General features: G+C 49.7%; 9 protein-coding genes and 1 non-coding gene across 14 annotated transcripts in view; 3 read left to right on the top strand and 7 right to left on the bottom strand.

Annotated features, from left to right (window-relative positions):
* The window catches only part of DDX23 (DEAD-box helicase 23), a 14,953-nt gene extending 6,839 nt beyond the window's left edge, over positions 1–8,114 (bottom strand). Inside the window, exons 1-5 of the mRNA XM_065887007.1 lie at positions 8,053–8,114; positions 3,545–3,753; positions 3,032–3,136; positions 501–594; positions 325–390 (exon numbers count right to left, since the gene is read on the bottom strand). Of these exons, the coding sequence (XP_065743079.1) occupies positions 325–390; positions 501–594; positions 3,032–3,136; positions 3,545–3,753 (474 nt within the window). The 5' untranslated portion in view covers positions 8,053–8,114. The remainder of the gene's footprint in view (positions 1–324; positions 391–500; positions 595–3,031; positions 3,137–3,544; positions 3,754–8,052) is intronic.
* A 3,749-nt stretch (positions 8,115–11,863) lies between these two features.
* On the bottom strand, positions 11,864–18,444 carry RND1 (Rho family GTPase 1). The gene is made up of 5 exons (XM_065887568.1): positions 18,249–18,444; positions 17,386–17,473; positions 14,665–14,774; positions 13,657–13,791; positions 11,864–12,967 (listed from the first exon to the last, which is right to left on the bottom strand). Exons 1-5 carry the CDS (start codon positions 18,366–18,368, stop codon positions 12,722–12,724), a joined length of 699 nt encoding a protein of 232 aa, XP_065743640.1. The 5' UTR covers positions 18,369–18,444; the 3' UTR covers positions 11,864–12,721.
* Positions 18,445–40,894: 22,450 nt separating this feature from the next.
* TRNAK-UUU (transfer RNA lysine (anticodon UUU)) lies at positions 40,895–40,967 on the top strand. The gene has a single exon. It is a non-coding gene; the product is annotated as a tRNA-Lys (tRNA).
* A 3,910-nt stretch (positions 40,968–44,877) lies between these two features.
* Positions 44,878–52,674, top strand: CCDC65 (coiled-coil domain containing 65). Its single transcript, XM_065887731.1, has 8 exons — positions 44,878–45,191; positions 45,750–45,917; positions 49,146–49,315; positions 49,714–49,852; positions 51,033–51,230; positions 51,433–51,651; positions 52,021–52,173; positions 52,271–52,674. Exons 1-8 carry the CDS (start codon positions 45,060–45,062, stop codon positions 52,586–52,588), a joined length of 1,497 nt encoding a protein of 498 aa, XP_065743803.1. The 5' UTR covers positions 44,878–45,059; the 3' UTR covers positions 52,589–52,674.
* A 369-nt stretch (positions 52,675–53,043) lies between these two features.
* On the bottom strand, positions 53,044–56,771 carry FKBP11 (FKBP prolyl isomerase 11). The gene is made up of 6 exons (XM_065887675.1): positions 56,546–56,771; positions 56,295–56,360; positions 55,826–55,913; positions 55,496–55,529; positions 55,075–55,145; positions 53,044–53,273 (listed from the first exon to the last, which is right to left on the bottom strand). The coding sequence occupies exons 1-6, from the start codon at positions 56,678–56,680 to the stop codon at positions 53,056–53,058; spliced, it is 612 nt and encodes a 203-aa protein (XP_065743747.1). The 5' UTR covers positions 56,681–56,771; the 3' UTR covers positions 53,044–53,055.
* A 10,080-nt stretch (positions 56,772–66,851) lies between these two features.
* On the bottom strand, positions 66,852–83,631 carry ARF3 (ADP ribosylation factor 3). 3 transcript variants are annotated; one of them, XM_065886719.1, is made up of 5 exons: positions 83,472–83,631; positions 69,098–69,337; positions 68,171–68,281; positions 67,810–67,934; positions 66,852–67,238 (listed from the first exon to the last, which is right to left on the bottom strand). In XM_065886719.1, exons 2-5 carry the CDS (start codon positions 69,243–69,245, stop codon positions 67,077–67,079), a joined length of 546 nt encoding a protein of 181 aa, XP_065742791.1. In that variant the 5' UTR covers positions 69,246–69,337; positions 83,472–83,631; the 3' UTR covers positions 66,852–67,076. The 3 variants fall into 3 exon arrangements, with proteins under 3 accessions (XP_065742791.1, XP_065742792.1, XP_065742793.1); XM_065886720.1 differs by lacking the exon at positions 83,472–83,631 and having other exon boundaries at positions 67,077–67,208; positions 67,837–67,934; positions 69,098–69,245; XM_065886721.1 differs by lacking the exons at positions 68,171–68,281; positions 83,472–83,631 and having other exon boundaries at positions 67,077–67,238; positions 69,098–69,245.
* A 5,862-nt stretch (positions 83,632–89,493) lies between these two features.
* WNT10B (Wnt family member 10B) lies at positions 89,494–95,592 on the bottom strand. Of its 2 annotated transcripts, XM_065887073.1 has the most exons (6): positions 95,340–95,592; positions 94,875–94,985; positions 93,834–93,953; positions 93,449–93,711; positions 91,304–91,677; positions 89,494–90,683 (listed from the first exon to the last, which is right to left on the bottom strand). In XM_065887073.1, the coding sequence occupies exons 3-6, from the start codon at positions 93,905–93,907 to the stop codon at positions 90,225–90,227; spliced, it is 1,170 nt and encodes a 389-aa protein (XP_065743145.1). In that variant the 5' UTR covers positions 93,908–93,953; positions 94,875–94,985; positions 95,340–95,592; the 3' UTR covers positions 89,494–90,224. The 2 variants fall into 2 exon arrangements, with proteins under 2 accessions (XP_065743145.1, XP_065743144.1); XM_065887072.1 differs by lacking the exons at positions 94,875–94,985; positions 95,340–95,592 and having other exon boundaries at positions 93,834–94,046.
* A 7,126-nt stretch (positions 95,593–102,718) lies between these two features.
* On the top strand, positions 102,719–105,793 carry WNT1 (Wnt family member 1). Its single transcript, XM_065888086.1, has 4 exons — positions 102,719–102,852; positions 103,579–103,832; positions 104,520–104,785; positions 105,271–105,793. The coding sequence occupies exons 1-4, from the start codon at positions 102,749–102,751 to the stop codon at positions 105,757–105,759; spliced, it is 1,113 nt and encodes a 370-aa protein (XP_065744158.1). The 5' UTR covers positions 102,719–102,748; the 3' UTR covers positions 105,760–105,793.
* An 11,751-nt stretch (positions 105,794–117,544) lies between these two features.
* Positions 117,545–120,033, bottom strand: DDN (dendrin). Its single transcript, XM_065888286.1, has 2 exons — positions 119,825–120,033; positions 117,545–119,417 (listed from the first exon to the last, which is right to left on the bottom strand). The coding sequence occupies exons 1-2, from the start codon at positions 120,031–120,033 to the stop codon at positions 117,545–117,547; spliced, it is 2,082 nt and encodes a 693-aa protein (XP_065744358.1).
* A 2,946-nt stretch (positions 120,034–122,979) lies between these two features.
* Positions 122,980–136,915, bottom strand: PRKAG1 (protein kinase AMP-activated non-catalytic subunit gamma 1). 2 transcript variants are annotated; one of them, XM_065887464.1, is made up of 12 exons: positions 136,867–136,915; positions 132,835–132,883; positions 125,921–126,030; positions 125,640–125,721; positions 125,483–125,541; positions 125,297–125,342; positions 125,140–125,194; positions 124,709–124,835; positions 124,435–124,600; positions 124,239–124,276; positions 123,824–123,970; positions 122,980–123,686 (listed from the first exon to the last, which is right to left on the bottom strand). In XM_065887464.1, the coding sequence occupies exons 1-12, from the start codon at positions 136,873–136,875 to the stop codon at positions 123,582–123,584; spliced, it is 993 nt and encodes a 330-aa protein (XP_065743536.1). In that variant the 5' UTR covers positions 136,876–136,915; the 3' UTR covers positions 122,980–123,581. The 2 variants fall into 2 exon arrangements, with proteins under 2 accessions (XP_065743536.1, XP_065743537.1); XM_065887465.1 differs by lacking the exon at positions 136,867–136,915 and having other exon boundaries at positions 123,582–123,686; positions 125,483–125,562; positions 132,835–132,871.
* Between the last annotated feature and the right edge of the window lie 1,195 nt (positions 136,916–138,110).

Below are 138,110 nucleotides of genomic sequence, written 5' to 3'. Positions count from 1 at the left end.
TCAGAATGTGACTGTATTTGGAGACAGAGCCTTTAAAGAGGTGATTAAGGTAACCTGAGGCTCCAAGGTTGGGCCCTAAACCAATCTGACTGTGTCCTTATAAAAAGAGAAAATTTGGACACACAGAGGGAAGAGCACGTGAATATGGAAAAGACATCCATCTACAAGCCAAGGAGAGAAGCCTCAGAAGAAACAACCCCATCTGATCTCAGACTTCTAATCTCCAGAACTGTGAGAAAATAAATTTCTGTTGTTTAAGTCACTCAGTCCGTGTGTTCTGTCATGGCAGCCCTAGCCAACTAATACAGACCTTCAAGCTCTTACCTTAGCCTCAGCTTCTTCCTCAGCCTTTTTCTTGGCCAGAAGTTCCTCCAGGGATAATGGCTGGGCCTGAAGATAAAACACAGGACTTCAGTCCATAGAGGCTCTCTCCCTGTGAAGAACAAAGTTGGGCTTGAACTGAAGAGGAAGATGAGGAAAAAAATCCTTCCTCTTTTTACCTTAGGCTTCTTATCACCATGTTCATCCTCTTCATCCTTCCTAGAGTCTCTGTCTTTCCGAGATTTAAAATCTTTTCCTCGGCCAGGAGATAAACTTAAAGGCAAAGGAACAGGAAAAGTCCGTATCACTCTTAGCCTAGCCCCTGGATGAGGCTCAGACTGAGCTTGCCAAAAGAGGATGGAAGTTTTCCCACGACTCAGCAAGACCGGCCCACAGTCATCCAACATGTCCTGAAGCTCCTTTTGCAGACCTGGTCACTCTGCCTGCTCTGAAACCTAACGATGGCCCTATCTTGGCCCCATTCTACCTGAATCTCCTTTTCTGAGACTATTCTCTTCTGGGAAGTGGATCTTCACTACTGATACCAAAAATTATTTCCTCCAAATATTACTCAGCCATAAAAAAGAAGGAAATATTACCATTTGCAGCAACATGGATGGACCTAGAGATTATCACACTGAGTGAAGCCAGACAGAGAAAGACAAATATATGGTATCACTTATACGTGGAATCTAAAAAATAATACAAATGAATTATTTACAAAACAGAAACAAACTCACAGACACAGAAAGCAAACTTATGGTTACCAAAGGGGAAGGGGGGCGTGGAAGGCTAAATTAGGAGTATGGGATTAACAGATACACATGACTATATATAAAATAAACAACAAGAATTTACTGTAGGGACTTCCCTGGTGGCACAGTGGTTAAGAATCTGCCTGCCAATGCAGGGGACATGGGTTCGAGCTCTGATCCGGGAAGATGTTACATGCCGCGGAGCAGCTAAGCCTGTGCACAACTACTGAGCCTGTGCTCTAGAACCCGCGAACCACAACTACTGAGCCTGTGTGCCACAATTACTGAAGCCCGTGCGTCTAGAGCCCGTGCTCCGCAACGAGAAGCCACGGCAATGAGAAGCCTACGTACCACAACAAAGAGTACACCCTGCTCGCCGCAATTAGAGAAAGCCTGCGCAGCAACGAAGACCCAACGCGGCCAAAAATAAATAAATTAAACTTTTAAAAAAATAAAAAACATACAATTAAAAAATTTCTTAAAAAAAAGAAGTTACTGTATAGCACAGGGAACTATATTCAATATCTTGTAATAACCTATAATAAAAAAGAACCAGAAAATATACACGTGTGTGTGTGTGTGTGTGTGTGTGTGTGTGTATATGTGTGTATATATATATATATATATACACGAAACTGGATCACTTTGCTATACACCTGAAACTAACCCCATATTGTAAATCAACTATATTTTGATTAAAAAAATATTTCCTCCAAACAGCATATGCATGTCAGTAGAAAAAAAAAAAAATCCTGCATTACTTTAGAATACACAATAAATTTAGCCGACATGGCCACCCACATACACCCTTCCCAGATACTGCTATATATGTCCTTTCCTCATCTCTCCTTCCTACCAGCCCCAGCAATCTTGCCCCACACCTGCTATAAGCTTAATATGCAAGAGATCTCAACCCCACTGCGTTTGTTGCAAGAATTCTATTCTTTGCCCTGAATTCTAATCTACAGATTCAGGGCCTAATAAAAACTTTGTATAGAAAGTTTCCAGGGCTTCCCTGGTGGTGCAGTGGTTAAAAATCCGCCTGCCAGGGCCTTCCCTGGTGGCACAGTGGTTGAGAGTCTGCCTGCCGATGCAGGGGACACGGGTTCGTGCCCCAGTCCAGGAAGATCCCACATGCCGCGGAGCAGCTGGGCCTGTGAGCCATGGCCACTGAGCCTGAGCATCCGGAGCCTGAACGTCCGGAGCCTGTGCTCCACAACAGGAGAGGCCACAACAGTGAGAGGCCCACGTACCAAAAAAAAAAAAAAAAAAATCTGCCTGTCAATGCAGGGGACACGGGTTCGAGTCCTGGTCCGGGAAGATCCCACATGTCGCAGAGCAACTAAGCTCATGCGCCACAACTACTGAGCCTGCGCTCTAGAGCCTGCGAGCCACAGCTACTGAGCCCGCGTGCCACAACTACTGAAGCCCACACACCTAGAGCCCGTGCTCTGCAACAAGAGACGCCACCGCAATGAGAAGCCGGCGCACCACAACAAAGAGCAGCCCCCGCTCGCCACAACTAGAGAAAGCCCACGCACAGCAACGAAAACCTAACGCAGCCAAAATATAAATAAGAAACAAATAAAAAAAATAAAATAAATAAAAATTTCCGGAACAAAGAGATCAAGATACTGGTGCATTAAGCTACCCCAACAAATATATGTTGTACATTCTGGTTAGAAAACTGAATGGTCCGATGGAGCTGTTCTGTTGGCTGGTAACCTTTTCAAACTAAATTCTACGAACAAGCTGACCCTCAAGAAGTGGTGACTTCACTAACTGGTTATACTTTCTAAAGAAGGTGTATGCCTTCTAAAAAAGACATTTCTACTATAACTGCCGATAGGATTTGCTATGGAAAACTTACTTTCCCCCGAAGCTGAGCCAGCTGAGATGCAGAGAGGAAGCAACCAGAGCGTTGCCCTGAAGCCCACTCCCACTCCCTCAGGTACCTGGATCGCTTGCGGTCCCGTCTGTGCCCATCCTTATCCCGATCTCGGTCCTTCTTATTCCGATCACGCTCCTTATCTCGCTCTCGTTCTTTGTGCCGGCGTTCTCTGAAGACAGCACATTTAGGAAATTACATGACACTTCCTGAGTCCTGAGTATCCTGCTTCACTGCAGCCCTAAGAAGGTTCCCATGCTCTTTTCTCCCCAAAGTAATATTTTAAAAATTGGAAAATGTGTTTCCCAAGAAGTTATGAGGGAATTCTAAGAAGGTCTAAGAGCTCAGAGCTGTACTGCTAAGTATCAGTGGCAATGATAGGCCATGGATCATGTGAACAGATGAACTATTTTCCTCGATCATCTGGACCTTCATCTTACAAGTTCCCTATTAACCTTTAAGAACTAAGAGAAATGTATGAAAGACTAACGCCCTAATATGGAGGCATCAGAGGAACCAAGAATAAAGGGGTTTGAAATGTACACTCCCTTTTCACGTAACAAACAGAAAATTACTTTACCTTTCTGTAGACTTGGAACGGGAACGGGAACGAGAACGGCTGCCTCCTCGACGCCTTTCCCTTGAACGATGCCGTTTCCTGTCTTTAGATGGGGAAGACTTCCGGTCTCGGTCTCTATCCCGTTCTCTGTCAGGAGTCCGAGATCGCTTCCTTTCCTCCTTGGAAGGTGATGCCTCACGGTCCTTCTTATCAGCCAGCTCTCCTGCCATCTGTCGTGGGTAAGAGGAGTATTTATTATGTCCTAGGTACTGCTCTAAACTTTTTACAAATAATTTACTTAATCTCAAAACAACCCTCTGAGGTAGATATATATTGGTATGCATGCTTTATGGATGAAGAAGCTGAAGCTCAGATGTATAAAGTAACTTGCCTAAGGACACACGGGTATTAAGTGTCAGAGTTTTAGGCAGTCTGGCTCCAGAGGCCCATTCTTATTCATTAATGCTGTTATTTCTCTGGGATTCCTTTTTGTATATATTCATTTCCAAAAGTATACAATGAATATACCTTATTTTTATAATTAGACTGCAAGAGTATTAAAAGAAATGTTAGTTAATGAATAGTATACTAGCTATCTCTAGAAACATCTTGTTTTGCTTATCTTAGGAGTCTATTGTGTCTGCCAGCCCACCAGGATCAGTCAACGTATATACATCTAAGGGAGATAAGTTCTCTTGAGTTCACAAAGAAAGCTCAAAAGAGAAAAAAGGAGTTTAACTTAGAGGTTTGGGATTATGATCAGCACCTCAAGGAAACCTAAATTCAAACAGAGAAACTCACTTTTACTCAGATTAAAAGAAATGTATTTCTAGTTATACAATGGCAAAAACTTTGTGAAGGGTACATAGGACTCCATACACTTTGGTTTTACGACTTCCTGTGAATCTACAATTATTTTAGAATTTAAAATAAGGGAGGGAGGAATGGAGAGAGGGAAGGAGGGGAAGAGGGAGGAAGAAGTGTACCAGAAACTAGAGATCACAGACGTTCTGACTCATGTTCCCTACTCAGATTTTCACAGGCTTGATTATGATCCAGTCCCATGAAAAGTTTGAGCAGGAATGTGTTCTGTCCCCACACTGCCTAGGGGACATTGAACACCATGCCACACTGTCAACTGTCCTTCAGACTACAAAATCTACTTCAGCCAGGTGCCAAATTCAGACAGCAAGTCTGAATCTGCCTCTATTCCACCATCACCACCACCACCCCTAAGCCTCACGATATATTTTTCAGAACTTACTTTAACCCCAAATGGTTCCAAGGAAATAACAGTTCCCTAAGCTTTAGCTTACGGTCCCCCTTTCCCATGTAATTCCTGCCATATATTTTTAAGAAGGGAGAGTATGTAAAGAAGAGAAAAAAATGAACAAGTAGCACTTTCGAAAGGCAGAAACAACCCATTTTACCTCAAAATTGCCAGTACATCATGCATATCACATGGAAATTATACTTATGTCTCGTCCACTTATAGCCCTAAGAAAACAATCCAGGGACTTCCCTGGTGGCACAGCGGTTAAGAATCTGCCTGCCAACGCAGAGGATAAGGGTTCAATCCCTGGTCTGGGAAGATCCCACATGCCGCAGAGCAACTAAGCCCATGGGCCACAACTACTGAGCCTGTGCTCTAGAGACCGCAAGCCACAGCTACTGAAGCCCATGAGCCTAGAGCCCGTGCTCTAGCCCATGCTTCACCTCAACGAGAAGCCCACACACCGCAACGAAGACCCAACGCAGCCAAAAATAAAAATAAATAAATAAAATAGCCCTCTTCTATTGAAGAAAAAAAGAAAACAATCCAGAAGAAAGGCCATCTTCTCTATAAAGCATCCTGGACATCAGCATTCTTTCGACAAATATTCACTGAGTACCTGGTAGGTGCCAGAAACTATTCTACGTACTAGAGATACAGCAGTAAACAAAACAAAGTCTCTGATCTCATAATGCTTAAATTCCTGTGAAGCAGACAACAGTTAGGCAGAAAGATAAGAGAATTTCAAACAGTAATGAGTGCTAATGAAGAGAGTAAAACAGGGTGACATGATGGGGAGCAGTATGAACAAGAGATAGAAGGCTCTGGAAAGAATTTTTTAGATGACATGTAAGCTGAGACTTGAATGATGGGAAATAGAGTCTGCAAAAATCAGAGGAAGAATTTATTGGGCAGAAGGGACAGTAAGGCACTGGGGCAAGAACTAGCTTAGCATGTTTGCCAATTAAAAATAGACTCGTGTGGGACTTCCCTGGTGGTCCAGTGGTAAAGAACCTGCCCTGCAACGCAGGGGACGAGGGTTCGATCCCTGATCAGGGAACTAAGATCCCACATGCTGCGGGGCAACTAAGCCCGTGTGCCACAACTACTGAGCCCGCACACCTCAACTAGAGAGCGCGTGTGCCGCAAACTACAGAGCCCACGCGCTCTGGAGCCCGTGCACCACAACTAGAGAGAAGCCCACGTGCCGCAACGAAGATCCTGCGTGCCACAACGAAGACCCACCGCAGCCAAAAATAAAAATAAAAAATAAGTAAAAAAAATAAAATAGACTCGTGTGAGGAATTCCTTGGTGGTCCAGTGGTTAGGATTCAACGCTTTCACTGCTGGGGCGTGGTTTGATCCCTGGTCAGGGAACTAAGATCCTGCAGGCTGCACGGCAGGGCCAAAACAAATAGACTCATGTGGCTCAGTGGCAGTGACCAAGGGGGAAGACTGATTCGCGATGAGTTCAGGGAGGTAGGCAGGGGTTAGATCATGGAAATGTGTTTCAGGCCAGGGTAAAGGAACTTGGATTTTAATCTAACTGCAGTGGGAACCTTAGAAAGGTGTTAAACAGGAAGTGATGTGGTCTTATTTTACATTTTCAAAGAATTACTTTGGTGACTTGCAAGAAAATATACGGTAGGGAGGCAACAGTGGACACAGAACCACTGAGAATGCTATTATAGTAGTCTACACAAGAGATGACAGTGGCTTGTTCTAGGAAAGTGGCAATGGAGATGAAAAGAAGTAGAGGGCTTCAGGGTACATTTTGAAGGCAGAGCTGATAGGACTTACTGATGAAGGGAGGAAACAAAGAGGAGAGACAAATGTAACTCCTAAATTTACGGTCTGACCAACTGGTTAAATGGTTCACGGTGCCATGAGTGACCAGAGGAGACCGGGGAAGGGAAAGACTTAGAAGAAATCAAAAGTTTCACTTTGACCATATTGAGTGTAAGATGTCAATAAGAAAACCAAGTGGAGATTCCAGAAAGGCAGTTGAAAATGTAATTCTGCAACTCAAGAGAGAGTCTGGAGACAGTAACTTGAGTTATCAATATATAGATTGCTTTTAAAGCCATGGGGCGCTAAATGATATTACCTAAGTAGGCATTCTAGTTAAAGAAGAAATTAGAAGAGGACCCAGGACTGACCTCCGGAACACTGTAACATTTAGAAGTCAGGAACAGGAGGAGCCAGAGGGAAAAACTGGAAAGAAACAACAGCCAGAGAGAAATAAGAAAAAATAGTAAAGTACAGCATCACAGAAGTCAAAAATGTGTTTCAAGGAGGGAGGGGTTACCTGTGTCAAGTGGAGAAAGACTAGAAGATAAAGGAGTGACCCTTGCATTTGGAAGAACAGAGATGGCTTGGCGACCTTTGACAAGAGCTGTTTCAGTGGCATGGAGGGAGTAGAAGGCTGAGTGGAGTGAGCTTAGAAGAGAATGAGAAGTGCAAATAAGAAGAAAGTAAACGTAGGAAACTTTTATTATAGGTTCCACTTATCACAAACCTCCACATCTTTGAGTTCCTCAGTTCTTGTAGGGCAGGGGCAGAGTCTTTTTTTCATTCAATGAACTATGTACTAATCAAGCATCCACTATATGCAAGGCACCATGCTAGGCGCTGTGTGAGTTACGAAAGGAAATCAGGAAGATCCTGTCCACAGGAAGCTTACAAAACAACAGAGGGTTATGAGACACATAGCAAGATGCAGGCTCAAATGAATTATTGCAAGGGTTCAAAGGAGTTTACTTTCACTCGTAAAAGGGAATTTGGAAAGACTGTAGAGGAAGTAGCTCTTGAGCACTGACATATAGGTAGAATTTGAAGATGTATAACTGAAGGTGCCAGTAAGAAGTCATTCCCGGAAAAAGAAATAATACAGGAGGCGCAGAGGCGGGAAAGCATGACTGGTTCTGGGAGAAAAACCAGAGTTTCAGTTTGGCTGGAGCAAGGGCTACTCGAAACATGAAGGAATAAAGTCGGACTGAGGGTATCACAGGTGCTGTGCGCGTGGGAAAAGGTCTGACCTGGAACATCGTCCAGGGACCTGCCCTGTGCCCCCAGGAGCCAACACTCCCGCTGGGGCCCGCGCCCTTTCGCTCCTGCCCACCAGAGCTTTCCAAGCTCGTGCCCCTTCCCTGAGGCGTTCTTCCCGTCTTATCCCGGAGACAGGAGCCACCGCTGTGCCCTCACTCTCGCCTTCTCTGCAAGCTCCTGGAAAACGCTTCCATCGCCCGAGACTCACCACTCTTGAGTCCGAACCGCCCAACGCGGCCTCAACGTCGCCGAGCAGTCGCCATCTTCCCCATTTCCTGGTCGCCGGGCTGCTCCCCAGGCCGCGCGGCAAGCTGGGAAGGCGAGTTCCTGGTGCTGGGCAGCGCAGGCCGAGAGCGAGAGCCTGAAAACTACCAATCCCAGAATGCACGGTGAGAGCGTCGGCCCCTGGCCGCGGGGGCCGCTGGGCAATGTGGTTCGCCAAACATTTGAGTCTGCGGGAGGAAGAGTTTTTCGTGGGCCGGCTTTTCTCAAAAGGTTTTTCTCTCCGCGGGCGCAGTCCTCCTGGAATATGCTGGTTTTCCTAGAAACTGTAGTTAATGACATCATAGCCTGTGGCTTACAACGGAGAAATTTAAGGCCTTCCTTAGATAGCAATAGCACGTAATTATAACTGGCAACTACAGTGACAACTATAAATACCGTTTATGGAAAAGCGTTTTTACAAAAAATCTTTGAGATAGATTATTAGCCCTATTTTACGGGTGGACAAACTAAAAGTTAAGTTACAGGAGCAGCCTAGTATTTCCCAATGAGGGTAGGACAATTCACGGTGTGAGACTATCCCAGGTTTAGGAGGACATTTTAGCAACCCTGGCCAGGCGGTAGCACCCTGGTTAGTGTGACAACTCAAAATGAGCCCACACAATGGATTCCAAAGGCCTCCTGGAAGGATGGTATCTCCTGGGCTGTGGCACCTGGTTTTCTCAACATTCCAGATAGGACTTGCCTTCTTCACTCTTTGGCTGTTTGGAATCTGGCCAGTTGTTTGGGTTATCTTAATACTTTTTTGTTCTTTCTTTCTCCTAATTCCCTCTTTTCAGTCCTCCAATGAGATTTTTTTCCCCCGAAATTGTACTTTCACTTTGTTTCTCTTTGGTCATATGGCTCATAATTCTACCCCTCTTCCTCCCAAACAAAAACAAAAACTCTGGCAACTTCTAGGACGGTTTAGATAGATACCAGGAAGTAACTAATGCCTCTTTCCTTCCCTTTTTCCCATCACCAGCTTTTTGGTTTCAATCCCACATAGCTTTAGTTCTGGTTTTTCTCTCTGAATGTGTTCAGTTCTACTGAAGCAGAGCCTAGGATAGGCCCAGATAATCCTAAAGCTCTGAGCCTCAAGCATAAAGGCCCAAAATAACCCTGGGATAGGCACATTTCTGCTCTTAGAACTCTGCAGCCTTTGAGCTGCCCAACTTGGACCTCACAGAGAGAATGGAAAAGTTGTCTAAGGTCTGTTGGGTGTAATTCACCCAGTGAACACCGGAGGGCTATCCACTCACAGAATGGAGCTAACAATCAGACCAAAGGTGTAGAGCTGCAGTTGTATTTAATAAGTACTGATAGCTCCTAGTACCCAACTCTGTGCTGGACACTTAACTTACATTACATTTTTTTAAAAATTAATTTATTTATTTCTATTTTTGGCTGCGTTGGGTCTTCCTTGCTGCACGCGGGCTTCTCTCTAGTTGTGGCGAGTGGGGGCTACTCTTCGTTGCGGTGCGCGGGCTTCTTACTGCGGTGGCTTCTCTTGTTGTGGAGCCCGGGCTCTAGGCACACGGGCTTCAGTAGCTGTGGCACGCAGGCTCAGTAGTTGTGGCTCACGGGCTCTAGGCGCATGGGCTTCAGTAGTTGTGGCGCATGGGCTTATTTGCTCCACGGCATGTGGAATCTTCCTGGACCAGGGCTCGAACCCGTGTCCCCTGCATTGGCAGGCGGATTCTCAACCACTGCCTCACCTGGGAAGCCCTAACTTTACTTGTTCTTCTAATAGTGTAAGATGGGCATTATCTCCATTTTACTGATAAGGAGATTGTGGCCCAGAAAGATTCTAAGTCCACATAGCCAAAAGAATGGAGCCAGTATTCAACTCCAAGTTCATTTAATTTCAGAGTAGATACTCTTTCCCCATTTCCAGGCTACCATTCTCAATCATCTTTAAAGATCAGTAAATTGAGACCCAGAAAGTTGATGAAGCTTGTCCAAGTTCAGAGCGGCAGAGTTCCCCTAGTACTGGTGCACACCTCTCTCACGGCACATGTAAGACGTTGAGCTTCAATGATACTTGCATGGTTTTTCCTACCCTGCTAGTTCTTTCACAAATATGCATCTTTGGAGATGGAGACAGAGGGACTACATTCTAGTAAGGACCATAGGGAGAGAGTCTCCTAGTTAGGTACCACATGTCTAGCAGTAAGGGGCCCATGGAATTACAGTTAACATTGAGACTGGGTTTGAATCCCGACTCTACTACTTAACCAGAGTATGATCTTGTACAAGTTATGTGGAATCTCTGGCTTTTCCATTTCTTCTTTTATAAAAGAGGGATAATTATACCATTTGCCACACAGGCTAGGATAGCAGAGCAGTAAAAAGTGCATGTTCTGTAGAGAACAAACTAGTGGTTACCAGTGGGGAGAGGGAAGGGGCAATATAGGGGTAGGGGGAAAAGAGAGTTATTATGGGATTATATGAAATCATGTGTGTGAAACTTTTGAAAATTGTAAAGCACTATAGAATGTGAAGACTCATTCAATTTTTAAAAAGTGAAAAAAAAATTAAATGGTTAAACTTTAAAAAAAAAGTGCACGTTCTGGAGCCAGGTTGCCTGGATTTGTATCCAGGTTCTATCACTTTCTAGCTGTGTGACCTGAGGCACATTAATCTCTCTGAACCTCAGTTTCCCTGTCTGTAGAATGACGTCAGTAGTACCCCATAGCGTTATCACAGGAATAAGTAACATATAAAGAACTTATAAGCAGCCCTGACCCATAGTAAACATTTAACAAATGTTAGCTATTTTCATTTATGAGGTTAAATGTGATAATGTAGAGAGGATCGGGAATTTGGGATTGGCAGTTTAGGACGAGAATATGAAAAAGAATATATATATATATGTATAGGTATAACTAAATTACTTTGCTGTACAGTAGAAATTAACACATCGTAAATCAACTATACTTCAATAAAATTTTTTTAAAATACTAAATTGAAAAAAATGTGATAATGTAGGTAAAGCACTCAGCACAATACTGAGGACATAGTAAGTACTCAATACACAGTAACTATTTCCAGTACACTATGAAAGTTGGAAAAAAGAGCTGTAAGCAGCTGAAGAGAAGGGATGTTAAGGCCCCTGAGCTGCCATCAACAGGCCATGGACTTGGAAGTTGCAGAAAGCAGAAGGCATCACCTCACCTTGAACTCAGAGGAGACCAGAACCCTTGGAACCTCCCAGCCTTGGCTTCAGTCTGTCTATCTTCTGCAGGGGTTGGGATCTCAGCAGCTTGGATCTCCTTCTGACGATTCCACTGAACCTTGTCTCTCTCCTCTAGACTCTCCACAGGGCAATGGTTCTCAACCACGAGTGATTTTGCACTGAGGGACATTTAGCAATATCTGGAGACATTTTTGGTTGTGACAACTTAGGGGTGTTACTGACACCTAGCTGGTAGAGGCCAGGGATGCTGTTACATCCTCCAATGCACAAGACAGCCTCCACAACAAAGCATTATCTAGTCCAAAATGTCATTTGTTCTGAGGTTGAGAAACCCTGCTCTAGGGCTAAGGAGATCTTCATTGGCTTAGCAGGACTTGGGTGGGGAAGGGGATGAGGCAGGGGGTGGGGCAGAGGGAGGAGATCCTTGTTGCAAGTGCCAGGGAACAGTGGAGGCAGCCACTCTGCAACCCACAGAAAGGACCTCAAGACAGCTTTTCCTCATTATCGAAGACCAAAGGGAACAGAGACAGGAACTAAGAATACGGAGCCAACTTCTTTATATGTACTATATTGTTCAGTAATAAATAGGTTTTCTTCTTTAAACACAGAACATATAACAGACTGAAACACTCCCCCCTCCCCCCGGTTCCAAAGACAAGAGTCTATAAAACAAATGCCAGCTATACTGCCCTAAGGGCAGAAAAAGTCTGGTGACCCCCACCCAGCCCTGCGTCCTGCAGCACCACCACCCCCATGCTGCAAGAGAAGGGGGTCTGGGGCTTCTCCCTTGGACCCTGGGGACTTAGGTGAGAAGCATGTGAATGTATGATGTCACCTCTCCATGAGGCATGGGCTATGCAAAGATGAGGTTTCCTTCTCATTGGTTCTGACCAGCTCCTGCTCTTCTGATTTCAGTTACCAGTTACGAAGCACCTGGGCTCAGCTCCCAGAGGAGCTGCCTCTTGGCTTCCCCACTCTCCATTCCTCTGTGGCCTCCTCGGAGGGGAAGGGAAGGGCTCAGGGACCCCTCCCATCCCCTGGCCTGCATGGAAACGCTGTGTGGAAGAGGCATGATGCTGAAGGTGAGGCTCCTGTAGGCCCCCAACCAAAGCCATGAGGCCAGCATGCCCCCCCAAAGCCCCACACCTTTCCTGCCTCTGGAGCGGAGGGCACTGGGGCAGCCGGCCCCTCCACCACCTAGTGCCTGGCTTGGGGTGTGATGGTTCTTTCGCAGTGTCAGGTCCTCAAGCTGGGCCTGGCTCTTTCCTTGTCCCATCCCTGTCTCCTTCCAAGCCCTCACCGTGGCCATCTGAAAACCTCACGTCCAGTGTCCTAAATTGTCTCCTCCTCCCTCTCCCCATGCCTCTGCAACCCAAGGGGGGAAGTGGGAGGTTGTCTCCCTTCTCCAACCCCAACTTCACATAATGGAACAGCTTTTGGCCTTTTCCTTCTTGAAGGTGGAAGAGATGAGTTCGGAACGACTGGGGAGGTGGAGCAGTCGCTTGGAGAGGCTTCGGACAGGGCTCTTCGGGGGCACTGGGCTGGCCTTGTTCAGACACACCGTGGACGCCGTCCGGAAGATGCTGTGGATACTCTTTTCTGAGGTGAAAGCCGAGCCTTCCAGGTAGATTTCTGCACCCAGCTGCTTGGCTATTGCACAGCCCTGCGGGAGGAGTGAGGTCATCAATGCAGTGACCCAAAATGGCTCTGAAACACTGCCTTCTAAGGTTAGTGGTCCTGCCCAGGGCTGCTCCGATGGACCCAACTGCCAGTCTCCCACCACCACCCTCTGCTGATTATCTTCTGAAGGTGAAGCCTGACTGCACCTTAAGTCACCTGGCACACTTTTTAAACCATACTGATGCCAGAACAAGTAAATCAGAATTTCTGGGGGTATGCCGAGGCGTTAGGATTTTCAAGAGCTCCCCAGATGGTTGTAATGTGAAACACTGGTTAGGGATCGTTAAGAAACGATCCCTACACTCCCATGTGCATAAGAAGTTATCCAGGGACTTAATTTAAAATGCAATCCCCATACTTTTCTCCCAGAGTGACTCTATAGATAAGGAGTCAGGAATTCTAAAAAGCACCTCTAGTGATTCTAATGCAGGTGGCACACACAGGAATGGCTCACCTGCCAAACTATAGCATGAATCTGGGTAAACTGGTACCCAGCACCTCTATCCAGGTGACTAGTTTCCTGATTACAGATGGCCCCACAGAACACCAATTCTCTCTTGCCGTAGTGAGTGAGTGTAAGCAGGGGCCATATTTCAAGCCCTCTCCTGTAGCCTTCCCCAACTCAGCCCCCAACACACACGAGGGCCCCCCCCCCACACCACACACACACACCTGCTCGTAAGAGATGGGTGCCTGCTTCTGGTGGGACAGCTCCATCAGAGTGCTCAGGTCTGTTCGCAGGTCTGTCTTACAGCCAATAAGCAAGACGCGGGTGCTGGGACAATAATCGAGGATTTCCGTCCTCCACTGAAGAGCCGTGCAAGAAGATGGGAAGGAGGAAGGAAGGAGAGTCAGTGGCTGACGGACACCCGGAGAAACCCAGTTGGCAACATCACACACACCATCCAGTATACCACCAGCTCAGCCCTCCCTCTGAGTCACAGCACCACCACTGCACTAACTACATCATCTTCCTGCCCATGAGGGCTTTGGGGCCACAGGAATGCTGTCCCAAGCGTCTGTCCCAAAATTCAACAGCCCAGTCACCAGAGAGAGCACAGAGGCAAATCTCCCACTCTCTGCCAAGCATATGGGGCATGGGTCTGCCCCCTCAACCCAAAGGGCTTCACAAGTCCAGAAAGCCAAGAAGAAGCCAACCGGTCTCTTTCCAAGGGAAGGAAATAATCCCAGAGTCTTCTGGGAAACTAGGCTAGTTCCACAAGCTTTCCTGGGACTCCTCAGTATGGGCAGACCTTGCTACTCGGACCAAGGCATTTCCTACCAGCAGTTCAGCTCAGGCCTGCCTGGCTTGCCCAGTCCAGAAGGCCTGGGATCAAGGTCAATGAAAGCTGCCACCAAAAGGCCCCGTCCCCGACCCTCAAACCATATCACCAGACGGTTCTCTACTCTCAATCCCTCACTTCCTGAGTCTCAACACTTCCCTCCCTTGCTGGGCCTCTGACAGAGCAGTGCAGGAGAGGGGCAGAGGCAGGATGCAGAGGGGACTGGAGATCTGGGTTCTAGTCCTGGAGCTGTAGCTAATGTGGCCTCAGGCAAATCTCTGCCTTCCCTGGCCTCAGTTTCTTCCTGTTACACAAGAGGGGATTAGATGACAAGGTCCCCAAGATTCCTTTTTGTTCTCAGGCTGAGCTAGAGATAGCAGAGTTTATCCAGCCTTACCTTCTTGAGTGCACTGTCCACTGTCTCTGGACGGCTGATATCAAAGCATAGTAATACTGCATCTGAGTCGCTATAGCAGAGTGGACGGACATTGTCATAGTAGGGAGATCCTGGTAGAGAGGAGAGAGAGCTGATGGTGAGCCATGGCATTCTCCCTCCCTACAGGCCTAAACCAAAAGAGCCCTGGGAATACCATGCTTGGTCCCTTAGGTGAGATGGCCCCACCCATGCCCCAGGGGAATGTGCTCCAGTGCGAAGCTTGGGACCTGACCGCCTTCTGCGGTACAAGAATATCATCTTCCTTAGTCCTAAAAAAGGGAAAGGGGGCAAAATAAAAGGGAGGTGGAGTATAATTTGGCCCTGTCTGGATCTCCTACAGTGGGCTTAGTTGAAGGTCCACCAGTTTTCTGAGTCCCAGGGGAAGCTGCTCCCACCCCTACAGAGAGACCAGACCTTGTTTAAGGTCTCTTTTCTAGAGTCTGCCTGCTGCCCAACCTCTGCTCTAGGGTCTCCCCAGTGAAGGAACAAATCTGCCTGTTACATAAGTGGCTGCCCTGCTTCTTTGCCGTGGGGTCAGAACTCTAGGAGGCTGGCAGGGGAGGGAGAGCCTCAAGAATTCAGTGTCCCACTCCTCCCACCCAAATCAGCTTACGCTGTAAAGGGCAAAAGGAAAGCTGTAGCCCCTATCCCAAGATCTCAGGGAGGCGTTCTCAGAGACAGCAGCACCAATAGCTGGGATTTAGAGGTTTGAATAAGGGTCCTTCACTAGGAGGGGAGTAGGCAATGCAGACTCAGGTGGTCCAATACGGGAGAATGCTAGGGGTTGAACCTGCCCCCTCCACCCTGGGGAAGGAAGAGTAGCAGATTTGGAACCCAGACAATCCGTGCTCAGAATAGCAAGCAGCCCCTCTCCCTGAACTGCAATTGCCATGGAAACTGGGGGGAATCCAAGCTGAGGGGCGGGTTAGTTGTTAAAAAAAAAAAAAAAGGAGTAAAGGGGAGTTGGGATAGCTGCTTGCTCCTTCAGCAATTGGTCCCCATCCCTCTCTGAGATGGGGTCTTATCACAGCATCACTGAGCAAAGGGAGCGCTGCAGCACTGGGGAAGGGGGAGGGGAGGAGGCCTCCATTCTGGCTCCAAGCGATCCCCCTCTCCTAAGACCAGCAAGTGAATAATGGGAACAGGTTCAACCCTGGCCCCAGTGCTGGGAAGCCCCATCCCACACACCCCTGCTTCTCCTTCTCCCTCGTGGGCACTTCATTTGAAAGAGGGAGTTTGAGGATGACTGATAGCCTGCATCCTTTCAGAACTCGGGGGGTGGGGGACGGGTTGGGGGGATGCGACACAGGGAATTGCTGACTTTCCATTATCTGGACTGGGATTCAAGGGCTGCATTCTGACTGTGGGAGGAGAAGGAGGGGCTCTTTGGGGTGGTGGTAGCGAAAAGAGATGAGCTGCAGTAAGATTCTGGGAAGATTGAGAGGTGGGCAGAGTACAGCAGACGAAAAACCATACATCATGCAGCCAAGCTGCATTCCAGTCCAATCCAGCCAGCACAGCGCAGTCCAGGATAACCAGAATCCTGCCTCCCAGCCCCTGGAACTGCAACGGAGGAAAGCATACCTCCGTTGAGGTTGAGGGATTTCTGTTTTGTTTCGGGGAGTGGGGAGCAAAAGGAAGTCTCATTTTCTGTTTACCCATCCCCTACCTCCAATCTTTCGGGACCTCAAAATTGGATGCTGGGAATAACAGCTCTTTGGAGGAGTAGGATGGCATCTTTATATGTAACAGGAAACCCCTAGTGATTTATAGTTCCTCTTAAACTCAGCCTGAATATGCATTTTTTGGAGACAGGTGGATTTTATTTTCTTTCTCCTATTCCTGGCTTTTAGTCCTTAATTATGACTCTGAGCTCAGTCTATTATAAAAAGGGCTGGGCTAAAGAGATAATGAAGAGGTCGGAATCAAAGCAATGGATAGACTAGCACTGAAGGTTTAGGGATGAGAGGCTTGAAACATATTGCTTTCTACGATCCAGAAAGACAGAGCATCTTCTACCTCAGCCCAGTCAGAGCCAACAGCCCCCCCCAACTATGTACAACGTGACCATGCCCCGTATTAAGCCCCCACCCTCCAAAACACTGACGATGCATCGCTTCATCCCTCAGCCGCAGAGGTATGACAGTGGGGCTGAGCTGCGGCAGGCAAGCAGGCAGCAGTGGCCTGAGATGGAATGCAGGAGAGAAAACTGAGTCAGGAGCAATATTTCCCCCAAAGCAGGCTTGTCTCCTTGCCTCACCCACAACGGCCTCCAGCAGCACTGCCTCCGGCCTCTTCTTTGGCTTTGCTCTGGGGCAGTAAAGCCTGTGTGTGTGTGTGCTGGGTGGCAGGGAGTGGAAATGGAGAAGCCCTAACTGCCTCCTCCAGTAGTCTTCCGGGGTCCATCCACCTCACCATCTCAGCCCTCTGAAGGATGGAGCCAGACCCAGAGAAGTGAGTAGCTTCTGGGGTTTATCCACTCTGAACCCCTGGACCAGCCAACTGAGTTGGCCAAACTCTCCCCACAACCCCAACCAAAGAATCTTCAGGTCCCCTTCTTTCAGTTTCCAGCAAGCACCAAACTCCTTCTCCCCATCAAAGAGGGAAACAATTTCTAAACGACAGCAGCTGCAGCAGACCAGTAGGGGTGGGAAGGCGGGGACTTGGGGCCAGCAGTCTTACCTGAGGTGTCCCAGAGACTGAGCTCCACTCTCTGTTCCTCTGTCTCCAAGCAGGCTGTGTAATTCTCAAACACAGTGGGCACATACGTCTGTGAAAAGAGAGGAACTATTCACACCCTGGGCGTCCCTACCCTTGTAACCCTCCAGTTAGTGCTGGCTACACAAGAAGCCGCTCATCCTAGTGAGACACTAAAGTGTCAGGAGATAAGGAGAGGAGGGGATACCTGGGGCAGGAGGGACCACATGGGACAGAGGGAGGGGAGTGTAGAGGCACAGACAGTTTGCTCCATCAGAGTAAGAAATGTGAATGACTGCCTGCCAAGGACAAGCCCCCCATATCCTAGATGGTCAGGGAGACACACACAAAGATTCCTCTTGTCCCCAGATTTGTCTGTCTTCCAATGTCACAGCCACAAGCCAATTCTAGCGCTTTATCTTTTCCCCACAAGCCCCTTGGACCAGCAGGGCAGCAGAAAGGAGCAGCAGAAGCCTGCCTGGGGACAAGCGCATAGAACCTTTGAGGATGGGTGAAGGGACGGACAGGTATTACGTCAAGAAAAAACCCCAGACTCTCAAATGCTTCCAGTTCCCTCTCCCAAGAGCAGACTCCAGGATGAAGGGAGGTAGGAGGGGATTTGATGGGGGGACCTATGGGTGAAGAGGTGAGGAGGAGCCTTCGGGGCGGCAAGAAGTGGAACAGGTCTCAGGGGAAGCTAAGGCAGGGCGGTCCTCCAGCCAGAAAGCGGCTGAGGATGGGGAGGGGTGGGGCGGGGTGAGACAGCTCCCCTGGGCGGGTGGGAATCTACCCCCAGCAGGCATGCGGGCAAGGAGGAAAGCTGGCCAGCCGTCGGGCGAGCAACTCACCTCGGGATAGCAGTCTTTCGCCAACACCTGTAACATAGCTGTCTTCCCACACTGCACATCCCCCACCAGAACGAGCTTACATCTGGCCACGATTGGCTGGGGGGCCCGTCTCTCCTTCATTGCTGCAGCCTCCGCGGGACCTGGACTCGGATTCAGAGAGGATAACGTTGCGCCAGGTGCGTCTCAGCACACGACCCAGCCCGATTCCCTGTGTCTCTCCAACTGAAAAAGAGGCCGGCACAGCCTCCTTATATCACCCTGGCTGAGCCAATCACAAGAGGGGGCGGACTCTGCCACAGCCAATCCCTGAGGTGGGATCCCCTCCAGCAGCCAATGGCAGGAGGTTCTGAGTCAGAGCCCACTTTCTCTTTCTCTTAAAGCTCTTTCCCTTTCTCTTAAAGCTGCACCTTTGCTTCCTCTGAAAGGGGATTCCCACGTTGTTTTGCATTTGTATTGGGGTTGGGAGTAGGAGGGGGAATGAAGCAAAATTTAATGGTCTTGTGTGGCCACCAATTAGTGTCAAAAACAAACTAGCAGGCGCAAGAGGGAAGAGATATGGGAACATATGTATATGTATAACTGATTCACTTTGTTATAAAGCAGAAACTAACACATCATTGTAAAGCAATTATACCCCAATAAAGATGTTAAAAAAAAAACTAGCTAAGAATGTGGATAGTGAGGTGAAGCTGGACTTGTCCCAGGAGAAGAACAGGACTTGCCTAAATTGTAGACAGGTGACACCCCTTGGGGAAGGGGCGGTCCCAGAAATTTCTGACCCCTCTGTTCTATCTAATCCCCACCCAAACCAGTTCCCACAGAAGCTCCTGCTGGACCCCTTTATCAGCTCCTGCTGGACCCCTTTCAACTCCCGTCTCTTTCTCAGAAATCACCTTCATCCAAAAATAAATAAGTTAAGAAACTTTCTTGCATCATCTGGAAAAAACCCACAGAGCTCCTGACCCACAGATGGGCAGAGAGAAAGGAATGAGGGAGTCTGGCAAGTGGGGATGGGAGCAAGGAGTAGAAAACAAAGTCGCTGTCTGTTCCGCCAGACAACCTCTCACTCCAGGCCTGGCAGGAGCTGCTTTAGGAGTGTTTGTTCTGCTGCTTGGGTTCAGCTTCCTGGATGAATCAGGCACAGGTCCAGTTTCAGGGTGACACCTACTGACGCTGAGGTACTGCGTGTGTCACCTGGTTAAAGTCCAGAATGGAAGACTGGGACTGGGACTTTGGGGTTAGGAAGCTGGAGGGCAAGATGAGGTTGAGATGAGCTACGTAACTGCCTGCCAGCCCTCAGCCCTCAGGGCCTTCATCTTACTGCCTCTCTGCTAGACAGACCCATGGGATGTACATCCGCAGCCTGAATAACCCACTGATTATTCAGGAACAAAGACAGCCCAGATGAGGCCTCCTGGGGATAAGGGATTGAAGTAAGACTGACCTTGGACAAAAGTGAGAGCACTCCAGACTTCTCTAGGTCCCTTCACCTCATCAAGCCCAGTGCCTCTGGAGCACAGCCGGGGTCCTGTTCCATCTGAGCTTTACTCTAATTCACCATCATTGCTGCCCCACCCAGGGGTATTTTCCCTGTTACGAAGGATGTTTAAAAGTCTTCCCTGGGGAGCTTCCCTGGTGGCGCAGTGGTTGAGAGTCCGCCTGCCGATGCAGGGGACGCGGGTTCGTGCCCCTGTCCGGGAAGATCCCACATGCCGCAGAGCGGCTGGGCCCGTGAGCCATGGCCGCTGGGCCTGCGCATCCGGAGCCTGTGCTCCGCAACGGGAGAGGCCACAACAGTGAGAGGCCGGCGTACCGCAAAAAAAAAAAAAAAAAAAAAAAGTCTTCCCTGGGGACTTCCCTGGTGGCACAGTAGTTAAGAATCTGCCTGCCAAGGCAGGGGACATGGGTTCAAGCTCTGATCCGGGAAGATCCTACATGCGTGGAGCAACTAAGCCTTGTGCCACAACTTCTGAGCCTGTGCTCTAGGGCCCACGTGCTGCAACTATTGAGCCTGCGTGCTGCAACTACTGAAGCCCACGCCTCTAGAGCCCATGCTCCACAACAAGAGAAGCCACCGCAATGAGAAGCCCACACACCTTGGAAGAGTAGCCCCCGCTAGCCGCAACTAGGGAAAGCCCACACGCAGCAACCAAGACCCAATGCGGCCATAAATTAATTAATTAATTTAAAAATCTTCCCTGGACCCAAAGGGACAGATCTCTAAGGGTAAGATTGCAATGCCCTCGATAGACAGGAGAATGGAGAGTATTTTGAGAATATAGCCTAGCCAGTGTGCCTCCCATCAAAGCCTATGGCATCCAAGTCGAAGTTGCTTGGCTAAGGGCTCTGAGGCTAAGTCCTGCAGTGTCCTCTGCCCATCTCCTAAGGCTCCCCTTCCAGGGATCAGGAATCACCTCAGGGAACCTCCAGGGTAGAAGGACAGTTATCCAGTTGCTACCATTGGCTGGTTACCCTCCTTTCCCAGGCAGGCTCTCTGGAAGTTTCTTCCCCCTACCATTCCCCAGGCCTCATCCTCAGCCCTCAGGTAATGTTCTGCCTATAGAATTTGTCCTCTTCTTGCCCTTTTCCAGCAGGCTGACAGCTTCTCTGAGTTGCCCATAAATATGGTTTGGGAGCGTTCCAGGAACAGCTGTAAGATCACAGTCTGCCTCGGCCTGGAGTCCCCTCCCTCAGCCTTTTTCCTGGTGTCTTCCTCCCTCAGTCTCATCTGGACTCAGTTCTGGAGGCATCAGTGGGGTTCCCATACAGCCTCTTAACCCTTAACTGGGTTCCCTCCAATGGCAGCCCCAAAGGCTTTAGCCCTCTCTCTCCCCCATGTTCTCTACCAGCCTGCGCCTACACATACCCCCGCCCAAGCCACTTCAAATAAACATTCGAATAAGTAAAAACTGTTCTTGACCTGCAAACAGCTTCCTCTGGCTTCTAATAAGTTTGCCATTCATAAGGTCCACTGAGATAGAAATTCTGGGAGCTGGTGCTAACACTGCTCCTTCCCTGAGTGGCTGCATTTCAGGGAAGAGCAGCAGAAAACCTGAGCCGTGAGATGGAGCAGCCCCCATCATGGCTGATTCTCAAGATGTGTCTCCAAAGGTATTTTGTGGGTCACAAGTTTATGAGTTGTGGTGGTGGTGTGTGTGTGTGTGTGTGTGTGTGTGTGTGTGTGTTCAGAAGGCAGCGTGGCAACATGAAAAAAGGATGGAGCCAAAATTCAGCTGGTCTGGATGTTGGACCAGCTCTGCCCTTAACAAGCTGTGTGTGTGTGGGAGTCTCTTCTCTCTCTGGGCCCCTGTTTCCTTGTAGGTAATGTGAGGGCTTTGGACTAAAGAAGGGTTTTTTAGCCTTTTTTTTTTGCAGTTAGACTCCCTCCCCCAAGTTTGTTCAAACCTCTTCCGAGAGTCTTTATTTGAAAATCCAAAGCCAGAGTAATAAATTTATAAGATTGTTCTTTCCCACCAAGACCAGAAGAATCTTAAACAAGGTTATACTTGAAAGTGTTATCCTAAGGTGAAAGGAGCTAGTCACAAAAGGCCGCATATTATATGATTTCATTTGTATGAAATGTCCAGAACAAAGAAACAGAAAGTAGATGAGTGGTTGCCTGGGGCTTTGGGGGCTGGGGGAATGGAGAGTACTGCTAATGGGTACAGGGTTTCTTTTTGGGGTGATGAAACTTCTAAATTTGATTGTAGTGATGATTGTACAACTCTGTGAATATACTCAAAACCACTGAATTGTACAGTTTAAGTTGGTGAATTGTATGGTATGTGAATTATATCTTGATAAAGCTGTTACTTTTTTAAAACTAAGTTTATAATTCCAAATCTTCTTTATGGAATCTCCTTAACTTGTTGTTGTTGTTTTTTAATTCATTCATTTATTTATTTATTTTTGGCTGCATTGGGTCTTCATTGCTGCATGTGGGCTTTCTCTAGTTGTGACTAAAGGGGGCTACTCTTCATTGCAGCACGCAGGCTCTAGAGCACAGGCTCAGTAGTTGTGGCGCATGGGCTTAGTTGCTCTGCGGCATGTGGGATCTTCCCAGACCAGGGCTTGAACCCATGTCTCCCACATTGGCAGACAGATTCTTAAACACTGTGCCACCAGGGAAGCCCTCCTTTAACTTTTTTTGTTTTTTAAACTTGTGTGGAAATGTTCAAACATTTAAAAAGGTAGAAAGAATAATACAATGAACCCGTAGGTAACCAACACCCAGCTTCAATAATCATCCACGCAATCTTGCTTCATCTATCCCCCCAGCCACCTCTCCCCACTACACCCCCTTACTGGATGATTTTATTTTTTATTTACTTTTTTAAAGGATTTTTTTGGGGGGCCACACTGTGTGGCATGTGAAATCATAGTTCCTGGATCAGGGATCGAACCCATGCCCCCAACGCATGCCCCCTGCACTGGAAGCACGGAGTCTTAACCGCTGGACCGCCAGGGAAGCCCTGGATGATTTTAAAACAAATTTTGAACATCATATCATTTAATCCATAGAGATTTCAGTACTCATCTGTAAAAGAAAAGGATTCTTCATTAACATAATCAAAATACCATTGTCACAACTGAAAATAAGTAACTCCTTAATATCACCAAATATCCAGTCAGTGCTAAAATTTCCCCAATTGTGTCACACCTTGGTTTAGTTAAATCAGAATCTGAACAAGGTCCACTCGTTGAATTTCATTGATATGGCTCTTAAGTGTCTTTTATTTCATAGGTTCCATCTCCTTTTTTTTTCCTTTCAATTTATTGGATGAAGAAACCAGGTTGTTTATTCTATAGTGTTTTCCACATTCTGGATTTTGCTGATTGCATCTCCATGGTGTTGTTAACATGTATTCATAGTAAACTCCTTTACAAATTAAGTCTTATGCAGTATTCCAAAACGTGAAAAAAGATGAAAAATAAAACTGCAGTGGTTGAATCAGAATTAGGGACTTGCAGTGGGGCTCAGTCAGCCTTCTCTCCCCTCCTGGCGTACCTCTAAGGAACAAACTCCAGAGAACACAGTTTAAAAACCACTAGCCTGGATAATGTGTGTGTGTGTGTGTGTGTGTGTGTGTGTGTGTGTGTGTGTGTACCACACATTCAAAGCTCAGGGCTGCCCTATCTTTTTTTGGCTCTGATTACTTTGATAAGGTCCTTATCTGGGACAGTGGCATAATATACCAAGGTGTTCAGTGTGGTAGCAAATTCAAATCCACTCTGACTCTTACCAGAGCATATACAAACCCAGTACTTTCTCTGCCCTAGGGATCCTTACAAAGAACTCCCAGGCACCCTGCCACCCTGCCAGGGGTCTAGCAGGGCAAGGCCCATTCTCCCCTCCTTAGTATGACTCAGGTGTTCCACTTCTCAGTCCTACACCATAACTTCTCATGATCTCAGGGATCCCTGGCTCCTGGCCATGGGAATACCTGACCCTTTGGGCTGTTTAGCTGGAGCAGCCACTACAGTGTTAACCAAGTTTTTAAGAATCGGTCCCTGGGCTTCCCTAGTGGCGCAGTGGTTGAGAGTCCGCCTGCTGATGCAGGGGACGCAGGTTCGTGCCCCGGTCCGGGAAGATGCCACATGCCACGGAGCGGCTGGGCCCGTGAGCCATGGCCGCTGAGCCTGCGCATCCGGAGCCCGTGCTCCACAACGGGAGAGGCCACAACAGTAAGAGGCCCGCGTACCGCAAAAAAAAAAAAAAAAAAGACTCAGTCCCTGTCTTCACAGAGTTTACAGCAATGATGGGGAGATAAAGCTAAAAGCCTGGTGGGTAATTGAAACCAAGTCCAGTAGGAGTGCTGAGGAGGGAAGGGTCAGATCTGCTTAGGTGATCCTGGAAGGCTTATCCAAGAGGGTGGTTTCACCTGGGCCTCAATGTTATTTATTTGTTTGTTTGTTTGTTTCAGCTGCGTGTGGGATCGTTAGTTGTGGCATACACGTGGGATCTAGTTCCCTGACCAGGGATCGAACTCGGGCCCCCTGCATTGGGAGCACAGAGTCTTAGCCACTGGACCACCAGGAAAGTCCCTGGACCTCAATTTTGATACAAGATTGGTGAGGGCAGAGGATAGATGCAGGAAAATGCTAAGTGTGCCCAAGGACTGAATAATCAATGCAACCAGCTAGAGCAGATGATTTGGGGGGGGTGAGGCAATTTGCCTGAGAACATAATTAGGAAAGGAAATCTGGTACTAAAATATCATTAACTACACTTAAAATCTGAAATATAGGAGTTTGTAGTTTTAAAAAATACATACAAGTATACCTGTATGTTTTTCTTTTTTTAATTATTTTATTTTATTTGTTTATTTTTGGCTGCGTTTTGTCTTCGTTGCTGCGCGCGGTCCCTTTCTAGTCGTGGCAAGCAGGGGCTACTCTTCATTGCAGTGCGCGGGCTTCTCATTGCGGGGCCTCTCCCATTGCAGAGCACGGGCTCTAGGTGCGCGGGCTTCAGTAGTTGTGGCATGCGGGCTCAGTAGTTGTAGCTTGCGGGCTCTAGAGCACGGCTCAGTAGTTGCGGCACACGGGCTTAGTTGCCCCGTGGCATGTGGGATCCTCCCGGACCAGGGCTCCAACCCGTGTCCCCTGCACTGGCAGGCGGATTCCCAAGCACTGCGCCGCCAGGGAAGTCCCTGTATGTTGTTCTTGATTGTCAACGCCCTCCAACCAAAGACCACCAGCAGACACTTGTAGCTGAACAAAATTGGGTTTGTGGACTCATTTCAATAAGAACTCACACCATGGCGGAACTATGGGGCATCCAGGGAAAGGGCTTAGGATTTGGACTTATATTTTCTGATTGGGGGAGAGGTCAGGGAAGCGAGGTTGCTCTGGATTTGAGGCTGTCAGGAAGGTGGAGGATTCTACAGTTGGGTACCTTAAATAAGAATGAAGCAGGGGGACTTCCCTGGTGACGCAGTGGTTAAGAATCTGCCTGCCAATGCAGGGGACACTGTTTCGAGCCCTGGTCCAGGAAGATCCCACATGCCGCGGAGCAACTAAGCCCGTGCGCCACAACTACTGAGCCTGCACTCTAGAGCCCGCGAGCCACAACTACTGAGTCTGTGCGGCACAACTACTGAAGCCCGCATACCTAGAGCCCACGCTCTGCAACAAGAGAAGATACCGCAGTGAGAAGCCCACACACTGCAACGAAGTATAGCCCCAACTCACCACAACTAGAGAAAGCCCGTGTGCAGCAACGAAGACCCAACACAGATTAAAAAAAAAAAAAAAAAAAAAGAATGAAGCAGGGCTAACACTGTGATTGGTAAAGGAGCAGCAGCCACTCGTATTAGCTAGGATAGGGGGGTGTCTGTTCTTTTTTTTTAAATATTTATTTATTTATTTGCTTGTTTGTTTTTGGCTGCATTGGGTCTTCGTTGCTGCACGTGGGCTTTCTCTAGTTGCGGCGAGAGGGAGCTACACGTCGTTGTGGTGCACAGGCTTCTTGCAGTGGCTTCTCTCGTTGCGAGCGCAGGCTCTAGGCGCACGGGCTTCAGTAGTTGTGGCACATGGGCTCAGTAGTTGTGGCTCATGGGCTCTAGAGCGCAGGCGCACTAGTTGTGGTGCACGGGGTTAGTTGCTCCATGGCATGTGGGATCTTCCTGGACCAGGGCTCGAACCCGTGTCCCCTGCATTGGCAGGCGGATTCTTAACCACTGCGCCACCAGGGAAGTCCCTGTTTGTTCATTTTTGTGGCTTGGACAATGTTCTTGTTTTTGCCTGTGTTTGGATGCGACTATGAAAAGGTCTTATTCTTGATCTGTCATGGGCATTGGGTGGCCTCGTTTGATGTTGGTATTCTGTGAAAGTGTTACGTTCTACAGGAGAAAGCCAAAGTCTAGCTATGAAGGCCAGGCCTATTCCTGGGGCTTTTCTCTTTCTTGTGCTCTTGTGCTCCTCTTTGTGGGAGCTGGGTGGTGTTATATGAATCTGGTGAGAGATCGGAAGGAAGAACAAAAGGAAAGAGAATTTTCTAGGAAAACTTCCTGGAGGAAGTAGCATTGAGCTATGATGTAAAACAAGAATAAGATGCTGAGAGGTGGGCCAGGGTATAGGCAATGTTCTAGGGAAATGGGATGGCATGGAAGCAAGAAATGGAGGAAGACAACCAGTGAATGCATGTGTGTGTGTGTGTGTGTGTGTGTGTGTGTGTGTGTGTAAAGGCTTATATAGGAGAAGAAAGAAAAAAATAAAAAGCTACCTGAACTAGACTAAGAATTAGGAGGAAAAAGACGGCTGAGGATGGGGCAGGAGGGGAAATGGGGAGGCGGTAAGGACAGTGGTCCTGAAGAAGCCTTGTTCTGTCTGGTTTGGGCTGAGTTGGGGGGTGGGAGTGGGGAACAGAGGAGCAGAACGTGGCCAAAGTGAGTGCAGCTGCCATACATGGAATAGGCACTCAGAGCACAGGACAGTGGCGAGACCACAGCACGCAGGGCTTCCTGCCTTCTCTTGCCACCACCAGGGCTTGGTCAGGACCAAGGTGGCCGCTTGCTGAGTGAGTGGTAGGGAGCCCTCATACTAGGGGGAATTCTATGGGGGGAGAGGACCTTAGGAACATGGGAGTCAGCTGGGAAATGATGTGAACCCTGAGCCAGACACACTCCCTGTCCAGTTTCCCATGTCCAGCCGCTTCCTCATCCTCCAGTATGGCAAATCCCTCACCCTCCTCTACTCTCTCAGTTCCTTCTGCTCCCGCCTTCATTTACAGCCTCCCTGGGGACCTTTGTTTTGGGGGTTTTGTTTTTTCCTTTTTTTTTTTTTTTTTTGGCTGCATTAGGTCTTCGTTACTGCACGCGGGCTTTCTCTAGTTGTGGCGAGTGTGGGCTACTCTTCCTTGAGGTGCGCAGGCTTCTCATTGCGGTGGCTTCTCTTGTTGCAGAGCACAGGCTCTAGCCGCACGGGCTTCAGTAGTTGTGGCACGCGGGGGCTAGAACACACGGGCTTCAGCAGTTACAGCATGTAGGTTCAGTAGTCGTGGCTCACGGACTTAGTAGCTCCACGGCATGTGGGATCTTCCCGGACCAAGGCTGGAACCTGCGTCCCCTGAGCTGGTAGGCAGATTCTTAACCACTGCGCCACCAGGGAAGTCCCTCCCTGGGGATCTTTGTGTGTCCACTCTCCCAGGCTCCTCCAGGAGGTCCTTGATCAAAGGTGGACAGAAGTATAACTTTCCTCTGCCTGCCCTCAAATTTCTTGCCTGCAAAAGCAAGGCAAACCTGTTTTGGTGGGAAAATGACTGTAAGTAAGGAGACTCAGTTTCTCTATTTCTAAATGTTAAGATTAAAACAAAACCAAGAAACTACACAGGTCATGTCCATCCTCTGCTTAAGCAGTCTTCCTATGGGGTCAGGTTCACTTTGAATAAAGTCTAGTTTCTTTTAGAGCCATACATGACCTGTCTTGCCCCCTGGCATTTTTCCCCTCTCCTACTATGCTCCAGCCATGCTGAACTTTTGCTTCCTCCAATCATGGCTCTCAAACTTTTCTGTCCCAAGTCATAGTCAGAAATACATGTTACACAAAGCGAGAGAGAGCCATGGACATATATACACTACCAAACGTAAGGTAGATAGCTAGTGGGAAGCAGCCGCATAGCACAGGGATATCAGCTCGGTGCTTTGTGACCGCCTGGAGGGGTGGGATAGTGAGGGTGGGAGGGAGGGAGACGCAAGAGGGAAGAGATATGGGAACATATGTATATGTATAACTGATTCACTTTGTTATAAAGCAGAAACTAACACACCATTGTAAAGCAATTATACCCCAATAAAGATGTTAAAAAAAAAAAAAGAAATACATGTTACATCACAGCCTAAAACATACACACACTCACAATTTATGTACATATACATTTACATATAAATACATATTTAGAGCACACACACACACATTCATGCTGAAATTAAAGTTCCCCAAACATTCACCTTTACCAGGTACAATGTACTCTACTTGTACTTGGGGCCTTCTCGCTGCATCCCCTCTGTCTGGAGTGCCCTGCTCTTTGATTATCCCCACTGGTACCATTTTATCCCTTGGTTCTTGGGTTTAGTGGCATCTGCCCAGAGAGGTCAACTCGACTGAAGTAGCCACTTGCCCATCCCCTTTCATGTTCTCTGGCACTTGTCGCTATGATATTTTTCTGTCCTATGTTTTTATCTTTTTTTTTTTTGACTGTCTTTCTCCTCCACTCTGATAAAGTGGACTTGGTGGGGTCTTTTTGCTACTGTTTCCTGCCGTATCCCCAGCGTCTAGAATGGTGCCTGGAGCACGGCAGTGCTCAGTGAATGTTAATAGAACGAAGGAATGACCCTGATCCAGCCTCTCTCTCTCTCTTTGGGCCCCAGCATCCTCATCTACAAAATGTGAGGCTGGACTTACTCTCTGGATGCCTTCCGGCTCACCTACAGTCCAGTCTTCCAGGGCACGCCAAGGATGTGCTCCGGATAACCAGAGTCTGGCAGTGGGTGGGATGGAGAGGGTCAGGCGGTCACCTGTTAGCCCACGATCCTGTTTATTGAGGACAGATACTGAAGAAGGACAGAAACTTGCTTCTAGGTTAGTGAAGGCCAAAGGTATAAACCCAGGCACAGAGCAAAACATGGAAAGGCAGAACCGGAGCCAGCCAGACATAACGAGAACAGGCATGTTGGTCCTTCCTGTGTGCTGTGCCCTGTCTGCATTGTCTCACTCAATCCTCAGTCCTCTGAGCGTCCAAGAGGTGGTACAGGACTTCATTAGCGCCTCTGCTCAGGAGTCAGCCCCACCAGATACAAAACCTGACTCAATGCTTCCAGAGGCAGCACAGGTGGAGAGCCCAGGCTCAAGCCACGTGGCCCAGGTTTGAATCCTGTTCCCAGCAGTTCCTAGTTATGTGAACTGGGTGAGATTTCTCATGTCTCCAGTAATTGCGTTACTTCACATCCTTTCCAGCACTTCCTGGGGACTGGGAATCTTAAGCAAACTAGGAGTCTCCGCTGGGCTTGCCATCCCATCTGACCCCCTGGGATTCCTGGCCTCTGGCTACAGCAAGCCGGTTGAAAGCCTTGGCTCTGTGTCCAGTGGGCTGAGGTCTGTGTCCAAGACCTCAAGCATTTACTACCTTGTGACCTTAGGCAACCTCTGTGAGCCTTGGTTTCCTTGGCAGGGATTTTGGATTTCCTGAGCCAGGGTTTCATCCACAGCTGCGACATTCTTCTGCTCACCAATCTTAGTCTCTCCACCCCGACACTTCCTCTTCCCTGAGGGAGAGAAAACAGAATTTGACACAGAGAGCCCTGAAGTCCGTTATTATTAAGAGGCTTGCCTTCCTCCTTCCGATTTTCTCCAGACTGAATAATCCAAATCCTTTTCTCTTGCTTTGCAAATCTAATTCTCAGCCCTTCCCACACCTTTCCTCTGCCTCCTCTCGATATCACCTGTGTCTTCAGACACTGGCGGTACCAAGTCCAGCTCCAGGACTCGGACTGGCATGTGGATGGAGTTGAATGAAAGACGGCTGAGAAATAGCCCCGCGTCCTGGAGGACCCTCAGGTTCATTGAATGACAGCTCCATTATCAAGGCCTTTGCCACCTACAAGGCACTGTGCTCAGTACTTCCCCTGCATTATTTCACTTAAACTTCTCTACGACTCTATTAGGTAAATGCTGTTTTATTGATGACAAAGCCTAAACCTAATTGGTGGGGTGCAGGTTCCTCGGTTCCTCTGGCTCCCCAGCTCCTCCTCTGAATCAGGGTGCTGTCACAGCGGGACAAGCCAAGAACTGCAGAAATAGAACTGCAGAAATAGAGCTGCCTCTTCTGAAGGGAGGGAAAAAAACGCCAGAGTGGGAGAAGTTTCCAGGAGGGAAACAAGACAAAAAGTATAGAAAGGATGAAAGACCCAGAGACACATACAGTTCAGAATCATGTTAAAATCGACATTTATATGTGCTGAGGGGATGGGAGAGGCAGTGATGAAAGATGGGTGGGATAAGTCTGGAAATTTTCAACAGAAGGTAAGAATGGATGGGGTGGGGCAGGGTTGAAGAATGGTCATGGAAAGAAGTGCCCCAACCCCCATGCCTGTGAAGAAACAAAAGATCAGGTAGGTGCTAGTGTGTGAACTGTGTTTATTTTTTCCAAAGTCTAAAAATACAGTGAAAAGTAAACACACACACACAGACTAACCTAACCAGAAACGGGAAAAAGTGGTCATGGCAACAGCTGAGAAATCGGAGTTAGGAATTTCAGGAACTGGCATAACTTGGTGACCTGAGCTTGGAAATTCCACCTCATGACGAAGCTCTTGAAAGCTGCCAGCTTCCCATCAGAGTCTGGAGCACTTTCCCAGCCTGGGGCTGGGCAGAGAAAGAAGGAGGAAGGAGGAGGTGAGTGCCTCCTACTGAGAGGGCAGACCTGTCACTTTGAGGGGCTGTGGGTGTGGAATGAATAAGGGGGTGGGGTCCTCCATTTAGCCCCCTCTCATAGTAATAATAACTATGACAAGAATAACCCCTTACCAAGTGCTCACCAGATATCAACAATCTTGCGGAGGAAGTAAGAATTATGATCCCTACTTTACAGGTGAGAACTCAGAGAGGTTAAGTAATTTGCCTAAGCTCTCACAGCTAGCAAATGGCAGATCTAGGGAGTTTGAAATCACAGATCCCTTTTGTGGATCTGAGGAAAGCTAAGTACCCAGGAAAAAAGCTTATAATGAACTTATATACAACATTTTATATTCAATTTCAGGGGCTTCGAAGAGCAGTTGGGTCGTAGGGCCAGTGTTGAATTAGCTCCCACTCTACCCCATCCCATCTCCAATCCACTAGTCCAGTAAACAAAGCCAGGGGAGGGGGTGGCTTATAGCTACTGCCTGCCCGCCCCAACCCCTGCTCTTCTGGGACGTGGGGTTTGCCCTGGCTGTTTTGAGAGGTCTCCCCAGCCTGCTCTGGTGTGAGTGGGGAGAGGTCTGGTAGGGCCAGGGGGTTGGGAATGCTATAATGGGCTCTGTGGAGAAGCCAGAATTGTGCTATATTGGAGGACAATGCTCTGACCTCACCCCCTCAGGGTATCCTTTTCGGGTAGAGATTTGGAACTGCCCAGACTAGAGGAGATGAAGGCCTCCTCCCTTAATTAAATGCCCAGGGGTTGCTATGGAAACCAGAGCTTCCAAATCCCGGTCAGACAATGGGGAGAGGAGCTGCCTCCAGCCTAGACAAGTGAAGCTTCAGGGACCTTGTCGGGGAAAGGAATGGGGGCCAGAGGGTGAGAAAAAGGGGGTGCCAGCCAAGGAGTTCAGCCTCCCCTCTCCGTGGAACTGTGGGAGGGGGCCTCTCTGAACCGAGGGGTCTGCCTGAGATGGAGGAAGTGGGGGGTGGGGGCATGGCTCCGGGAGAGAGGAAGGGAATGGGGGCAGCTAGCTGGAGCCAGGCACTGCCCAGAACTGAACACTCCTTTGTTCCCAGAGGAGAAGGCCAGCCAAGTTGGTAAACAAAGGGAAGAGGCCAGAGGGCAGACAGCTAAGCGATAAGGCTGGGGACTGCGAACAGCTGAGTAAGGGAGCCTGAGAGACAGAGCGGAAGTTCCCGAGTCCCACTGACAGGCAGAACGTTGGCATATATTGTCATCTGGACATACACAGTCACTAGAGCCACACGGGACCTGCGCAGACACACACCTCTACAGGAACAGTGTGCACTGAAGCACCTGCCTTTGGGGACACTCAGACCCCCAATGCCTTTGTCCCCCCAGCTCCCCTCTGGAGCCCTTTCTTCACCCCCGGCCTTTGGAGCGTCTCCATAGGGAAGGCAGAGGACAGCCCTCTGTAATCAGCCCGGCCTCCTGCACGTGGGGCAGCAGCATATTGGGGTCAGGGTCTTCAGTGGGTCGTGGATCTTGTTACCACACGTGGAGGGAAAAGATCCCCAGTTTGAAAACAGTTAATCGGCACTTACGTGTCAGGCAACTCTGCAATGACTGTCTTCCTTTCCTAGAGAAAGGAACCTGAGGGGAAGTTAAGTAAAGCAGGCCTCACAGCAGTCAGGAAGCGGCAAAGCTGGGACTTGAACCCAGGTTTGTCTGGTTCTAAAGCCCATGTGCCTTCCCACTTGCCCCCCCCCCCTTTGCTTCAAAAACCTCTTGGAAACTTTTCTGAACAAGCCCACTCTGTTCTCGTCCCTTCGCTCTCCCACTCGGTGTTACCTAAATACTTCTCCAGAAGCAATTCCCAATTTGTAAGCTGGTTATCTAAAGGGTCTATATATAACTTGGTTGTTTGGAACCCAAACATATTTTTTCCCAGAGAAAAGGTATTAAATGGGTCCAGAAAGGCCACTTGACCTAGAATGCAGCTGACAAGTACATCTGGTTCAGGACTAGCCCGGGGCCCCAACCATAGTTAAATATTATTGTTTCCTGGAGAAACACATCCCCAGTTCACTGGAGAGAAAGAAACAGCTTTCTGTTCTCACTTTGTCTACCCTCTCCATCATCCTGCTGTATCCCAGTTGATGGAGTGGCTGAGGCTGGCGGGTGACAATTCATAAATCAGGCTACATTCTGAGTGCTGACCGAAGTGGGTGTTTCTTGAGAAAACGGCCCAGGGTGGAGAGGGTTAAGAAACCAAGCCTTGCAAAGCTGAAAGAACTGTTTGAGTGGCACAGAGAAGGCTTGAGGGTGGAGGGGCGAGCAGGATGGTTTCTACAACTGCTTAAAGGACTGTCCTGATTGCATCTAGCTCCAGAGGGCCAAACTAGGACCAAGTTGTAACAGGGAGTCAGATTTTTTTTTTAAAAAAGGAAGAACTTTCTAACTATTAAATCTCTTCAAAAATGGAATGGGCGTCTTGGTGAAGTGGTGTGTTCTCTGACACTAGGAATATTCAAGGAGAAAGTAGATGACTGCCTACTCGGCACATGGTAGAGGGAAGGAAGCGTTGGACCAGTAGATCTCTGAAAGGCCTCTAAATTCGTATACTCGTTTAGCAAAATGTTATGGAGTGTCTATATGTGCCTAGCACTATGCTAGGAGCAAGATTTATAGTGAGAATAGGGTGGCGCCCTTGCCCTCAGGGAGCTTGCGGTCTAATGGGAGAGTCAAGCATTAAGCACAACTGGACCTATAACCTATAATATAGGTTATAAGGGGAAATAATCGGCTACGACTATGAGAGAATAACAGAAGGGATCTAATTCAGAGGTGGGATCCAAGAGGGCCTCTCTGAAGAACCCACAGTGAGGCTGAGATCTGAAGGATGAGTGGGGGTCAGCCTGGGAAAAGGGGAGGGGTGTGTATCTGTGTGCAGGGGGTGGGGTCATTCTGGCAGAGGCCACAGCAAGTGGCCTGGGGCAGGAAAGAACAGTGTGACTAAAACATCGTGAGTGAGGAGACAATGGCAAGGGATGACATTGGTAAGGGAGGAAGGGGCTGGCACACCTTACCTGGTCCCCTGACCTTCTCGCTTACCTAGTTGCCCTTCCCTGGTCCTGGAGCCTTGGCCTTAGTCTAGCAGCTCCCCAAAGCTGCAAGTGCCCACCATTTCCCGTGGCTCCTCCCACTGCCCTGGGACCCCCACAGAGCAGGCCTCCTAGCACTTTATCCAGTGTCCTAGGAGGTGGAATGGTAGAATTCTCACCTGTCTTATGTGGGAGGCCCAGGTTCAATTCTTAGCTCTTGCCACTGCCTGCCTTTCAAGAAGGTAGCATAGCTCAGTGGTGAAGAGCACGGACTGCAGGCAGCCTGCCTGGGCTCTGATGGTGGCTCTGTCACTTGCTGTTTGATCTTGCCAAGGCACTTAACTGCTCTGTCCCTCATTTTCCCCATGTGTAAAATGACACTGATGATCATGCCGATTTCCTAGGAGTGCTAGGAATTAAAATTTGTTAAGCGTTTAGAACAGTGCCTGGCCTGTAGTAAGTACTAGATGAGTGTTTGTTAAATAAAATAAATCACTGGCAATAAATCATTGCAACATCTGCTTCCCTGTCTCATCCCGTGCTCTTCCACTTGCACCCCTAAGTCTACAGCAGGGATCCGGGGGCCAAGTCTACTTCTCTCCTCACCTGCTTTTCTAGCCAGGGCTGCTTCTGGCCACAACTCCGGTACTTAAAAAACTAGGCAGAGCTCAGCTCACTCCAGCCCAGCCGTCCTAACCCCCAGAATAAAAGACGTTCCTAACGGTAAGCTGCAGTCAAACCCAGGTGCACTCGTGATTGCTCCCTCAGCATTCATCCTCCAGCTGTTTTCAGAGGCTGAGGGTATTCTGGATACACCGAATGTATCCCTGAGCCTCATGTCCTGGGCCCTAGGCCTGATCCCCAAGACTGAGCATTAAACTACTCCCAAGTGCTCCCACACTGCCCTAGGCTCACTCTCAGGGTTGAACTTACACTTCTACAGCATAACCACCGGCTTTCCTGCCGGTGTCCTTGAGGGCGGCAGCTGTCTCCCTGTTTTCTGTTGCATCCCAGGGGCTACATATGGCACTTATCCTCTAACCCCATTTCTCATGAGTTCTCCGCCTGGCATCTCTGAGCCAGCCACACAGCCCTGCTGTCGGCTTCTCAGGTTTCCTGTTCTCTCTCCTCAGGGCCTTTCCGTGTGCTTTTCGCCCTGCCTAACGTGTTCTTCCTCAGGCCTTTGCTTGACCAGCCCCTGTTCCTTCTTCAGGTCTCAGCTTACCTGTCACTTTCTCCAGGAAGCTTTCCGTCAGGGCCCCGGTCTCCCAGCCCCTGCATTTCCCCATTGTATTTTAAGCATTTCCTTACTTATCTGTGTCAACGAAAATAATCAATAAACAATCTATAATAGGAATAAAGTTTTACTTGAGCCAAACTGAGGACTAGAGCCAGGAAGACAGCCTCTCAGGTAACTCTGAGGAACTGTTCTAGAAAAGGATAGTTTACAGCACAGAACAAAGAACATCAAACAAGTCAGGGATACATTCCTTGAAGGTTTCAAAACAAAAACCCAGACCAGCACATACACAGTGAGTCAGTATGGCCTTGGCACGTGGGAAGGGAGTCTTTATCATCGATAGAGTACCAGCATTGGCTTTCTGGGAAGGGAGGTATTTCATCTTTATTTTTTATTTTATTTTTTTGATTTCCCATTTAGTTTTTTTTTTAACATCTTTATTGGGGTATAATTGCTTTACAATGGTGCGTTAGTTTCTGCTTTATAACAAAGTGAATCAGTTATATATATATATAACTTGCGTCTCCCTCCCTCCCACCCTCCCTCATCTTTATTTTTAACATAGACGTTCTTTACTTCTGGTCAATGTGCCCTTTTCCTTAATAATTAAAGCAGATGTACAATGTATGTTTGATAGGCCATAAACACACTGTTCTGGTTAGCATCAGATTCAAGTTAACTCATGTATAAGCCAGAATGACTTCCCCATACCTCAACATGTGAAAATTTCCTTTGTCATCTGTGTCTCCCACTAGCCCGTCAAATTCAGGCAGGGTGGGGATCATGTTTACCTAATTTGTATTGTGTACCCTTAGTGCCCAGTGCAGGGCTCATAATAAGCCAGGAGTTTAAGTCCTGGGGCCCATGGATGAGCTCCCAGGAGTTTATGAGGCTCCCCAAATCATATAACAGTTTTTGTAGATTTGTAGTGGATTCTTTCTGGGAGAGAGTCTGTATTCTTTATCATAACCTCAAAGGATATATAACGCCATCCCCTCACCCTGCAAAAGGTTAAGAACCACTGTGTAGGCATTCCGTAAAGGCTTGTTTTTGATTGGATGCATCATCTGTGAATATAATCGTTGATACTCAATAAACAGTTATTGAATGGATGATTAAGCCTCCTCTTCAGGGTTAGGGTGCTTTTAATGTTTTCAACGGATCAAGAAAAACCTCAGAAGAAACCTTTGCCAGTAAAAGTTAAAGTGCCCTTGCCTCAGCCCCTGACTCGGTGGCCCTAAATACCCCCTCTCCCTTCCCCGGGCGCACAGCCTAAGACTAAAGCTTCAGAGGCTCACAGCCCCTGCCAGAACTCATCTCCTGTCCTGAAATCCACCTACTGCGCCTTTGCAGCCTGTCAGCTGAAAATAATCCTGGTGAGAACAGGGGTGGCAGGAGCAGAGTCCTACAGAAGGTTTGACGGAGGGAGACTCTGCCCCCTGCTGGCTGCCCTGCTCCCCTTCAGCCGCCCGGCCGCGCCTCCAAAGAATGAGGTCAGAGCAGGGAAGAGGGGAGCGAGGTGAGGCAGAGGGGCCAGGGGAGGGGGCGGCCCCCCAACCGGGCAGTCTCTCCCATCAAGATTAGGCTCTGTCTTCAAACAAGTCAGGGGCGGTAGCTTCTGCTTTGAAACGCCCACCGCTTCCCCTCTCAGGGCTCCTACAGTCTACTCCCAAATTAGGAGCTTGGGGAGGGCAGGGGCTGCCATGGGGGTGGAAGTCCTTCTGGAGCTCAAAGGGAGGTCCAGTCACTCAGACTTGGCTTTCCCATCGATCTCTTTTCCTGGAGCCTGGCTACTGCCGACACCTTGGGATCCGGAGCCAATTCTCTGCATCGCCTACACTTGGCGTGTGGTGTACCAGCCTCCCCACATCACCATGGAAACAGGAGCCTCTGCATCCATCCCAGAACTGATTTGTGAAGCTAAGAGAAGAATCTGAATTTCAGGGTGGGGTGCATAGGAAGGGCAAAGAGAAAACGTTCACAGAAATTGTGGGGAGAGGGAGAGAGACATCAGGGTGGTGGAAGGATTGCTTTATAAGGGTTACTGGAATAACTTGTACCCTGTGAAGAGAAGCAGCTTCCTTGACAGACCATAAAGGCAGTCCTCTCATGGGCTACTGGTCAGCTCAAACTAGCCAATCCCTCCACGGGCTGTCCTTCATAGCTGTATAATCTTGAGTGAGTTCCTTAATCCCTCTAAGCATCACTTTTCTCAGCTGTAAAATAAAAATAATAGCAGCGCTTACTTCACAGGGTTATTGTAAGAATCCAATGAGGTAATGCATACACAGCACTTAATATAGTGCCTAGCACACAGTGAGTGCTCAAAAATGTATTGTTGCACACGCTTATGTTTCTATATATTTATATATTTTTTAACATCTTTATTGGAGTATAACTGCTCGACAATGCTGTGTTAGTTTCTGCTTTATAACAAAGTGAATCAGCTATACATATACGTATATCCCCATATCGCCTCCCTCTTGCATGTCCCTTCCACCCTCCCTATTCTATATTTTTAAAAATATTTACTTATTTATTTATTATTTGGTTGCACCGGGTCTTAGTTGCAGTCCGTGGTCTCCTTAGTTGCGGCAGGTGGGCTCCTTAGTTGTGGCACGTGAACTCTTAGCTGCGGCATGCATGTGGGATCTAGTTCCCTGACCAGGGATCGAACCCGGGCCCCTTTCATTGGGAGCGTGGAGTCTTATCCACTGCGACACCAGGGAAGTCCCCCTATAGTTATTATTTGTGTCTCCTTAGCTAAATTGCCAGCCCTTCAATAATACTTGAATACTTCACAATTTTTAAAGTACTTTTGCACACATTTCTCTCATTTGTCCCACCCCAATCCAGAAAAATAGAGAGGAGATTACTCTCCCCACTTGGTAGGCAAAGATGCAGATTCAGAATTTAAGCTTGTTCAAAAGCTCAGCTCTAACCTGGTGCTAAAACTCAGGATTCTATAGAGCCTGGGTTCGTTGCCCTGTTCACTCATATCCTTTCTGCATCCCAGCACAGTGACACAGATGGTCAGTGCCTCATTGTTTGCTGACACTGATCCTGGAGCAGGAGTCTCTGGGAAAAGCTAGTCCTGAAGTGTGGGCCTTGGGTTTGACCATGAAGGAAGCATAAAACTCTTAATTGAATCTATAATTAAAAACATTGCCACAGAAAGGGAGTGACTGCTAATGGTTTGGGGTTTCTTTTTGGAGTGTTGAAAGTGTTCTAAATTTTTTTCTTAATTTATTTATTTTAATTTCTTTATTTTTGGCTGTGTTGGGTCTTCGCTGCTGCACGCGGGCTTTCTCTAGTTGCAGCGAGCAGGGGCTACTCTTCGTCGCGATGCACGGGCTTCTTACTGTGGTGGCTTCTCTTGTTGCAGAGCACGGGCTCTAGGCGTGAGGGCTTCAGTAGTTGTGGCTCGTGGGCTCAGTAGTTGTGGCTCGTGGGCTCTAGAGCACAGGCTCAGTAGTTGTGGCGTGCAGGCTTAGTTGCTCCGCGGCATGTAGGATCCTCCCGGACCAGGGCTCGAACCAGTGTCCCCTGCATTGGCAGGCGGATTCTTAACCACTGCACCACCAGGGAAGCCCCTGACTATGTTAAATTTTTAAAATATTGTGTTGGTTAAAAACAAGCAAAACATTAAAGAGATGAAAAGGAAAAGGAAGAATATTATGGTATATAAATTAAATTTTTTTAAAAAGTAAAGAAAGTGGAAAGGTAAACCACTGAACTGGAAAGTATAAATGCAAGGGAGTAATAAGATCCCAGGGTTGCAAGGACCAAGTAGAAGCACTCAACCATCAAAGGTCAGGTGAGAGTGGCTACCTCAATGGAGAGCAGATTCAAAGCAGAAATCAGAATATCAGGACTTCTCTGGTGGCACAGTGGTTAGGAATCCGCCTGCCAATGCAGGGGACACGGGTTCGAGCCCTGGTCTGGGAAGATCCCATATGCTGCGGAGCAACTAAGCCTGTGCGCCACAACTACTGAGCCCACATGCCACAACTACTGAAGCCCGTGCACCTAGAGCCCACGCTCCACAACAAGAGAAGCCACCACAATGAGAAGCCTGCGCACCGCAATGAAGAGTTGCCCCCGCTTGCCTCAAGTAGAGAAAGCCCGTGCATAGCAACGAAGACCCAATGCAGCCATAAATAAATAAATGAATAAATAAAATAAAATAAAATAAAATAAGAAATCAGAATATCTGACTCACAAAGACAGTGATTGACGTTGGTCATGGTGTTCCTAGAAGTGACCTAAACAGGAAGCCTACTAAATTCTTACTTGATCCGTATAAGCAGAAAAGTTCTAGGTCAAGGGAACAAAATTCTAACCAGAATCATAAAAACAGAGTCTTAACCCCTCAGTCAATTCCCAGACTTGAGTCACTTTACATACCCAGAGCCCTTTGAATGAAGAAGAGATTGGGTCTTCTTGAGGAAGAACCCCAGTACACTGCCAGGACACTGTTAATCTTTATCCTAGCCTTCCCCAAAAGGCCTTTTACCAGGGTTACTGTGCATTGGGGAAAAGGAAATAATCAGACTTTTCAGGAATACTGTCTCGGAACTGACACTAATTCCAGGAGACCCAAAATGTCACTGTGGTCCACCAATCAGAGTAGGGGCTTCCGGAGATCATAAGATGATCAATCAGGTCTATCTCACAGTGGGCTAGTGAGTCCCTGAACCCATCCTAGGGGTATTTTCTCAGTTCTGCAATGCATTATTGAAATATACTCAGCAGCTGCCAGAATACCGACATTAGTTCCCTGACTTGTGGACTGAGGGCTATTATGGTGGGACAGGCCAAATGGAAGCCACTAGAACTGCCTCTACCTAGGAAGATAGTAAAGCAAAAGCAATGCCACATTCCTGAAGGGATTACACAGATTACTACCATCCTTAAGTTCTTGAAAGATGCAGCAGTGGTGATTTCCACCACATCACCATTCAACTCACCTATTTGGCCTGTGCAGAAGACAGATGGATCTTGGAGGATGAGAGTGGATTATTGTAAGCTTAACCAGGTGGTGACTCCAATTGCCAGATGTGGTTTCATTGCTTGACCAAATTAACACACCCCTTGGTACCTGGTATGCAGCGATTGATCTGACAAGTGCCTTTTTCTCCATCCTTGCCAATAAGGACCACCGGAAGCAGTTTGCTTTTAGCTGGCAAGGCCAGCAATACACCTTCACGGTTCTACCTCAGGGGTATATCACCTCTGCAGCCCTATGTCATCATTTAGTTCACAGGGATCTCGATCACCTTCTGTTGAAAAAGCCAGTCTCATGCTCACAATATTTCATCCCCCACTCAGCAACATAAGAATGGACCTTGGGGTTGGAACACTTTCTTACCAAGAGGTAAAGTGCCCACACAGCCTGTGCACATTGTGTGGGAATCTCTCTCTCTCTCTTTCATGCTCAGTGTGTACTCCTTTGTTCTACTTAAGCAAATGCATCAGTGGTCCTCAGGCATGCCCCCAGCTATTTCATATTCCATGGGGGAGAGGGAGGGATCCTTTTACTTGGCACCAGAGGGGGTGCATGTAGGCCAATTGCCCAGCATCTGCTTCCAGGAGGGACCCACTGGCCTTAAGGGACCAACACCCACAATTGAAGTTGATCCTGCTCTGTCTCTTCTCTATGTGAGTAAAGCACTGTTCCAACCAGTGCTTGACTACATTGTTTTCCTTGGCAACTCTGTTACCAAGATGCAGTGGGCAGAAGTGTTTAGACTTCTATTCCTGGTGGCCAAACAGCACTGTGATGACCTCAGCTCTTCCTGCATGTAGTGGGAGTCCTCCCCTGACACTGGTCATCAATATATGATGTTCTGCTTGACACCTTTCTGATCCACAAGATATCAAACTTGCCCATTACATTGATGACACTATGTAGATTGGACCTAGTGAGCAAGAAGTAGCAACTACTGTCTGGGTAGCTCAGCTGGGAGAGCATCAGACTTTTAATCTGAGGGCCCAGGGTTCATGTCCCTGTCCAGGCGCCAAGAATAAATAAATAAACAGAAGAAGTAGCAACTACTGCAGACATTGGTTTTTATTGGTGAAACATATGTGTGTCAGAGGATGGGAAATAAATCTGGCTAAAGTTCGAGGCCTTTCCAGCTCAGGGAAATTTCAAGGGTCCAATGGTGTGGGGCACATCAAGATATCCCTTCTAAAGTGAAGGATCAGGGAGGGAGGGAGACGCAAGAGGGAAGAGATATGGGGACCTATGTATATGTATCACTGATTCACTTTGTTATAAAGCAGAAACTAACACACCATCGTAAAGCAATTATACTCCAATAAAGATGTAAAATAAAAATAAAATAAAGCGAAGGATCAGTTGTGGCATCTGGCCCCTTCCACAACCAAAAGAGAGGCACGACACCTTATCGGGCCTCTTTGGATTTTGGAGGCAGCATATTCCTCATTTGGGTGTGTTATTCAGGCCGATTCACCAAGTGACCTGAAAAGCTGCCAACTTTGAGCCGGGCCAGAACTAAAGAAGGCTCTGCGACAGGTCAAGCTGCTGTGCAAGCTGCTCTGCCGCGGGGGCCACACAATCCAGTAGATCCAACGGTGCTTGAAGTGGCAGTGGCGTACAGGCATGCCGTTTGGAGCCTTGGGGAGCGCCTGTAGGTGAATCGCTGCACAGGCCCTAAGGACCTTGGAGCAAAGTCCTGCAGTCCTCCACAGATAGCTAATCCTCTTTTGAGAAACAGCTCTTGGCCTGCTACTGGGTCTTAGAAGAGACTGAATGCTCCGAATGGACCACCAAATTACTGTGTGACCTGAGCTGCCCGACAAGCCATAAAGTTGGGTGTGCAAAGCTGCACTCCATCATCAAATTTAAGTGGTATATAAGAGATCAGGCCTGACTAGGCCCTGCAGGCACAAGTAAGTTACATGAAGAAATGGTTCAGATTCTCATGGCCTCCCACACACTTCTCTTCCAGCCTGCACCCATGGCCTCAGGGGAAGTTCCCTATGATCAGCTAATGGAAGAAGAGAAGACTCAGGCCTGGTTTGCAGTTGGTTCTGCACAATACACAGGCACCACCCACAAGAGAACAGCTGTAATACTACTGACCCTTCTGGGGACATCCTGAAGGACATTGTGAAGGGGAATGGTCCCAGGGGGCAGAACATAGAGAAGTGCACCTGGTTGTTCACTTTGTTTGAAAGTAGAAATGACCAGACATGTGATTATATTGTTATGTTAGCTCCTGGGCTGTGGCCAATGGCTTGGCTGAATTGTCAGGGACTTGGAAGGAACATGATTGGAAAATTTGTGACACGGAAATTTGGGGAAGAGCTATGTGATAAAACTCTCTGAATGGGCAAAAAACATGAAGATATTTGTGTTCCAAGAAAAAGCTCACAAAGAGTGACCTCAGCAGAGGAGGATCTTAATAATCAAGTGGATAGGATGACCTGTTATGGGAATACCGCCAATCTTTTTTCCCAGCCACCCCTGTCATTGCACAATGGGCCCATGAACAAAGCAGCCATTTTGGCCAGGACAGAGGTTATGCACGGACTCAGCAACACGAGCGTTCACTCACCAAGGCCAACCTGGCTAAGGCAATCACTGAGGGCCCAATCTGGCAGCAGCAGAGACCGACACTGGGCCCCCTGCCTTGTATCATTCCCCTGGGTGAACAAGTTGATTATACTGGACCACTTCCATCCTGGAAAGGGCAGTGTTTCTTTCTTAATGGAATATATATTTACTCTGGATACACATCTGCCTTCTCTGCATGCAAGTCTTCTGCCCAAATTACCATCTGTGGATTTACGAATGCCTTATCCACCATCGTGCTATTCCACAGAGCATGGCTTCTGATCATGGAAATTAGTTCTCAGCAAATGAAGTGTGGCAATGGGCCCATGCTCATGGAATTCACTGGTCTTACCATGTTTTCTGCCATTCTAAAGCAGCTGGTTTGATAGAATGGTGGAATGGCCTTTTGAAGACTTGGTTACAGTACCAGCAATAGTGGCAATCCAGGCAGGACTACTAATGGCCCAGACCTTTCAGGAATGAGAGTTTGGGTCACCACACCAGGTAAAGAACCATGACCAGCTGAGGTGCTTGCTGAAGGCAAAAAGAATGCAGAATGAATAGTAGAAGAAGGTAGTTATAAATTTCCAGTACAGCAAGATGACCAGTTACAGAAATGTAATTTCTGTAATTACAGGACTGTAATAGTTATATTTCCTTCTTATCTTGTTATGAATATGTTTGTGTGTGTATAAAAAATCTTTGTTTTTCCCCTCTCTTATTCCTTATCATGTAATATAAAATATATTGACTTTATTTTATAATATTTCAGTACTATGACCTGGTTATTGTCTTTATTTGGAGATTAGGTATGGTTTAAGAACATGTGTATTGACGAGCGGTGGACTTGTGATGGTAAATTTTATGTGCCAGCTTGACTGAGCCACAGCGTGTCCAGATATTTGGTCAAACATTATTCTGGGTATGTCTGTGAGGGTATTTCATTTTTTTTTTTTTTTTTTTTTTTGCAGTATGCGGGCCTCTCACTGTTGTGGCCTCTCCCATTGCGGAGCACAGGCTCCGGATGCACAGGCTCAGCGGCCATGGCTCACGGGCCCAGCCGCTCCATGGCATGTGGGATCTTCCCGGACCGGGGCACGAACCCGTGTCCCCTGCCTCGGCAGACGGACTCTCAATCACTGGGCCACCAGGGAAGCCCCTGTGAGGGTATTTCTTGATGCGATTAGCATTTTAATCAGTAGACTGAGTAAAGCAGATTGCTCTCCCTTATGTGGGTGGGTCTCATCCAATCAGCTGAAGGCCTGGACAGAATAAAAGGGCTGAGTAAGATGGAACTCCTCCTGCCTGACTGCTTGAGTTGGGACTTTGGTCTTTTCTGGCCTTTGGACTCAGACTGAAACATCAGATGGATGGAAATATATATTTTATGTTGTAAATATTTATGTTTATATTTTAAATATTATATATTTAAAATATTGGTTCTGTTTCTCTGGAGGACTCTGATACAGGCTTATATCTCACATTTAAAACAACTTTGTTGAGGCACATTTTGCATATCATAATTTGCCCTTTTCAAGTATATAATGCAATGATTTTTTTAACCCAAATTCATCAAGTTGTCCAAAATAAATCAGTTTCAGAACATTTTCATCAACCCAATATGATCTCTCATGTGCATTTAATGTTAATCTCCCCCCCTCCCTCCAAGCAATTTGTAGTTTACTTTGCATCTTTATAGCTTTGCCTTTTCTGGGTAGTTCACGTAAGTGGAAACTTACAATATGTGGCCTCTTGGCTTCTGCGGTTTATCCACATTGCAGCATGCATGCATAGTCTGTTCCTTTTTTATTGTTGAATAGTATTCCACTGTGTGGAAAGAGCATATTTTGTCTCCCATTCACTTGTTTTGGGACATTTTGGCTGTTTCCAATTGGGCTATTATGAGTAATGCTGCTAAGAACATTCCTGTGTAAGTCTTTATGTGGATACACTCTCATTGCTCTTAGATTGATGTCTGAAAGTGAAATTGCTGGTTCACACTGTAAATTTATGTTTAACATTTAAAACACTGCCAAAGTGTTTTCCAAAGTGGCTGTACCATTTTGCATTACCACCACCAGTGTATGAGGGTTCCTGTTTCTCCATATATCTCCAAAACTTGTTATTACTTGTATTTTAAAATATGGCCATTATGTGAAAAATAATCCAAAAAAGATTTTTAAATGGTCATTGGGGAAGCTAGGGATTTTGAGAAGTAAAAGACCCTCTCTCAAAAACTGACTGCGGTCCTCCAGCCGGCAGAGGGCGCTCCGAGCCAAGACCTCTTCTCCTAGCCGTTACAGCGCCATCTTAGCGAGATCCCCGTTGCTAAGAGACGGAGATGCGTCTTTTGGTTTGGGAGCCTTGCCTCACCGCTATCCCAGGCTATCTTTTGCCTGAGGTCTGAGATCTAAGGTCCAACTACCCTCCAGGGGCAGTTCCAGAAGTCACCTTTCTGGGGACATTTTCCTCCTACCCCCTCTAGCGCTGGCCCTGGCAGGCGGAGGATCCTCGCCCAGATCCAGCTATGTCTAAGAAAGGGAAAAAGGCCAAGATGCCCCTGTCCGATGAAGAGCAGCTGCTTCTGTTTCAGCAGAAGTTGCTGGCAGAGGAGGAGATGGCCAAGAAGAAAGAGAGGCTCGTGAACCAGTTCTTGAAGGTGATGGATTTTTGCATTAACTCTCTGCCCAACCCCACACGCCCCCTGCACTGGTCCTGTTGCCTTGCTTCTGTCATTGTGGTAGCCTCATTTTCATGCTAGCCTCTGCTCCTCTGGAAATCTTAAGACCCAGATATACTTAGATTTCAGGCAATATTGTCTGGGGGAAGGGGCAGTTCTCTGTGAAGCATGGAGGGAGGAAGGTGGTGTAGAGCTTGACAATCACTCCTGAGCCCCAGAACCGGGACAGTAGGTGCTATCAGCTGTCTGAGCTGTCTGAAATCGTGATATTCTCCCTCGAGATGGGTCATTGCAAATAACATCCTGCTCTGATGCTTCCACCCAGAAGGAAATTCACGCTAGCTCTCCCTAAAATGCCATTGGGCTGCTCCTGTCTTACTTCAGACCCTCCCAAAACAAGAACAGGAACTCCTGGGTGTTAGCCATGAGGAGCTTTGGTCCCTCAGAAAAGAAAGAGGGTGATCTTGTTTGTTGTACTATATCAGGGCTTTTAACCCTGACCTCTGGGAGGGGGTGGTTATTTATTCCTTCACACAGGATAAGCTGGCCAAGGAGGAGCACAACTCTGCTCTGAACCTTAATAAGATTAACACACAGTGGAGGACGGTCCTTCGGGAAGTCAAGACCAGAGAGCTTCATAAGGACATTGAGATCCTCAGCCAAACATTTGAACGAGTGGTGGACTGCAAGGACAGTGTCATCAAGGCAAGCTCTCTTCCCAAAGAAACACTTGAATATGACTGTCTTGATCTCTTAATAGAATGGGCCTAGTGAAGTAATTGATCTTAAAGCCCTCCCAAGACACATGAAATGAAAACTAGAATACTGAGCCGTCATCCTTCTCCCTCTGTTAGAGGAGCCATTCTCCTTGGTCATCTACTGCCTCAAACCAGTACTATATTAGAGTTGTAAGGCACAGTAGACATCACCTAATGACTTGAACTTAGTTCTATACCTTCATTTCAATGTGAGAAGACTCAGTTCCAGAGGCAGGAACCAGTTTGCTCAAGGTCACACAGCTAGTCAGTGAGAGAGCTGTGACTACACACGGATTTCTTGATCCCCACTCCAGTGCTTTATTCAACCAAATTCTATTTGGCCTCTTTGATTCAACTCCAGTGGCCCTGGATGAGGTTGAGAAGATCTCCATCGGTAAGAGCAGTTCTGTATCTCTAAGCAATTCAATCAGCCAACCTTATGTTTTGGGGAGGTTCTTGAGTTGAGTATATACCATCTTTTCTTCTAAGGGGTTTCTTCTCTTGAGTTCCAAATCCCTTATTCAGGATCCCTCGATATCTGTTCCTGGCTGTGTCACTGTCCTCAAAACTGAGCTCATGAGCTCCTCCTTCTCTAGCCAGCCCCATCTCCCATCCTCCACCATCTGATCTTCCTCATACTCTCTATTTGGGTAGGACCATTCACCAGATCACCCAACCCAGGAATCTGGGAATCATCCCAGCTTTTGCTTCCATTCCTAACTTCTGTTACTAAGTCTTGTATAAATCTTCTGCTTAAATATTTTTCAGAGTCACACCCTGCTCTTCTTCCTCACTGTCCTGCTGTAGTTGAGACGGGCATTATCTATTGCAATAGTCTCTTTTTTTATGTTTTAATTTAATTTATTTATTTTGGGCTGTATTGGGTCTTCATTGCTGTGTGTGCAGGCTTTCTCTAGTTGTGGCGAGCGGGGGCTACTCTTTGTTGCGGTGCGCGGGCTTCTCACTGCGTGGCTTCTCTTGTTGCGGAGCACGGACTCTGGGCGCGAGGGCTTCAGTAGTTGTAGCACGAGGGCTTTGGTAGTTGTAGCACACGGGCTCAGTAGTTGTGGCTCACAGGCTCTAGCGCGCAGGCTCAGTAGGTGTGGCGCACAGGCTTAGTTGCTCCACGGCATGTGGGATCTTCCCAGACCAGGGCTCAAACCCGTGTCCCGTGCACTGGCAGGTGTATTCCTAACCACTGCGCCACCAGGGAAGTCCTCACCAGGATTATCTTTCTAAAGCAAATATCTGATCCTGTTACTCCACTGCGTAAATCTCCTTAGTGGCTCCCCTCTTCTACAGAAAAAATCGAAACTCCTTGGAAGGAACATCAAACATCAAAGCCCTTCATGATCTGGCCTCTACCTGTACCTTTCACATAGCCAGCCTTCTTTCCTGTGCCTTTGCACGTGCCATTCCCTATCTCCCCAGTTTTCCTGGGAAACTCTCACTCCTGCTTCAAGAGTGATACAAATGACATCTCTTCTATGAAGCCCTCCTCAGTGCTCTTAGTCAGATGTAGGCACTGAGTCCTTTATATCCCATTGTCACTGGGAAATCATCAACCTCATAGCATTTTTCATGCTGTAATTTCTTTTCAGAATTTACAAAATCAGAATTTAATCTGAACTTTATACCTGGGGTTTTTTGGGGGTTTCTTTTCAGAATTTATTGTAATTTTCTACTTATATAACTTTTCCTACTGCAAGACTTCAAGCTCCTTTGGGGGCACTGAGAATGTCTTTAGATCTCTGAATCCTCAGCATCCAGCACGGTGCTGGTACATAGCAGGTTTAGTAAACATTTCTTGAGTGAGTGAATAGTCTTCCATTATCAGCACCTATTTCAGATCTTTTTCATACTAAACATGTAAGGTAAAAGCTAGCAATGTGGTAGTTTACAGTGAGTGGATCATGTGGGCATTTGGTAAATGCTTTTTTGCTTTATTCGCTTTAATTTGTTTTACTTTTTTGAATAGGTAGTTCACTCACAATATTCAAAATTCAAAAGATAAAAAAGTTATATATAGAAAAGTTCCCTCCCACTGGTGCCTTTCAGCCACCCAGTGCCCCTCCCAATAATTTTAGTTTCATGAGTAAACCTTTTTTTTTTACACAAATGGTAGTATTACATAGTGTTCTGCCCCTTGCCTTTTTCACTTAATAATATATCCTGGGGATTATTCAACATTAGCCCATAAAGAGCTTCTCATTTTTTTTTTAACAACTGCATAGTATACTGTATTGTAGTTTAACATGTTACTTTGTCCTCGGTATTTCCTGTGTCTTGGTAATTTGATCTAGAAGCTTGCAGGTGTTGTGTTCTTCTATTAGGAGGCACATTTGTGATGTTAGCAGCTGTTGATTATCCGTTAATTCATTGGGGGTTGCAAAATGCTGATTTTCTAATAGTATTCTTTTTTCATTTATTAGTTTGAATACTTCTGTAAAGAGATACTATCATTTACCATTCAGTTACCCAGAGGTATACTTTATATAAGAAATGCTTATATACACTATAGGTTATATAAGAAATGCTCTTTCTCTTCCCTTTACAAACCAGTTTAAAAAAAAAAAGAATCGGTTGTCTGGCATCCTCTAATGGTAACTGATTTTTTTAAAAAGTATCCTGATAAACTCATAATCAAACATATTTGATATGTTTTGATCCATTGCAGTTCTTATCCACATTGATGCTCACACGGTCCCTTTTTTTTCTAGGGGACATGTTCTCTTTTTTTTTATTGCTACATCACAAACCACCCTAAATTAGCGACTTACAACAATTTATTTCACTCTGTCTCATGGTTCTGCAGGTTGACTTAGCTTACCAGGGAGGTTCTTGCCTGACATCTCTCGTACGGTTTTCAGTCAGATGTCATTTGGGGCTGCAGTCACCTGAAGGCTTGACTGAGCTGGATGTGTAAGATGACTGACAGTTGATTCTGACTATCCGCTGGGAGCTCAGCTGGGCCGTTGACTGGAATGAATGCTTCCACATGGCCCCTTCACCAGCACTGGCTTCTCACATTCACAAGTGGCAGAGCCAGAGCTCCCAGAGCCAAAGAATTGGCTTTAGAGACTAGGGAAAATAGGAACTAGCTAGCCGAATACATTTTTATTTTCTCACAGAGATGCCATTCAGCCAAAATGGTAACTCTGTGTTTCCTACCCAGTCGTTAGTGAAGGACCTGTCAGAAGCTGAGGAGCAGTACGCCCACGCACTGCGCAGCCACTTGCATAACATCGACCGGCTCTTGGCCCTGCAGAGACGCCGGCTCAGCCTCCTAGAGGAAAGTTACAACGTGGAGCTGGAGGCCCTGACCAAGGAGTTTGAGACAGAAAGGTATGGGGACCTAAGGGGAGATATGGGGGTGTTGAGCCCAGGGGACTATCTAGAGCCTATGTCAAGATGCTGGCTGTAAACAGCCACCCACTTTCAACTATCAAAATCCTACGCATCTACCTCTCTGGGGGACAGGGATGGGAAGGAGACTTTTCACTGCAACCTTTTGTACTTTTTGATTTTTGTATCATATGAATGTATTACCTATTCAAAAATCAAAATAATCTTATTCATTCTTTCTGGCCCTGAAAAGAATAGAACCCGCCTTCCCTCTGTCCTTCTTCAGTACCTAAGAGTTTGTACCGTTCATATAGTTTTATTACATATTGCTTTGCATTGTCATTATTGATCCCTATGCTTTATGCCTCAGAGCAGAGACAGTATCTTATCTCCTACAGGAAGACAATTATTGACCAACATGAAAAAGAGATTCACTACCTACAAGATGTCTTCATGGCCATGGAGCAGAACTGCATAGATTCTGAGTACGAAAGCAAGCTGGAGTTCCAGAGCATGTGGGAAGATCTCAAAAACAAGGTACAGAGGGAGAGCAGAAGGGCAGGAACTGGGAGAAAGTGAGAGAAAATCGCTCAAGGCTAGTAGAGCTAGAAGAGATCCCTTTAACCAACATAGCCAATAAAATGCCTGTTGTTGCCGTAGGTACCCCTACTGCTTTTTGTAATTTTGTGAAAATTGGTGGGGAGGGGGAACCATTCTGAAATGTCAAGGAAGTGCATTTTAGAGCTAACGCACACCAAGGAGATCGTCTGGCTTCACCTCTGTGATTTGTAGATGAAGAAATTAAGGCCCAAAGAAGTGAAATGACCTGCCAAAGTCATGCTGCTGGTCTGTGGTAGAACCAGGGGGAGAGTCCAGTTCTCCTGTCCCTTGGCCCCAAGAGCTTCCACCACCCTGGAGGTTGCAGACTTAGCCAGCCTGCAGACCTGGATTTGGGGGGTGGGGCCCTTTGCTTCTTTTTGGCTGCATTGGGTCTTCGTGGCTGTGCGCAGGCTTTCTCTAGTTGCGGTGAGTGGGGGCTACTCTTCGTTGTGGTGCGCGGGCTTCTCATCACGTTGGCTTCTCTTGTTGCAGAGCATGGGCTCTAGGCATGGGGGCTTCAGTAGTTGTGGCACGCAGGCTCAGTAGTTGTGGCTCGCGGGCTCTAGAGCACAGGCTCAGTAGTTGTGGCGCACGGGCATAGTTGCTCCACGGCATGTGCGATCCTCCCGGACCAGGGCTCGAACCCGTGTCCCCTGCATTGGCAGGTGGAGTCTTAACCACTGCGCCACCAGGGAAGCCCCCGCTTTGTTTTTATTTTGCCTCATAATGTTTCATTAAAAATTTTTAATAAGCTTTCTACATTTAAAAATTGGAAGATTTCACATAAAAATCCAAATTTTCAGCTTCCCTTGAAAAATGTAAAGATCTGGTAACACTGGGCCACATTCCAAATGGAGACATTCATGTGAAGCTGAGCAGCTGTGCTCCCACCCCCCCAAACACACACCAATGGAGCATTTCCTCTCTGGTTTGCCACAGGCCCCAGCTAGCCCACAGCGCTTATTTATATCATCTGCCTGGTTTGTAGGCATTTTCACTGGCAACCTCTGCACCACGCTGTGCTACAAACAGTTCAAGAGGGGGAGGTTGCTGGTGGAAGTGAAAGGGTGCTAATAGGGTAATTCCAAGCACTGGCTATTTTGGGGCCACTTCCCAGAATTTAGAAGAGAAGCACTTTCTAAGACTGCAACTGGAGCATACAGTAGAAGATCTGTGGAGAAGGTTCCAGGATGCACTCAAGAATTACACTGATGCCACAGAGGATCGAAAGATCGCCTTCGAGACCCTAAAGGTAAAGGACGAGAAGAGCTCCAAAGAGATTGAAGCACAGATGAAAAAAATACAGAGACTACAGGTTAGTGCAGCCCACCTGAAAGACTCACTGCTTTAACTGTTCCATTATCCCCTGTTCTCCTTTCCCCAGTTTCTACTGGGCCTCATCACTGGTTGGGGAAAGATGGTATGCTCTGGTATCAGTCCCCAGACAGTCCTTTTACCTGCTCCCTGAAGACCCTCACCTAGTCAAGTGTTTCCTCTAACCTACCCTGTTCCTCTAGGATTCCATAATTATTTTAAAAGGCAAGATCATGGTGCACGGCCGTGAGAGTGAAGAACAGAACCGGGACATTCGTGAGGACAAGGAGTTGGTCCTTGTACAACTGCGAAAACTTAAGGCCCAAAGGACTCAGGCCCGGGGAATATCACAGGAGAACTTAGTCAAACTCACCCTGGAAAGTAATGCCACCCTCAAGGCCCTGAGGAAGATTGTCGACAAGGTAACAAAGGGGAGAAGGCAGCCAGAACAGAACCAAGGAACACAGCTCCCTGCGAAGCGAAAGGGGCTGGGGAGACATAGAGGGCTTCCCCCTGCTTCCTGCCTGAGTGCATACTTGGAATGCCTATTCTATTCCATGTTCCCTCTCCTCTCACATTTTAAGTGAAGTTACTTCATGATGAATGACTTTTAGAAGAGTATAAAATACTTGGAATAGTGCTTGGCACATAGCTGTCTCTGTTGGATGTATTTATTACTTTTGTCTCCCATTTGGATAAGTAGCTCCCCGGATTGAAGCAGGGGAACCAAATCCACTATTTCCCCTCCCCACCCCCTTTCCTAATGAAAGGTCTCTTCTTGCTTCCAATAGGGTGAAAAGGTCCTTAAACTTGCTGAAATATGTAGGAAATTTGAAACGGAGGAAGAAAAAGTGCTGCCTTTTTATTCGTCGGTATTGACTCCCGAGGAGCAGGAGGACATAGAGAAGATTGACCCAGAGGAGTTTAATGAGGAGCTTGGAAAGGTAAGCTTCCTACGGCCCGGAGGCCACCGCCCAGGGCTGGGGCTACACTTGCTAACGGGTGCTACCACACCCCTTCTCCCTTTAATTCAATTCCCAGGTGATAATGGACCACATAGGGATGGAGAATTTCTGGAAAAGGTACAACAAAGTGAAACTGGAGCAACTGAGCCTTCAACACAGACGTGCCCAGTTGTTAGAAATCAATGAGAAGCTGCGGGAGATGCTCAAGCAGTACTTGGATGGCATCTCAGTGAGTGATGAAGTGCTGAGCCAGCTCAGCCCACGCTTCATCGTCAATCAAAGCAGCAACTTACCCCAGCCCCCGTCCATGCCTACAGCCCAGCCAGGTGACCAAAAACCTCCAGCCACTTACAACATCATTGAAGCAGCCCATGTGATCGCCCACATCCTGTGATACAAGGATAAAAATCTCTTTTCAACCCCCAGAGAATGTTTTGAGAGACCTGAGGACTTTGCTATTAAAAATCTCCATGGAGTTTATGAGCTCCTTGTATCTTTGCCATGTTGGATAGAACAGTCTACTTGGAGGACACTAGGAATACAGCGGCCCTAGGGGGTAAAGAGAATAGCTAGGCAACTACCCAGAGGCTTACTTCTCAGTGATGGATTGCTCCTCAGTCAGGACGCCATGGGAGCCAAAACACATACCTTCGGGACCCAGAGATCCCATGGTCCTTGGGGTAAGTTAAGACAGGAAGAGGAGGGCCAGGAGAAGAGATCCAAAGCCTCCAATCACCCCCATGCCAGGCAAGACCCAACGAAGAATGCCCTTTCTCCCCAGCCCTTTACCTTATTCCCACTTACAAAGGTAGCAGCAGAAAGTATCGGATGAAAAATGCAAAGATTTTTAAAAATTATTTTTTATTTCTTTTTGCTCTTGTTTCTTTTCTCTTCCTTGAGCTTCTTTTTGGAGACTTTAGGTCTGCTGGCCTTTTTGTATAGGTGATACCCAATGAGGCCCAGGAGGGTTGGCACCATGGCCATGCCTACCAGAGGCAAAATGCCCTTCACCAGCTTTTGCCAGTAGTTGGCTCGGATCAGTGCAATGAGCTCCACGTCAAAATGCAGCTCTGCATCCGCTGGAGGCAGAGAGGAGGTGAAGGTTAGAATCCCTGTGCATGTTACCCAGGACTCAGATCTGAATGAAAGCGGGGAGGGCAGACCACAACCACAGCACCAACTGTAAAGCTGGCAAGATTTAAATGTGGGGCTGAGTTCTCTTACAAAGGCAGAAGCAGAGGAGGGTTATGAGCTATCTAGTTATAGTCACGTTTACCTCAAATATACAAGTGTGGCTTGTATTCACTGACAGGTCTTTGCCAGGACAGAAAAACCTTCTGTGAAAAGTACTTGTAAAGTCCATTTGTAAGTTAGAGACCTCTGTACTAACTGTATTCCATTTCTGAACAGCCACATGGAGAGAATCTTTGCAGGGCTGAAATTAATTGGATTTAAACTAGACTTTTTAAAATTTCACCAACCAATAAGCACACCTCAATGTGATTGTTAAAAAAAAAAAAATAGGTGTTTCAACATAAGGGCTAGAGAGGAAGAAGGATGTGGTTTAAGAAGTAAGGAGTGGGGCTTCCCTGGTGGCGCAGTGGTTGAGAGTCCGCCTGCCGATGCAGGGGACACGGGTTCGTGCCCCGGTCCAGGAAGATCCCACATGCCTAGCGGAGCGGCTAGGCCCGTGAGCCATGGCCGCTGAGCCTGCGCATCCGGAGCCTGTGCTCCGCAACGGGAGAGGCCACAACAGTGAGAGGCCTGCGTACTGCAAAAAAAAAAAAAAAAAAAAAAAAAAGGAGTGGAGGAATGGACAGGAATGAGTGGGGGGAGAAATGCAAACAAGAAGCACTGGAAATGAGGAGGTAACAGAACTTTGGGTAAAAGAATTTCTCTTTAGTCCCCTGACCCTCTCTATGGGTCTCTGTCTAAGCTGGAACTCGGATAAGAACTTTTATCCCAATACTCTGAAGTACAAGTCATTTTCGCTAGTAGAACATTTCTTATAACCAAAAGCAAGAGATATGCATCTTGGGAAATCTGTCCAGTCTCAGGCCTTCAAAAATAGGTATCAGCAGTGACCTGTGAGGGCTTTTAAAGTTAGGGGGTAGGCTTGGCTTTTTTTTTTTTAACTTATTTTTAATTTTTATTTATTTAATTTATCTTGGTTGCACCAGGTCTTAGTTGCAGCATGTATGTGGGATCTAGTTCCCTGACCAGGGATCAAACCCGAGTTCCCTGCATTGGAGGGAAGATTCTTAACCACTGCACCACCAGGGAAGTCCCAGGCTTGGATTTTAAAAGTTGTTTTTTGTTTTATTTTGTTTTGAATTACTTGACTGTGATCATCCTGGCGGAGGCTGAAAGGAACGGTGGAGATGTGGTGAGAAGCCATGCCAACTGCACAACCAACAGTTTGGAGTTGTAGGAAAAGGGCAGGAAAGAAGTCCAGAGTTCTCGGAGAGGTGGCACAGGCAGCAGACTCGTGTGGCTCAAGCAGGTGTCTCCTCCCTAAAAAGTTGCTGTCTGCCAGAGGACAAGCCAGTGGCTTTAACAGGTTATATATTCCTAGTCCCTGCTGGTGATCTGAGGAGGAAGAAGGCGGCCCTGCAGAAGGAAGCCTCAGCCACTCCTGTACCTTTCGGGAAACTGGGTTTAGACCTTCTCAAGCTCCAGACAACGTGCATAGCTCCTTGTTTGTGGCTCTTCAAGACGGGGGTTGCTGCACAGTGCAGCATGTGGGATCTTAGTTCCCAAATCATGGACCCAACCTGCGCCCCGTGCATTGGAAGCATAGGGTCTTAACCACTGGACTGCCAGGGAAGTCCCCGGGACTGGGTATTCTGATAGCCACAGAGAGAGGCCTAGTCAGATTACCTGGGATAGACGGCGGAAATCCCCGTTTTCCATAGGCCAAGTGAGAAGGAACGATTACCCTTCGCTTCTCTCTGAGGGAAGGAATGTGAGTCATAGCCAGAGGTGGGAACAGGTGGGCCAGCCACCTCGGTCCCTCTGAAGCCCCACCAACAAAACCCTCTGGATATTCACACTCAAAACGTGAACTTCCCACCTGAGCACCAAATAGGTTGATCAGCCAAGGCGTCCATCCCCCCACATGTCTCAGCTCCACCAACAAAATCCACAGCCAGGAAGCCCGAGGCTTCATCCAAAGCCTCAGTGCCCAGTGACCTTGACCTGCCCAGTGTGAAGCCAAAGCCCATTCTCCTGCCTCCTCTAGGAGCAGGGATAGCAGAGCCATGCAGGGGGGGTACCCAAGCCCACCTGCCCAGATACTCACCCCACACACATGTCTAGAAGGCTCTGCTCCAGACCTTGAGGAAGAAGACACAACTGAATAGGAAACTACCTACATTCCCCAAATCCCAGGAGAGGAGGCTCAAAGGCTCCCCATGGACCCTCAGTTGAGCTCCCCACTGCTGGAATCTCTGGCTTCCAATGCGGTATGGGGCAAGAGGAGTACTAGAAGCGGGGTTTGAACCTCAGGAGGTGGCTGGTAGAGCCCTGGGGTCTTATTCCAGGGGACATTTCCACTGTAGCTTAGGAGTTGAAGAAGCTAAGCAAGGGCTTAGGTTGGGAAGAAGTGGAATGGGAGGTACGGCTCACATACCTGGTATCACCTGCTTTTGGCCAAGTTCTATAACCAGAGGATCTCTGGTCAGAGAAGTGTCAAAGATGCGTCCATCTACCAAGCTGCCCTGGGGGGTGGGGGTGGGGGGAAGAGCTTCTAGAGCACACACCTAGTACCTCTCCCTCCCAGCAGGGCGCGCACACACCTGGGCCTCGGTCGGCAACCCCCTAGCGACTGCTGCCTAGCATTCCCCTCGGGGCAGAAAGGGCTGGCGCTTCTCAGAGATCCCTCCACCCTTCACTTCTCAGGGCCAGGGAGGAACTGGCGGAAAAGCAGGGAGGTAAAAAGGGTAGGGAAGAGAAGCGCCCCTCCCCCGGCCACGTGCTGGAGGACCCCCAGAGCCGGAGTGACTCGCGAACCGCTTGCCACGTGTCCAAGCTAAAGCTGACGTGTTGCTGCAGGGCGCCGCCCCCCCCCCGGCCCCGCCCCGGCCCCCCAGACCCCTCACCGAGTAGTGTATGTGAAGCGTGTCTCCAAAGGCAGCAGGCTCAGCACACGGTTCCGGGGGCTCCACCTATGATCGCACTACAGGAGTCACGGAGGCTCCTCCAAAGATCCCGTTCTTGCCCTTAGACTCAGCACCCCCAATTCAGTGCCCGCACTGCCTCTCCTCCCCGCTCCCAGGTTCCTTGAGACCCCGGCATTCTCCTCACGAGGCCCGACCTCCAAAGAGCCCGCCCGGGACTATCTCCTCCTCACCAGAGTCTCTACTTGGAGGGTCCGGACGGGACTTTCGGTTTCGAACCCAGCCTCAGCCCGGCACACCGCCCCACTGAGCAGCAGCGGCAGCAGCAGCAGCAGACGGAGCGGGAGAAGTGAGGGGCGCAGGGTCATGACTGGATGGGGGCAGGGCACGGGACACCCAGGACAGGCTGTTGGGTGGCAGCGGCTAGGACCGCAGTTCCTTCAGCGCCCAGGCCAAACTGGACGGGGCGGGTCGCGACGCGCGCCAGCTCCTCCTCCCGCAGCCCTTCCTCCACCTTGTCCCCACCTCCCGGAGGGAGGAGGCCGCGGGAGCTCTCCCTGCCCTCTGAGATTCTGACCTGTCCGTTAGCCGTTCAGTCCCATAGCGAGGGGCTGGGTCACATAATGACACCCATTTACGTTTACCTATTGTGTTCCAGACACTTGTCTGTAATCCTCAAAACCACCTTGAAAGGTAGGCATAATTGTTTCCATTTTACAGATGAGGAACTGGGTGTTCAGGTTAAGTAAGTTGCTCAAGGTCATCTAGCTAGGTGGTGACAGAGACAGGATTCAAACCCAGGACTACCTGAGTCCAGCCAGTTTGCGCTCTGGTCTTTCCTCTTAAAGATACATGTGTCCTCACACCTATCCTGGCAGTGTCTGGCTGGCCCACCGCAACCCAGCAGCTGCCAAAGGTCGTATCCCTCTCCCATATCCAGCCCTTCAGCTTGATTTTCTGGAGGTCATATACCCAAAAGGAGGGAGGGTGTTGCCCCATCACCCTGTCCTTAAGGTAAATGAAAAGAGCACAGGCTATTTCACTGTAAGGGTGGGATGAATCCCTGATCTTTTCCTCTGACATTACCATTTCCTTTCTCCTTTCATCAACAAAATTGTCAAAAAACCAGCTACATACACCCATTTTATGTTTGTGCAAGGACTCCGGTTTTTTTGTTTGTTTTTAGAAATTCTTATTTATTTTGGCTGCATTGGGTCTTCGTTGCTGCGCGCGGACTTTCTCTAGTTGCGGCCAGCGGGGGCTGCTCTTCGTTGAGGTGGCTTCTCTTGTAGGCTTCAGTAGTTGTGGCACATGGGCTCAGTAGTTGTGGCTTGCAGGCTGTAGGGCACAGGCTCAGTAAGTTGTAGCGCATGGGCTTAGTTGCTCCGCAGCATGCGGGATCTTCTCGGACCAGGGCTCAACCCCGTGTCCCCTGCATTGACAGGTGTTTTTTTTGTTTGTTTTTTTGCGGTACGCGGGCCTCTCACCGCTGTGGCCTTTCCCGTTGCGGAACACAGGCTCCGGACGCGCAGGCCCAGCGGCCACGGCCCACGGGCCCAGCCGCTCCGCGGCATGTGGAATCCTCCCGGACCGGGGCACGAACCCGCGTCCCCTGCATCGGCAGGCGGACTCTCAACCACTGCGCCACCAGGGAAGCGCCCTGACAGGTGGATTCTTAACCACTGCGCCACCAGGGAAGTCCCAGGACTTCAGTTTTTAAAAGACTTTTTAAGTTATTTCGGGTGACCCTACCAATCCCCTTCTGCATGATTTAAGCCCTCACTGCCCACTCAGGCCTTGGGTATCTGGATTCTGCTCCCTCAAAAGTCATCAGTGAGCTCACAGTCACCATATTTTGGACCACTTCTTAGGTTTTGTCCTCTTAAGCATCTCTCTGGTCCATGATGCCATTGAGCTCTGACTGCCCTCCTAAGCTCTAGGCACCACTGTGTACTGGGGATCTCCACCTGGATGTTTGACCAGCACCTCAAATCAACACACACAATACTGTACTCATTCCTCTTTCTCCTTCCATCCCACCTGCAACAATCTAGACTTCACTTCCAACCTCCTGTTTCTGTTCCTGGTTCTGCTACCAGCACTCTCTTTGATTCTCCTCTCACCCCCACATCCAACCAGTCTGCTTTGGATTTTCCCTCCACAGCCTCTCCAGCTCTTTCTTTCCATCCCCACAGCTACCACCCTAATTAAACCTTCATTATTTCTCTTTTGGGCTTTTTCTTTTCTTTTTTTTAAAAAGCCCCCTCAGCAGGAAATTTCTGGGGGTGATGGAATGCTCCATATCTTGATAGGGATGTGGGTTACATGGGTGTATGCCTGTCAAAACTTATCAAACTGTATAAGATCTGTGCATTGCGCTTTATGCAAATTATTCCTCAAATTCTTTAAAAAGGAAAAAAAAATCAAACACAAACAGAACTATATTTCCACGTCTCCCTTAAATTTGTATAAGGCCACGTGACTAAGTTCTGGCCTATAAGACATAAACCAAAGTGTTTGAAATATTGTCCTGGACTTCCAGGGAGGCTGCTTAAAGGAAGTTAATTTAACTAAGCAGTGTGTCTCAGTGCCCCACCTCCTCCCCCCCCCCCACCCCCGTCTCCTTCCCTTCCTTCTTTCTGCTGCCTGGAATACAGATGAGATGAATTACACTCTAGCAGCCATATTAGACCATGAGGCGACCATGAGGATGTAAGTAGGATAGTGAACCAAAAGCAGTCATCAGAGACTGATAACTGTAGAGCCACCATACCAGTCCCGATTGCCTACCACCAGACACCTTTTAACTGAGGTAGAAATGAACTTCTAGGGATTTCCCTGGCAGTCTAGTGGTTAAGACTCCGTGCTTCCACTGCAGGGGGCATGGGTTCGACCCCTGGTTGGGGAACTAAGATCCCACAGGCCGCGCAGTGTGGCAAAAAAATTAAAAAGAAATGAACTTCTATCTTGTTAAAACAAAAAACAACAAAAGAGTAATAAGCCCCTCAGCCTCAGCCTCTCCCTACTCTAGCCCATTCGGTTCACTGTTGCTATCTGTTCAGCTTCAGTCACGTTACCTACCTACCCACTAAAAAGCTTGCATGGCTCCACACTGCCCAGGGAATTAAATTCAGACTACCCGATATGCCAATTGAAAGCTTTCATCATCTGGTCTTAACCTGCCTTTCCAAACCTGGCTTTGATTCCATTAAAATGAAAGCCTTTTAAAGACAGGAACCTCGTATGTCTCGTTTCTATATTCTCATTGCCTAGTATGATGTCTGACACATTTGATGCTTGATAAATGTTTATAGATTGAATCAAATCCCCTTCATGCTCATGGCATCAGATGAACCTGCGTTGTGTGTTTTCATCTCTGCGTGCGGTTCATGCTCTTCCTTCACCTGTCAAGCTCCTTCCAGGCCAAGCTTGAAGAGATCACCTCCGCTGTTAAGTCCTGATCCCCTTAGCTAGAAGCGACTTCTCTTATTTCGGAACTTCAGGCACACTTGGGGACTTTAATGTATTTTCCCTTGTGTTGTGGTTATTTGTGTATTCCCGCTCCTCCCTCCCCCTCTCCTCTAAACAGCGAGCTCACTGATGGCGAGGACAAGATATCTGGAGTCCCTTGGGTGCTAGCTGCACAATACCCTCCATATAACAGATTCCAGACAAATATGTTTTATTTTGAGTAAATATTATATACTATGCAGTACTGAGAAACCATTAAAAAGGAAAACCTAACTATACTAATATAGAAAACCTCTAAGACAAACATATATACCTTAAAGTTTAAAAAAAAAAAAGGTAGAATAATAGATGTGATGAGCCCCTTTATATTTTAAGCCCTCCCCAAATGTGTGTATAGACACATATATTTAGAAAAGGAACTAGAGGATGCACACCAAACAGCCGAGGGTGGTAACCTTTGCGGACAGTGAGCAGAGGGGAACAAGTCCTACATGCTGCTCTGAACACTTCGGTATTGTTTGGATCTTTTGCAATAAAAATTATTTTGGTTACAAAGATAAATTCAGAAATTAAAATACTGCATGAATGAACATGAGACACAGCAATCCAAGGCGATGTGTGGGAGGTGTTGAGGGAGTTGTGCTAGCGGAGCTAAAGGAGCCAGGCCAGGAGAAAAACGTCCTTGTGACTAGAGGCCATGGCAGCTTTGCATACCTTAAAGGAAAGTATGTTTCTAAACAAGGGAGAAAGGGTATAAAGGCAGAGGGCCAGATATTTGGGGAAAATGAACCGACCAGTTTGGCTGAAGTAAGGGATTTAGCCAGAAGACCAGACAGAGGTAATTGGAGAGAGAAGGGAGAGCTGGTTGTGGAGAGCCTTGAATGGCAGTGGGAACCCACTGAAAGTTTCTGAGCAAAGGGTGACCACGCACACTGCACTGAGGCATCGGCTGACTGGAATGGTGCCACCGAGGCGGACGGCTACTGTCTTGTCCAGCTCTGAGGCTTTGTTTGGTAGGTAATCTGAATGGGAAGGGGTGAGAGAGGATGGTAGCAGAAAAGGGCAAAACTAAGACAACGTCACCCACAGAGGGCAGCAAAGCCCTCTTGGACCCGGAAGGGACCATGGAGGAAGGAGCTTTCTCCTTGGATCAAGTTAGGAGGAACCTGAAGGACAGAGAAAAGTGAGATGGTCCTGGGAAAGGCAGGGGAGCAGGCCCAAACCGGACTCAAGGCACAAGTTAATCAGAGGGCCACTCCTGGAGAGGTTTCCACCTTCAAAGGTGTCTGTCAGCAAGTAGGAGAAACTACCACAGACCCCTGGCTTCCAAGACTCATGGGGCACCCATCATGTCCAGTCTGGTCAAGGGCAATGACGTCGGTTCATTCATCAAGGCTGAGTGACTGTCACGCACCGGATAGTAGGCAAGGCGCTGCTTTTTAAATGGTTTAATATGTTTGACGGATTGTTAATAAAGAAAAAGCGTGTGAGTCAGCATATACAAATCTGGGTTCGAAATCGAATGGCATGTTTTCAGGTGCGTGCCTATACCCTGGCTGACTAGATGTTTTCTTTTCAGGTATGGTTAATAAGCACTCGTAACCAGGAATGAAGCATGACCTCCCTCGCCCACCCTGCCCTTTGGCTGTTCTAGCCAGGGATGTCTCATCCCATCAATGCAAGATCTGGCATAGGCAAGAACAGATTCTCCATCTCCTATTTATTACCTAAAGGCAGTATTCCTATATTCAGAATTCAGAAAAAAGCCAGCATCCAAATCCCTGTGATTCGCTGCCCCAAGCTAAGCCCTCCAACCCTTACAAGGCCTTGTACTCTGTCTTAGGACAGCTCTCAACGCTTGCGGGAGGAAGCGCCAGGTGGCCAAGTTCATTCTCAAACCTCCCGCCTGGCCCAGACTCACTGTCCAGACCTCCTCAGAGACAGCTCTCAATGCACCTGGTTTGGAGGGTCGGGGCAGGAAGGGTGCATGGGCAGAACTGGTCAGCTCTGGGAACAGAGAGCCAGAGTTCTGGCTTGCGAGGCACCCTCTCTACTCCACCGCATCCAGCTCAGAAGCCAGCTTTGCTCCGAAGCTCGAGAGCGCCCAGATACTGTCTTCTGCGGCTCATGGCCATAGTGACACAAACAAGGAGACACTTACCTTCAAGGCTTGATGGTGAAGAGTCCTGGCCCAGGTTCCTCACTTCCAGACCTCCAACCACTGCCTTCAGCAGCGTTGTGCCCTTTACCACACTCAAGGCTCAGATTTCCTCAGGCCTAACTCTTTCTTCCCTTTGCTCAGGAACTCAGGGTCATCCTTACCCATCCCAGTAATCAGGGCCAGGAAACCTAATTTGAATGAAAAACCTGCAGAGGAAAAAAGGCACCTGGATCCTATGACTCCCCAGTGACCAGCCTGATACTCTAACCTCCGGTTACCAGGCTAGAAAGTAGAAAACTGGACTTTGACCCTTCTACCTCCACACCCTTCTGAACTGGGAAAGAGACTATTCTCGGTAGTATAACTGCCTACAAAGACGCCACTCCCTGCTGCAAGCAGCAAGGGGATATACCCCCTACACACTTACTCCCCGACTCTCACTACCCCACGTGGTACTCTACGCTTATCCCAAGGATTCCAGAGTATCTCAGAAATAGATTCCCTGGTCTCTCCCTCAGTACTGTGGTTTGACTCCATTCTTAGCACATGTCTGGAAACACAGGAGGTACAAAATAAATACCTGTCAGTTTTCTGCTTTGAAACTGGAAATGATGCAGTGACTCCCCGAAGCCTTCAGACCTTATACCTCTAGTCTGAAAAAGTCATACATACTCACACTCATTCTCCCTGTCACTGCCTCCATCCCACCTGGACCAATCCAAGTACTTCCAATGGCTTTCTCCAGGCTCATTTTAGAAGCTCCCTTGCCCAGATTATCCTGAAGTGGATCCTAGGCCCAGATCCGCCGCCAAGCCATGAATGAAGAGCTATTCGTGTTTCTGGGAAGACAAGGTCGCTGTTTGTCCTAAGAGCTGGATGCTAAACATTTACCTTCCAGGTTAAGTCTCCCTTTCATCTCCCCATGTCCCCCCCAACCCCAAAAGATGGAAGGTTTAAGCAAAAGCCACAAGAGAGCTCCCTCCACCTCCTTCCTGGCATCCTAGACCGCCTACTGAGGGACAGAGGGACTAGGTCATCCTCTTCCCCAAGTTGTCAGGGGTCAAAAGACCCCCACTGGCCTGCCATCCAGCTAAAGTCCTCTCCATTATCATGATCTTATGCGAGGTTGTAGCTCTGGAAGTTATCTATTTATTAGTATACAAATAACGTGCTTGGGAAAGTGCTCCTGACTTATCGGTCACCTCAGTCACCAAGCAGGACTTCTGAGGAGCCTAGAAGCAGAAAAGCACCATCTGGTTTTGAGCGGTAAGTGGGCAGTGTTCAAAGCTGAAGAGGTTAATAAAGTGATGTCTGGTTGGAGCAGTTTAAGGGTTTCATAAGGGCAGAAGCACTGGTCCTTGAGGGTGATGACTTATTTTAATAGCAAGAGAGGGGCTGAAAAGGAGAATTACCAGGGGAGGCAGCAGGGAGGTAACTGAATACAAATGATATACTTCACACTGGTACTTGGGGTTCTCAGACCTATTCTATGCCTGTCCCTTTCCCATATCATCAGGTGGGGAAGACCTCCGTCCTCAAAGCTTAAGAAAGTGGTAAGACTCGGGAAGGCCTGCCGGGCTCATCCAGACCTCACCCCACCCCCACCCCAAGAAAGGGTAGCACCACCCCTTTCTTTGCCTGAGTAATAGCAGGAGAGGAACACAGTAGTGGTGGGAGTGGGATGGGAGGATAGAGGCTTGTCTTTTGCCTCGAAACATTATCTCTGGATGAGGCTTGGCTTCCTGACAACGCGGAACCACACACCTAAAGCAGAGGTGACGCAGGGCCATCCGCTGTAAGGAGGATCAAGTTCATTACACTACCCAGACCTCTACCCTTCACGCTTACTCACTGCCAAAATCCAGAACTAGATGGGTGAACAGACTCCAGTCTATGGATGAGGGGACCCTGTTCCAACTAGAAGCACCTGATGTGCAGGCCTGGGGAGATCTGAGAGTGGAGGCAGTGTGGGGCACTCCAAATTCAGGGCCCTCTAGCTAATGAAGTCCCTAATGTCTACTAAAAGGTGATAAGTATGGCTAGACTCAGGGTTAAACCCTCTACAACCAGAAAGGCAAAGTCACGAAGCCCTCATACTCTGGGGCCCAATTCATTTTAAGTTCCCTTTTGGGGTATGACGGGAAATAGTAAGCAGTGTGGAGATGAACCTAAGTCCCTCTATAACCTCACTCTCCCCAGTCAAGGGTACGCTTTACCCCGCTGCTGAGAGAAAGAGCGGTCTGGAGAGCGGGACCAGAAGCAGAAGTACCCTCACCATTAAACACTGTCCCATGGCTGCTGCACATCAAGGATGAAGGTCTGCTCCAGAGCTGCATAAAACAAGTTTAATTTCCAACCAGGGTCACAGTCATCGCGTATCCCACATTTTGAGCAAGGAGAGAGAAGGTGAGTTATTAAACATATACAGTCTACATTCCAGAGGAGGAAAAAAGAAGAGAAAAACCAGTTCAGAACTGCAGTTACCACTGTAACACCACAAACTTTTAGGGGGGAAATTTAGGGGAAATCCCCAGGGAGAAGAAAGGCTGGAACAAAGGAAAGCAAAAAATTAAACCTACCGGAGGAGAGTGGGGGAGGGAGTGGGCAGAAATGGAATGAAACACCCAATCCCCAAAGAGCTTTTAGGTGAATGGGAATGCAGAAAGGGCCACCCCTGCCAAAGGCCTAGCAGCCTGGGATACTACCAAGATCACTTACTGCCCTCTGCTGGACAGATTCCCAAGCAGCACTTACATAACCTCTAAGGCTGCTTCCTAACACCCTCAGCCCCACTAGTCCCTGAAGCCCCCCAAACCAAGGTGGAGGTGGGTCTAAAATGAGAAAAACCCATTTGGGACTGGCATCTACCTAGGCAGGGTCAGAGAGGGCGTGAGGCAGGAGAAGAGGCAAAGTCCTCACCAACCACAAAGGTACAGAGTGAAGAATCCTAAGTAGGAAAGAACCAAGGAAAGGGGAGACAAATAGGCAACAGCAGTGACTCAGTTGAGGAGGCAAAGGAAAGCGTTCAGGGAGGGAGAGGCAACAGGGGCAGGAGCAGAAAAATCTGACAAAATAGAGACAGAGGCAAAGAAAAAGTGTGGGAGAGGCAACAGGGGCAGGAGCAAAAAAATCTGACAAAATAGAGACAGAGGCAAAGAAAAAGTGTGGAGGGAAGCATCTGTGGGGTCAGGGGAATGAGCACATGTTAAAATGAGACAGGAGCTCCAGCACCCCCCTCCCCCCCACCAAACACACATACACACGCATACACACATACAAGGCCTAGAGAGCAAGAGACCTGCATACACCCACTGCACCTTGGGTAAGTAACACATCACTAAGGAGCTGGCACTGAGGGAGACACCCCTGGAACCTCTCTTTCACAGTTCAGTCTGGGGTGGGGTGGGGGGTATTGATCCTCCTGCTGTAGACAAAGGGGACAGGAAGCCTAGTCCCATGGGGTGGGGCTTGGGACAGCCCTTCTGGGAAGGGGTCCCCCAGCCACGCTGTGGAGGCCCTGGGCCCTGACGTTAGCAGAAAGGTTACGGGCGGCTGTCTTGGAGCTCAGGGCGCAGCCAGCACACACACGAGCCCACAGAAAAGCCACGGCTTCACAGAAACCGCAGAAGTCAGGACCCAGGCCAGGATCTCAGGGACAAGCGCCTCCTGTAGACAGAGACATAGTAGCAGCAGCTTCTGAACAACTACATAATAATGAAGGGAGGACTCTGAAGACCGCCGCATCCCACCAGCACCAACAACCACTTCAGAGTCCTATTCCCTCCATTCCAACGCCCAGACCCATTTATGGGAGGTGGGTGAAGAGGGCAGGAAAAAGCTGTTGGGATGGAGAGGGGGGACAGCAGGATGGTCTGAGGGTCTGGAAACAAAGTTTTCACCCTTCAGCACATCCTGGACTAGAGAGAACTGGAGAACAGGGGGACTGATACTGAGGTCTGCTATGTCACCCCCACTCCCCGCTCCTCATTAAACCAGCCAGCCAGCTCTGGTCAGACCAGCACAACTACCAGGGTGAGGAAGCTTCTGACAAAGGACAGATGAACCACCCAGCCCCAAGATCAGAAGATGGGGGGATAGGAAGGCAGGAATAGGACTGATCTGTGTATCACCTTCTCCTAATAAAAGAGGATGAAGATGGAAAACCTGAGCCCCTCTCCCCAGTGCCCTGGGTCCCAAATACACCCCATGGTCTTGCTACCTATCCCCACCTCCCACCTAAAGCTCCTGAGGAACAGATTTAAGGATGAGGGGGAGGATCAGCTGAACACTCTGAGCTGGTAAGAGTGAGTGGGTTCCTCTCTCCTTCCCACTAAAAGGCAGGGCAGAATGGCATCTCCTTGGGAACAGTCATCTAGAGATAAATGCCACCCCCCTGCCCTAAGCGGGGTGGAGAGGGATAAAGGAAGATGGTGGCAGAAAGTCCATCATCTGTCCTACCATCCAGGAAAACACCTACCTGCAGAGGAGAGGAACCAGTGCAGGGCTGGGGCAGCCTTCCCTCCCCCTCCTTCCCTTTATCTCACCAACATGGGAGGGGAAGATGATAGGCGAGAGTGGGCAGTGTCCTGGCTCCAAGCCCCAAGCTGCACTCCACCCTCCACCCGCTCCTTGGCCCCCATTATATATCTCTCTATACAGGTATATACACGCGCACACATGCACGCACACAGAGAGGCCCGTGCAGTTTCCATGTAGAACAGGGGGAGAGCGGCAAAGGAAAGGAAGACGGGGAGCAGGAGAAGGGCCTATGGGGAGAGAGAAGGGACTCAGATGCCAAGAGCACACCAACCGGAGCCAAACGAAGCCAGCTGGAGAGAATACCCCATCCCACCTCCCAACCCCAGAGCCTGGGGAGGGGGGCACCCCATGAAACCATAACAACCTTGTTTTTGTTTTAAATCCGGTAAATTGGAATGATTCATCATTACGACAGCAACTGGGGACTGGTCATGGAGGGGGGAGGGGAGGGAAGGGGAGGCAGGGCTCCTGTTGGGCATGCGGACATGATACCCAGGGCCCTGGCCACACTGGCAACAGGAAGGAAGGGCAGGGCTGGGGCAGGGAGACAGCAGGGGCGGGTGGGGCAGTCGGACAGGGCTGGTGTCTGGCTCTCACTTCTTGTTTTTGAGCTGATTGGCCAGCCAGTCCAGGCCTTCGTACAGCCCGTCCCCGCTGGTGGCACAGGTGGCCTGAATGTACCAGTTGCGGTGACGCAGGGAATGCAGGCCCAACTTGTCTGTGATCTCAGCAGCGTTCATAGCATTAGGCAAATCCTGGAGCACAAGGGAGACACACAAAAAGGAGCTTCAGGATCTTTCGAAGGCTTCTAGAGCGACCATCTACCACAGACTTGTAGACTAGCACCCTCTCCTCCTCCTTCAGTGTAGGAACCCAGAGCAAGATCCTGAAGAACTACTTTGGGTTTAATCATCCTAGAACTCCGGATCCAAGGTACTAAAGATCATTCCACTGAGGAGGTGGAAGCCGAATACGGGTTGGCAGGGAAGTGGAGATGTGATTCAGACTGGGCGCACAATCAGGTCTGTCTGACCGTAAGAGTGAGGGCAGTTCCACCCAGGTAGACAATAGGGAAGATAAAAGAGGGACAGGAGGTGAAGGATCTACCACACCAGTCCCTCTGGACAGAAATGTTGCTAATTAAAGCTGGGATGGGATGGGGTGGGGACAAGACGAAGAGCATAAAGAAGCCAACTAATCATATTTCCCACACTTTCAAAATTGAGAGCACAGTCATGGGGCTTCCCACACAATGGGCCCCAAGACCCCATGATTTCCACGGCCAGGCTGCCCTCTCTCAAACCCAGGGGTAGGGAGATGCCACACCTGCTTGTTTGCAAAGACAAGGAGCACAGCATCCCGGAGCTCATCCTCTGCCAGCATCCTCATCAGCTCCTCCCGGGCCTCATTTACTCGCTCCCGATCATTGCTGTCGACCACAAATATCAACCCTAGGGAGGCAGAACATGGGCTGCACAGAGACGACAGATCAACTCCCCTCCCCCACCGCCAAAAGATAACACCCTCCTTATACCCTCCAAATATCTGCTCCCTTTTCTCCTCGTCTCTCACCCCTAGGAACTGCAGCAGGGCAAAAGTTGGTTACTGATAACCAAGAACAATACCCATACTCTCTGCTCCCACCCAACCAACCCATGCCAGTCCATGGGCAATTCACATGCCCTACCTTGGGTGTTCTGGAAGTAGTGTCTCCAGAGAGGCCGAATCTTGTCCTGGCCACCCACATCCCAAACTGTGAAGCTGATGTTCTTGTACTCCACTGTCTCCACGTTGAACCCTTTGGCAAAAACAGACAATGGTCACTTGGCCTGAAACACCAGGCCTGCAAACGATGCCCCAGTGGGTTGTTTGTTTCCCCCGGCCGTGGCCATGTCCTAGCAAGGGAAAGAAAGCTAAGGCTTCCTCAGACCTGGTGTTCCTTGACTTAGTAGTGTAAAGGCCAAAAAGAGAGCCTACAAGAAGTGGAAGAGGACGAAGAGGGCCAGTCAGGAAGTTCACAATCACCTGGGTGAGACGACCTTCCCCATTCATTCTCTCAGTTTTTGACTCTCCCTCCTGCAAAAGAAATGACTCAGCCCCACTCCTGTACCTTGGCCACCAGAGTCTGCCTCAGCTAAGAAGTGGGGCCTGTGAGGCAGAGTGAAGAACAAGAAGTGAGCTATAGTCCTGGAGCCCCAAATACAGAACCAGCTGCTGCTGCTGATCTGGAGCCGCCTTTACAAGGCAAATGTTCTCTCTCCTGCAGACAGGTCTTAACCGGGATCAGGGCCACCAAGGATCTAAACTGAAGCAATTCCAGGCCTCTGGCAGGAACATCAAAGCCCTTCACCTGCTTTTCAAACAACAGAGAACAAACCAGCTCAGTGCCTGAGGGCCACTGTCAGGTGTCAGGCTGAAGTTCCCGCATTAGAGAGGGTCAGGGTAGATAGGCAAACAGCAGCCCCAGCGCCTGCTAGTAAGCTAAATAACCATTCTTCCCTGAACCCCACAAACTGCAAGGACTTGCCTGGTGGCCAGATGGGGGATCTAGGAATAGGGCCCCTGTCTGGCTCAGCGGTTGGCACGAAAGCCTACATCCAAGCCGTGCCCTTACCAATGGTGGGGATGGTGGTGACGATCTCGCCCAGTTTCAGCTTGTACAGGATGGTGGTCTTTCCTGCGGCATCCAGGCCCACCATCAGGATGCGCATCTCCTTCTTCCCAATCAGGCTCTTGAGAAGGTTTCCAAAGATATTACCCATGATCACAGCAGCCGCTTTCTGAGGACAGCAGGGCGCAGTGAGGGCAGTGGCAGTCTGGTTTTGGCTTGGTCCTTGGTATGTAGGACTTGATCCTAGGCCAAGAAATGCAAACTTATTACCACCATCTGCTTGTCAGGATTTCACATTAATGGCACTGGCTAAAGTCATGGCTGGAGTTCTTTCATGACAGACTGAGAGCCTGAGGGTACTACAGAAAATCAAGGCCCACTCAGACACATCCTGAGCCTTTGGGAGCAGAGATAAAGCAGTGAACATTCAGGACCCCTGTTTCTGCCAGTAATCTACCCGTGTGACTTTGGATGAGTTATTTCACCTGTCCTTATCTGCACCTGTAAATGGAGGGGGTTGAACTAGATGATTTCTAAAGTCCCTTCAGTCCTGAAATTCTACTCTACTCTATACCCCAAGGCATTGGGAGACCATTAATGCCTCTGCCTCCCCCAACCTTACCCTGAGACTTCTGGAAAGGGTGGGAGAGGAGGGAGTGGAATGAGGAGTGGCTCCTTGTGACTCCTAAGGAGGTTCAGGCTTGCCAGGTTCCCAAGGTTTATGCTCTCAGCTCTAATCAAGACACTCTGCTTCTTCCCTTCCTATATTTCTACACCTTCCTTCTACACACCAAAATTAATGAGGAAGAAATAAGAAAGCAGCACTCCTAAGAGAGGCTGATCTTTTCCACTCTGTGAAATGCCAGCTGCTAACGTCATGCCCTGTTCATACAACAGTGCACTGAGAGCCGGGAGATGGGGTAGCGAGAGGCTGCCCCTCATTCCTCAGCCACACAGGTCCTAGGCTCGCCGTGGCCCGTCCCAGGACAGCTGCTCCACATGGCCACCTGCAATGAGGCAGTCAGCTCATCCTCTGCCTCTGCTCTAACCCCCTTCAGTCTATTCTCCACAGAGCAGCCAGACTGATTTTAAAGCCAAAACCACGTCATGTGGATCCTCTATTCAAAACCCTCTCTCGGCTTCATAGCTCCTTTTCAGTAAAACCCAAAGCCATACCATGGCCTATAAAGTCCGGCACGATCTGCATTCCCGTTTCTCTCATCAGATCTCCTACTCTCCCCTGTGTACACTCCACTTCAGTTCCCCAGTACTTTCCTGCCTCAAAGCTTCTGTCCTTGCTGTTCACTCTGCCTGGAACGCTCCTCTCCCAGACAGCCTTCAGGGAGCACTCCCTCACTTCCTTCGGGCATCTGTTCGACCGTCACTTTATCAAAGAGGCCTTCCATAACCGCCTATAACACACACACACCACTCTCTACACCATTTATCCCACTTTATTTCTCTTCACAGCATTTGTCACCATCTGACACGTTACGTATTTGTTTCCTGCTGTACTGTTTTTCTCCTCCTACTGTAATGTCAGCTCCTTATCTATTTTGTTCCCTGCTGTGTTCCGAACCTACCTTGACTAGTACCTGGCACACAGTAGCTGAATAACTGAACTAACTCCCAGGTCTCTACTGACCTGACTAGCAGTTCACTCAGGTTAGACATTTCTGCCTGCTACATAATAGGGAAAGATGAAGGGAGCAGTTGGAACACTACAAAAATACAAAATGCCTATCTGCCCACCCCATCCACTGCCCCCGACAGACAGAATCAGGGTCATTCATTCCCTCTCTTCCTCCCTCCCTTCTCTATGGCTCAGGACAGCCACAGAAATGAATCTTTGAAACAACAATGAAACGGGGGTTCAGAGTCACCCGTGCCAGCCAGTTCTCTGGGCCCGCGGGAGACATGCATCAGCGGGCAGCTTATTCGGCAACCACCATAAACCAGTGGCCGGCATTCTCTACAGAGTCTAGGAACCAGAGATAAACACACGCACACCCCAAACCCAGTAGGCGAAAGAACAGGTTAAGACAGAGTGCACCCAAACCCAAGAATGTGAAAGGTGGATGGGGAGGAATCCTATTTACAAGCTAAAGCATGGCGGGGTTTGGTGGGAGTTTAGTTGTTTTTTCAAAAACAATTTCAGGTTTTTTTGTTTGTTTCCTACTCTCCTCAGTTTGCAGCGAATTCCAGACCAGTACAAAGGAGCCAGATCAACAGCTCCTGGAGACCAAAGTACTGCTTTGTCCAAAAAACAGAAACAATGAGTGCTTATGGAGTGTTTCATCTTCAAAGACCTCCCCAGACATCCACTAATGAGCCAGGTGTGGTGCTCCGGGTAGGTTCCGCAGATGAGCCCCGCCCCTGACCCAGAGCGCTCACACCCCAGGGGGAGGGCCTGGCTCAACTCTGGACTCAACTTCAGTCAAGTCACCCACTAGCCATCCTCCCTGCTCATCCTGCCTCAACCACCCAGGCAGACAGATTCCCGAGGATTCCTGAGGCAGGAGGGGACACGTGCCCAGCTAATAAGATCAGATCCCGCCAACCTTGGTAATCTGTGGTAGACAGACTTCTGGTTCTGCTGCCATCACTTCCAGAAATTTAGACCTTCCCCAAGTCTTCCTAGTTTTTATCTTGTCTCCAGTTCAGGTGTCATTTCCTTCAGCTCCAGATGATACTCTGCTTTAAAGCTTAAGTAACAGGCTTTGGCCCAGATTCTGAACTGAATTTATACCATACATTTATCTTGCTTTCCTTCATGACTGGAACTGTTGCTGGCTAAATGATTACCAACTGTGAGTCAAGCAGTGGCTGAAAGATATCCCTTGCCCCAGAACATGCATACACTGTCCTTTGGTTTGCTCCTTTGCTAAGCTCTCATGCTAAAGTCTTGGTTCAAAATCTGATCCCAGTGTTACACTTATTTCTATTTTCTGGCATGCTTCATAAAGCACCCTGAATTATCTGAACCACTCAAGTGGCACTACGTTATGCAGTTTTTTCTTCTTTTATAAGTCTGTATATTTACCGTCTCCCCAAGTTAACTGTGTACTCACCATGGGCAAGGACTATGCCTTTTATTTATTTGGGATCTTTCCTTGCTCCCAGTGCCAAGCCCACCGTAGGAGTTCAATCAAGCACACTGGCTAATTTTAGCCTCATCTGAGGAGGTCCTTATATCATTTCTTCTGTCCTAACAGTTATCTCCGTGTAATGCACAGATGGTTGCTTAGCTTTCCTGTCAATTCTTGGCCATTTTCCACATATACTGACCGCAAGACTGGTTTGGGAAAGCCATGAAAGGATCAGAAGACTAAAATTGGTAAAATTTTCTCTTGTCATTTAATACTCAGTGGGGCTGATAGATAACTAACAAAATATTCAAGTAGTTACCATGTGTCCCCCATGACAGCCCAAAGCCTTGAAATTAATGGACATTACAACTCTTCTTTAATATAATCAGGAGCTTGACTCAGATGAACATTCCAAAGGGGGTGCTGGCTTTCTTGTCTTGTCTTTCCCTGTCCCTGCCTGTTTCCAGATAGCATACTGCCCCTACCATCAGGATGGTGGCCACTTTCAGCTTTGTGCCATGAATACAAATCTACAGCTATCTAGCCAATTCTCACTTTCACCATAATGCATTCCTACAGAAAGCTCTGGGAAGCAGATGGCAAACAAACAAAACCTGGATTGTATCCCTATGTACTGTACTGCCTATAGTCATTCTCTTTTGCCACAGATGGCACTCCTGTGTCAAGAGGGCAAAATACCAGAGTTCTATGGGCTGGTAGAAACAGGAAGCAGTTAAAACTAAAGGTGAGTGGCTCAAGATGAAAAATGGAATATAGTAATATCTCTATTAACAAAGAGTATGTCTCCACATTCTATTTTACAGTTACAAACTTTGTTATCTCCTCCGTGTGTGCGACACTGCAGGAGTTCAACCAAGCACATTGGCCGATTTAAGCCTCACCTGAGGACGTCCTCACTGACAATCACTCACTGCCCCCAATCCCTCTCTCCCACCCTCCAGGAGGGGCAGGCCATTGCTGTCACTGTTCAGTTATCTGGACTCGAGGCATGCCTGCTCCACCCTCCAGGGGATTCTGAGAGTCCCAGCTCAGTCTGCCACACACACTGCCCACTCCTGATGCAGGCACGTGTCCTGAGACACCCCGAGGGGACTCCTGATCCAGCACCTCCTCTTCAGGCTGCATGGGCCCAGGGAAAGGACGACCAGAGCCTCCCAAATCCTGTGCTGTCCAGGCAGGGCACACTAAACTGCAGGGCGCAGCTTGATTCCCAAACAATCTTCCAATTGAGATATCACGAATACAATCTCTATTAGATGCTATTTTTGGCACAGCCAATGGAGCAGACCAAAAAATTTAAGAAAACCAAAGCAGGGTCTGCCTGTATTTAGTTTCCTTAGTGCAGCTGGCTTGTGACCTCAGTAAACTTTCCAAATTTTTGCCTCAAGAACTCCCAGATTAGTACCTCAGTGAATCCTATTAGGCTCCAAGACTTCCCAAAGCCAGGAAACAGCTTCTGATGCCAGCTTCCATCCATTCATTAAACGTTTATTGAGAATAATGAACCAGGGATGAACAGAGGAAGACAGTTTCTGCCTTCATGAAACTCAGTCAATGGGAGAGAAGGACTAGGAAACAGAGGATTACTGTGGGAAGATAAGAGTGGGATAAGCACATAGTTCTACCGGGACAGAAAGCTGGAGCAGTCACTCAAGACTGGAGGATAAAGGACGATTCCCAGACATGATTCTCAGGTCACACCTGAGCTGACTCTTAAAGGAAGAATAGGAAATAATCAGACACTAAGGAATAGGGAAGGTGGGAGAGGGAACAGAGTGTGCACAGGCACAAAGACCTGAGTTAGAGAGGGCGTTTATTAGCCAAATCCAGGTGCAACTGGGAGGTCGTTTACGTGGATGCAGCATGGTGAGTAAAAGGAAGGATGAGGCTGGAGAGAGAAGCAGGAGCTAAATCATGAAGGGCCTTAAAGGTCATACTGGGTAACATGATCAGATACGTGCTTTAGAGACCATCCTGGGCTTCCCTGGTGGCGCAGTGGTTAAGAATCTGCCTGCCAAGCCCTGGCCTGGGAATATCCCACATGCCACGGAGCAACTAAGCCCGTGTGCCACAACTACTGAGCCTGTGCTCTAGAGCCCGCGAGCCACAACTACTGAAGCCCGCGCACCTAGAGCCCGTGCTCCACAACAAGAGAAGCCACTGCAACGAGAAGCCCACGCACCACAATGAAGAGTAGCCCCCACTCGCCACAACCAGAGAAAGCCCGCGCACAGCAACGAAGACCCAACGCAGCCAAAATTTAAAAATAAATAAATAAATAAAGATCATTCTGGGGCTTCCCTGGTGGCTCAGTGGTTAAGAATCTGCCTGCCAATGCAGGGGACAAGAGCCCTGGTCCAGGAAGATCCCACATGCCACGGAGCAACTAACCCCGTGCGCCACAACTACTGAGCCTGAGTTATAGAGCCTGCGAGCCACAACTACTGAGCCCGCGAGCCAAAACTACTGAAGCCCACATGGCTAGAGCCCGTGCTCCGCAACAAGAGAAGCCACTGTAATAAGAAGCCGGCACACTGCAACGAAGAGTAGCCCCCCTTCGCCGCAACTAGAGAAAGCCCGCGCGCAGCAACAAAGACCCAACTCAGCCATAAATAAATAAATAAATAAAAGACCATTCTGACAGCAGTTTAGGGAATAAGTTAAAAGGGGGAAAGACTGGAAGCATAGAGACCACTTGGGAGGTACAGTAATACAGATAAGAAAAGTTCTGAAACAGAGGGGTGGCAATAGAGAGGACAGGACAGATTTGAAACAACAAAATAGTAAAATCCACAGGATTTAATGACTAATTAAATGTAGGAAGGAAGAGGAGAAGACTCAAAGATGATTCCCAGGTTTCTGGCCTGTGTGATTCAGTAGCAATTCTTTAGGCAGAAAACGTAAGAGGAACAGATCTGAGAGCGAAGATGTTTGTTCTTAGATTAATGTGAATTTTGAGGTGCTAAGGTATGAAGCTCAGGAGAAAAGTCTGGTCTGGGTATATGGAATCATCTGCATAGATAGTAACTGAAGCCCCAAGAGGAACCAAGACGATCCAGTAGGGCAACAGTTACTGGCTGCCTACCAACAGCCACCTTCCCCTTCTTTCTTCTAACAGAACCCCTACTTTGTTCAGATGTTGGCAGGGAGTGGGTATGAACTACCCCTCGCCAGCCCTAGCGTATGAAAACTGATCAGCTGAAGGGACGTGGGCATTCCATTTCTCTTGCCAGTGACTGAGTCACGAATGTTTAGGCACTACTTCTGGGCAATAAAGATGTAAGGAAAGTCTGCTGGGAGTACCTGGGAAAGTTTTCCTCAATCTTAAAAAAGAACATATTGCAAAGCTCTCTCGTCCAGCCTTTGGATGTTAATGTAGAAGTGTGAGATGCTGGAGTATCTTGGGTACATGAAGGGACAGACATAAGAACACTAGGATATCAGAGCAGAAAAACTGAGAAAACTTGGGTCCTTAATAACACTGTCAAGTTGCTGGATTAAAAAAATAAATTAAAAGTTATGTGGCAGCCTGGAAGGGAGGGGAGTTCGGAGAATGGATACATGTATATGCATGGCTGAGTCACTTTGCTGTGCCCCCGAAACACAGCAACGATTAACACTGAAATGAACGATTAACCTGCAGTGATTAACATTGTTAATCGGCTATACTCCGATATAAAATAAAAAGTTAAAAAAAAAAGTGTTCTACCCCTGGACTCCTTCTGTGTGTGGCAGAATATACATAACATAAAATTTACCATTTTAACCATTTTTAAGTGTACAGTTCAGTGGCATTAAGCACACTCACAGTATTGTACAACCATCACCACCATGCATCTCCAGAACTTTTTCATCTTCCCAAACTGAAACTCTGTACCTATTAGACAATAACCCCCCTCTCCAGCCCCTGGAAACAACCACTCTACTTTCTGTTTCTGAATTTGACTATTCTAGGTATCTCATAAATGTGGAATCAAACAATATTTGTCCTTTTGTGTCTGGCTTATGTCACCTAGACTTGTTGCTACATGTTTAATAAATCCTTTGATTGTCTGAGCCACAGGTGTGTTTTCTATCTTTTGCAACTGATACATCTTAACTGATATATCTAGGGAGAGCGTGTACAGTGAGACAGGAGAAAAGGCCAAAGTCAGAAACCTAGGGCACATCAACATTTAAAGCAGTGGGCAAAAAAGAAGGCCAGGAAAGAGAGTAGGAAGCAACCAAAACGGTAGAAAGGAAATCAAGAGAGTGAGACATCAGAGTCACCAATGAGGAAAGAACATTTAAAAAAAAAAAAAAAAAAAAAGGAGTGTCAAAGGCTGTAGAAAGGTCAAATTAAGATAAGGCCTGAAAAATACCTACTGAACTTAACTACTAGGCAATCAGTGATGACCCTGTTATAAATTAGAACATATCTAACTAAAATTAGCCCCCATTTAACTCAACTAGCAGCATTTAGGCTCAAGCCAGAATCCTACACCAGTTTCCCTTCCAGTCTGAGTGGAAGACTCCAGTACAGGACGACCTGAAGGAGGCCACAACACCAAGTGAAGAAGGATTCTAAATTGCCCTGATAAAGACCCAAACACCGAGAAAGGGTATGGCTTTTCCTACGGACAACCCTCAGCAAATGAGTCAGAGCAGAGCATTAAGTCTGTTTCAGAATACATGACTTCGCTAGATAAAACAGTGACCGGATAAAAACTAGACTCATTTGTTTCCTTGGAACATTCTGTGGCACTACCCTCTCACCAAAGCTTTCAGCTTGCCCTATTCTTAGAATCTGACCAGTTTACAACTGCACCATCTCCTGATATTTGATGGCTGCTCCAATGCCCACATCGATAGCCTTGGATATCCAGAACACTGTACTTTCCTAATTACAAAAATCACTTAAATTCCATGAGTAATCAGCCTAAAGCCCTAGTAAATCTTTGCCCCAATCTGGTCCCACTATGCAGGTCAAGATGGAATTGCCAATCTTAAAATTTGTATGGAGACACAAAAGACCCCGAATAGCCAAAGCAGTCTTGAGGAAAAAAAACAGAGCTGGAGGAATCAGACTCCCTGACTTCAGACTATGCTACAAAGCTACAGTAATCAAGACAATATGATACTGGCACAAAAACAGAAATATAGATCAATAGAACAAGATAGAAAGCCCAGAGATAAACCCACACACCTATGGTCAGCTAATCTATGACAAAGGAGGCAAGGATATACAATGGAGAAAAGACAGTCTCTTCAATAAGTGGTGCTGGGAAAACTGGACAGCTACATGTAAAAGAATGAAATTAGAACATTCTCTAACACCATACACAAAATTAAACTCAAAATGGATTAGAGACCTAAATGTAAGACCAGACACTATAAAACTCTTAGAGAAAAACATAGGAAGAACATTCTTTGACATAAACCACAGCAAGATCTTTTTTGATCCACCTCCTAGAGTAATGGAAATAAAAACAAAAATAAACAAGTGGGACCTAATGAAACTTCAAAGCTTTTGCACACCAAAGGAAACCATAAACAAGATGAAAAGACAACCCTCAGAATGGGAGAAAATATTTGCAAAAGAATAAATAGACAAAGGGTTAATCTCCAAAATATATAAACAGCTCATGCAGCTCAATATTAAAAAAACAAATAACCCAATTCAAAAATGGGCAGAAGGCCTAAATAGACATTTCTCCAAAGAAGACATACAGATGGCCAAGAGGCACATGAAAAGCTACTCAACATCACTAAGTATTAGAGAAATGCCAATCAAAACTACAATGAGGTATCACCTCACACCAGTTAGAATGGGCATCATCAGAAAATCTACAAACAACAAATGCTGGAGAGGGTGCGGAGAAAAGGGAACCCTCTTGCACTGCTGGGGATGAGGGGATGGGGATGTACATTGATACAGCCACTATGGAGAACAGTATGGAGGTTCCTTAAAAAACTAAAACTGGAATTACCATATGACCCAGCAATCCCACTACTGGGCATATACCCAGAGAAAACCATAATTCAAAAAGACACATGCACGCCAATGTTCACTGCAGCACTATTTACAATAGCCAGGTCATGGAAGCAACCTAAATGCCCATCAACAGACGAATGGATAAAGAAGATGGAATATTACTCAGCCATAAAAAGGACTTAAATTGGGTCACTTGTTGAGACGTGGATGGATCTAGAGACTGTCATACAGAGTGAAGTAAGTCAGAAAGAGAAAAACAAATATCGTATATTAACGCATATATGTGGAACCTAGAAAAATGGTACAGATGAATCGGTGTGCAGGGCAGAAACTGAGACACAGATGTAGAGAACAAATGTATGGACACCAAGGGGGGAAAGCGGCGGGGGGGGCAGGGGTGGTGGTGGTGTGATGAATTGGGCGATTGGGACTGACATGTATACACTGATGGGTATAAAATGGATGACTAATAAGAACCTGCTGTATAAAAAAATAAATAAAATTAAAATTTAAATAAAAAGACGGAATTGCCAGTGCACAGATGAAAACAGGAGGCAATGATTTGGACAAAGCCACCCATCATAGAGCAGCCTAAGGATACAGAAGACAGGGAATCACCTGCCTTGAGCGATAAGAGCCATCTGTGATCCCCTAGTACCTCAAACACACTTCTACTCTTATTCACCTTTGCGTGTTTTGCTTCCCAGAGCCGGAACTTCCCAAATAATGTGCCTTTAATGCAATACAGGTCAGCTGGAGATACTGGTCCCGTCAATACTGGACAGCTAGGCAGGGCTTAGGGTGGCTAGAGCCCATGGGCCAGTCATCTCAGGTTGCAAGCAGCTATGCCTATTTCACTATTACCATTTTCTCTGTATGCCATGGTGGGAAAAAGTTTGGGAAGTATTTCACTAGACTCTCAGTCCCTTGCCAGCAGGGACCATGCCTTACTCATGTTCCCAGCACCCAGCTCCATGACTGATCTGTAGCTAGTGACTGATATGCTTGTTGCTGAACACGGTTCTACTGATGATGGCAAACGCCTGTGAGGTTGAGGAAGACATCTCCAATCCTTTTTCCTGTATCTGACAAACTGGAGAAGTGGCTTCCATGTTCTCAGAACCCTAGGGTTCCCTGGATGGGATTCAGAGCCTGCCTGGGGGAAAGGGAGAACTATATGAGAGGCTCTAATTATGCCCCGCCACTTTCCACCACTACCACAGCAGCACCACTGTTATGCATTTTACGTATCAGACTTCAAATAAGATTTTATATAAGGTAAAGTTCAATTGCTTTTTTTAAAAAAAGTGGAGGATAGGGGACAGAACCACTCCAATACAGAGCAAATGTTCTTCTGCATCCTAAATCATGTTGAAATTTAAACATTTATACTTGACACTCTTGTGTTTAAGCTCATAAACGACAGGTTATGGGAATACCCTGGAGGTCCAGTGGTTGGGACTCCGTGCTTTCACAGCCGAGGGCCTGGGTTCAATCCCTGGTTGTCAGGGAACTAAGATCTGCTACACCCAGGCATTTCACCTTTCTTCAGGAATATGGTGCTAATGGTGGATCCCTGAAATCTTGAGCCATTTCCCTTCTGGTCCATATGGTGCAGCAGATCCTTTGCAGAAGTCCATGACAAATCTCTAACACCTTCATAGACTCCCTACCTCAGTCAGTTCTTTCCTAGACTACAATACAAAGCCTTCAAACATTTGTAGAACTTTCTCCAAAGGCTCCCCATGTCCTTTCATTATCAAAAAGCTTTATTAGCATTCTACCTATATTTGCAATAGATGTTGGAAAAGGTACAGTACACAGAATTACAGATATCGCAACTCTGGATCTTAATACAGTACATTCTGAAACAAAGGCAGACATTTAAAGGAGATATGACTAAGTGAAAAGAGTGGCCCAGGAAATGGAGGATGCTGAAATGCTACCTGAAATCTAAAATAATGGGAGCCAGGAAACTAAATGCCCAACCTAGGACAATCAGGGTGCTCTTTTATGGAAGAGTCAGCCATTACCTCAGAGTCACACTGAACACTATTTTTGAGCCCCCATATCCTCACCCTACATCCAAGTTGATATTTCAGGGCCCCTGCCTTGCTCCAGCTTCACCTCCCACTCAGGCAACAGGAGCTGCCTCTGTGAGGCTGATGCTGAAAAAAAGATTTCATTGCTCGTAAGCCTACGACCAGCACAAAAAGTCATGGTAACAATCATCCCTCTACACAGGCGCTTCAGGTGGCAAGCTGTTCTTTTGTAAACCTCCTCTTTAAGGCAGCCCTGAGTGCTCATGTTATTATTTCTATGATGATGGTGATTAATAATAGCAGCTAACATTTACTTGAGGCTTACTATGTGTACTTTGTATAATACTAAGTGCTTTCTTTACATGTATTATCTCATTTAATTCTCATGCCGACACTATGCATAGGTACTATCATTATCATACTCTTTACAGATGAGGAAAATGAAGCTAAAAGAGGACAAATAATTCCACCAAAATCACACAACTAGTTATTAGCAGAGGCAGGATCTGAACTCAATTTTGTCTGATTCCAAGGTCCACACTCTTAATTACCATACCATTTTGCCTCTAAATTCACCTGCAACAAAAATGGTGAAGGGGGGCTTCCCTGGTGGTGCAGTGGTTGAGAGTCAGCCTGCCGATGCAGGGGACACGGGTTCGTGCCCCGGTCCGGGAAGATCCCACATGCCGCAGAGCGGCTGGGCCCGTGAGCCATGGCCGCTGAGCCTGCGCATCCGGAGCCTGTGCTCCTCAACGGGAGAGGCCACAACAGTGAGAGGCCCGCGTACCGCAAAAAAAAAAAAAAAAAAAAAAGGTAAAGGGAACTATGCGTACACCTGAAACTAAAACAATACTGTAAATCAACCATACCCCAATTTAAAAAAAAAAAAATGGTGAGGAGAGCCAAATACAGTGACATGTTTTGAGTCTCAAGCCTTTTGACATCCACTTCTAAAGGTATTCCACAGAAAGCAGATTCTATCTGTAAGCAGATTCCACAATTTCCCTCAGTTATTGATTCAACTTTAACAAACCTGGTTTTAAAGAACTTCCTCCTTTTGACCAACAAATCCCACCCACTGTCCTCTGAGTCCATTTTCTCTATTATGACTCCAGTGGAAGAGACTAGCAGAGGTAAACACACTTTATGACCCTTTGTGCACTTAAGACTTCACTTCCACTCTTTTAGCCTGCTGTCTGCTCTCCTTTACACTTGCATTCGGTTTAATAATAGCAGCTACCATTCACTGGCACCAATTCTATGCCAGACACCACATACATACACTGGCTCCCTTCTCCGTAATTACCAGGATCCCAATCTGCAGACAACACTCTGAAGGACTTAGGTCTAATGGAGAGACCCCTTTGCCCACAATGGGGAAGCAGGAGATCTGGTATTTCTGATAAATAATGACTCTGTGTTCTAATATTTTTCTTTTGGGGGTCTTACTTTCATTATCCATGACTGTTTTTTGCCTCTTAGGGAGGTGGAGAGACCAAGACAAGACTTCTTAATTACAAAGGCTAAGGACCTTTACACTCTCACTCAGCTATCTTCAGGCACTCTCCTTGACAGCCAAGCCCTCTCCTCCTCTTTCCTTAAACTGTGGTCAGAAAACCTGAGCTCATTCACATCCTGTATTCATCATGAGTGCCTACTGTGTGCACAGATAGTGTGGGAGATACAAGATGAGATCCAATTCCTGAACTCAAAAAGCTTCTTCTCTTTGGAAAAGCAAGACATACACATAAAAATTTTGACTACGCAAGGTAATAACTATGCTGGGAGGCAGGAGGCATGTGTATATGGGATACAGGAGGACCCTTCCCAGCTGAATTCCACGGTCAATGATCCATTCTGTGAAAAGGTGAGTCAGCTTCTTTCTTAGAATGAGCTTTTCTAGACGTGTTATTCAAACTCGAGTCTAAGGTACAATGACCAATTCACTGACCCATTCCAGTCATAGCAAGTGGAGACCCCCCAACAACAAGCTCAAGACAAAATGGCAGCAAAGACTTGTCAACACCTGATTAGGGACACGGAAGGAAGTATGCAGAGACTAGATTCTGCCCTGTTGCACCGACCCAAGCAATCAGACTCCTTGCAGCAGATCTCCTACCAAATAAAACTTTCATGCCATAGACCAGGGGTGACCCAATCCAACCGCGGCAGAGACAGGTTTTAAGTTACATTTCTCCCTCACCCGATGACCTCACTATTTCTTCTCACTCCTGACCACATACCACACTCCTCCTGGCCTGGCCAGAGAGAGACCAGCAGTAATACAACCCAGAAAGAAGGCAACTCCCCCAAAAGAGGAGCTACCACTTTGCTAATCAAGTGGCCCGTTTTCAACAGGGAATTCCACACACCCCCGCCCCCTTCCCGCAGACATTGGTATAAGCAATGGCTCCATTTTCTGTTCCGGGAATCCTGGTACTTCCTAAAGAAAGAAAGCGGATTGGAAGACAGAAACTCTGAGCCAGTGACAAGATGCTCCCTCCTCCTGTGAGACCGCCCCCGCTTCGCCTGGGGGAGGAAGGCACCACCTCTCTTCTCCAAGCAAGATCAGATCCCCCTCCCCCTCCTCCTGCCTCCTCTCCTCTTGCTCCCCACCTGCTGCCCTCTTCCCGACGTGCGGTCCCCAAGACCCGAAAGCTCAGCATCCACCAGAATAGTGCCCCTGGAGTGCCCCACTAGCCTGTGTTCCCCGTTAATCCCTAAACCCCCTAAACACCCCTGCGCCACGATGTGGGGAGGGGGTGTCACCATAGCAAGGCTTCTCTCTGGTCTATTACTAAGGTGGAGGGGGAGAAGGAGTAGGAAAAAGCGACATTCCCTAGCCCTTTAATAGGAAAAAGATACAAAACAGCCATCACCGCCCCCGCGTCACCTCACCTTGGACTGTTTTCCTCCCCCTCAACCCCAACCCTTCAAAAGCCCACCTCCTGCAGGCGAGGGGAACCTAACTGCAGCCCAGGTCGCCCCCTTGTGCGAGGCGGAGGACAAATTCATGTGCGCCCTCCACCCCCACCCCAGCTCCGTGTCCTTCAAATGCGGGGGCAGGCGTGTGGCTGGCCCGGCGCCCCCTCTCCAAGCTCTCTGGTGGGAAGGACCACACCGGCCCATGCCAAGCAGTACCGGGCGGGCGAGCGAGCAAGCGGGGGTGGGGGTGGGGGTCTATCTTCTCAGCTCCCACCCCGAGTCTCTCCTCTACCGGGACCCGCCTTCCCTCCTCCCCAGCCCCTCACCTGTTCCTGCTCCCAGCTCCGCGCTGCGGCCGCCGCCTCCGCCCCCGCAGGTTCCGCTCGGCTCTCGCTCCACTCTCTCCGGCTCCCTCCGCCGATTTCAGCGCGGCTGCTCCCCTGGCCCCGCTCCCAGCTCCCTCCTTCCTTCCCTCCACCTAGCACCGGAAACCGCGAAGGCTACAGGAGCTGTACGGCGTACCCTCACCCCAGACCAGGATACTTCCCACCTCCCCGATCGCGCGAGAACTGCGCGGCGGCGAGCGGCAGTTCTCGCGAGATCCATCACCATGGCAGCTGCTGCAGCAGAGGCAGCGGGCGCCTAAGTGGAAGACCTGGCGGAGGCCGATGTGGGGGCTGGAAACTGCGGGCGGCGGAGGCGGGAGCTAGGAAATGGGGGTGAGACAGTGGGGACAGAGGTGAGAATCCCAAGCCTCAGAGCCATGTCTGTTATTTAAGGACTGGGCCGCATAGTGGGCACACTGGAGACTGGGACTCCTTGGGCAAAGTCAGGAAGGAGCAGAGTATGAGTGAACAGCCCTTGCTTTGGACCTTAGCTCTCATCTTCATTTTTTTTTAACCTTTTTTATATATACATTTATTTATTTATTTTTGGCTGCGTTGGGTCTTCGTTGCTGTGCGCGGGCTTTCTCTAGTTGCGGCAAACGGGAGCTACTGTTAGTCGTTGCGGTGCACAGTCTTCTCATTGCGGTGGCTTCTCTTGTTGCGGAGCACGGGCTCTAGGCGCGCGGGCTTCAGTAGTTGTGGCTCGCCAGCCCTAGAGCGCAGGCTCAGTAGTTGTGGCGCACGGGCTTAGTTGTTCCGCGGCATGTGGGATCTTCCCGCGCCAGGGCTTGAACCCGTGTCCCCTGCATTGGCAGGCGGATTCTTAACCATTGCACCACCAGGGAAGTCCTCAGCTTCATTTCTTAATCAGGGCTACGTGCACCTCCCTGAGAGCCCTCACTGCACCAGCGTTTCTACTCACTACTAAGACTAGGTTGCTTGGAGGTGAGAATCAAGAGATCCTTTCCATAGGGAAGAGGGAGAGTGATGAATTTAAGAGACAAGGAAACAGCTGGACACTGGGCCAGTTAGGAAGTTGGAACTTGAAAGACAAACGGTTGAAGATCAGTATTCAGAGGTATGGTTTGAGGAAGTACACCTAGATGAGTATGAATTTTAGGATTACAAGGAAAGTGAGGGATTTTGCACCCGTGTTTCTCTATTCCTGCCAACCACCACTTTCCTCACACTCATTTCTGCAGCTGGTCTAGACATACAAAGCTGCCTTGGAACAGTCGCAGCTGTGATACAAGAAGGGCGCTAGTAATGCTAAGAATGGAAAAAGGTTCTTGAAGTGCCCTTTCTCCTCATTTACAGCAGTACAGATCCTCCTCAGCTTACAGTGGGTTACATCCCAATAAACCCATCGTAAGTTAAAACATCTTAAGTCAAAAATGCGTTTGCACCTAACCTACCGAACATAATAGCTTAGCCTAGCCTGCCTTAAACATGTTCAGAACACTTACATTAGCCTACAGTTGGGCAAAATAACCTAACACAAAGCCTATTTTATAATAAAGTGTTGAATATCTTATGTAATCTATTGAATACTATACTGTATTTAAAGTGGAAACCAGAATGCTTGTATGGGCAGAGAATGGTTGTAAGTGTATCAGTTGTTTACCCTTGTGATGGCGTGGCTGACTGGGAGCTGCAACTCGCTGCCACTGCCTAGCATCACAACAGAACATCATACCAAATAGCCTGGGAAAAGATCAAAATTCAAAATTAATTTACAGTTTCTACTTGAGGCAGATCACTTTTGCACCATCATAAAGTAAAAAAATCGTAAGTCAAACCATTGTAAGTTGGGAACATCTGTACAAGGGAACACATGGCTCTTCCCTAAAGCTTGAGCCAAAATTGTTGCTTTTTTAATTTGTTTTTGTTTTTACCTTGTTTCTTGTCTCCTTCCAAGAAGAACTAGACTGGTAGATAGCTACACTCTGTCTACCCCGTATCCCCATCAATCCCTGGTGTATGAATTCACCAGTCCCTTCCTCTTATTCCAGTTTGGGGTTTTTTTGTTTTAAAGTCTTTATTGACTTTGTTATAATATTGTCTTGTATTGACTCTGTTACAATATTGTTTGTTACAACATTGTTTTTTGTTTTGGTTTTTTGGCTGGAGGCATGTGGGATCCTAGCTCCCCAACCAGGGATGGAACCCACACCCCCTGCACTGGAAGACAAAGTCTTAACCACTGGACCGCCAGAGAAGTACCCCCAGTTTGTTTTCTCTCTTATTTTAACCTGAAGAATAACACAACTCTGGAATGTGAAGTCAAGAGGCCCTTAATTTAAGATGGTGAAGGATGAGTGATAACTTACATGAGAAAAGAATCCAAAAAAGAATGCATATATGTATATGTATAACTGAATCACTTTGCTGTACACCTGAAACTAATACAACATTGTAAATCAACTATACTCCAATAAAATTAAAATATTATTTAAAAACAGAAAAAGGATGGTGAAGGATGATTGAAAACAAACTTATGGTTACCAAAGGGGAAATATCTGGGGCGGGGGAGAGGGGAAGGAGGGATAGATCAGGAGCTTGGGATTAACATACAGACAATACTATATATTTTTTAAATAAATTTATTTATTTTATTTATTTTTGGCTGCGTTGGGTCTTCGTTGCTGCAAGCGGGCTGTCTCTAGTTGTGGCGAGCAGGGGCTACTCTTCGTTGCGGTGCGCGTGCTTCTCATTGTGGTGGCTTCTCTTGTTGCAGAGCACAAGCTGTAGGTGCGCGGGCTTCAGTAGTTGTGGCACACGGGCTCGGTAGTTGTGGCTCGCAGGCTCTAGAGCGCAGGCTCGGTAGTTGCGGCGCATGGGCTTAGCTGCTCCACAGCATGTGGGATCTTCCTGGACCAGGGATCGAACCTGTGTCCCCCGCCTTGGCAGGCAGATTCTTGACAACTGCACCACCAGGGAAGTCCCCACATTACTATATGTAAGATAGGTAACCAACAAGGACTTAATGTACAGCACAGGGGACTCTACTCAATATTCTGTGATAACCTATATGAGAAAAGAATGTGAAAAAGAATGAATATATGTATACGTATAACTGAATCACTTTGCGGTACACTTGAAACTAACACAACAGTGTAAATCAACTGTACTCCAATGAAAGAAAAGAAAAGATGGTGAAGGGTGAGATGGATAACAAGGATCATGTTTATAACAAAGAGAGTTGTATCCATCCTGGGCTATTGCCATTAAGGGCCTTTGCCCTCCTAAGCTCTCTGTTTTAAATGGCGGAAGACTCCTCTAGTGTTATTACAGACTCCTAGAGTGGGCCCTGTGATACCTCCACATAATTACTCTTTTCTTTTCCTAGAATTTTCTAGGCACACCCCACCAGGTTATGCCCACACACTGATCACCAAAATTATGCTTTGCAACTGCCCTTGCTAGTGCCTCAACCATGCCAACATGCCTTGTGGGACTCTGACAGGAGGTGACACCTGTCAATGTTCCTGCCGAAGTCTTCAGATCCTCTCAAGGTTGGGCCCAGGTGTGACAGAAGGATGGAAATGGTGACAGTCTTGTATGGCTAGCAGCAAGTACCATGATATTTGAGTCAGAACTGTTGAATGGAACTGGAGAATCTCCCAGGCCTTCTATCCTTCACCGTCTGGAGTCTGGAGAGGAAAGTGTCTGTTGCAGCATTACTGGGCACTTCGCATGGAGCAAAGAGGAGCACAGACAGGAGGGGTGCTGCTCAGCTGGCAATAAGCCAGCCAGTGCCACTCCCCAGCTCCCCAGCCACTTGAAAAGCTAAGGGAAGAAGAGCTCTGTCCAGAGCTGAAGGAGGCCAAGAGGCCTGACTTACAGTTCATCAGTCTTTCTCCCTCCCTCTGGCTGCCATTGGCGCTAACTAAAGCTGAAATTTTAGCCACCCGCTCTGTGGGTTGCACACTCCCCCCCCCCACTCGTCACTGACCCCAGGCCTGGGCCTGAGCCCAGAGCGTGTGCCGGGAGCAGGGGTGGGGAGGGGGGTGTTGGCCTTGCTGACAAAATCCATTTGGAATTTCTCAAGGTTGTGGTTTGGGGCTTAAGTTTGCCACAGAGTGTGTCTGACGAAAGAAGAGAGAATGCTAGAAAGAGAAAGGGAGCCAAAGAGAGCACAGAGGAAGGAAATAGGGGAAAACTGAAATATTCCTGCTGTGATTTCATTGGACCTTCTCCTCCCTCTTCCTGAGTGTGAGAAATTCCCATTCTGGATATTCCTTATCATTATTCTCTCTCATATCCCGTGTGTATTCTAGCTGCATCCCTCTCTCCCCAACTATCCCATATATACGTTAGGCTCAGTCAGTGCCTAAAGCCTACCTCCATCAAATTTCCAAATCAAGAATTCTCAGTGCACAACCAGAAATTCAGGACATAAAGTTTTGCCATAAACTACTGCCCTAAACCAACACCCCTTGCGGTTCTTGCTATCCTGATGCCACCGTCATTTCACCTGATTTTGCGGGTAATTTGGGTAGCAGATACAGCTATTGCCTAGAGGAGCGAAAAGGACTACTTCTACATCCCCTAGCCAAGGAGACGACCTGATACAGTCAGCATCTTGGAACTCCATAAATATTCAGTTATTTGTAAAGTTCTATATTTGTGATGCAGATTCCTTTTCTGAATTGAAAATAATTGTTTCTTTTCTTTTCTTTTTTTTAATAAATTTATTTATTGTGTATATATTTTAAATTTTTTGGCTGCGTTGGGTCTTCGTTGCCGTGTACGGGCTTTCTTTAGTTGCGGCGGTGAGCGTTGGGTCTTCGTTGTGGTGTGCAGGCTTCTCATCGTGGTGGCTTCTCTTGTTGCGGAGCAGAGCACAGGCTCTAGGCGCGCAGGCTTCAGTAGTTGTGGCACACAGGCTCAGTCGTTGTGGCTCGCGGGCTCTATAGCGCAGGCTCAGTTGCTGTGGCGCACGGGCTTAGTTGCTCCGCGGCACGTGGGATCTTCCCGGACCAGGGCTCGAACCCGTGTCCCCTGCATTGGCAGGCGGATTCTCAACCACTGAGCCACCAGGTAAGCCCTAATTGTTTATTTTCAATGATACTGGGCTAGGAATAGAAAGAAATCAGGATTGAAATAAAAGAAATTCTGTTTTCTCTAGTTATGGTTATCTCCTAAAAGATAAAGGCATTGTTTTATTGAGATTAAATGCAGAAGAGCTCTGAATAAGGAAAGACAAACTACATAGGCAAATAATTCAGCGGGAGAGCATGCTGGTTTTTCTGGTTTCCAAAGTAAAAAACTCCAATTTTGAGCGTAGGAATCCTTTATATATGTTTCCCATTAGTCTTGCATCTATCTCCAAGTTCTTTGATTTGGAGCCAGAGAGAAAAGAACCTGCCCTTTTGGGTCCAGGTTCAATGTCGGGACATCTTCAGGACTTGAAAACCCCAGAAACGAGGTGACCTCATGGTGTGTAGGGTAGGGGTCAAAACAAACCACAGCCAGAGGACCAAATCTGGTCCCGCAGTCCATTTCTGTGAATTAAGTTTTATTGGACATAGCCATGCCCATTTGTTTATGTATGGTCTATGGCTGCTTTTGAGTAATTATGACAGAGTTGAGTAGGTTCGACAAAGTCCGAAAGCCTAATGTATCTACCATCAAGCCCTTTACAGGGGAAAAAAAAAAAAAAGCCAACCCCTGTTTTAGGGCAGTGACCAAGGCAAAATTTGGAGTTGAGGCCCAGAGAACGTAAATAGGGCCTATGTTTACATCTCTAGTCCCTCACACCTAGAAGTCCCCCCGCCCCGCCCAGGTTTTTCCACACTAAAAGTCGCCAGGTCACCTGAAGACCATCTGAAATCCTTTGTGGAACCAGGCATGATATACAAAAAGTCACTGAGTGTGGGAGGGTAGGAGAAATCACCCGGCAAAGAATCCAGGACTGGGATCCCAAGTGTGGGTAGAAATATCACCATCTGTATTCACTGGTCCAGTAACTTAATTTATTTTTGTTACAAACAAGAACCAAGAACAAGTCTCGGTACAATAAATTATCCATTCCCACCCCCACTGCTGAAGAAAGAAGAAGAGGCTCAGAGAATCTTAGGTAAAATTCTTCCTTTGGAGGGTTCCCTTTATCATCTGAACTGGGGAGACAGCTTCCCTAAGGGCCTAGACAGACAACTTTCAGGGTTTTTGAGTTCCCTGTGCTCTGTCCCTTCCCTAAGAAAAACCTCTCTACAGCCATCTCCCATTACTCGCTAAGAGGAGTCCCAGGCTGCAGTAAAGGAGTTTGGGAACAAGCAAATAGGAGTGAGTGGTCTCCTGGATACAGGTCTTATGGCTCCACACAATGCCTAGGGCTATCCCTCAAAAGAAAAGAGTGGTCAAACTATAGGGACTCCCCAGCCAAAAGGAGTGTGAATGAGAGTTAAAGGGAGCCCAGGTTGGGTAGAGGGGGGCAATACAGTTCATTTCATCTTAGTCCATTCGGATGTTCAAGGAGCAGAAGAGGGTGACAGCTCCCCCTCAAGGCCCTCCTACTGTGGGGGAGAAGGCCACACATCACAGACTCCACCTGACCCCTACCACCCCCAAAGCTGTTTCTAGGTAGATACTTTGAGCTTCCAGGGGCCAAGATTGACCCTGGACAGAAATCAGAGCAAAAGGCTGCAAGGGTGCCCCTCCCCTTCCCCAGCCCCTCAGTGAGGCTGACCCTCACTTACACACGTTGACCCATTCTGTGACCTTGCACTCATCGCATAGCACGTAGCAGCACCAGTGGAAGCGGCAATGACAGCGCTCAACTCGTGTCTGCCGGAGCACGTTGTGGCCGCGGCCACAGCACAGGCTGCCACAGCCATCCAGCAGGCGGCTGGTCTTGTTGCAGGCCCGGCCCCGCGTGCCTGGGGAGCCCATGGTGGGGTCTCGCTCACAGAAGTCAGGAGACTTCTCAAAGTAGACCAGTTCTCCTGAGAGGCGACGGGGACGAAGGCGGGGTTGGAAGGCTCCAGAGTTGCGGTTGTGAGTATCAATGAAGATGGCCCGGCCCAGCCGCTCCCTCAAGGCCGCCCCTACCACCCGGAACTCTGGGGCTGACCTCCAGCACGTCTTGAACTGGCAGCTGCCTGATGTGCCATGGCACTTGCATTTCTGCTTCAGGTTTTCAGTTACCACCTAGAGCATCAGCAGGGAAGAGGTGAAAGGGGAGGGCAGCAAATGGACAGAGCACAGAGGCACAGGAGAGGGGAGGGAACAGAGGGCACAGAGGGACAAATAGAGGCAAGAATGACAAGGAACTATCAGAAGAGAAAGGGCACTTCGAGGCTGGCTAATAGCCCAACTCCCTCATTTTCTGGTTGCAGAACTGAAGCCGGAGCAGAGTGTAATTTGCGCATCTTCAATAACTAGCTGGCAACGGGACTCAGCTCCAGTTGTCCTGACTTCCAGTCCAGTGCTCTTTCCAGAGTGAGCACTGCTAAACCAGGGAGTCTAGCACCCCTAAATTCTGTAGGGAAGACAGCTATAATAATAGCTACCATGTAATGAGCGCCTGCCAAGGCCTAGGCACTATTCTGGGTGCTCTATTTGCTAGCTCAGTCTTAATGACACTGTAAGGTAGGTATCATTAGACTCTTTTTACAGATGCAAAACTGAGGTTAGTGACTTGCTCTGCTCCAGGCCACCCAGCTGGTGAGTGACAATCACCCACCACATCCTCTTACTATGCTGTGCCTCCCAAGATCTAGCCAGGCCTCGAAAGCTAGGGAGACGGAGGGCAAGTTGCACACACATACCTGACGCCCCACCCTGTTGTTGTGGATTCGCATTCGTGCCTGGATGTCCCGGGGAGCTTCCCTGGAATCCAAGAAATCCCGAGAGAACTTCTCTCCAAAGTCCATGTCATGGTTACAGCCACCCCATTCCCATGTGTCCTGGGGGCCAGGGCTGGGGCCTGAGCCAGGGCCCGGGCTGGGCAGGGAGTGGGGAAAACTCTTGCCCCGGGACAGTGCCTGCAGCTGCATCAATTTGGCCCTCAGCCGATCCTGCTCGCCACTGCCCTTCCAGCCGCAGCTGCAGCTCACCAGCTTGCCCAGGCTGCAGGCCGTGGCTACCGCATGCATGACCCCAGCAGCCAGCATGGAGAAGGAAAAAGCGCTCTCTCGGAAACCTGGGGATGAAAAGGTTGTGATGGTAGGGGTAAGTCTGACAGGCAGCTGAGAGTCAGGAGGCCAACGGAAATAAACAGCCACACTCCAATTCCAGAAACTCCTGACTCCTGACCCTGCCATTTACCAGCTGAGTAATTTGGGAGCAAGTCACACGGGAAGTAAGGGAACCGAGAGCACAGAGCCTCAGTTTCCTCATCTTTAAAGGGAGAGGATGGTTTGAGATCATCCCTGAGGCCCATTCTTGCTCTGTAAGTCTGGGATTTTCCGTTATGGATGAAAGAGCTAGCCTAAAGGGAAAGACCCCTGGGGTTGAGAGATGACTAAGAGAGAGTCCCTGAGGTCTTTGAAGATGTGTTCACTCAGTTCTACATCTGAAAGCCTTAGAAATTCCCCAGCCCTGCAGGTGGGGTGGAAGCAGAGTCCTTTGGTTGTGTGTGTATGTGTGTGTGTGTGTGTGTGTGTGTGTGTGTGTGTAATTCAAGGTTATTTTAATCAGTCTTTTAACCAACCTACCCTCCATCACTCCAACATTCCCAAAGTACGGGAGCTGTGGAGCTGTCCTTCCTCTTTCCAGCTTCTAGTTTTATATTTGCCCATTAAGATTAGCCTTTATGTTTATCCTAACCTGCTATTACTCTATAAAACACTGGGAGGGGGAGAGAGGTGTGGGTGATTCTCCCTAAGGCCCTCTTAAAATGTTGGCTTCTTTGTTATGTTTTGGGGGTCACAGAGGCTCAGGATGACAAGCCTTTCCCAGGCTTAGATAGACATGCTTCTCATTTAGGCATCAAAGCCTTCGCCTACACCAGGCCCTGTGGAAATGGAGGGGGTCCCTCACTTCCTTCTAGGCAGGGGCTCTCTGGAGCCCTGAGTGGATGAGAGACAGCACCTCTCTAGGGGCCAGGCCTCTCCCACCCCAGGACGCAGGGCTCCTGGCCCAGCCTCCTGATCCTCCAACCCCAGCCTCCAGGGGGGAAGCTGTTTGCACAAGTCTTGGGAATTCCCCTGAAGATGGCAGCTGCCTATTAACCCTGTGGTCCCCAAAGTATTGCCCCCACCCTTGGGCTGAGCCTGAGAAAGATTTACTCCCCTAGGGAGTAAACTCCGGCATGGCCTGGCAAGAGACAGGGCTGCCTCTCAGACCAGGGCCCCCAGACCAGGCCCCGCAGTGACCCGTTCTCCGCCCCTCTAGCCGCTCCTCACCTGCTCAGGTGAGAGCCACCTGGGGCCCTCACAGCACAGAGGAGGGGGATGCTCCCCAGCTTCAAAGCCATCAGGGTCTTTGTTCCCACCTTCTGCTCCTGGGAACCCCAGTAATTAGGGGAGTAGGTTTAACCCTTAAACGGTTGGGGGCGTCACCCCACCCCCGCTGAGGCTCTGGGGACACCAGCCTGGGCTTGTCCCATGGAGAGGGAGGGACAGAAAACTGGGGGAGGGGAAGAAGGGGGGCATTTGAAGTTTCCAGGGCTGGGGGCATCTCTTGCTCACAGGTGCAGCCCGGATCAGCTGGGCGGAGGCAGGAAAGGGGCGGGGGCGCCTAGGGTAGGGGAGCAGGGACCCAGCTGTCTTGCCGGCAGTGCGCAGGTGGAAGTCAGAAGCTCGGGGCCCCAGACGGGTGGCCAGACCCTACTCCGCGCGCGGCTCCGGGGGGAATTCCCGGAGAGGCCCCTCCCGGAGTCGTGAACTCGTCCCTTCCCGCCTCCGCTCGCCTCGGCCTGCCCCCCGCCCCCCAGCCCCGGCGGCGGCACAGACCCGCCCCGCCAGGCTCACCGCGCTTGAGGATGGCGCTGTGGTGCGGCAGGCGGCCGCCGCCCTCGAGCGCCGAGCAGTTCCAGCGCTGGTCACGCAGCTGGTGCTGACACTCGTGGACCGCGATGTGCAGGCCCTGAAGCGCGGACGCCGTCACGTCGGGGCTGCGCAGGCACAGGCCTAACTGCCGTTTGCTCAGGCCCGACAGCGTCAAGCATACGGTGTTGGCGGTCAGCGGCGGCTCGCCGGGCAGCTTCAGACCCAGAATCTCATTGCTTAGGGCCCTGGGAACCGAGAAGGCATTTGAGGGTCAGTGGTCCAGGCCTCGCGCCCCCTCTGACTCCTCCCGCCCCGCCTCTAGCCCAGGGCTTTCTCTCGTGGGCTGGGTGACAGGGGAACTGCTCACCGACTGCACAAAGCCAGGAACAGGAGACCCGCGAGGCCCGAGGGCGGAGGCCGCGGCCGCGGCTCCTCCCGCATGTCGAATCCCGGGCCCGAAGGCCCCGGTGGGCAGATCGATCAGGGCCTGCGGGACAGGGAGACTTAAGGATGGCTCCGGAATAGGGTGGCTCGCCTAGGCAACCAAAGGATGCTCAGCTTCGGGCACCTAACTCACCAGTGCCACCCCACCGACCGTTCTCACCTCCCTCAAACAAAACAATAAAGATCACGCCTTGATTCCCAGAGTACCTGGGCCCTGGAGGAAGAGTCCCCACCTAGAAGCCGGGACTTATGCTAGTGCTCTGGAGCCGATCTAGCCAGACACGATGCCTGGCACACAGACACACTCACGTGCAAACAGAGGTATAGACCCACAAACAGCTCTCCACTACCTTGCCCACCGCTCCCTTTTCAAGGGCCCCAAGACTGGCTTCCCCTGCCCAACACAGCTTCACCCTCTCACTGGGCTGCTGGGCAGGACCGAGAGGGGGTTCCCCACCACCCCCAGCTGGCAGGGCGGGGGTGGGGGGCTGTCGCCTCCAGGCGCCGTCTAAGGCCAGCAGCTTCTCTGAAAAGGGTGGAGAAATGGGCTCCCCATCCCACTCTGCCCGCTTCGGCCCCAGTAGGGAGCGAGGGGAGGCTCCAGGTGCGGCAAAGTCAGGGAAGGGACTTTGGTTCCCTCCTGAAAGGGACCGTGGTGCAAGCTGAGACCTCTTCCTCATCTGCCACCTTTCCTAACTACATGTTCCCCTCCTCCTAGCATCGCCCCTCTGGTCCCCACCAGGTCCCCAGTCTCAGTCCCCACCCCTTTGCTCTCGTTCATTGCCCTCCAAATCTGGGGCCACTCCTTTATTTGCGGTGTCTTTATTTCTGGCGATATCCCTGGCTCTCTCCGCATCTCTGTGCCCCCGTGGGCGGATGCGTGTCCGTCTGTCTGACTGCCACTGTACCCGTCTCGTCCCCGTGTGCGAGTCCCTGCCCTCCCTGCTCTCCCGGTCCCGATTACCTCCAGCTGCTCTCGTGCGGAGTCCACCGGCGCGGTTGGGTAGCCTGGGCTCGGGCTGTTCAAACCGTGGGGAGACTGCGTCGGGTTCTGCCCCCTCGGCAGAGCCGCATTCTTCCAGGGCAGGGCCACTCCTCTTCGCCGCTTCCCCAGCGCCGCCGCGGCCGCCGGGAGGAAGGGAGGGAGGAAGGGAGGGAGTGATCGAGAAAGCTAGCAGGCGGGCGAGCAAAGAACTGGGGGCTCTGGCTCTACTCGCGCCGAGCTCACAGGCGGCTCTGCCGCGGCTGACAGAGCTGCGGCCCCTCCCTGAGCCCGGGGCATCCCCACCCCACTCCTCGCACCTCCCGCCATGACCCGGGGAGCCCAGCCGCTCCCCCTCCTCCCAGCGCACACACACACCCTCTCCCCCGACGCCTGGGTTCAGGCTTGGCCCTGCTGAAGGGGGAGGTGGGCCAGAGTTCCGCTCACCTGCTCTGGGACCGCCCAGGCTGCAAGAAGGGTGCAGTGACCCAGTCTAGGGAGCCAGGACCCTGGTCCCAAGTGGTCATTTCTCTTTGCCTCAGTTTCCCACTGATAGCTGGATGGCTGCAAGGTGCCCTTGAGAAGATGAAGATGGAGCTGAGATCGAGCTTTTGTCGCTGGACAGTCTTGGGTAGAGCCCTCAGAGAGAGCAACAGTGCAGGGCAATCGGAGCCGGCAGGAGCAGCTCCCTTCTGGGTGGCTTGGCTTCCGCCCACCTCCGAGCCCTACGCCTGCCCCTTGGGAGGGGTCAGCTCTGGCCTCAGAGTTTGGCTTTAGCAGCGGCTCGGGTAGCTCCAGAGATCTTCAGCCTGCCCCAATGCTTCCCCTTGGCTCACAGACATCCTTGCCAGCAGAGGTCTCCTGCCCTTCCTAGGATCCCGGGTCTGCACTCCGCGTGGCCCATATTCCTGCTCCAGACTCTCAGACTTGCTTCACGTGGGAGGAGGAGGGCCTCGGGATCCCAAGCTGAGCCTGGCCCAAGGACAGCCAGGGAAAGAGCCTGATCCTGGGTTGCACATACGGAGGCAAACCACCTTAGGGAGCCCCAGTGGCAGCGAAGGGGTTAGGCGCCGCTGCGCTCCTGCCTGACTCACCCTCCCAGCTCTAACCACTGTGGGCTATTTTTGCCAGAGAGGGGCCCCAGGCTTCCCAGCCGCCCCCCGCCCCTGCCAGACCGCAGCCCAAGGCACCGCTGGCCCCGCGCGCCCAAGGCTGGCACGTTGACTCAGAGACAGGCCCCCCGGGGAAGCAGAGCCACGGGGCTGAAACCCACAGCCCCAGTCATCGCTTCCTTGGTACTGGCCATGGAGCTCTGCTGGGCAGCCAGCCTCCAGTCTGTGTGGCTGCAGGTCCTGCCCCGTGCTGCAGGGGGCGAAGCTGTCTGAGGGAGATTAATGACTTTCATCTGTTGGGAAATGTACTAATCACCTTTATGTGCCAGGCCTCAGGCAGGCTAGGGAGGTGAAAGCGCCATGGTCCTGACACTGGACAGCTGTGACCACAGAGGGTTGCTTGCTTCTCTCTGCTGTCCTACCTTCGGGGGGAGAGGGGAGTATAGGAGAAGGAGCCCTAGAGCTCGTGCCCCTCCTTCCTGTTTAGGGGCCAAGAACCAAACCGTGTGTGGCTTTTGAGGCCACCAGAATCTGCACCCTGACTCAGTAGCTTTTGTCCTTACAACTGGATTCGGTGATCCTCACCAGTGTCCTTGTCCTTCTCCCTGGATGTCAGCCTGGAAGTTTACCTAGGGCCCTGGAGCGGGGGACGAGGTTTCCTATGCCCCTCTTCTCCCACAGGGGGACCTCTTGGACACTCGTATTTCTCCATGTGTCTCCAGATCTCCCTCAGGTTTCAGACTGTTCCTTCTTATTCTACCCTTGTTGGGCTGCAGTATAGCCAGGTGCCAAGGAAGGGCCAGGGTCAGAACTACTGCCACAGATTCCAACTTCTTAGTGACCCCAGGGCTCCCCAAGCTGGCCTATCCCAAGTCCAAGGACCCATACTCCTGTTCCCTCTCCCTGCAGAAGCGCAGCTCTGGGACATGAGGCCACAGGCAGGCAGACTGGGTGGCCTGAGCTGGCCCCCAGTGCCCTTGGCCCGACCGGCTGGCCTGAGCACTGACCCGCAGGCGGCTGGAGGGTGGTGTGGCAGGCGGGGCCTGGAGAGGGCTGCGGGTACACACCCATTGCCTAATACCCCAAGCACGCGGCCAGCTCCAGGAAAGGAGAGGGGCGGGAACCAGAGGGACCTTGACAAGGGTTGGGGCCATGACAGCAGGGGGAAAGTGAGGGACTGTCATTGCTTCAGGGAGGGAAATGGGAGCAAGTTGGTCCCCCTTCCCCTCAATGGGAAGGGTAGGGGGCTGCCTTCCCATCATGGGGATGGACGCATCGAGAGCAATCTGAGAAGAACACTGGGGCCCTATAGGGCGGGGGTCAAAGAAAAGAGAGATTGGGGGATCGAGCGACTGAGGCGTCGGCTAAAGCCGAGTACAGTCTCTAAAGCCTCCTCCTCTTCCTCCCCCTCCTCCCCCCACCCCGTGTTTGCCTTGGCCCAGGGTCCCGGGTGACTCATCTATTGCTGAGCCGCTGATAGGGGCGGCCAGGCCCGGGGAACCCAAATTATAGGCCCTGGAGGGATGGATGCGCCCGCGGCGGCGGTGAGCTCAGCTGCGCTGCCCACCCTCCGCCTCTCACGCCTTCTGCTGTAGCACCGTAGGCCACCACCCGGAGGCACCAGAGGTTCCGCAGCCCGACTACGCTGGACTCCCGAGAACCACACCCCCCCACCCAACATATCTGTGAGATTACCCTCGACAGAACTTTGCCCCCTTCTCTACCAGAGACTGATGCCTTCCCAGCCCAAGGAGATAGTGCCACCTGCTGGTGCTTCAAAGGAAGGTAGGCTCCTCTGCCAATAACTCTCAGCCCTGGCCCCCTGCTTCCTCCCCAGACCCCATCTAGGTAAAGCCTCTCTCCCCTCTGACATATCTCTCTCATTTCTATTTCAAGGGGGGCGGTGGCTTGCTACTAATTTTCTACTTTAAGCCTTTAAAGTTATCCATGGTCAAAAGTGATACAAAGAAAAATAAAGCAGGGTAAAGGAGATAGGTAGTGGAATTAACATTTTATAAAGGGGGAGGAAAAGGGAAGCAACAAATTAATGGAGATAGCTGAGGAAGGGCATTCCAGAAGACAGAAAAGCAGGTGCAAAGATCTTGGGACAGAAACTTACTTGGTACGTTCAAGGAATTAGCAAGGAGGCCGGTGTGGCTGGAGGGAGGAACCCCCAGGGGAGAGAGTGGTAGGCAATGAAGTTAGAGGACAAGGAAGGAGCAAGGTCAGATTATATAGAGCCTTGTAGGCAAAATAAAGATTTTGCCTTTTCCTTTGAGTGAGATAGGCAATCACTGGAAAATTCTGAGCAGAGAATGAAACGATCTTACAATGTTTTAGAAAGAATGGCTCTGTGGAAAATAGGCTATGGGGCCCAAGGACTGGGGCAGGGAGAGCTGTTAGGAGGCTATTGCAATAGTACAGGAGAGAGATATGATGGTGGCTCTGACCAGTGTTGTAGAAGTGGAATGGTAAGAATGGATCAGATTCTACATATATTTTGAAGACAGAAGGGCAAGACCTTTTTCTTTTCTTTCTTTTTTTTTTTTTTACTGATTTGACACAGATTATAAGAAAACAGATGAGTCAAGGATGGCTCTAAGATTCTTGTCCTGAGCGACTGAAAGGATGGAGTTGCGATTTACTGGGATGGGGATGACTGAAAAAAGAGCAGGTGCAAGGGAAGAACTGGGAGTTCAGTTCTGGACATTGTACATTTTGAGGTGTTTATTCAAGTGTTAGATATGCAAGTTCAGAGTTCTGGGCCAGAGATAAAAGTAGGGAGCATGAGACTGGATAGCTCACCAAAGGAGTGAGAGTAGACTGAGAAGAAGCTCCAGATTGAACTGGGGTGCAGTTCAATGAGTTATGTAGAAATTGGGTACAAAGGTGGAATCAGAAAAAGAGACTGAGAAGGTGAGCAGCCAGGGAGGTAGGAACAGTGTTCCAGAAATCGAGAGAGAATATTTCAAGGAGGAAGTGATCAACTTTGTCCGCTATTCCTAAAAAGTTTGTTAGGATGAGAACTGAGATTTGACTGTAGAGCAAAAGGGAAGTCATGGACGATTTTTATAAGGAAATGTAGTGGCTTAGAAGGTGTGGTTAGGGTGGTGGAAAGACAGAATAAAGAAAAGAAACCGGCACTGGTGATTAAAGCAACGCTTTTGAGTTCTGCAGTAAAAGACAGCAGAGAGGGGCTTCCCTGGTGGCACAGTGGTTAAGAATCTGCCTGCCAATGCAGGGGACACAGGTTCCAGCCCTGGTCCGGGAAGATCCCACATACCGCGGAGCAACGAGGCCCGTGTGCCACAGCTACTGAGCCCACGTGCCACAACTACTGAAGCCCGTGCTCCGCAGCAAGAGAAGCCACCGCAATGAGAAGCCCGCACACCACAATGAGGAGTAACCCCCGCTCTCCACAACTAGAGAAAGCCCTTGCACGGCAATGAAGACCCAATGCAGCCAAAAATAAATTTATATATATATATATATATATATATATATATATATATATATATATATATATATATAAAGACAGCAGAGAAATGGGGCAACGTTGGGTGGTAATGTGAAGTCAAACAAAGTTCTGGGGTTTTTTAGATGGGAGATATTACAGCATATTTGTATGCTGATGGGTATGATCCAGTAGCTAGGTAAACTGATGACGCAGGAAAGAAGGAGAGGACGATTGATAGAGCGACGATTTGATCTAAATAGGAATTTGGGCCAGGTCATACAGAGTGTGACCAGACCTAGAGCCCTCCCACTCTTCCCCACTATTCCTGGTGGGTGGAATGGTGGAACAAAGGATACTGAATCCTTCTTTCCTCTCTTCCCACCTCTGCTTGTCACCAGTGGCCACAGACAGGACTGCCCTGTCTTCGAGCCCAGCTCCCTCCTCCATGAGGTTTTATCAACCCACCAAGCCCAAAGATGTGACCCAGGCCCCAGTGGGAAGAAACTCCTAAAGGACAAAGGACAAGCTGCCCATGGTACACTGTCTATTTACTTGAGCCATCTGTGCTGGGTGGCCTCTGCAGAGGCCACTGGCTTTTAGACCTGTGGAAGATGCTGGGCCAGTACACCTTGTCCCTCGGGGTCAAATCCTTGGAGGGGACAAGCATGCTGGACTGGGCAAAGGGCCTGGAAAATACATTCCCCTCAAAAATAACCTCCATCAGGCTTCATTTGTGTTAATATGCATCTCTTTCAAAATGCAAGTGCCCCAGGAAGATTCATTAAACTTATCAAGCATTTATTTCTTAGCGTGATTCCCCTGCATTGGAGGGGAGGCCTGATCATTTCTGGGACTTGGAACAATTTAGGATCAGGCCTGGGTATATTGCTCGTCAAAAAGCAACCGAAAGGCAGAGGAGAGGGAAAAGAGAGGATCAAAAAGGGAGGCAATCAGCTCGGTGCTTTGTGACCACCTAGAGTTGTGGGGTAGGGAGGGTGGGAGGGAGACGCAAGAGGGAGGAGATATGGGGATATAGGTATATGTGTAGCTGATTCACTTTGTAATACAGCAGAAACTAACACAACACTGTAAAGCAATTATACTCCAATAGAGATGTTAAAAAAAAAAAAGGGAGCGACCGCCCTGGTGGTCCAGTGGTTAAGACTCCACGCTCCACATGCAGGGGCCCAGGTTTGATCCCTAGTCAGGGAACTAGATCCCGCAACTAAGACCTGGTGCAGCCAAACAAAAATAATTTTTTTTTAATAAAAAAGGAGAGGCAGGAAGATCCTAAAGACCATTTTTCTTTATCTGCCAATTTCAGGAAGAGCTCCCAGCCTGCTATTGCCACACAGTCACGAGCAGCCAGTAAGGTGGAAAGAGCAAGGGCTTTGAGTCAAAACAGTCTGGGTTTTAACCTGGCTCTACCGTTTATTCCCTCGTTAGCTGTGTGGCCCTTGGATAACTGCCCAATGTAGTTTTTCCTCGGTAAAATGGAGAGACGGGAGAGACCTAAAGGAGGAGATCCTCCGTCTTCCAGGGGCCATCTGTGTGTGTGGTGGTGGGGCATGATAACCAGGCTGGCAGTGCCCCCTATGCCCCATATAGGGAACAGCTGCCACTTCTTCGACAGGAGGCAGAGGTGGCCTTGAGGCTGAGATGGAGTCCTAGGAGGAGGGACTCCCAGGACTCGTAGAGATGGTCGCAGGTGCTCTAGGTATCCTGGCACGGTGAGAGTGAAGAGAGCCAGAGTTTGGGGGGAGAAGACAGAAGCCTGGCAGAAAAGTTCAGAAAGAAGCAGAAACTTGGAGACACAAGTTCCCTCTTCTGGGTTCAGTTTAGCCAGGAGCCCTTCTCTTCCCAGCCCCTCCATGTACACCCCCTGACATCTGCTCCACTGCCCTTCCTTTCTGAGCCTAGTCCTTAGAGACACTGCCGCTCATCCATCTTGATACCACCTTGGTTACAGGCATAGTCGCCCCTCCCCCAGTGACATGCACAGGCTGACACATGCCACAGGGTGACACACTATAGGATGACATGAGGTACGCCGGGTGAGAGTGACACACCTATGCATATTTAATCTCCCACTCAACCGCCCACCTCCGCACACAGTTCCAGACACTCTTTGTTCCTCGGCCAACCTTCTGGGTCTCTCCTGACGTAGCTGCCACCTCCTTCCCGACACCTAGGAGATGACGCACTGCCCCAGGTGGTGACAAGACGACTAGATGACCCTTTCTGACCTGAGCTAAGTTCCAAGATTCCTGGGAGAGGCTCCTCACATCCCTCTTCTGAACATGGATTTTCTGTGCACAAGGACACCCGTGAGTGTGCGCTCTCAGAACACACTCACACATATTCTCACCCGGAGTCTCATTTGCACTGTCCCACTTTAGCGCGCACACACGCAGCCACTTGTGCACTCCTTCCAGCCCACCTCACAAGCACAGACTGCCGCTGCCTCAGGCCCCTCTCCATGGTGGGGCTCTGTGTGGTCAGCGCATCCCCCAACCCACCCCTGGGATTTCCCTGACCACAGCCCCAGCCCCACCCCAGTCTCCCCGCTTTTCCTTCCCTGCCCAGCCGTCGGGGGTTCCTGGGAGGGGAGGTATCTCCCCAGAGTCGCTGCCCAGAACCACAGCTTTCCTTCTTCCACTCAGGATGGGGGAGAGAGGAGACGCCGGCGGGGACCGGGGTGACGTCGAGGGGACAGCCCCACAGCAGGCGGCGAAGCGGTTGAGCTCCCGGCAGTTTGTCCCCGCAGCACACTGGTCGCCGCGCCCCCTGGCGGACGCTGGTCCCCGACGGGCTCCGGACGCGGAGAGGAGTGAGGCGGGCGCGCGTGGGAGGGCGTCCCAAGGGGAGGGGTCGGCGGCCAGTGCAGGTCCGGAGGCGGGAGCCACCGGGTAGGGGGCGGGGGTGAGCCCCGACGGCCAGCCCGTCAGCTCTCGGCTCAGACGGGCGGGAGCCACGGCCCCGCTCGCTGCCCATTGTCTGCGCCCCTGACCGGTGTGCCCTGGTGCCACAGTGCGGCCCGGCGGGGCAGCCTCCTATCGTCACTTCAGCCAGCGCCACAACTATAAGAGGCGGTGCCGCCCGCCGTGGCTGCCTCAGCCCACCAGCTGGGACCGCGAACCATGCAGCCCGTCGCCCGCCCCCGGGGCTGTTAGAGCCAGACTGCGGACTCTCGCCACAGCCGCCACTGCCGCGTCCAGTCCCACCGCCGCGGGCAGCAGCCAAAGCCGCCCCAACTGCAGCACAGAGCGGGCAAGGCCGGGCAGGCCATGGGGCACTGGGCGCTGCTGCCTGGCTGGGTTTCCGCTACGCTGTTGCTGGCGCTGGCCGCTCTGCCTGCAGCCCTGGCCGCCAACAGCAGTGGCCGATGGTGGTAAGTGAGCTGGTGCGGGGTCGCCACTTGTCTCGGGGCACAGAGCCAGGGGCCAGCCCCATCCAGCTCCCACGCTCTGGGATCCGTCCGCAGACAGGCTCTCTCCAGCGCTCTGACTTCCCTTTGAGACACCGAGGGGCGCTCTGGGGCGGAGCTGCTCCAGAGGATCCAGCTCTGCTTAAGTGGGGTGAATGGTCCGCCCGGTGGCCCACGATACTCCAGCCAGGGAGCCCACTCCCATCTAGCACCGCCCTTCTTCCAAGAGCCCCAAACCGAGCCTCACGGCGGTAGTCACACCACAGGTTTCCCAGCCTCGGGAGAAAGGGCAGGCGTGCACTCAGAAAGAAGCCAAGTAGAGGGTGGAACTCCCAAGCATTTCACGCCTTGGGTGGGCATGGATGGCAGGCCAGGGTTTGCTCACCAGGCTGCCCGGAAGCAGGCTCTGAGGACCAAGGTGAATATCTAGTCTCCCGTTCTCCGTGCCTCTGCTGTCCAGCTCCGGGCGCAGGGCCCCCGAGCAGCCCTAAGATCCCTGGGAACACAAAACTCTGGACGCCAAGTCCTTTCAAACTAGTGAGCCTGGGAGCGCGGAACTGTTACCTTGCTATTGATCCCGCCGCTCTCGCCAGCAAATAGCTCCAGGAAGAGGACAGGGTGCGCATGACCTTTCTGGTCAGGGTGCAGGTCCCCTTCCAGAGCTTGAGCTCCTATCACGCGTCTCACCAGGGGCATCGTGAACGTAGCGTCCTCCACGAACCTGCTGACCGACTCCAAGAGCCTGCAACTGGTACTCGAGCCCAGTCTGCAGCTGCTGAGCCGCAAACAGCGGCGGCTGATCCGCCAGAACCCGGGGATCCTGCACAGTGTGAGCGGGGGGCTGCAGAGCGCTGTGCGAGAGTGCAAGTGGCAGTTCCGGAACCGCCGCTGGAACTGTCCCACAGCTTCGGGGCCCCACCTCTTCGGCAAGATCGTCAACCGAGGTGGGTACCCAGGAAGGTGACGCTTCCTGGACCAGGGGAACGCACGGTCACCCCCAGGGCAGGGGCGGGCAAGTGCAGGGAAGATGTCCGGGGCACCTGCAGGGTCACACGATCCACTCGCCAAGAGCTTCATGCCAGCACTAGCTCTGGGCCAGACTCGTTCTACCAGGGGCTTTCAAGCCGTGCACCTCGGGCACGAAGCTAACTTTTCTGAGCCACTGCCCCAGAGAAAGGGAGTTCCGAGTCGTGGACGCTGGCTGGCCACTGCTGTCCCTCAGCCCCTCTCAAAGCTGGTCTCTGCGGGCGTCTCTTACCTCCAGCCCAGCAAGTCTTGCATCGCTGACGAGGGCCGGGCCGAAAGTTTGGGCTGCGGAGAGGTCTTGGCGGTGCAGAATTCCTCCACTCCCCTCTTTCCGGCTTTTCTCTCTGGGGCTGCCCCACTTCCACCGAGAAGCCAGAATGCTCCCTGAGTCTCAGTAACGTGTGATTACAAGCGTGGCCGTGGTTGCGTGCCCACGCACTTGCTTTCTCCGTGAGACCAGCTTCCCAACACAGCCGGTCGCCGGGCTTTCAGGAATCTAAGGAAGGATTTGGGGCGTGGGACTCAAGGGTCCCAAGCCCTCCACTGAAGGTGCCTGCTGCACCCCCGCGTGCCCCCTAGCTGATCCCCGCTCCCTTCCCCAACAGGCTGTCGGGAAACAGCATTTATCTTCGCCATCACCTCGGCCGGGGTCACCCATTCGGTGGCGCGCTCCTGCTCGGAGGGCTCCATCGAGTCCTGCACGTGCGACTACCGGCGGCGCGGTCCTGGGGGCCCCGATTGGCACTGGGGAGGCTGCAGCGACAACATCGACTTCGGCCGCCTCTTTGGCCGGGAGTTTGTGGACTCCGGGGAGAAGGGGCGGGACCTGCGCTTCCTCATGAACCTTCACAACAACGAGGCGGGCCGCACGGTGAGCGGGCTTGAGGGTCACCGCACCCGAAACGGAATGGCAGGGTTCTCGGAGTCCCTCGCAGAGGCTAACCTCGAACTTGGGAAGTAACGGTCGGTGATAAGGTCAGGGGGTAGGGTAAGGAGCCAGGCGAGGGCGTCCGGAGAGCGCGGAGGCTTGGAAGGAAGCCAGAGAGTGAAAGAGACCGTGGCTGACAACTGAGAGGTTAGAAGTCATGTAACCCATAGACTGTATTGCCTACAGCCCCTCCACTGTACAGGTTCAAAAAACCAGGTTGAGAGGCAGAGACAGATTCGCCGGGTGGAGCAGAGTTGGGCTTAGTGTCCAAATCTCTGCGGGACATTTCGCGCCTCCCTTCCTCTGTGCGCGGCTAGGCCTGGGCCTTTGCTGAGGTTCCGGCGACGTCCGGGAGGGGGCGGTATCTGGGAAGGTGGCCCTGACTCTGACAGTGCCCTGGAACACCCTTTCTTCTCCGTTTCCCCCAGACCGTGTTCTCCGAGATGCGCCAGGAGTGCAAGTGCCACGGGATGTCCGGCTCGTGCACGGTGCGCACGTGCTGGATGCGGCTGCCCACGCTGCGCGCCGTGGGCGACGTGCTGCGGGACCGCTTCGACGGCGCCTCGCGCGTCCTGTACGGCAATCGCGGCAACAACCGTGCCTCGCGAGCGGAACTGCTGCGCCTCGAGCCCGAGGACCCCGCTCACAAGCCTCCCTCCCCCCACGATCTCGTCTACTTCGAGAAATCGCCCAACTTCTGCACATACAGCGGACGCCTGGGTACAGCGGGCACGGCAGGGCGCGCCTGCAACAGCTCGTCGCCCGCGCTGGACGGCTGCGAGCTGCTCTGCTGCGGCCGGGGCCACCGCACGCGCACGCAGCGCGTCACCGAGCGCTGCAACTGCACCTTCCACTGGTGCTGCCACGTCAGCTGCCGCAACTGCACGCACACTCGCGTTCTGCACGAGTGCCTGTGAGGCGCTGCGCGGGCTCGTCCCTCGGAGCGTTCTCGTCAAGCCCACCCCCAAACAGATTCGCTGGCACCTAAGACCCCGGTCCTCGCCCACCCAGCCCCTTCAGCCACACTCCGCGACTCCTACGTATCCGATCATTTCTCCCACCTGCTCCTACCTGGGGACTCCTGAAACCACTTGCCTGGGGCGGCATGAACCCTCTTGCCATCCTGACTGACCTGCCCCGGACCTACCTCCCTCCACCTCCGCGGGAGACCCCTTGTTGCACTGCCCCCTGCTTGGCCAGGAGGTGGGAGAAGGATTCGTCCCCTCCTCCATCGGCGTCAGCTCCTGACGTGTAGCTCTGTCTCCTCCACCGCGCCGGCAACCTGCCTGCCTCTCTCCCTCTCCTTTATCCTCCGTTTTTTCCAGGTCCCCACGTGCCCTTCCCATTCTCCTGCCAAGGGTGCAGACCCTGAACACACACCTGAGCATCAGGGCCTTTGTCCTCCCCACCTACAGCTGAAGCGGGAGGTTGCAGGGTGAAAGGGCAGCTGTGGTGATGTGGAACATGAGGTTGGGGGACCCCGCAGAGATATCCCCATTCTTCCAGCCTCTGTCGTGGAGCCATTGAACAGCTGCCAGCCATGCCTCCCTCAGCCACCTCCTACCCCCTTCCTGTCCTGCCTCCTCATCAGTGTGTAAATAATTTGCACTGAAACGTGGATAAAAAGCCACAAGTTTGGTTGTTGTAAATAAAACTATTTATTGTGCTGGGTTCCAGCCTGCTTTGCAGAGACCACCTCCACCCAACCCAATCCTCTCCATTCTTCTCTCCTTTTGCCCTCCAGCCTTTTCTGACCCCTCTTCTCCTCTCCCCAATTTCTCAAAGATGCCTTTGCATACCGGAATCAGTATTTCCCTCCGCTGTAGCTATTAGTGGCTCCTCTCCCCCACCCCTGTAGTACCTTCCTCTGCAGAATAAAATCTCTATTTTTATCAATGACTTGGTGGCTTTTCCTTGAATCCAGAACACACTATTGCTTACCTCCTTTAAACAAATAAGATACACTGATGGGGAACTGGTTTCCTGACCCTGGAAGAGGACTCTGAGATTCTGTCCCTTGGATGACCCTAATGAGGCCACTGGGGATCCAGATCTCCAGAAGAATCCGGTCAGGAGTCAAAAGATGCTGCAGGGTCCTTCTTCCTCTTTGAACACCAGCTGGCTCTGTGATATTAGGCAAGTCCATAACTCCCTCAGTTTCTTCCCTTGCGGAGAGGGGATGAAACAAACTTGGAGCCTGCATTGCCTATGTAGATGAGCTGTTGTGAAAATCGCTCTGAGTGATAGCTATGATGGTGTTCTGAAAAGAAACCAAAGAAGAAAGAGGAACCCCAAACAGAAGGGGTGCTGCTGCTCCTGGTGTAGAGCTTTTGGTCCCCAAAGCCTATCTGGGCCAGCTGTGGTCGGGGTGTTGGGCGATGGGGAAGCCACTCCCCTCCCCAAGACAAGGAAATGCCATATTAGGACGCCAGCTTCCAAACCTTGGGCTAAGTAGGATCCAGGTAACAGGTGATAGGCTCTATTCCTGGACCCAAAAGCTCAGAGATGATGATGGGGGAGAAGAAAGGAGCAGGAGGGTTAGAACTCAAATAGAGGCTAGTCTTAAACCAGTGTAACTGAAAGGAAACCCAGGTGTGGTCCATAACGAAACCATGAAGCTAGCCATTTCCATAAAGAGCCCAAATGAGGATTGTTACTAACAAGACCAATACGATACTTCTGTGTGCATTTCACCAGGTTGGAGGGGAGCGCTAATCCTGCCCACAGCCCGAAACCTACCTCTAACTCGAATCCACTCCCTTTCCCTAGGTCTAGGCCCAGCCTTAGGCTTAACCTTACTTCAGACAAACACCAACCGCTTCCTAAGCTCTACTGCCTGTCCCTCATCCTAACACGTCCCCCTAGGGGAGGACCCAAAGAGCAGGGGGGAGCTATGAAGCACCGCACCCCCAAGGGCAACAACTGATCCCAGCCTACTAGAGAATTTCCCCCTCTCCCCAGGACTCTTGCTGTTGTTGCTGCCTCCCACCTCTCCCTGGGTGTGTGAACTCTGACCCCTGTTGGCCTTTGGGATATGTGTGGGGGTAGGGAAGTGGAGCCAGGAGCTGCTCAACCCTGCAATGACATCCCTTTTCCTTTCTCTCCATCCAGCAAGCTAGCATCAGCTCAGCTCTGATGGGCAGTTGAGGGGGAGGAATAGAAATCTTATTGATCCTGGGTAGAAGGCACCTGACAGGCCTCGGTTTCCAGTAAAGAACCCCCTGCAAAGAATGTCCAGTTTATAATCCAACGAGTTATTAGATCCCCCAGATCCCAAAGCACGAAGTTAATGGGCTGCCAGAGGCAGGAGGGGGGCTTGGGACCCTGCTAGACAATACCCAGATTCGGGGAGGAGCAGCAGGGTGGGGAGTCGAAGGGTTCGCGGCTGTACCCAACCACTCTTGCCTAATTTCTAACTCTAAAAACTAGAAGCAGTATCTGCTTTCAGGCCTGGAAGCTGGGAGGCTCTGAGCTGAGCTGACACATAGGAGCTGGAAGAAGAGCAAGGGGAAAAGTGGATCCTGTTCTGGTCCCAACTAGACTTCTAAAAATTCTGTTCCCTTCTCAGCCTCAGTGGCTTTGTCTATTCAACAGGGATGGTTAATGGTACTTAGTCTCCTTCAGGAAGGTGATAAAGTTGAGATGAGATCATGTACGTGAAACCTCGTGTCATTTGAACACTTGCTGACACCTCTCCTGTGCCAGGCATATATGCCAAATGCTGGGGATACAGTGATATATGAGCCATAGAGCCTGCCTGGAGAAGTTTACAGTCTGGCCAGGGAATCAAGCACGTCAAAAGATGTTGTCACGATAATGGGGGCAGCGCAGTGAGGGCTCAGTGAAGTGTAAAGCCCTCTGCACATGCATGAAGTTTAAGGACAGACTCCCATACTCAAGTCCTCAGTCAGCATGGAGGCCCTTCACTTCCAGGCACTGGGACTTCAAGGGAGGGGGTAGGGAAGTACAGAATGGGGCTGGGCCCTCAAGGGGGCGCGCAACGATAAAAAGGAAAAAAGCAAGCAAAAGGGCTGTAGGATCTGCAAAGCGCTACATAGGAGCTAATTATTTATTATGATCATCTGTGCCGTCCTCACACCGGGCAGGTAAATCCTGGGGAGGAAACAGCTGTGCCTAGAGAGAGGCCTCACAAAGGTCTTAGGGCCCAGAGCGGGCTCAGGGGGCGGTCACCATAGGCTAGTACTATCAGGAATGGGCCTGATGCCCCAGCTAGCCCTACCTACCCAGGCTATCCTCCTGCCCACCTCTGATCTTCCGGTGGTATCTGAGACTGGCAGGGACCCCGGACACAGGGTCGCCCTCAGTGAGTGAGGGAGGCACTTGTCCTGAAATATACTGGGCGGGGGGGAGGGCGGAAAAGCTGAGAGGACTGAGCCTGCACAGTCCCCGGAGGGTCAGCAAGCTGGCACCACACACACCCTGCCACACGCACCCTGGAAAAATCCTGTCAGTGGGGCTGCAAATACCCCAGGGTCTAGCACCCACCCCCCAACCTCAGGCTGGCTCAGTCCTCCTCTCCAGGCCAGAGGGAGAAAAATAACAAAATGAGGAGAAAATAAGCTGTTTGGCTGTGGTGTGAGCAGGAATATCCATGCAGAGCTGCCCACCACTCACCCTTACTCACTCTTTCCACACCCAGCCAGGGCGCCCAGCATGAGACAGACCACCCCCCTGCCCCCTCCCCCGTCTGGGCTAAAAGCAGACGCTGGTGAGCGAGCAGCAGGTTATAAATATGCCCAGGGAACTGCCGCCAACTCGCTCCCTTGTCATCCCCTGGGAGGGTATAGGGTGGGGTAGCTCCTAGGGAGGAGCCAGGGCTGCCCTGTTCCCTGGGGCCCAGGAGGAAGTGGGGCTTCCAAGAGGCTACTGCTTTTTTTTTTTTCTGCCCTTTTCAAAGGGAAGGAGCCACTGCCACTTCATTTTTCCTGGACATTTGCCCATCTGCTCAGGGGTGGGGTCCCCAGCCTCCTTGGGCCATGGCTGGAAGCTCTGAACGAAAGGGCCCAAGTCCATTCACTGTGTGTCACGGTGGAGCCCAGCGCCACTGCTCCTCCTCACACCCAACACCAAAATTCATTCATTCACTCGACAGATATTAACAGAGGGCCTGCTGAATGCCCTGTGCACAAGCGTGTCTGCACATACGAGCATACGCCCGTGTATGTACACGCACACAGCAGCCCCTACTCCCACGCACTCACACCAGCTCCAGCCCCTCCTACAGACTTCTTGGCTTTAACCTGGCAGCCTCATCAGGAAGGGTAAAGCTTCAGGCTCCTGGTCCTGTCTCGGAGCGGGCTGGGCAGGGGGAAGGGGGGACATTGAGAAGAGGGCCCCTAAACAGTCCTGCTTCCACTACCTCCCTGATAAATGAGAGGGTCCTTTCCTCCCCGTCCAATCATCCTACACAAGGAAGAAAGAGCCGCTCTATAGGATGCTGGGGGGCACCTGCCCAGGCTGCCAGAGCCTCCTGCTTCCCAGCCACTTGCCAAGTAGGTAGCAGGCTGGGCAAGAGGGGGCAGTGCCATCCTGGAGAGCTCCCAGCTCTCCCCCCACCAGAGCCAAACCCCTCCCTTTTCTATCCTCCCTATTAATCCTCGGAAGTGAAGGGGCCGGCCCTGGCGGACCCTCAGCCCTATTGTGGCCCCTCGCCCTCCTCGGCTGGCGTCTAATTAACTCCTCCTGCCCCCGGTTTTGTGCGCCCCCCTTACCCCACCTTGTCGGCCCCGCCCCTCCGCTCGGCCGGCTCCCCCCCACGGACATTCCAGCCCGGCCGGGCTGGTGTGCCAGGGCAACCAAGGCCGGACCGAGGCCTAATCCCCCCGCCGCCTGGCCCGGCTCGGGGAGCCCCACTCACCTCCCCGCTCTCTGGGGGCTGCCCGGCTCTGCTGTGGCGGAGACACACAATCGGGACAAAGGCGCAGCCCCCAGGGGGCTAACTCAGCCTTCACGCCCAGGTTGTGCGGCATTTGGGGAGTTTAATGAATTGTCCATCACGCCTTTCAGGGCCCGCCCGTCAGCCTGGATTAATCTTTGGAGCCCTGGTGGGGTAGGAGACACTAAGCCTGTATTTATTACTCTCCCATTGTCACTAATTGAGGTAATTATCTGTGACTCTGGCCTGGCCAACAATGCGGCATTCACTCCCGGGACCTCGATGGGCCTGGCTCCCACTCTCAGCACCAACCCTCCCTCCTCTCCTCTCCCAAACCCGCCAAGGGCTGAGTGGAGCCCTGGAGCATGATGGGAAAGTGGACAATGTCCCATAATGCTTCACCTCCCCACCAGTATGGAGTTGCAGCCAGGGAGAGGCCTGGTGCCTCCAAAGCAGGCGAGAAAATAAGGCAGCCTGTCTGGGGACAGGTTTGGCTGGCAGAGCCCTCAAGCCACAGAGGGGCACGTCTTGAGGTCTTTGGTTTTCTGGACTCTCCAACGCCCCATCTCTGGGTTTCTGGCGCCAGGGTCTCCCAGGGCCCTTCTGTGGATCCACCTTGTCCCTGTAGCCTCCAGAGCTCTAGGGTATTAGGAGGCCCCATCCCATACCAGGTGTACTTCAGGGAGGTCCCTAAAGCTTTCAGGGTTGGCAGAGTGGTGTGGGTACGATGGGGGAGGTGGGGAGAAAGAATAGGAAAGGGCTCGTGCGGGAGCTTAGGGGAAGAGGAAGAGGAGCCGTCCCAGGAAGGAGCATCCAGGGCTCACGCTAATGCGGCCATGCGCTAACCTTGGGGAGAAACTTGGATTTGAAGTGGTGAGCAGTGTCAAAGAGTAGATTTCACATGGAGATGGCCTCCCAGGTCAAGGGGATTGGCCGTGGGGAACAGGTGTGTGTGTGTGTAAAAGAGAGAGATAGAGAAAGATAGCAAAGGAAGATTTGGACAGGACTGGATGGTGAGCTCCTGGAGGGCAGAGACTGTGTCTTTGTCACTGTTGTTTTCCAAGAGCCTAACATTGTACCTGGCACATAGTAGATCCTGTCAGATGAATGGATGGGTGAGGCCTGTACTTTCATTGGGGTTAAGATCTGTCGACTCTCCTCTTCCATAGCTGCACGCAGACTCTTCATTCTGCCTCAGGACTTGCTGAAAAGAAGTTCTGACCATCCCCGGACAGTTCTTGAATGGGCACTTCACCAGCTGCCGGTGTCAAAGACCTTGGCAGAACTCAGTGCTACAGTTGGAACAGCGCCACCTTGTGGTGCCTCTTGGGAGAGCTCCTGCGAGACCCCAGCAAAGGAAACCGGGTCATCCCTCCCAGCAGGGGGATGGGGGCGGGGGTGGTCACATCAGGCAGCAGCCACCCCTCCCCCTATATGTTGACCCTGAATTGCTGTGCCAGTGTTCCTGTGGCACAGTTTTATCATTTGTTCCTTCCTTCTGCCAGCATTTGCTGAGAACCTGCTCCAGGCCAAGCTTGTAGGTGATATGGAGCTAAATCAAAGGCGCTACTCTTGAGTAGCTCATGTTCCAGTGGGGAATTCTACAAAAACTCTCTTCCCCTCACCTCTCCGTCAGTTCCTCTCACCAAAGCTCAAACGTTTTATCCTTGCTTCCCAGGGACACTTCATGATCTGGCTCCCACACATCATTCCAGGATCCCATCCCTCTGCAGCTCTGCCTTCCCCAGTGCCTTTGCTCCCAGTGAAATCTGTGTGCTTTCCCACCTCTCTACCTTCACCCACACCCTGGAATGAACCTCTTCCCCATCTCCCGCCGCTGAGATCCACCTCAAAGCTTCCTTCCTCTTGAAGCTCTTCTAATTTCCCTTGGCAAAGTGGCCCTGCCTCCTGAAGCACCTTCTTGGCAGGGCTTTCATTAACAGCACATACTGGCTGTTCCATGGGTGGTGATCTGTGTATGTTATTCATGCTCCTATTGGCTTCTAGCTTTCTGAGGACATGGACTCTGTGTTTTGTTCATCTTGGCATCTTTTGCGACACTGAGCTAGGCGCATCATATGCCCTCGTTAAGATAGATGGATGGATAGATGAATGAATGGATAGATGGATGGAAGGATGACAGATGAGTTGGTGGATGAATGGATAAATGGATGCGTGGGATGTATAGATGGACGCATGCATGCATGGATAGATGGATGGAGGAAGCAAGTCTTCTTTAAAAAAGATCCACAAAAGGCTATGTAGTCCCAGGGGCTTCAAGGCAGGGAGGCTACCCCATGCCAGGACACACAGAGGAGAGAAGAGTGTCCAGGCCGAGACTTCCTTCACGAACAGGTGCACCCTCGGTGGCTGGTCTCCCAGAGGCCTGGGTATATTCTGACTCCCCAGTAGTTATGGTTTGGGAGCTGTTCCTTCCGTCATGCTCACGTAGACCCTCTGGAATGTCTTCATCAGCATATATTATATTGTACCGCCTGCACGGTGATGATTCTGTAGTTTCCTCTTCCACATCCCGTACCCTGTCTCACACACACCCCAGATCTGTGAGCTCCCCGAAGATAGGTAACACGTCTGAGTCTCTTGTGTGTCCCTAGGGCCTGGCATACAGGTTTAATGGGTGTGTGAACAAATGAGTAACCGAGTGAATGCCGACTCTCTTCCCCACAGACACATTTCGCACACTACCACTACTATTCATGTCCAGCCATCTTTGCTTGTCCTCTCCTCCTCACACACTTCCACACACGCCAGAGTTATGGCCTGGTTCTTTGTTTCATTACCCATTTGTGGCCGATCTAGGGAAGTCCCAGGGCTCTCCTGAAAGTCTGAAGGGGGAGGGGGCTCTTAGCTCCTCTAAGGCCATATTAACTGGGACCCATTCAGAAAAGGGCTTCCCTGAGAAGAACCTGGCTATTGGGAGGGTAGGAGCGATCCTGTGCCAACCTGAGGGCTGCTGCCCCTACCTGGCCACACCCTCCAGCTTTGCCTTCCCTACTCCTGACCTGTGAGGCTGTCCCAAGGTGGGGGTGGGAGGAGAGAGGTAGTTGTGGCCTCTGTCTTGAGGCTGGCTGGCTGGCAGACACAGCCAGATTTAGAAGTCATTTTCACAGCAGGGAGTCTCCAGCCTTCCACCCACAGGGCCCTGCAGGGCCAGTCTGAGATATGGCTCACCAAGGGCTGGCCCTGAGACCTGCACTAGCTCCTCCTCTTCTCCTCTCTCTGCCTTTCGCCCCAGATCTTTAGCAGCTGGTGCCAATTCCACCCTTAGGCAAAGATAAACGGAGTCTTGGTGGGGGGGGGCGGCTAGTGCACTGACACACCATTCACCCGTTCAAGGGGCTGTTTGTCTCCACCCCAGGGATCCCCTCTCCTCTCCGCCTCTGCTGCCTGTTCCTCCTCTTCCCTTACCTCTACTTCTCTCTACCCATCTCCTAGCCCGATACCCCAACACTAATGACATAGCCCTAGGGGGAAATAATAATCAGAGCTTAACACTTATGTATCACTTACTATGTACCAGGCATTGTTCTAAGTGCTTTACATATTGAATCATTTCATCCTCCCAACAAGCCTATGAAAAAGCACTATGAATAACCTCATTTTATAACTCAGGATACCAAGGCACAGAGAGGTCGAGTAATTGCCCAAGGTCACACAGCTAGTATGAGGTAGGTACAAGATTTAAACCCAGGCTGCCAGGTCCCAGAGTCCGTGTTCTGAGCACAACACTACCATAGTTCTCTAACAATGATAGCAGTGTGGGTAAGCTCTTAGAAACTGGCCTCCTGTGTGCTCAGCCTCAAAGAGGCCCCGGGCAGCAGAGTGGAGCCCACCTCCACAAGGCCAGCCCCTCCACTTTCCCATGCAGCTCACCTCTCCTGCCAGCCCCAGAGCCCTGGAGCCCCTGGGCTACAGCAGAATCCAGGCAGATGCTCTCACCACTGCCCTGGTCTTCCTCAGTCTTCCTCCTAGCCTGAAGTCCATCCTCTTCTCAGGCCCAGAGGTCGGAGGCACACACCCCTCAGCTGGAGCAGGCTCACCCCAGCCTGGCCTCAGTTTTCACTCCTGCCTATATCTTCCACAACTCCTCTGAATGTATCCTCAACTCCAGGCAAACCAGACCATTTGATAATTTCCTAAACATACCCTGTTTCCCTATATCCATGCCTCTATTTTTGCTCTCCCCTCTACCTGGAACCCCTTTCCCCGAATTCTATCTCAGATGCCACCTCCTCCATGCAGGCTTTCCTGGTCTCATAAAATCCATACAATCTGCCTTGTTTGATTCCTTAGAGTACTTAACACCCACTGCTCAATCTATCATTATTTGTGTGTTGTCCTCTTCACCCCATTGTCAGGCAGGTCTTACTCATCTCTTTCCTGGAGCCCAGCTTAGTGCCTGGTTCCCCTCAGGTGCTCAGTAAATGCTCAGTAGTTATAATCGGTAGAAGTTAGAATTGTAGGTGGAAGGGAGACAGAACTCAGGAACCTTTGATCTCTGCCCAAGGTGAACCCCAATTACTTTACTTCCTCCAGTAAGAGCTAACTCGAAACCTGGCAGTGCGGGTTCCAGGCAGCTTCTGGGATGGAAGGACCTTCCCGGGTGACTGACCAAGGTTCTCCGTTTAGGTTCAAAGCCCAAAGAGGACACCCCTCCCCGCGCCCCATTCCACTGAACCAAGGCCCGGCTTAGGGTCCAGTCCAGCGGCCTCCCTACCCTGCCCCCTCCCTCTCCTGCCCAGCCTCTCCTGGTGCGGGTGGGGAGTGACACTGAGATAATTGGAGACCAAAACTATACGCGGTTTGAGAGCGGGGCTGGGGATCTGAACGCTGAGCCTGAGTTGGAGTTGGCAGGACTCCGTGGGGGTGGGGGGCAGAGGCGGGGCCGAGGGCCGGGCCAGGAATCTGGAGACTGAGTCTGAGCGAAGCCCCCGCGCCTGCCGAGTCGGCGGCTAAATTTACCCAGGCTGACTCAGCCCTTGCCCGGAATGGGGGGTGGGGGGAGGGCATCGGGGCAATGGGAAGAGCCAGCGGGGGTGGGGTGGGGGGCAAGGAACAGAGAGTCCGGCCTGGGGGAGACAGGGGTGGGCAGGGAGTTTCCATCCAATAAAGGAGTCTCCTCCACCGCCCACCAGGCGGGAAGGAGCGCAGGAGCCCTGGGGAAGGGACACTATGGGGAATGGGTCGGTGAAAGGAAGAAGATGCCAAGGCTGGACAAAGGGAAGCTTAGATTTATTGAGCGCCTACTGTGTACCAGGCACTGTGCAAGGCGCTTTACATACATTATCGCATTAAGTCCTCACAACAACCCTGCGAGGTAGGTGTTTATAAACCCCCATTTGACGGATGAGGAAACTGAGGCTCAGGGAGGTGAAGTGATTTGGCCAAGTTCACATGGCTAGTAAATAGAGACAGAAGAGGTGCCCGAGATCGAAGAAAAAAAAATACTTCAATGTCTGGGTCCCAAGCCGTTTGGTGTGGATAGTAGTACAAAGAGGGGCTCCGCGCGCTCCAGAGGTCTGCAAGGCCAGAGGCCTGCTCCCGATCTCGCAAGACTGGAGACAGCAAGGCGGGGGACCCGCGCGCAGTAACTAGGGAGCAATTGATTAACTGGCAGTGCCGGGGTTGGAGGGACTCGCCGACTAGCTACCAGGGAAATCCGCGACCTGCGCGCGCCCCGTAGTGGCTACAGCGAGTATCACACCCCACACCTACAGGCTTTTGGGGACCAGCCTCCCTCTTCCTTCCCTGGCTGGTTTCTGGAAGAGGCAGACATGCAAGACATTCTCAGGGTTCTTTCAGATGGGTGATACCACCTGAGTGGGAAATCGTGGTCACTATTCAGAGCATCACTAAGGAACACTGGGGAGGAGGAAAAGGGGAAGGCCTAAAAGAGTCCCAAGCTGCTCAGCTCAGACCACCACAAACCAGGGACAGTGACAAGGCCACCACCCTGCACTGCCTTGGGGATCCTACGCCTAAACCAGAGACTGGAATAGGAGCCCTTGCCCACTTACTCGGCTATTCTGCAAACACTGCACAGTCTCTTGAATTGAAAGTGAATGCAGGTGTCAAAGAAGCCACCCAGGGACGCTCATACTCTGTTCACTTATTCCTAACTGTCTTGGTTTGTGCAGGGGAGGAGTAGATAAATGCCTCCTCAAGGACTCCAAAACATCAGGGATGGACGTTAGAACTCCCTTGTTTTACATATTACAGGGCCTGGAGAGGGGAGGCGACTTGCCTAAGGTCACCCAGCAAACCAGTGTCAGAGTTGGGATTGGAAGCCAAAACCTGTGACACCAAAGTGAGTCCTCTTCCTGCTTTGCTGGTGGCTTCTGCCAAGAGCCCCTCCTCTTCTGCCAAGGGCCTCTCCGTCGCCTGGTCACCTCAGTCCGAAGCCTCTCCATCACCTTCCCCCTCCTGCCCAGAGGCCCTGCCCTGAAGTTGCCCTATGACTATCCCATCCCTGTCCTCCTGCCTTATCCTGCCTAGGCCTCTCTGCTCAGTTCCATGCCTAGTGCGTCGGCCCCTTCTGAGACCTTACCCGAGTGCCCTGAAGACCCTACCAAACGTTAAAGTCTACTGCGCACCCTCACCTCTCCTGGAAAAAAAAAAAATCATGAATTGACATATGCTCCCTTTCCTTTCATCTGTGCGCCTTCTATTTTGAGTATGGGAACGGGTATAGGTAAGAGGTACAGGGAAGTCTGTGAGGAAGAAGGGGGACACAAATACAATAAAGGGCCTCTCACTGTCGCTCCCTATTTCCCTGTGGGGTCCCCTTAGTGTCCCTCGCCCCCGAAGAGGACCTCCTCGGTTTGGCTGATGACATCTAGAATCTCTCGGATATTGTCGCTCATATCGGCTGCCTTCCCGCCTTCCGGGGGCCCGGTCCGCTCGTTCCGCCAGGAGGCGCCCGAGGCTTCTGTGTCGCTTCCATCAGAAGAGCTGCTATGGACGCTGAGCTCCGCAGCCTCGTCGGAGTCGGAGTCCGGGGCGGTGTGGCGGCGGATGCGGGACACTGCTTCCCGCAGGGCTCCGGCATAGGGCCCCGGGGTCCGCGCCCAGCCCCGGCCTGCGCGCCGCGGGACCGCAGCCACTTCCTCCGAGCCCTCGGCACGGCGCGCGCCTCCCGAAGCCGCTGGGCCTAAGGCTGAGTGCTCTGGGCTACCTGGCTGCGTGGGGGGATCCTGCAGGTTTACTTCGCCGACCGGGAGCCCCAAGATGCGGGAGGCGCGCTCCTCCAGTGAGGAGTCCGCGGACTTCCCGCCCTCAGCTTCGAGCCCACGTCCCCCACCGGGCTGCTGTGAAGGGCGACTGCTCAACAGCAGCTTTCGGCAAGGGGAGGGAGGGACCGCGGCCCCCTCTCCCTCCTCCTTGTCGGGCTTCAGTTGGGTGGGGGCATTCCCCACAAGGCGCGGCACCCCAGCGGGCAAAAGCTGCACATGCTGGGTTCGAGGGGTCGGAACATACTGGGACCGTATCACCACGCAAGTGGCGTCAATGACAAAGACGCCTTCCCCACGAGCCGGGCCACGGGAACTTCGGGGCAGGGTGTGGGGGCGGCGGGTCGCCTTCCAACCCTCCAAGGTCTCGGGTCCGGCCTCCTCTCTATGACCCAGGGACTCCCTCCATCCCGTGCCTCCCGGAGCCCAGGGTCTGGGGAGGGTCTGGCTATGTCGGGGCGGCTGCTTTTTAACGGAGGGCATCCAGCACTTGGGGAGCCAGCTCTGTTCTCTCCCTTCTCTCCCTTCCCCGGAGCCCTTGGGATGGGGCCTGGACCTGGGAGCAGGACGCGGGGGGCTGGGAGTGGCAGGTGCAGACCCCGCAGGAACTGTCTCCGTGCCTGGGTTCCCAGCAGCTTTGGCGTGGGGATGTCCGTCGCTACCACTCTTCAGGCCAGCAGCAGCCAGCCTCAGGCTTCTCTCCGCGGCCACCTTACCGGACTCCAGCCTTGGCCTGGCTGTTCCACAGCCTGGGGATCCCCCCAGGAGACCCCGGCCCTGACGGAGACCCCAGGCCCCTAGGACGTCCCGGTAGATCCGAGGATCTAGCCTCTTCTTTGTGCACCCTCCCTCTGTCCTGGTCGGAGCAGAGGTTGAAGAGGCGGGCGCCTGCGAGGGCTCGGGTCCTCGCTTAGTCCCCAGGGTCCTGTGGGGGCCTTCGTAAGAGGGTGGAGCCACGTAGGGTGGCGGCCGGTCCCAGCGGCGTCGCGGGGCCATTCCGGCAGCACCTCTCAGCAGCAGGTGAGCTTCGTAGCTGGGAGGCCCTGGCCGCCGACCTCCCCAGGGCCCCGCCCACGCCGCCCCTGGATTGCTCTGCGGCTGCGCGGATGGACGGGGCGGTCGCCCCACGGACCCCAGGCGCTCCGGCCGTGAGGGAGCTGGGAGCCCTGCAGGCTGGGCCACCCGAGGGGCGTTCCGAGGCTCCGGGCGGGGCCGACCAGGGGGACTCCTTCGGGCCCCACCAGCCTTGCGCCTTTTTCGCTCAGTCTCCTTGGCCTCCCGCTCCTGCGATGCTGCTTTCCTTTTCTCTTGCTCCCGGGCTCGGGCCTCGGCCGGGGGCCCCGCCCGCCAGTTGGTCGCCTCCTGCAGCACCCTGGAGGCCCAGGGCCGGCGGGGCGGCGGCTCAGGGGATCCCAGGCGCGGCCCACACCTGGGACAATGAGCAGGAACCCAGGTGAGCAGTTTGTGGGGGAAGGGAGGCGAGGTCCGGGGAGCTGGGAGCGCTGCAGCCCACTTGGGGCCGCCTTGTGGAGGGGAGTGTGTGAGTGTGTGCGCGTGTGCACGTGCGTATATGTTAAGGTTGAAGTCGAAGCGGGACTCCTCACCATCTCTCCATACACACTTTAATAGCGTCTGCCCCATCTCACCTGCCCTTTCTCACGCCCACTCCTGTCCCCCCAAACAAACGGGATGAGTCAAGCCCCAGCCCTCGGGATGGGGTGGGGGGAGGCGTGGGAAAGAGAAGGGGGAACAGCAGCCCTGGCTGGTGCCCACGGTAAGGTGCGGACCCCAATCCCTGCCCCACCACTCTCTTCCCGTTACCCCTCCTTCACTCACGTGCGGCTCTGGGGCCCGCGGGCCCAGTGGCTGGCCTGGAAGTCCATGAGCTGTCGAGGAGGGGCGCGGCGACTATAATGACAGGAAATAGTCTTCACTTCGATCACCAGCAGCTTTGATTTCTGCACCCAGAGGCAGCTGCCAGACTCCTCATCCTGGAGCTCCCGGGGGCTATCGGGCCCCTCGGAGAAGAGCTGGCCATCCAGCATCCTGCCCCACCCCACCCCGGCCCCCCACCCTCCCACCCGCCCCGAAAGCCCCCTCCCAGCCCGGGGAGCCGGCGCCCACTGCAGAGCGGCGGGCCCAGCGACTGGGGACTATATATACCCAGGCACACGTGTGTGCCTGTCTGTGTGTGTGCGCGCGCATGTGACACGGCGCGGACGGCTCCGCGCTGATACCTCCCCCACGTGCACGACCGCCTCCTGGGGCCCGGGATTGGGCGCCCCTTCCCACTGCTCTTGTCCCCCAAGCCTGATGGGACCTGCACGAGTGGGCAGGGGATTTCTTATTCTTGCCAAGCTGACAGCGCCTGCACCCCCGCCCCCATTTCTTCAACCTTCCCGCCGTTTTAACCCTTCATTCTCCTGCTTGTCAGGGTGCCTGACCAGCAGCGTTCTGCCCCTGACTTCCTGCCTCGGACTTCGTTTTCTCCGACAGGGAGGTGATGGGAATGGAACTCAAGGTCTCCGCCTGCCACTCTCTGCTGGTTTCCATGGGGTTGGGGTGCAGGAGGGGCTGGCCCACGGCTGGGGGGGTTATTTTTAGCGGCAGTGGCGTTCGGGCGCAGAGAGGAGATGAGTAACCAGCTTCCACGCGGTGGAGGGAGGAGGCGGTGGCTTTCACGCAGCCTTTGTGCGACTCTGGGGGAGAGCTGCCTCCAAGCTCAAAAAGGGTCACCCCCCCCCCCCCGCCATACATACACCCTTAACTCCTTACCCTCTCAGTGCTGTGCTCAGGGCTGCTGGTGCAGCAGGACAGGAGTCTGTCTTAGCCATCGAAGCTGCCCACACTCTCATTCTAAGACGTTTGTCCTTGGGCACCCGTGAAGCCCTCTCCCTGAGGCAGGCTCTCTCCCCTAGTCCAGAAGCGTGGATTTGGGGGGTCATAATGTTCTCAGCCTGAGCTCTGCTCAGCTTTATGGAGGACAGACTAGGGTGCGTACCCACTTGCACCCTCTCAGAGGGTATAGAGGAGGAATGGCGCGCTCCCTTGGCAAAACTAATCCCCTAGCAACTGAAATGATAAAAGTGGGCCCTATTTCCCAGCGTAGATCTCTCCATCACCACTACCACAATGCCTGGCTGACTCAACCCCCACCTGAAGTGGTTTTCAAGACCATCACCTCTTAGGCTCGTTCTGTGCCGAGGGGGTCGTTGCTTACATCTACATGATCCCTCCCCCCAAGCCTATACCAGGTGTCCCCTGATTCACCATGGTAATGTTAGTGGCAGCACGGCCCACGCCAACCCTTCCATGCAGAGACTTAGCAACCATGCCTGGCAACCATGGCAGCAGTTCCAGTGGAGAGGAGGGGTGCGGGGAGGTGGGAGAAAAGAGTGTGTATGGCAATGGCTCCTGAAGAAGGGATAATTCGCCTCTCCTGAGAGGAAAAGGTAAGAATAGAAGGCTTTGAGGCTCCCAAATTTTGTCCCTTGTCTTTCTTTCTGCTCCATCCTCAGACTCTGAGACTGACTGGTTGGGTTTTTAGGGGGCAACGGGAGATGCAGATCCCCATTTGTTTTCCACCGAAGTATATGCAGCCCTTAGGCACAGACCCTTCCTTTTAAGGTGATGAGCCAGGAGGGTTGTTTTAGGACAGAGACTGACTTACTGAGAACCAGAGAAACAAAACCCAGGCCTCCTGCTCCCTAACATGGACCTTTAGAGAGAACCCAAACATCCCCTATCCCATCCAGTCGACCCCACTTTACACGTACCAGGTGAACCGATGTCTCTTTGCTTGAAGGTGCTTCCTTCCACCCAGGTCCCAACAGAGCCCTAAGGCTTTAAAAGTCCTTGCCTCCTCCCTAGACGTGATGGAATGTGACATAAGGAGACATCTGTCCTTTCCACCATTCACCCACCCCCACACAAACATACCCTAATTCTAATAACTTGGAAGCCTCCCTCCCTCAACTCTGGGAATGTGCTATGAGAGCTGTGAAAGGATGAATGCAGAAGCAGGGGCTTCTCCGAAGCCATGATGCAGCACTGAAAGCTGACCTCTGACCAGTGCCCTGATGCTTCTCTGTGTTCCATCAACAAGCCTGGTTTGGAGGAACCAGTATGGTATGGCTGGGTTCATCCGAGTTCTTAGGCACAGTGTGGGTAGGGATACACACAGGAGTTACTCTGAAGTTCTTTCAAATCTTGGATAGGAAATGGTTATCATACCTGTAAGGCAGTGGTGAGATGGTACCCAGAATTTGGTTCATAGCCAACAATCTAGCAGTCCTTACAGTGCTCGGTGCTGACTACTGTTTTGGTCCACATGGTTTCAGCACAGGGAACGGGTCTGATGGAGTGACCATAATCCTGCTGCTCCCCACCCCCCACTCTCCAGCTCATATCTACCTTGGAAGAAAGGGATTTGTGAGTTCAAAGACAGTGCCAGCTCAGCAAAATCCAAAGAGTCCCACCTTCTCTAAGAAAAGTTGATAGTGGCAGGTCTCTCTGCCTACCTAAAGGAGATCCTCAGTCTGTGATGGGATTTTCCTTGGGTGCCAGCTATGGTCCAGGCAGAGGAGAAAGTGAGGTGGTAAGGAGACTGCAGGGAATAGTTACGAACAGTGAATTAGAAAGGCAGTAAATCTAGTGTAGTGGTGAAGTGCATGAGCTCTAAAGCAAGACTATTTCGGCTCAAATCCTAGCTCTGCTTTTTATTAACGGTGTGGCCCTAGGCTAGTTACTTAGCCTCTCTGTGCCTCAGTTAAAAGAAAACAAAATCTGTAAAACTGAAATAGTATCTACTATTGTTCTGAGGGTTAGTTGAAGTAATATATGTGAAGCACTGAGAACGGTGCCTGGCGCACAGCTTCATGTATGTGTGTGTGTGCTATTACTGTTGTTATTAATGATGAGCTGAAGCAGCCATATGAAGTAGGAAGGCTGGAGCAGTAGTGTCTATCAACTACAAAAATCAAACACTGAAATACCATGAAGAGGCTCCTGTCATTTTAATTAGGTTTGCCACAAAAAGCAATAACCTCGGCTAACCACTCTGCCCTCCCCCTCCACCTGAGTCTCATCTCCCTTCATATGCATACAGCACAGGAACCCAAAGGCCCTCCTCCCCATGATCCTCCCCACTCCCACTATGGGAAGAAATGCCATTAAATGGACTCAGCCTCCTCCATACAGCATGAAACAGGATGAATAAAAATATCTTTATGAAGAGTTTTGTTGTGTCCATTATCTTAGGGTGGAGTCAGGGACAGAGATAGAGGCAAAGGCTGGGTGAGGTCTGGGGATCTCTCAGAGATCAGAATTTGCCTGAGAAGCACAGAAAGGGGGCTATGTCTAAGTGGGCAGGGACCAGGCTGAAAGTTTTCCTCAAGGGTGAGGATAAGGACAGCTAAAAATCCATTCTCCTTCCTCCCCCACACCTTCCCTCACTCCCATGTAGAAGGGTAGGGGGCTCCCAGGCAGGGAACAGAGTCCCAATTCTCTAAAGTTCTCGTCTCTGGTTCCCAGAGCTTTGGGCAGGCAGTGAGTGGGGCATAACCCCTGGTGCTGCACGACCCCTTCCCCCGGCTCAGGGCTTCTCTCCGCCTGTGAGCACCAGGGCCTGCAAGATGTCAGACAGTGATACAATTCCCTTGACCACATCATTCTCATCCACCACTACAAGTCGGTGAACCTGCACAGAGCAATAAGGAAGGGAGAAAGGGATGTGTTTAGTGCCAGCCTCAGTTAAGGTGAGCCCTTCAGCCCCTACCCTCCATGCCAAACCAAAGCTGCTACCCCCAGCACCTTTTGGGTTGCTGGCTCCCCTACCTCTGCTTCTACCAGCCTGTTGATGATGGTTTCCAGAGTCTCATGCAGGTAGCACTTGAGGACACCCTCAAAGTGATGCGATCGATGTTGCAGGGCTTTGGTCACTGACACATCTAGGTTGTTGTAGGTCTTTTCTGCTGCCAGATTCTGGGGAGAGAGAGAAACATTCATGCAGGGAAGCAAGGGAGCCGGCCCGCAAACTCCGAGCCCACCCAACCTTACCAGAGTGATTTAGGGTAGCTGTCAGCCATGCCCACAAGCCATACCCAGCGCATTCAATTCCTTTTCAAATAGGATTTGAAAGCTTGGAAGCTTCTAAAACCCTCAGGTCCCAGAAGAGACTCTCTTCTTCTCCCTCTCCACATCCAACACCCCACCCCTTTCCCTGCCTCCCAGCACCTCCACAATCACTCACGATAACATCAAACTTGGAGTAGATGTCCACCACACGCCCTAGGGGGACAGAGGCAGCTCAGCAAGGAGGATCTGGCATCCAAGGCTCCCCCTGCCTATAGAATCACCCTCCGGGCTGAGCTGAGGGGACAGCAGATTTTCCCACAGCCTCCCTGGCTTCCCTGGAGCCCTCCCTCTCCTTTTGCCCAATCTCTCACCTTTCTCATCCACCACTGGCAGGGCTGAGACTCGGTGCTGTACAAAGATGCCCAGAGCCACGTAGACGGGGGTAGTAGTGCGGACCATAGCAATGTTAGCATAGGTGCCAATCTGTAGCTCTTCCAGAGACTTAGACATGAACTCTGGCTTGGGGAACTCAGTGATCTGAGGAAATAACCATCATCTTGATTTTTTTCAAGGCCCCTCAAACCACCTTTGGATACCCCTCCGACAAGTATGTAAGAAGTAAAAACTGGGCCGAGGAGCACTTACAAACAACTTGAGGAACTTGAGGATGCGCTTGTGGGTAAGGATGTACAAGGTGTTGCCTGATTCCGGGTCAATAACTGGCAGCCTGTGGATCTTGTTTCGAATTAATGAAGAGACAGCATCGAACAAGCTGTGGGAAGGTAGGGGATAATGATAAGTTCCACAGCGCTGGGCCTGAGGGTGGTTAAATAGCTCCTTAGAGTTTGTTTATAAACAGGTGGTTGGGGGAGAGGAGCAGTGTTCAGACTAGACCTAAATAAATACGTGTGTGTGTGTGTGTGTGTGTGTGTGTGTGTGTGTGTGTGTGTGCATGAGAGAGAGAGAGAGGAGTGTCTTGCCTCTCTTCTGCCCTTGGATCTTTGGGTATCTACGGCCTTAGCTATGATGATGGCAAGGCTCTTTCCCCTCTGGACAAATGGTTAGCTGGAACTCACCTGGCATTAGGAGAAATGCAGACAAGTGGTTTAAAGGAGTCCTGTAGGTACACCTCTGAAGGGAAAAGGGAGGTTCACAAAATACCACCATGAAAAACTGTTTCCCAGGAAACTTTCCATCCCTTTATCCTTTTACAACCCCCAGTTCTCTACATACCTCTCCAAGTTTCTATCTTGTGTTCTTCTAGCTCATAGATCTGTACCTGAAAGCAGAAGCAACAGAACTTGAGACTTGGTCTCCCTGCTTCACTAACCCCTTGTAGTTTGTTTGGAAGAAAGGAAATGAGAATGAGGGACTCTGGGCAGGGAAAGTGGTTTTGGTCATTGAGCTAAGGCTCCTTACCAGGGCTGATTTATAGTAGCGGTGCAGAATATTGATGAAATCAGTGATGGTCAGCATGCCTAGAGGCCAAGATAAGAGCCCTCAGCACTGCTCAAAGCTTCTCTCCCTGCCCAGCACAAGATGCCAGTAAAACTGTGTTCCAACAACTTCTGCTTACCCACAAAGCTTTGCTTCTTACTATCCCACAAAGGGGCAGCTCGGACACCATTAGTCACCAAAGCAAAGAAAGCTTTCTTCACCTGTAGTGAAAGAGTAACAGTCACAGAGGAAAATTCCCAGGGGGCAGGATTTTAACAGAATAGGAATTGGGTATGCTGGGGAAAACATGAGCCTAACCCCATAGAAGGACAAGAGTATTAGCCTTGGGATGAGGTAGGATGAGAGGTATTGAACCAGAGGCTCCAAGGAAGGGGGAAGGGAAAAGAGGATTTCACCTACCTGAAGGGAAGTATCAAATACAACCAATTTTGAGCTTGTGGGAATCAGGTCATAGCAGCGATGAGACTTCATGAAGGAAGTATACACGCTATTGTTGGATTCTGGAGTCTCTGCATAGGGTGGGACAGTTAGTAGCTTCCTTCCATGCAACAACTCACAATCAAAAGAGGTAGAAAATAAAAGTATTGTAGCTGCTCAAGTATTTACAGCATGATTTTATAAGGCCCCCTATTCTGTTTTGTTCCTATTGTTCCCACAAAACCTGGATAAACCCCTTCGAAACCATTTCATCCAACCCCACCCCCAGGTAGAACTATATAATCTATTGGCTCCTTAGCCAAAAGATGGCTGACTAAAACAGAAAGTCTGTAATACTTTCACTAACCTATTCTAGTCTAAAAGCTTTTTTTCTCATCCTTAACTCATTTTCCTTTTCATATATTTAGCACATTTTCACTTGTTCTCTTTTCTCAATTAAGATGTAATTAAGCTTCTTAAAAATCCACGTAAACTTCTTAAAATTCTTCTAAGACCCACAGATGAGAAAGTCATGGTCCAAGTTGGGCCATTTCAGAACAACACTAAGTTGAAGCCCAGTGCTCAATCAACCTGGCCCCAAACAACCTGAGAGTCCATCTTGGGATGACCGTGTGAATCAGAAATCAACCCACCTACTCTAGACAAATGAGAGACCCTGGCTGGGTTTACCTTTCCATTCCCCTGATTTTAACTGCTTGCTCTCAACTGGAGAAGCAAGCCCCAAAATAATAGCCCAAATGTGCTACATAGTATGCTATGTGTACTTAAAAATATTACACCATCTAATCTGCAAGGCAAATAACTACTGCCCTCATTTTTCAGCTGAGAAAACAGGTGGAAAGCAGCAAAAAAAAAAAAAAAAAAAAAACTGCTCAAGGTCATACCATTAGTAACAAGAAAGACTCAAACACGGATCTACCTGATTCCAAAGTTCAAGCTCTTAAATCCTATGCCAGTTGTTTGTTTTTAATTTTTTACCAAGGTTATACAGGTACACAGTTTAAAGAGTCAAATACTTCTACGAATTTTGTTAAGAAAAACTGCAGTCCCTAGCACCCACCTCCCTGTACGACCCCTCCCCAGAGATGAGACCTCTTTTAGCTGAGTATTTTGGTACTTATTTCTATGTCTATAAATAACATGCTTATATTGCTACTTTTTTCGTTCACTTTTAGGCATTGACTATTATCATGCAAGGAAGATGAGAGGCATTATCTCTTATCATGCAAGGAAGATGAGAATTTTCAGTTCTCTTTACTACCAGGACCCCATTATAAACATGCACCTCCCATCACTCCGTTCTCCCAGAAGTTAAACCGCACGGTTGGTTACATCAGTATTTAAATAATTTTGACTAAATATTCATTATTCAGAGCTAAGTCAAGTAGCAAAGTCTGATTTTTTTTTTCTTTCACAACTTTTTGTTTTCCTTGGAGTTAGTAACTGTCTTGTCTTTTTGTTTGCTTAGTTCTCTATGCATAATACTTATAACTAATTCAATCCCCAAACTCTTTACCAATTGTTTAAATCTCCTTTCAAGAAGTTCAGAAGCATGAGATAGTCTAACAATTTAAACTACCCAAAGAAGTCTCTCTGGAGCCTTCTGACCTGCTCAGATCTGGGCTGGTGTGCCTGGTGTGCACTGCTGTCATCCTTAGATCTTCCTTCATCACCATCCAGGGGAGCCCTTTCACGTCTCTCCTGTACTGGCACTCCTGTGTCCTGTATCCCATGTTTTCATCTTTTTTGATTACTCCCTTGTTTTGGTGGAGCACATCTTCCAGTAGCTTCCTGAGAAAGGGTGCATGGGAAGTAAATTTTTTGAGAACTTGTAGCCTGCAGATATCTTTATTTTACCCTCATCTTTGAATTATAATTTGGCTGGATATAGAATTCTAGGCTGGAATTTATTTTCCTGCAGAATATTGAAGCCACTGCTTCATTGCCTTCCAGCTTCTGGTGCTGTTGAGAGTCCGGAGTCCCAGGCAATTCTGATTCTTTGTGTGTGACTTGTTTTTTTCTCTTTGGAAACTCAGGATCTTCTCTTTGTTCCCAGTGTTCTGAAATCTCATGACGATTGTGCTTTGGGTGGGACAATTTCACCCATTGTGCTGAATATTCAATGAGTCCTTTCAACATGAAAACTAATGTTCTTCAGTTCCAGGAAATGTTCTTGAATTACTTCCTTGATTGTTTCCTCCCCTCTGTGTTGTCATTTTTCTCTTTCTGTAACTCCTATTATTTAGATATTGGACTTCCAAAAACTGACCCTTTAAGGTTTGTTTTTGTTGTTGTTGTTTTTAAAATACAGTAGTCCCCCCCTTATCCAAGGTTTCACTTTCCACAGTCTCAGTTACCCGTGGTCAACACTAGTCTGAATATTAAATGGAAAATTCCAGAAATAAACAATTCATATGTTTTAAATTGCACGGCATTCTGAGCAACATGATGAAATCTCTTGCCATTAAGCTCAGTTCCAGCCCTGGGCGTCAATCGTCCCTTTGTCCAGCATATCCCGCCCGTTAGTCACTTAGTAGCCATCTCATTTATCAGATTGACTGTCGCTGTATCACAGTGTTTGTGTTCAAGTAACCCTTATTTTACTTAATAATGGCCACAGAGCACAAGAATAGTGATGCTGGCAATTCGGATATGTAAAACTGAAGCCCCAAAGTGCTTCCTATAAGTGAAAAGGTGAAAGTTCTTGACTTAATAAGGGAAAGAAAAAAAATCATATGCTGAGATCTATGATAAAAATGAACCTTCTGGACTTCCCTGGTGGCACAGTGGTTAAGAATCCGCCTGCCAAGGCAGGGACACGGGTTCAACCCCTGGTCTGGGAAGATCCCGCATGCCACAGAGCAACTAAGTCGGTGTGCCACAACTACTGAGCCTGCGCTCTACAGCCCGTGAGCCACAACTACCGAGCCCATGCACCACAACTACTGAAGCCCGCACGCCTAGAGCCTGTGCTCAGCACCAAGACAAGCCACCGCAATGAGAAGCCCGCATACTGCAATGGAGAGTAGCCCCTGCTCGCCGCAACTAGAGAAAGCCTGCGTGCAGCAACGAAGACCCAACGCAGCCAAAAATAAATAAATAAAGATAAAATGTTAAAGAAAAAAAAGAATCAGCATAAACACAATTCACTGATAAAAAAAAAAAGAATGAATCTTCTATCTGTGAGACTGTGAAGAATGAAAAAGGAATTCATGCTAGTTTTGCTGTCACACCTCCAACTGCAAAAGTTATGGGGTCAGTGTGTGATAAGGGCTTAGTCAAGATGGAAAAGGCATTAAATTTGTACAATAAGATATTTAGAGGCAGACAGACCGACCAACCCCATTCACATAACTCTTAATATATGTTATAACTGTTCTATTTTATTATTACTGTTGTTAATCTCTTACTGTGCCTAATTTGTAAATTAAACTTTCATAGGTATGTATGTATGTATAGGAAAAAATATATATATACAGGGTTTCACAGTATCTGCTGTTTCAGGCATCCACCGGGAGTCCTGGAATGTATACCCCGAGGATAAGGAGGTACTAACTACTGTATCTTTTCTCTCCTACTTTCCTCTTCTTTGATTTTTTTTTCTTTTCCTTTATAGTTTATTACAAGATATTGAATACAGTTCCTTGTGCTATACAGTAGGACTTTGTTGTTTATCTATTTTATATATAGTAGTTTATATCTGTTAATCCCATACTCCTAATTTATCCCCCTCCTTTCTCCTTTGGTAACCATAAGTTTGTCTTCTATGTCTGTGAGTCCACTTCTTTGATTTCTAATTCTACTTTATGAGAGATTTCTTCAACTTGATTTTCCACACCTTCTACTTAGTTTAAAATTTTTGCTATTATATTTTTAATTTCCAAGAGCTCCTTTTTTGTTTTCTGAAAACTGCTTTTCTTAAAAAAATTACTTCCTGTACTTGTTTCATGGTGGAAATATTCTTTATCTGAGTATGCATTAATGTTAATTTTTTAAATTTATTTTTAATAAATTTATTTATTTATTTACTTTTGGCTGCATTGGGTCTTTGTTGCTGCGTGCGGGCTTTCTCTAGTCGTGGTGAGCAAGGGCTACTCTTCATTACGGTGCGTGGGCTTCTCATTGTAGTGGCTTCTCTTGTTGCGAAGCATGGATTCTAGACACGCGGGCTTCAGTAGTTGTGGCACGCCGGCTCAGTAGTTGTGGCTCACAGGCTCTAGAGCGCAGGCTCAATAGTTGTGGCACACGGGCTTATCTGCTCTGCAGCATGTGGGATCTTCCCGGACCAGGGATCGAACCCGTGTCCCCTGCACTGGCAGGCAGATTCTTAATCACTGTGCCACCAGGGAAGTCCATTAACGTTAATTTTTAAAGTTCTCTTCTCTATGCATTGACTTTTCCCTTCTGTTGCTTTTTTTCCTGTTTGTTTGTTTTTTGCCATTTGTGGGGGACAGTTTGGATCACTTTTTTCAAGTTACAGGCTTTCTTTAGATGTCTAGTAATCCTTGGTTTAAAGGAGGATTCACACCATATTTTAAGAGTGGAGTCTTTTTTTTTTTTTTTTTTTTTTTGCGTTACGCGGGCCTCTCTACGCAGGCCTCTCACTGTTGTGGCCTCTCCCGTTGCGGAGCACAGGCTCCAGATGCGCAGGCTCAGCGGCCATGGCTCACGGGCCCAGCCACTCTGCGGCATGTGGGATCTTCCCGGACTGGGGCACGCACCCGTGTCCCCTGCATCAGCAGGCGGACTCTCAACCACTGCGCCACCAGGGAAGCCCAAGAGTGGAGTCTTCAGGGCTGATTAGAAGCTCTATGTCTGTAAATGAACCTTGTTGACGGTGAACCACTTAGATGGGGAACACTCAATACTTACATTTATAGGGCTTTCCCCTCAATGGGATTCTGAAGAGAAGGATTATTCATGCAATTTTGTGCTTGGAGGATGAAGTCTTTTCTATTAGCACTCTGAAAACCGAATGGGGGAAAAGGGCTGGGGTCTCAGCATCCAGTATAGTTCACTTCATGCTCCTGTTTTCAGCGCAGCACCTCTGCCTTCAACTGGGCCGGCGCCCCTTTCCATACATCCAGTCTTTGCCAAAGTTGGGATGGGAGTTTCCCAGCTGCACTCAGTGGGGGAGGGAGTCTTGGGATCTGACTGCTTCTTAGACCTTCAATGCTTTTGGGCTTTCCTCACTGCTAGTTTATAATTCAGTTTTCTCAGGTCTGCTAAGTCACTTACCACACTTCTGTCTGCTTTCCAGCTTCCAAAAATTCATTGCTATTATCTCCTCTCTTGTTCTCCCTATTCTGATGGTTTTGTACCTTTTAAAAAAAATTCCTTCATGGTTTTAGTGGCTTTTTGTGAAGGAGCGAAAGTAGATGCATGTATTCAATCCACCATCTTTAACTGGAAGGCCACCATTGTTCCTCAAATTTGAAAACTCACAGACTCCCACGAAGACTCCCATGTCTTTTGACACCAGTTTAAGACATGCTACACTGATAGTTAAATACCACCATTCCAGGCTACAGGCCTACAAACATATTTGACTTGGTTTTCCCAGGATTTTTAAAATAATTTAAATCAGTTGCCCAATTTAAAAAATCTGGAGATTTACATAAAAATCCAAACTCTCAGTTTCTTTTCATAATCAGAAGATCTTACAAAAGTAGGTTGTGAATTCCCAAATAGTAGCAATTGACCAGACCTGGAGAGTTGCTGCCTCCTTTTAGATGCAACGAGATCTACAGGTTATTGTAGTCATACGCAGCTCACGTCACTGCTTGATCCATGTAGACAATTTGAGTGTCTTACCCCTGCCTCAGTTGGTGCTAATGTGAAGGCACTCAGAGACACAAAATGAGCACTGATATCATGGGGCAGTACTCAATTATGAAGAATCATCTAGTAATTCAAAATGTGACTATATTAACTTTTTTGGATACCAACAACATGAAAACAGAACATTTAAAAAATTCTTGTGGAGAATTCACGGACCTTTAATAATATGTCCTAGGATCTCATCCCGTATTTCAATCCTCTGAGAAAGTGTGTACTCCTAATGCCATAAGCATGTCCTAGGAAGACTAGGAGTGTTCCTGGGCAAAATTCTTTACCAGAGATGCCTATAAATTTTGCTTCTTTCTAGATGACCTAGGGTTGGACCATTCCATTCTAACCAAGTATTTGGGCAGGTGCTGGAATTGCCTTCTCCTGTGCCCTGAATTTTAGGGTTTAGTGCCTCTATTTCTAGATTAGTTCTAAGGGTTTCAAGTCCCTTCTATAATTTCTTGTGTATACTCAGTGGTTTTAGTGAGATCGCTGTATGATGAAATCCTAGTGGCTTTGTTTCTGGGCTACTCAGAACATGCCAGGGATTTTTTTTTTTTTTTTTTTTTTTGCAGCATCAACTCATTTATTCATTCACTATTCTTTCTTTCTTTCTTTCTTTTTTGGCCGCACGGCATGTGGGACCTTAGTTCCCCAACCAGGGATGGAACCTGCACCCCCTGCATTGGAAGCACAGAGTCTTAATCACTGGAGCACCAGGGAAGCCCCTTCCAGGGACTTCTAAACCATGGTTAGCCAGCCCAGAGTTGCCTATGGAAGTTTTCCCCGTACCTCAAAAGTTTCTCTCAAGTGGTATGACAACTGAGGATATTAATCATCCTCACCCTGCCCGAGATTTATTCCTAGGTGATCTTGCCAAATCACTGTTCCTGATTTATGTGGTTTGGCACATTATCTGGCCCAGCTTTGATCTTCCCAGGGAAGACTTCGGGAGAAATTCAAAAGCACTGCTGAAGACAAATTAGCATTGGGCTACTGGTATGAAACTGGTTCTCATGCCAGTTTCCTTTCTTCAGTAAACTTACCTTGAGGGTGCTCATTTTCCAGAGCTGAGTAGTTATCTGAAGAAGTGACCTGGAGAGACAGAGGAACAAAGATTCAGCCTATCTTAGGCTCCATCCATTTGAGCCTAGCAACATTAGGGAAAGGGCTGGTTAACTAATGACTTCCTTGTCCTTCAGAAATAGTATCTCATTTAATCCTTATAATAACCCTGAGGTGAATACTATTATTAGCCTTATTTTCACAGATTAGGAAACTTAGGTTCAAGAAATATTAAGCAACCTGCCCAAGGTCGCATGGCTGGCAAAGGGTGGAATGGGGATTTGAATACAGATCTGTGCTGTTCCAAAGCTCATGCCCTTATATACTACCTTGCCTAATGAAACATTAGGTCTTAAAAGCTGAGACTAGAAAATATGAGCTTAAGGTTGGTGCCACAACACTCTCACAGACCTATTTTATAAAAAATATGGAAGCCAGAGAGACAATACTGCTTTCCCCCAAACAGTCACTAAGCGTAGCTGTGGGCACCTGAGTCACTGACGTACCCCTTACCATGAGAGGGAGCCACATCTGGGGAGGATCCCAGCAGCCGACTACCAGAGAGAGTCAAAGTTTGAATGACTGAGGGGTAGATAAGAAGGATAAATGTTCTGAAACTAGGGAACTGAGTCCTCTCAGCACCCTTGTGAGTCAAAGGCTGCTATAGCCCAGAGGGTGCTGGTTTTCCAAGTTTCCTTGTTCATGACAGTCTGAGATTAGAAAGTGCTTTGAATATAGAGAAACCTTCAGAACCATCTCTGTGCTCCCTCAAGTGGGAACATTTGGAAATTTCATTGTTATCTAGGAACCCAGGAGAGATCATGATAATTTTTGTCGGCTGGAATCAACAGTTTTGCCTCTATTTTGCTCTGTCTGGTAATATCCCCAAACTAACTTAAAGTCATACTTTACGTCCACAGCTGCTGTAGCAACATGAAGTTAAAGGCCTTGGCTTGAAGCTGGGAGGTTGGCTGGTAAACAGGGTCAAGTTGGCAGGACAGCCCTAAACTTCCCTCCTCTAATGGGCCAGGGTGTGGGCAGGGGATAATCTCCCTCTCTTCTGTCTGGGCAGCATAAGGCTATCAGCATGGCCCTGCATTTTGGCAAAACTATCGGAACAACAGCCTCATCACTTCTAAGTGGGAAAGAGGTCTGTTTAGCAGTAAAGCAGTCTTACAAAGATCTATACAGAGACACAGAAACAGCTACTTTTGTAGAAATTATTGTACCCAGCGTATGATACCTATTTACTGCACTGTGCTACAGTTACTTTGTTCGTTATCTATCCAAACAGACTGTAAATTCCTGGAAGCCTGGAACTATCATATAGGTCTTTGTATCACTCCCTCATACCACGTAGCATGGGGGTTTGCATATAACTCTCAACTGTTTTGTTTTTTAACTCTCAAATTGATAATGATACACACTGATATGAACAGAGAGACCTAAGATTAAGTTACAGAGAGAGGAAAGAGACATACAGCTAAACAGAGACACAGATACCTATATAAGAGAGTCAGACACACTTGAATATGACTTTATCTTTCTGCCTGTTTCTCCACACAGGAGTGGGATAATTATGTCCACTCTCTCTACACTTAATAACAGAGGGGACTTGTGCAAAATACTGTTTTCAGAGACACACCCTAGATCTGACACACAGACTCACAATTTCTTCCAAACTCCTGATCCACATTCTCAGTTGTTTGCTGGACCACCACAGATGTCACAGAGACTCCTCAAATGCTTCAATACAAAACAGAACAGCATCTGTCCCTCCAATCCTATTATTTTTACTGTGGGTCCCACCTTTGTTTTTGCACTGCTGTCTTCCCCTGATGCCTAGAACTGTGGTCTTGATTCCTCCAAGAACAAGCTATGCCAACATGTCTGCTTAGAATGACAGAGCAGGGCGCGACCTAGACTCGCCCTTAACATCTATCAGCTAAGCTGCTATGTTAGAAATGCCTCAAAGCCATCTCTCTCCTTTCCACTTTCACAGCTTTAACTTAGCCTTTTACATCCCACTTCTACAGCATTCCCTAAGCTGGTCTCCCCGCCAGTTTAGAGAAGAGGAAGTCTAGTGCCTCTTCATTTTGTCTTTCATGCTGTCACCAAGTCCTCTCACCAAGCATCTCAAGTTTGGAAGGGACTTTCAACTCCAGCAACCAAGACCTCACTACTCTGGAGCAGCTTCAGCCATTTACAGAAAGCCGTTAGGAATATTCCTAAAGTACACTCACTACCTTGCTCATGAATCTTCCATGGGTCCTCTTATTACAAAACCAAGTTCAGACTTAATGTGGTATGCAGTATCTTCAACCTGACCCCAGCCTACTTCTCCATTCTCCAGTCATTTCTCCAACTGTGACCAAAATCCAAAGCTCCGGCAACATCAAGCCACCGGCTCACCCCAATTAATCTCTACATGCCCCAGTTTCTATGCCCTTGCTCACACTGTTCTCTCAACCTGCAATGCCCTCTCGTGGACTGACAGCAATTTCTCCCTCCTCTATGCTGCCACGGTCCTTTTTCTGCATCTTGATGCTAGCATTTATTACAGTCTACCTTAAATAACAGCTGTCACTGACTTGCCCTCACCCCCACTCTGGTTAGGCTAAGCATTTTCAAAGCAGGAGTTTTCCTTTTTCTTTATTTTATTCAATTAATTAATTAATTTATTGGTCAAGACACGTGGCCTGCGGTATCTTAGTCCCCCAACCAGGGATCAAACCCAGACCTGGCAGTGAAAAGGCTTAGTCCTAACCACTGGACCGCCAGGGAACTCCCTTTTATTTTTTTTCTTTTCAAAACTATTTCTATTCCAAAAACCTAATCCAGTACATAAAGTATGAGGGCTAAATTAGAAAACCTATATTAAAATGCTTTGTAAACCATAATATATTTATAAGTAAGTAAAAAATAATGCTATTTTGAATTTAATGGAATCAGAACTTTCATTCTTGTTCAAAATTCTCTTAATCTGTAAGAACTTACTCCCTTGCCTGGGTGACCAGCTGCAAATCATTTTACCACTTTGGTCCGGTTTCTTCTTTATAACCTTAGGGACATGACCTCTCCGCAGGCAAACAAAGGGTACAGTAAGGGAATGACCCTGGGCGTGTAACTGATCCAAAGAAAGGTGAACCTGCAGCCCTCACACAACTACAGTAGCAGATGATAAAAACCAAGGTAGTTAGAGTTACTCTGCCTGACAAAGGATACATGGAGGGAAGTGAATGGGCAGGGTTCCAGAGTACTAGACAAAGGCTCCTGAGAGTGAGGATGGGTCCAAACAGGTAGTAGGCAACCTGCAGCAACTCTGGGAGGATGACAGGGACCTGCCACAATCCGTCAATGCGTGCCTGCCAAGAAGGAGCTATGCCAGCACACCTGCTTAGAATCGCAGAGCAGGGCGTGACCTAAACTAGATCAGGGGACACAGTGGCCTCTAACACTGAAAGGTTCCCTCCTTCGGGGAAACCCCACTTTTCAGTCTCATTAAGGGTATGTTACCTCGCTGGACACCTCAATGCAGTATAAAAGTCTTTCAGACGTCCCTCCTGCCAAGGACTGCATGAATCACACTCACACAACTGGGGACCAGGTGCTACCTGCAAGCGGGGGTCCCTCGGAAACCCCTGCTTCACCCAGGAAAGCTGGCTCACAACCCTTCTCTCTCAGGCAAACCTCTGAAGGGCTCGAGGCGCTAAAAGGAAGGGAAGCCCGATATCGCCAAGGCGTGCGTAGGTTCCAAGGAGGGAGCTAGGAGTCACTGCCCGCTCGGGCTAAAAGTACCACGGACCGAAGGCAGGCACGGGCGCGGCCCAGTCCTAGGAGATGCACTCAGCGAAGGAGCGGAGGGGCAGGGTCACGGGATAGGACAGACACCCTGCTTCTCGGTTACGGGGCACCAGCGCCGGCCCCAGCCTCCCCGTCCCCTGACGGGGCGGGGTGGGGGTGGGGGTCTCAAGCTCCACGGCGCCCTCCCGCAGCCCTCCCGCGCTCCTCACCGCTTCCATCGCGACAGACGCCGGCTGGGTTCGTTCGCTTTAGGAAGCTTGCCCGGGGCGGGAGGCGGGGAAGGTCCCGCCCCACGTCCGGTACCGCGACGCCACTTCCGCCTACGTCAGGACTGACGCAAGCCAAGGGCGGAAGGCCAGGAGCTGACCCTTCCGGCGTGGCCTGGCCTCCAAATCCGCCCTCCCCCCGGTCCTCCCGCACCTCACGGATCCCACCGACGGCGAGGGTGACGGGACGGAGCCGCTTGTATTTAAAATGTTCTTTTTTTATTTGTCGTTTAAAAACAAACTTGGAAGAAGCAAAATCCAAAACTTGCCCTTTGCCTCTTGCAACATAAATTATGTACAGTTCAGAATGATCGCTGATACAAAACATGCCAAGGACAGGGGCGCTGGGGGTGGAGGGAGAGAGGGCGCTTTAAAAAAGGGAATCATTTCATCCGTTGTTACGAAGGACCAACCTTGCTGTACAGGATACACACAACACAAAATAAAGTCTTCACGGGATTCACACTTGTCAGAGATTTATTTTTTAAAAAGGGGGAGGGAGGGTCCTGGAGGTGAGGGGAGAAGACCGTAAAGGGGAAAAACTGAAAATTGAATATGTGCAAGTGTAAACCAACCCAAAATACAAACATGGGGCACGGGGAAGGGCGGGGCGGGGGAGAGGGAATTCTGATGCAATTATACAGGCGGGGTACTTTAAAAAAAAAAAAAAAAAAAAAAAACCAACAACCAAAATTCCAACCTTGTAGCTTGGGTCTGAGTTAGTTTATATAAAAATTAAAAACTGTATAAGGTTTCTTCACTAAATTCTACAGGACTATCAGATACCTAGCATATGCTTACAAAGTCTGCCCCATCCCCTTTTCCCAATCCCAGGGCCCAAGCCCCAACCAGAGCCTGACTCGCAGGAGCCAATCTCCCCCTCCCTGTAGCCTAGACCTTCTTTGCTCTTGGAAAAGGAACATCCAATGGCTTTGGGGGCAGCAGCCCAGTCTCCCCACTGTCTGATTTAACTACAGTGGTTTCCGCGGGGGTGAGGGGATGTTATTCTCTTAAACATTTGCAGCTTGAAACAGTTGAGGAAGCAGCTTAAAAAAAAAAAAAAAAATCTCCCTACCCCCATCAATCCGCAACCCCCCAAATTCGAAAACAAACAAAAACAAACCTAAAATCACAACAGCAACCGTGCTCCCCCTCCAGCAGGCCCGCCCATACACCACCACCAAGCC

The sequence above is a fragment of the Phocoena phocoena genome, chromosome 11 (genome assembly GCF_963924675.1).
Source record: "Phocoena phocoena chromosome 11, mPhoPho1.1, whole genome shotgun sequence".
Classification (NCBI taxonomy): Eukaryota; Metazoa; Chordata; class Mammalia; order Artiodactyla; family Phocoenidae; genus Phocoena; species Phocoena phocoena.
This window is presented reverse-complemented; position numbering and strand designations above follow the sequence as displayed.

Excerpts from the sequence above, each read along its gene's own strand:
- RND1 (XM_065887568.1), bottom strand. The coding sequence starts at position 18,368 with ATGAAGGAGAGACGGGCCCCCCAGCCAATCGTGGCCAGATGTAAGCTC. Across the intron at positions 17,474-18,248 it reads CGAAAGACTGCTATCCCGAG|ACGTATGTGCCCACTGTGTT; the intron begins GTGAGTTGCTCG and ends CTCTTTTCACAG. Across the intron at positions 14,775-17,385 it reads CAGTCTCTGGGACACCTCAG|GATCTCCCTACTATGACAAT; the intron begins GTAAGACTGCTG and ends CCTCTCTACCAG.
- CCDC65 (XM_065887731.1), top strand. The coding sequence starts at position 45,060 with ATGTCTAAGAAAGGGAAAAAGGCCAAGATGCCCCTGTCCGATGAAGAG. Across the intron at positions 45,192-45,749 it reads TCGTGAACCAGTTCTTGAAG|GATAAGCTGGCCAAGGAGGA; the intron begins GTGATGGATTTT and ends TCCTTCACACAG. Across the intron at positions 45,918-49,145 it reads GCAAGGACAGTGTCATCAAG|TCGTTAGTGAAGGACCTGTC; the intron begins GCAAGCTCTCTT and ends TTTCCTACCCAG.
- FKBP11 (XM_065887675.1), bottom strand. The coding sequence starts at position 56,680 with ATGACCCTGCGCCCCTCACTTCTCCCGCTCCGTCTGCTGCTGCTGCTG. Across the intron at positions 55,530-55,825 it reads CCAAAAGCAGGTGATACCAG|GTCTGGAGCAGAGCCTTCTA; the intron begins GTATGTGAGCCG and ends TTCTTCCTCAAG. Across the intron at positions 55,146-55,495 it reads CTTCTAGACATGTGTGTGGG|AGAGAAGCGAAGGGTAATCG; the intron begins GTGAGTATCTGG and ends TCCTTCCCTCAG.
- ARF3 (XM_065886719.1), bottom strand. The coding sequence starts at position 69,245 with ATGGGTAATATCTTTGGAAACCTTCTCAAGAGCCTGATTGGGAAGAAG. Across the intron at positions 67,935-68,170 it reads CTACTTCCAGAACACCCAAG|GGTTGATATTTGTGGTCGAC; the intron begins GTAGGGCATGTG and ends CTGCCTCCCTAG. Across the intron at positions 67,239-67,809 it reads TTGTCTTTGCAAACAAGCAG|GATTTGCCTAATGCTATGAA; the intron begins GTGTGGCATCTC and ends CTTGTGCTCCAG.
- WNT10B (XM_065887073.1), bottom strand. The coding sequence starts at position 93,907 with ATGCGGGAGGAGCCGCGGCCGCGGCCTCCGCCCTCGGGCCTCGCGGGT. Across the intron at positions 93,712-93,833 it reads TTCCTGGCTTTGTGCAGTCG|GGCCCTAAGCAATGAGATTC; the intron begins GTGAGCAGTTCC and ends CTCGGTTCCCAG. Across the intron at positions 90,684-91,303 it reads ACAACAGGGTGGGGCGTCAG|GTGGTAACTGAAAACCTGAA; the intron begins GTATGTGTGTGC and ends CTGATGCTCTAG.
- WNT1 (XM_065888086.1), top strand. The coding sequence starts at position 102,749 with ATGGGGCACTGGGCGCTGCTGCCTGGCTGGGTTTCCGCTACGCTGTTG. Across the intron at positions 102,853-103,578 it reads AACAGCAGTGGCCGATGGTG|GGGCATCGTGAACGTAGCGT; the intron begins GTAAGTGAGCTG and ends GCGTCTCACCAG. Across the intron at positions 104,786-105,270 it reads ACAACGAGGCGGGCCGCACG|ACCGTGTTCTCCGAGATGCG; the intron begins GTGAGCGGGCTT and ends CGTTTCCCCCAG.
- DDN (XM_065888286.1), bottom strand. The coding sequence starts at position 120,033 with ATGCTGGATGGCCAGCTCTTCTCCGAGGGGCCCGATAGCCCCCGGGAG. Across the intron at positions 119,418-119,824 it reads CGCGGGCCCCAGAGCCGCAC|GTGTGGGCCGCGCCTGGGAT; the intron begins GTGAGTGAAGGA and ends TCATTGTCCCAG.
- PRKAG1 (XM_065887464.1), bottom strand. Across the intron at positions 125,722-125,920 it reads TATTTGATACTTCCCTTCAG|GTGAAGAAAGCTTTCTTTGC; the intron begins GTAGGTGAAATC and ends CTTTCACTACAG. Across the intron at positions 125,542-125,639 it reads TAAGAAGCAAAGCTTTGTGG|GCATGCTGACCATCACTGAT; the intron begins GTAAGCAGAAGT and ends CTTGGCCTCTAG.